General features: G+C 41.4%; 1 protein-coding gene and 2 pseudogenes across 1 annotated transcript; 1 reads left to right on the top strand and 2 right to left on the bottom strand.

The window, feature by feature from the left end:
• Positions 1 to 3,111: 3,111 nt before the first annotated feature.
• On the top strand, positions 3,112 to 13,630 carry LOC139309803 (vomeronasal type-2 receptor 26-like; annotated as a pseudogene).
• A 31,348-nt stretch (positions 13,631 to 44,978) lies between these two features.
• LOC139309802 (vomeronasal type-2 receptor 26-like) lies at positions 44,979 to 46,035 on the bottom strand (annotated as a pseudogene).
• A 7,817-nt stretch (positions 46,036 to 53,852) lies between these two features.
• On the bottom strand, positions 53,853 to 63,958 carry LOC139309801 (vomeronasal type-2 receptor 26-like). Its single transcript, XM_070934007.1, has 7 exons — positions 63,936 to 63,958; positions 62,766 to 62,999; positions 60,885 to 61,176; positions 60,385 to 60,510; positions 56,779 to 57,006; positions 56,157 to 56,283; positions 53,853 to 54,748 (listed from the first exon to the last, which is right to left on the bottom strand). The coding sequence occupies exons 1-7, from the start codon at positions 63,956 to 63,958 to the stop codon at positions 53,853 to 53,855; spliced, it is 1,926 nt and encodes a 641-aa protein (XP_070790108.1).
• Positions 63,959 to 121,896: the final 57,938 nt, after the last annotated feature.

Below are 121,896 nucleotides of genomic sequence, written 5' to 3'. Positions count from 1 at the left end.
TCGAACTTGCAGTAATTGCAGGCAGCTGGTGTTACTTAACAGCACTTAACAGCACTTTAATCTGCTGCGCCACCAAGGCTCTTTTATCCAAACCTTGTCCTCCAATAGGCATAGAAAGCCAGTTAACCTCCCAAGAAACTCTGGTCCTGCCTTGTCCCTCTCTTCTGGGCAGGAGCAGCAGCTGAGTGAGCTTCACACAATCCTTGAAAGCCAGATGAATCACGCTCACTGCCAGATTCTGACATGGTTGTGGCAAGAAAGGTGGCCTGCCCCATTTCCCCCTCACCTTTCCCCTTGGCACCCCAGGACAGCTCTCCTCACCTGCCCTGCAGGTCAGAAAGATACCTTGCTTTGGGGTGCCTCATTTCCCAGAGAAGAAGGAAGAGGCACTGGCTGCCCCATGGGGATCCTTGCAGGAGTGGCCCTGTCTAATCACCCAGGGCCTCAATAAACCACCAGTTCTCCCTTCACGGCCAAGGTGTACATCTCAATATGCCACCTTCCAGAAAGGAAACACAATCCCTCAACAATCTACCCAGATAAACCAGAAACACAGGGACTCCCAACTGCACCTTCAAAGCACTTGGAGGTCTGGGAAGAGGGGCTACACAAAGCCTCTGATAAGGGAATATCAAAGTGGGCCCCCTCACCATCCCCTGAAAATGAAGATGAGGACAAGTTTCCCCAAACAAGTTTCTGGGTAGGTGTGGCAAGAAATCAGGTCACTCCAGTTGTGGGTTCCTCCCGGTTTGGTCCGGTTCGGCCGAGCCGGTAGTGGTGACGATATGACATCACCGAAATGGTTCTCCCCCCTGCCCTCCCACTCCCCCAAGTTATTCTTACCTTTTATTTGGTCCCACCCCCAATCTATTGCTGCCTCCTGAGTCCCAGCTGATGACTAGAGGGAAAAAAACTGTTTAAACTCTTGCCGCAGGGCTTCAAAGGGCTGCCCTACAGCTGATCAGTGTTAAAAGCAAACAAATGAGTCGGGTCGTAAGTGCGAGGACTAGTTGTAAGTGCAAGGATCTTCCAAAAATGACTCTGACCAGCTAGCCACACCCACCTAGTCACATGACCTCCAAGCCACACCCACAAAATAAGCTACGCCCACAGAACCGGTAATAAAAAAAAATTAGAACCCACCCCTGGGTCACTCTATCCACCTCCCTGTGGGCACCACCGCCACCATCTCAGCTACAGACCTGACAGCCCACTGTTTATTTAATAGATTAAGAAACATTAATATTTAAAAATCTCAATGTCTTCAATAAACAAAGAAAGACAACACATAGACAGAGTTGAAAGTACTCTGAAACTTTCTCCCTATTTACTCGACAATATAGTCCATAGTCTGTAGTCACTTCCCTGTCTGTTAGTCAGCTTTTATTCAAAAAACGATATTTCTAGAAAAAAGGAAAATAAAATTTCACTACAGGCACAACTAGTTTTAAAATCAGCTCCAGTTTAGGGTTAATACATGAAAATTTAATGGAAAACAAGATCCCAAGATGCTCTACACTTAACATTAGATAGTGTTTAAATGTATTGATTGCTTCCTTGGACATAGAAGACAGGCAGAAGTAACGTCTAAGTGTCAAGAACCTAAAGTTATACTAAACTCGATAGCTTTGAGTGACTTTCTCCAGCAGTCTCTGGAGATAAGAGACCATACTAAGGTGATGCCAACCTGATATCAAACATCAGTTTCCATGATGTTGAACTATCTTCCTCCAGCATCACTTCTGGGACACGTCCTGACATGAAGGACCACACTGCCTCCTGTGGTGTATCTGTGGTTTTTCACAAGCATGGTTTTCCTCAACTACATCTGTGCATACGGAATCCCAGAAGAACATCAGGATCCTAAGAGAAGTTGCTTTTCACTGTAATTATCTCCATCATGTTCTTTGAGGCCTCTTTTGCTACTTCTCCAATGATTGCCTTTGATATACACATCAGACTGGAGCAATATGCAAAGGATCTTGCACCTGAAAAGGATAAATGCTTTGTATGTGGCACAAGTTTTGGAACAGGCAGGGGATATTCTTTTGAATGTACCCTACTCTGCTTTCCAGGAAAAACTCAGTTTGTCTCTGTCTGAATCAGGAAAGCCACTGATGCTTCCTTTTTGCCTCCGTTTCCTTTTGTTGTTCTTGTTTAGAAACAGGAAGAGAACTGATTCAGCCCTATGATTTATCGATCTCCTACTTCTGATGTTGCTGATGCCCCAGACGGTCTCTGGGAATCAGAGAACGAGGTGCCTCCTGAGTTTGGAGGATCACAATGGAAAGAAACAAAGAAGCTTTTACAAGCCAGGAGACCATCTCATTAGTATAATCACCTCTGTAACAAAAATAGTCAATAGAACATTTCCTTTCAACATGGCTCCTTATAGTCAGACTATCGGGTACGTAATTCAGTGTGATGGAGTTTCATTCCCTTCATTTGCACTTCTAACACTCTTCTTCTTTCCTTCTTCTTTAACTTGTCCTCTATTGCAGGTTCTGTCCAATTTCTTGAAGCATTTTGATTTCCATGGCTTCTCTTTTTTGTCTTACAAAATAAGACTCAAATCCAAAGATATGACGGAAAGTAAACCTGAAAAAAAGTCCAAATTATTTTCCTCTCCTGGTCCAATCCTGAATTAACGACTTGAGTATTGACTTTTATTTAAAGTAGTGATGGTTGTAGATTCCCCCTGCCCAGCTCATTTCCATATTTTTGTAACTGCTTGTTGGTATTGGAGTCTTCATACAAACAGAGGATGACTTGTTTTTAAAATGGCATTTTTTTTCCAGTTATGTAGTATCTTCGTCGTTGTATGATGGTTCTGATGAAAATTAGTACAAATAATGGCATATTTATGATTCTTACCCTCGTGGAGAATATCCCCATCCCATATTTCCAACAGTCATTAAAATTAAATATTAATGGGTGACTGTAATTTAACTCTGGTTTTCAATGAATAGTCATAAGACTCAGGATAATGTAGAAAAACAAATGTTTTTAAAATATTTTTCTTAATGGTAATGATAACTTGCACATGTTTTTTACACTAGGCTAATTGGTGGTGAGAATAGGCTCCTACACTTCATTTTTGCCATTCAAATCATGAACAAGAATCCGCAAGTCCTGCAAAATCTCACACTCGGCTACAACATCCATGACAACCATTTGGACCCAACTGGCACTTCAGATGCACTGATGGACATTCTCTCTACTGGAGAAGCCAACGTCCCCAACTACAGCTGTGGAAGGAAGGACCACATTTTGGCTGTTCTTGATGCAGCTCACAGGGACTTCTCCATCCAGATGTCAACATTAGTAGGCACCTACAAAGTCCCACAGGTTTCTATGTGTGTTTCTCTAACTGGTAGCATGAAAAGGGTGGTAGTGGGTGAGCAATAGATCGAACCATATATTCTCTATGGAAATCAAGAGCTGCTATTGTAGGTGTCATGGTTGGGGATTGAGCTACACAGTGGGGAAGGGACTAGGATCAAAGGAGCCATACCCTCTTATATATGTTGCTCTGATGGCTTCCGAAGCACAGTTGTGGAGGTGAGGAATGCCTCTGTGTGCCGTGAAAGAGTCTTCCATAGAATGGGAAAGTGTGGCACTGATGGGAAGCTAATATTTAATCTGTGATCTTATCCAACACAATAACATTTTAAATGGGGAACAAATTCCAGATTTGTCAGAAGAGTCAATGAATTCTCTTACCCATTGTTGACAAAACATACACGGTATGTCCTATATACTCATAGTGACCACTAGCATTAATTGGCCACTTTATTAAACAATGGCAATCATTCGTGATGCAGCTGCCAGGGACTTCTCCATCCAGATGTCAACATTAGTCAGCACCTACAAAGTCCCACAGGTTTGTATGTGTGTTTCTCTAACTGGTGGCATGAAAAGGGTGGTAGTGGGTGAGGAATAGATCCAACTGTATCTTCTCTAAGGAAACCAAGAGTTGCTTTTCAACATGGCCATTGAAGGTGTTATGGTTGGGGACACATATACACAGTGGGGAAGGGACTAGGATCAAAGCAGCCATATCCTCTGATATCTAATATATTTTTAGTTCAATCATTACGTTCAGTCATGTTAATGTTCTGTATTTTGTGTTCTTTATCTTGATATGGCATATGAAATAACAATAAAGTATTCTAATATGTTCAGAGGAACCAAACTGGATTAATTAAAAGGTAATATTTTGGATGATAGAACATCAATTAAAACATAGAATTGATTACTTTTTCAGATGACCTATGGAATTGTTTCAGAGGCTCTGAGTGATAAAAGGCAATTCCCTTTTTTCCACCGGATGCTCCCCAAAGAAGGGATCCAGTACCCAGCAATTCTCCAACTGCTCCTCCATTTCAGATGGACCTTGATTGGGCTTTTTGTTTTGGACACAGAGAAGGGAGAGAATTTTATTAGAACTTTTACTCCAAAGCTTGTCAAGAATGGAATTTGTGTTGTTGTATCACGACTGTTATCATCAACTGGACATACAGAATCCCTCAGGAATGCCATCTCTAAGTGGAGGCAAGTCAATGTTTTTCTTCACCTCATAGAATATACTCCCCTTTTGGACAGAATTTTTCTTTTCCATTTAGTGCTTGAAGGTTTGCCAGGACCCATTGAAGGGAAAGTCTGGATCACCACAACCTTGGGGATATTGCCAGTAATTGGATTTGGCAGACTTTACAAATATGTCCATAGTATTTGGAACTTTAATTTTCAGGACGACAAAAACCCAAAAGATGATTCCTTTGAACCAGATCTCTTTGTGGGACGTCAATTTATACATCAGTCTTTTCACTGTTCTTTTTCAAATAATGTTTTTTCTGTCAAAGACCGGAGAAGATGCATTGAGAAAGCACCACTGGAGACCCAAGACAAAAGAAATGGGATCCAGATCCCAAATCAAATCTTTCTTCACAGTGTCATTAAGACGCTGGCTCATGCCTTGAATGCTGCATATTCCTCCAGATCCAGTAGGAGAAGGAAGGAGGACAAAGAGATGTTGGGGACTACAAGGCTACAGCCATGGCAGGTAAGGGGTCCATGAAACTTAGTTCCTTTGGAGAAGGAATCTCAAGGAGAAGGAGGTGAAGCAGCTGAACCTTCCCGTGCTACAAAAGGCTAACAGGATTAGACAATCTAATCTTTAAGGAGATAATGATTCATACAGTGGGCACCATGACAGATATATCTTGCTATGAACAAACTGCTAATTGTAAAAGGGATGTGTGCATTTTTAAATCAATTCATGTGTATATTGGTTTGTGATTAACATCATAGAATTTGAAATTCATAAATTTGAAGGAGATACTGAGACCATCTAGCCCAACGCTTCCTCTCTGCAGGAATCTGATCTAAATCTTCTCTCATGGATATCTGTTCTGTCTTTGCATAAAGATAATCAGTGAATAGAGACTGAACTTTTCTGGTTTCCTGGCTCAGCTCTGAAACTGCTCTTTCTTTTAGGATGGTTTTTAAGTAGAAGAATATGTGGGAATGACCTTGTGGGATGGGGGAGAGAGGCTGCTTAGGGAATGCTCAGATAAAAAACTGAGATTATTATGGATGCATTTCTTCTTTTCCATGAGCATTAGACTGCTGATTCATATTCCATTGGCAATGAACTACTATTTTGACATCATTTTCACAAATATTATCAAATTTGGTATCCTTCGCCCTTCTCCCTGTGCATCATTAATGACATTATCATCAAATTAATTATATGATTCTTATCAAAAGTCAGGTATGGATAATCTGGATTTTACTTATGCACCTTTCTTTCTCAGGAAATCATAAATATTTTTTTCTGGAAAATTGGTATTTTTTTGAAAAAGAGATCAAACCAGATTATTCTAACAATTGTTATAAATCTTGCATCATATAATCACAATTTAACTTTTTAACCATATTTATAAAAATACTGAAGAATAGATGACCAAGAACAAATTATTATTCATAAGAACCATCGAAAATTATTTGAGTACAATTTTTAAGACAGCTTTTATCCATTTCATTGTCATACCACCCTTCCCTACTTTAACTGGGTTCCTAATCATCAGTTCAGAAAAAACGTTTAATACTAGCTCAAATCAAGTTATATTACTAGCATTCCTGCAATCTATTAAGGAAGTGTAATGACATGTGGGAAAGAGCTTGGCTGATCAGGCAGAGATGCTTCCTATGGAATGGTCAGATAAGGGGTTGGGGGGGTCCCATTCCTGCCTAATAGGCAGAGAAAGAAACTGAGAAAGGATCATCCCCAACTTTTCAGGCTGTAGAGATTTGTATTTTCAGAATTGGGAGAGTCTGTTAATGGAACCTTACAATAAAGTAGAATTAGCTCATCTGATTGTGTTTCCTATCTGGTCTGTCTGGCAACTGTCTTTATTTATTTATTTATTTATTTATTTATTTATTTATTTATTTATTTATTTATATGCCGCCCTTCTCCGGAGACTCAGGGCAGCTTACGTGTTAAGCAATAGCCTTCATACTTTTGTATATTTATACAAAGTCAGCTTATTGCCCCCACAATCTGGGTCCTCATTTCACCTACCTTTGAAAGGATGGAAGGCTGAGTCAACCTTGAGCCTGGTGAGATTTGAACTTGCAGTAATTGCAGGCAGCTGATGTTAAAAACAGTGCTTCAGTCTGCTGCGCCACCAGGGCTCTTGGCAAATAAATGCTTTCTAGTACTTAGATGTTGTTTTGAATGAGTGGATAATCCCTTTATTTGGTTTTTTGTTCAATTTATCTTTTACCTGCTCTAGAATGTTCCTTATGATTGAAAAATTTTGTCAATTATTTATTTGGTCAATATGTAGTTTGTTAATATATGAATACAAATTTTTGAACCTTTGTCTTACTTTTTTAAAGATGGAATAAACTAAAATAGAATAGAATAGAGTTGGAAGGGACCTTGAAGGTCTTCTACTCCAGCCCCCTCCCAACAAAGATGTTTGCAAGTTTGAAAGATGGAGAAGAACGATTCAAATGTGAAAAGATTATGTGGGATAAGAAATCAAGATTTCTGCTGTTAAAACTCATGGATGTTTCTATTCTAGTTCCATCCCTTTCTAGAGAAGAATGAGTTCTGCAATCTTTCTCAAAAGAAAATGTATTTGGATCAAAATGGAGATATAGCGACTTCCTGTTTGCTGCTGGCCGCCGCCAGACGTTCCTTTGGGATCGTCAGCTTCCATAGCCTGTCAGAGCCGCCTTCACAACGGAACGGCGGCTCGAAAAAACTCCGTTCCCATGAGGAAACGGAGATAGAGCCGGCAGGGGTGGGTAGAACTCTCTGCAGAGTCCCAAAAGTTTTTCTTTTACTTTTGGGATGGAGCGGATGAGATGCCCCATATCCCCAGCCGCTGCTCCGGGCTTTGGGAGACCTCTGCTAATGCAGAGCTAGGCGTCAAAAGCAAGCCTGCGAATTTGACAGATTACTCAAAGAAAATGTGAGCTGGACCTGTAATACTGAAGCGCAAGTATTTTACTTATCTTTTAAAAATTACTTAAGAGAATAGAGGAAGAGAAAGAGGAAAAAAGGTTTTTTTTAAAATGGCGTCTGCCGCGGCTGGAGAAGAGTTTGAGAGGGAAAGTTCTTCCGTTTTTTATTATTACAATGTAGCGGAATAAATACCACTGGCTACATTTGTAGACAAAACTCCGCTCCTGTTTTTGTTTTTCTCTTTTTCCCCTGGAGGCCTGATTGTTGCTGGCTGGAAGTCTTTTGTCTTGTTTTTTTTTTTCTTCTAACAAAGCCTGCTTAGGCGGAAACATGGCACTGAGGCTTGTGAAGTCAGACAAAAAAATAGGTGGGGGGGATTCCCCCACTAAGAATTTAAAGGAACAAGTTTTAACTCTTCAGTCCCAGAAACCTGATTTTAATATAATAGAATTTCTCTTAGAGGAGATTGAAAGAAGGGATGAGATTGTGAATCAGCAACTTGAAAAATTTAAGCAGGAAACTAAGGAATTGGTGAAATCCAAGTTTGACTTTTTGCAGCAAAAAATTTTAAAAATGTCAGAATTCATGATTCGGTTGGAAATAAATGCTAATTTACTAGAGTCAAAAATGGATGAAATTCAAGACAAATTGGACAATAGAATTCAAAAAATTGAAAATGATTTGTTAAATATTCAGGATTATAGTTCAGAAGAAAAATTTAAAATGGATGCTGATCAAAAGTCTGGTAATGTAGAAACTCTGCAACAGAGGATTGAAAAAGAGGTTCTAAAGATACAATATAATTTTACAGAATATGCAATAAGACTTAGAGGTTTGCAGGAAAATAACAGAGATGACTTAAGGAAAATATCTTCTGAATTTCTAGCTGGGATTTTAAAGATTCAACCTGAGGAAGTGTTTTGTAGGATTGACAGAGCTTATCGAATAAACTCCTGGACTGCCAAGCAAAGGCAATTGCCTAGAGATGTGGTAATCTATTTTTCAGATAAAGAAATTAGGAATAAAATTGTGCAAAATTCCTTCAATTCTAATTTGCAATTGTATGGAAGAAAGATTTGGATTTACAAGGAACTCCCACCTAAGATATTAATGGAAAGGAAGAAATTTGGCTTTCTGGTGTCTGAGTTAAAAAGGAGAAATATTCAATTCCGGTGGGACGTCCCAGTTGGTATTATATTGAGATATCAAGGAGAAAGATACCAGTTAAATACTGTTGAAAGAGCGGAAGAATTTTATCAAAATAGGTTGAAAATGAATTTAACGTCTTCAGATATAATACAGGATAAGCAGAAGGAGCTGGAACTAAAGACAGAGACTGTACCAGATAAATTGCCTTTGGATTTATCGGATACCCCAGCTGGATTATCTACAAATTCGAGAGAAGTGCCATCTGATTTTAATGTGATGACTTATCAAGGCAAGGACAAGCATGGAAACCAATTAGAGGATATACAAGGGATAAAAAAGAAACGCGAGACACAAAAAATTAGGATGGAAGTCAAACCCACAAAAAGAAAACAAAAAAGAAATAGGTTGTGCAAAAATAGAAATTTCTAATCCAAGCAACAGTGAAGCCAGTGATTTTAAAATATGAATGATTATGTGAAAACATAGAGGAGGCGACACATTGGTCAATATCATCCTGAGGATAGTGGCAGATCTCTGCATTGCCGTAATTTTGGGACATGGAAAGAGCCTCAAATTGATGGTTTTGAATTATCTACTTTGAAACTTCTTTTTGTGTTGATAAATATATTATAATTATTTTGAATTATAAGGCAAGAGAATCACATTGGGACATGCAGAAGATCGGGTTGTTACCCAATACGATGATGGAAATTAATAATCCTGATGAAACCCACAATTATTATTATATGGAATATAATTATAATGTCACTCGGGTGGTTGTTTTTACTTTTATATATATAAGAAGATGTTTACTACTGATGGGGGCAGATATGATTGGAGACCTTGAATAAACTGTTGCATCAGCAAGCTATGTTACCCCATTATGGATGTTGGTTCTAACAATCCAGTGGAAAGACTTCAAGAAGATATTATATGGACTATAAATTTAAAGTTATTGTCTTTTCTTTTTTTATTTAGATATAATGGAATATATATATATATATATTTTTAAGTAGTGTGGGCAGTGAATTAAAGATATCAAGAATTGTTGTGTATGGTAAATTTGTAAGACAGTGGGTGAATAAGCTAGCTACAGATTGATTAGTTTAAGAAAAGGGATTTTTAAGTGATACATTTAGGGGAGTGGAGGAAATGGATAGAGTGGAATAAATGTTAAATTAGATTTTATGGTGAGCCCGCTTTGAAATGTTATTAAAGTAGGACTTATCGTATAGTTTTAAAGTGGAAGGTGGTTTTGAATTGTTGCAATAATGTATAGATATAAAACACTATTATGCTAAATTAGAAGTTATTTTATAATAGTTATAGTATAATGTGTTTGTTTTTTGTTTTGTTTTTTTCTCTTCTTCTTTTCTGAGATGTATGGATAAAGGGGGATTTATAATACTTTTAGTAAGTAAAGGTCAGTATTTTGAGGAGGGAGCAAGTAATCTGTTATGAATTAGGGTTTTTTTTTTGTTATGAAGAAGTCACAGGGGGGGAAGGGTGGGGAGGGGGGGTTAGGGAGGGGGGGGAGGGGGGGGGAAAAAGGGGGAAAAAATTTGTATTTGAAAACTTTTTCAATAAAAAAAAAAAAAAAAAAAAAAATGGAGATATAGCAGCAGACCTGAACATTATAATCTGGGTGGTTTTCCTCAAGAAACATCCCATCCAAGAACAACCGGGAAGTTTTGAAAGGCAGAGGCTTATTATCAACAAAGATGCTCTTTCACAGCTAAAGTTGCTCAACAAGGTGGGTAAAATATTGCCAAACTTTCTTTATTTCCAAAGCTTTAGCACCCATATCGAGTGTAGAAAGCTTACACTTTTCTTAGATGGCTGGGGAGACTTCAATATTATTCCCAAAGATATTTTCCAGATCCTGTAATATGGAACCCTGTTTTATTCTGATTCAGCCATGTCCAACATGAAATGCTGGGTGAGTACTTTAAGACACAGCCTCTTGGTCTCCCCTCAATAATCTGGTATCTCCATAAAACAAGTGCTTTAGATTGTGGTTCCGATAGTCTTAGATTTGTTTGTTTCTTACCTACAAATTTGCAAAGAAGAAGGCAATTTTGTTGACTGGTGCCTAAGTTTAGTTTTGGACTAAATTCAATGAACATGAATTAAGAGTGGATGGGAATCTTTTGGTCCCAGTAAGAAATAAGCTTTGGCAACAGGATTCAGCTTGTCTGGGTTGGAGACAGCATCTCCTGAAAGGAATTGTACGTAGTCTGTGATTTTTGGCTCATATTCACTCCACTGGGATAGTGCAATACTCCTAAGAAGGAGATCCAAGGCACTGAATTCATAATCATAATCACTGATTCAAAGTGAGATAAAACTTGACTCTGAAAACTGAAGCACTCAAACACGATTCTTGTATCAAAGAAAAGCCCTTCCTGATATTTGAAGGAATGAGATATAGTTTGAAAGAAAATGCTTGTCTTGGATTCCTAGCTGGGCCTTAAAAAATCCCTTTTCTATACTTGGCTCATAATCATTTTCCATTTGCTGCAGCAAAAGATGCCCGACTGTTTGAGGGACATGTTCTCACCACCTCATCTCTCTCTGGAAACTGTGCAGAAACTGTGCAGGAAGTCTTACTTCACCAACTTGGCAATCAAATAAATTGAACAATTTAATATACAAATAAAAAAGAACAAAATTTAAGGTTGACAGCCCTAATATTTAAGGAATTTTCCCTTTATCTTTTAAGTGGGAGATGGTTTTGAATTACTTTCAAAGGGGAATAACTTTGCAATATTTTATATAGTCTAGAAGGAACCTTTCCAGATCATACTGGTCAGAATTTTTTTTTCTTTGTCATAATTTTAATTTTTTTAAAAAATTTGAAAATACTCTAATGGAATAAAATTTTAGTTTTATTCTAGCACAGAATACCAAGAGACCATCATACTTTAAAATCTGTATGAAAAATAGAGGAATGCATGTTAATACAGCCACGAAGTAGAACCCACAGGTTGCAATGTACAACTTAATTCTTTTCTCAATTCCGTCACCCCAGACTTTATTAAATAGAAAAGTCCTTTCTTGAAATATTGTGCCAGAAACAAAAGGGAAGAACTAAATGAAGAATCGGTGAATAGTTGTATTTCCTGCAACTGTTTAAAACTTTTTAGAGATTTCATAGTTTCCTATGTGAAACTTAGAGACTCCTTGTCTAATATTCAGGTTGACCACAATTTTCCATGGATGGTGCATCCTAACCCATTTTCTTTGGCATTCCTTGTTTATCTTCTTAGTCTCTGCCTGAGTCCAAATGTGTGGAAAATTGTTATCCTGGATTTGTGAAACGGGCTCGGGAAGGAGAGCCTGTTTGCTGCTATGACTGTGTTCCTTGTCCAGAGGGGACCATCTCCACTCAGGAAGGTGGGTGACACCAGAAGAAATGCTATCGGATATAGACAGAGCATTTCAATCAATATGCTTTTAATAGAGACAGATTTAAATTTGACTATTCTATTGTTGTTCTTTGATTCTCAACAATTTATTCCACAATGGGAGGAATAAGAATAGGATCTTGAAGGGTGAAGAAGGAAAAGATAGGAAGACATGGTAGATTGAGCAAGATTACTTCTGCCAGAGTAAATCTTTCTTCTACTTGTCACTTTGGGAATGTCCTTCAAATATTACCTTTGTTGGGAACAACTGAATTCATGGAAACTTGAAGAATGGTTTCAGATCAGTGGTTCCTCCTAACCCAAACAAATGTTACCCTACAGGCCAAAAGGTACAATAATCAACCAACCAGTCAGTCATATTTTTTTTTGAAGATCATAGAGCTAGATAAGCAGAAAATGGGAGGACCATAGAGGGGGAGAGGAGTGAGTTTGCGGGTCCAGCCTAACACTGGGACTGTTTGAACCAAAAATCTCACTGAGGGGAAACTGGAGTTCAGGACTTTATTTCTGCACGTTCTGCAGTAAAGATGGATGCTCTGACCAAGTCCAAATGCTGAGGTTTCACAAACTTTTTTTTATAGTTTTATAAAATATTTCCTAGTTGTATTCCATGGAAACTAAATTGACATAATATTAAAGAAATATTGGTATTTATTTTCCTCAGATGTGGAAAAATGCACCAAGTGTCCAGATGAACAATATCCAACCAAGAACAGAGTCCGGTGTATCCCCAAAGTTATAACCTTCCTGTCTTATGAAGAACATCTGGGCATCATCCTGGTCTCCTTTGCCCTGCTTTTGTTCCTAACCACAGGTGTCATTTTAATCATATTCCTTAAATATATAGAGACTCCTATTGTCAAAGCAAACAATCGGGACCTCTCCTACATCCTCTTGGTATCCCTGCTGTTTTGCTTCCTGTCTTCTTTTCTCTTTATTGGCCAACCAAGGAAAGCCACCTGCCTTCTCCGACAAACCATTGTTCAGCATCGTCTTCTCAATAGCTGTGTCTTCTGTGTTGGCCAAAACAATCACAGTGGTACTGGCATTCTTGGCCACAAAACCAGGGAACAGAGTGAGGAGATGGTTGGGGAAGAGCTTGGCCAACTCCATCATTCTTTTTTGTTCTGCTGTCCAGATGTTCATCTGTGCCATATGGCTGGGAGTTTCTCCCCCATTCCCTGACTCTGACGTGCACTCCCAGCCTGGAGAGATCATTCTTCAATGCAATGAAGGCTTGGTCACCATGTTTTATGTTGTCCTCAGTTACATGGGCTTCCTTGCTGCTATTTGCTTCATAGTGGCTTTCCTGGCCAGGAACCTGCCAGGAGCCTTCAACGAAACCAAGCTGATCACTTTCAGCATGCTGGTCTTCTGCAGTGTCTGGATCTCTTTCCTGCCCACCTACTTGAGCACCAAAGGAAAGTTCATGGTGGCCGTGCAGGTCTTCTCCATCTTGGCCTCCAGTGCTGGGCTTCTGGGATGCATCTTCTTCCCCAAGTGCTACATTATCATCCTGAGACCAGATCTAAACACAAAGGAGCATCTAATGATAAAAATAGGGAGCTGATAATAAAATTGTTTCTCAGACTCATAACATGTCATTTTTCATTGCGGTTATTATTGGATTGTATGCTTCTTTTGCATCTTTTACAGAATAAAGGTAATTTAAAAACAAACAAAAGAAAACATATGAGTGTAAGATTAATGAAATTAAAACCCAACATAATCATCAAACAGTAAATTAATTAAATCATTAAAATTGTTATGTAGCCAGGGAAGGACAGGATAAGAAATAAGATAGTTGTATTAAGATAAGATGGCTGAAGAGAAGAGACAAGATTCCCTAAAGAGAAGGGGAAAGAGTCTTTTGCCTTGGGTAAAATGAATGTGGAAATCTAAGTCTGTGTGAACATGCCCTCTTTCTCTCTGTGAGTAGTTCTCTAAAGTAAGGGATGGAAATAGAGCTGGTGAGATCAACCTTCAGTGCAATGAAGGCTCTGTCACAATGTTTTATGTTGTCCTCAGCTACATGGGTTTCAAGGACATTCAGATGACCTCCAGTTACAGGACTCTGTATGACCTTTTCTAGTTTATCAGCTGGTGTTAGCTACCATCATAAGTCCTTGTTGGGACTTTCAGAGTTCCATGACCTCAATGTTGAGCCATCACTCTCCCAACACCCTTTCTGGACATGTCCCAAAAGGAGACACCCCACTGCAAAAAGTATCGGTGAGGTTCAACACCTTCTATGCAGTCTTGATCTAGAAAGAAGAAAGAAAGAAGAAAACAGCCTTAGATCAGATTTGTCTCTTATCCACATGGTTCTCTGGTCCCCAAAAGGGAAGCTTTCAGCAGTGTGCTATGAATGGGAAAATAATCTATGAATGAAAATGGCAGGAGGGCATTCTCTATTCAGAGTTAAGTAGGAAGCTTCAAGTAGTGTCCATCTTCTCCAGAATCTGCCTAGAGGTCAATTGTCTTCACTATGTTCAATCAAAAGGAAAGGGTGAGAAAAGCCCAAATAGGAGAGTAAACAAAGCTGAGGATCCATTCCCTGATCTTCCCTCCCTTCCTTGAGGAAACAACTCTAAGGAAAAGTGAGAAAAGAGAAAGTTCCCTTCCCCCACCCCTTGTCATAACTGGAGCTGTATTTGAAATAAATCTTCTCTGTGCATTCAAAGGTTTTGCAAAGACATCTCTTTGTGGCGATTTTCAGGCTAGAGTTTCCATCAGTGCTAGTCTACTCAACATGCCTTGAGATTAGAGATAAGACAACCAAAGAAATGTCTACCTTGAACGGAGAAACATTTCATAACATTCTGATCTCTGATGTGTATGCACACAGACAATCAGACAGACAATCACACACAGACACACACACACACACACCATGTACAGGTCAGACTCAGGAGACTTTATGATGACATTCCTTCTTTGTAAGCATGTTGTAAGCACTCCTCTCCTCTCTTCTACTTGTCATCTGAGTTTGGCAGACTTATAAATTTGTTTAATAAAAACGTATAAGTTTTTATGAGCTTTCTATTTTGTTGCGTTTAAAAGTGTAAGCCATCCAGAGTCCCCTGTGTGTGAATTGGGTGTCTGTAAAAATCTGTTTATTAAACAAATATATAAATATTTATATATTTCAGAAAGGAGGGGAAAATGATGCAAAAAAAGGAGAAAGTGATCCATCCATCCATATTCATAAATAATGGCATAATAAATCTCAGGTTACTTCTTGCCCTTTTTTTATCTGCAAAGGAAAATGGTCTTAGTTGGAAGAAACATTTGCATCTTCAGAGTCAGGAGTTTCTATGGAAATTTTCTGATAAAACTTCCCATAGATCACTATGAGCTTCAAGGCCACATTCTTTATCTCTTCATTTGTCTACTAAACAGTCTCATTCATCTGGAAACTGATTTTACCCACACTAAAAATAAGACTTGGTGCTTTGCTATTGGTCTCTTTAGGAAATATAGAGGAAACTATATAGGAGTAGCTTCAGGAATAAGAGGAATACCTCCTCCTCGTGTATATCTTACTCCCTTCTTTCCCATCTTTGTCAATTTTAAACCAATGTTTTTATACTATTGTTTTACCCTCTCTTCTCCTTTTTTCTTGATTGTAAGATGCCTAGAGTCATCTCTACTTAGATGGGCAGCATTTAGGATAAAGAAACAAACAAACAAACTGTCAACTCTAGAAATGACTTGTTTGGAGTGACAATAGAGGTGGCTAGAGGATAACTAACACATGCTTCTGCTTGAATTTTTCATATGCTTTTTTCACTGTAAGGGGAGCTGACTGTCAACTATCAAAACGAAGCAGGAGAACCATACTTTCTCCTGCTTTGTTTCTTAGTTGCCACATCAGGGGGGAGGACAATAAAGGGCTCCAATGTGCCAGACACAACATAAACAAAGATGGTGGGAACCAAGGTCATTGCAGCAGATGCTCATAGCAGCCGGAGGGAGTGACTGAGAAGCCCACCACTTTTCCAGTTGGTTAATGTGAGCTGTGATGCTTGGCGGGGTGGGGGGGAGTTTTATTCTGTTAGTTATGGTGACATGCGGGAAAAGTTTAGAGTTGGTTTCACTTTTGAACATGCTGATATGATGTACCCAATAAAAAGGATCTTTGAGCAGACCACAGGCTTTAGAGTCCTAACTCAGTTGTGGTGAAACAAAGATTAAATGGTCAAAATCTGTTACTGATGTTTTTTGAAAAATAATAGATATGTAAAAGTCATTTTTAAATTTTATTTTGACATCAAATGTTCTTTTGTATTCATATCTGCTCTAAAAATAATAATGTAGCATTTAGGGAAGAAGATGCAGCCCAACAGACCAGCACTGGAGGCCAAGATGGAGAAGACCTGAACAGCCACCGTGTACTTCCCTTTGGTGCTCAGGTAGGCAGGCACAAAGGACACCCAGACACTGCAGAAGACCAGCATGCTGAAGGAGATCAGCTTGGCTTCGTTGAAGGCCCCAGGGAGATTCCTGGCCAGAAAAGCCACTGTGAAGCAGACAGCAGACAGGAAGCCCATGTACCCAAGGGCAACATAAAACATGGTGTCAGAACCTTCATTGCATTGTAGGATGATTTCTCTAAGTTGGGAGTGCATGTCAGAGTCAGGGAATGGGGGGAAAGTGCCCAACCAGATGCTGCAGATGAGAGCTTGGAGACCAGAACAAGAAAGGACAATGGAGTTGGCCAAGCTCTTCCCCAACCATCTCTGCACTTTATTCCCTGGTTTTGTGGCCAAGAAGGCTAACACCACTGTGATGGTTTTGGCCAAGATTGAAGAAATGGCAATTGAGAAGATAATGCTGAAGGCTGTTTGTCTGAGGAGACAGGTCACCTTCCTTGGCCGGCCAATGAATAGGAAGGAGGTCAAGATGGAAAGCAGGAGGGAGACCAGGAGGATGTAGGAGAGGTCCCGGTTGTTGGCTTTGACAATTGCTGTTTCCATGAATTTAATGAAGATCCCCAAGCCAAAGCCTGTGGTTAAAGAGAGGAACAAGGTAATGGAAGTCAGGATAATTCCCAGATTTTCCCTATAAGAAAGATAACTTTTAATCTTGGGGATACAGTGAACTCGATTGGTGTTTGGATGTTGATCTTCTGGACATTTGGTACATTTGTCTGCATCTGAAAAAGAGGAAGAGTAGGGTCTCCCTTTAACAGGTCCTTTATTCAAATGCATTGTTTGGGTAAACTTGTGTGAATGACTGTGTGTAGGTGAAGCCAATATATTTTTTCATTACCCTTTTGCTAGCACAGCTTAATGTTACTTTTTTTTTAATTGTTCATTGATTTCATTGACTGAGAGAGAAGAAGGAAAAAAGAAAGGATTCAAAGAAGGCAGGCAGTTCTACCCTTTTACCGTTTCACTGCTGTACCTGTTAAAAACTGGGCCCAACCTTTTCTTAATGCTTTAAGGCACCAATGAGATCAGCTTATACTGGAATGAAGTACATGCGTGGTGGCACAGTGATTAAAATGCAGTATTGCAGGCTATTTCTGCTGATTGCTGATTGCCAGCAGTTTGGCAGTTCAAATCTAACCAGCTCAAGATTGACTCAGCCTTCCCTCCTTCCAAGGTCGGTAAAATGAGGATCCAGATTGTGGCAAGAGGCTGACTCTGTAAACTTCTTAGAGGAGTCTGTAACACTGTGAAGCGATATATACAGTAAGTCTAAGTGCTATTACTATTGCTATTACCTAAGCTTGGAACTTTGGAAATGGTTGAACTCCTGAGAGGTATACGAGAAGCAATAAAAATTTTCATCTTGCAGCACTATTAATAGATAATTACTTAAAGGATAATGAACATGTTTTTCAATCTTTCAACTAAAGATTGAAAAACAAAGCGCCTTGGTAAAGCAGCAGATTAAAGTGCTGTTAAATAGCACCAGCTGCCTGCAATTACTGCAAGTTCGAATCTCACCAGGCTCAAGGTTGATTCAGCCTTCCATCCTTTTGAGGTAGGTAAAATGAGGACCCGGATTGTGGGGGCAATAAGCTGACTTTGTATAAAAAAGAACACCGCTTAGTGGGGCTGAAAGCCCTACTAAGCAGGTATATACAAAAGTATGAAGGCTATTGCTTAACACATTGTAAGCCGCCCTGAGGCATATAAATCGAACCAATAAATAAATAAATAAATAAATAAATAAATAAATAAATAAATAAATAAATAAATAAATAAATAAATAAATAAACAAACAAACAAACAAACAAACAAACAAACAAACAAACAAATAAATAAATCTAAAAGTTGCACCTCATCTTTGCAAACATGGTGTGTTGATTCGGAATCTACAAGGCACATGACAAATGAAAGAAATTTCTTAACTCACCTTCACCAGAGTAAAACAGACAAAATCACCACAGCTAATGGGCAAATAATGGAATCAGAAGGAATAGGATATTGTTTTCTTTACTGTCCTATTTGTCAGAGTGTCACCAGAAAGATAATTGTCAGAAATGTATTGTATGTCCCTGCTCTTGAAACAAATATCTTGGTTGGCGAAGAAGCTCACAAAACAAGGCAATGTAGTGACTGTTAACTGGGGCAGTTGTATTATCCCAAAAGGGGATGTCTTACTTGCAAAGGCTAAAATTACAGATGAACTGTGTCAGTTAACTTCACTCAGGTGGTTAATCCTGCCAAGGAGGAAAAACATTCAGACTGCATACACACATGGCACAGAGAACATGGGCACAGAAGTCCTGACATAATAAAGAACTTAACTGAGAAGGACTATCCAAATGCTACAAAAGAGGAAACCAGGCCACAAGAGGTTTAAATCAGGAAATACTACAGAAGCAATAAAGGCATCCTAGCCAAATGTCTATCCGATGTTGCTTGCAAAGCATTAAAACCCAGAGATGGGAAGGAGAATTCAAAAGAGATTACAACCACTGCCATGGTCCCAGCCAGAGCCCCAGCAGCTCCAGTGTCAGCTCTTCAGAGAGCCAAGGTCAAAGACACAACAGCAGAAACACCAGCTCTGCGGACACCCAAGATGTCTCGAAGAAGAGGAAAAGAAGAACAAGGAGAAGCATAAGAAGCAGATTTATAGAACTAAGATCCAAAACGGGACAAATATAAGGAGTAATTGTTGAGTGGGGGGGGTTGAAATTCAGTGTTGGAATGTATTTCTATACAACAACTACAGCAGTATTCAACCAGGAGATGACAGTGTTTACAAGTTTGGATCTATGGTATATACTCTATGCTCCTTTGTTCTAAATAGAGTTTCCTTGATTGCTCTGTGTTGCAATATATAAACATAATTTCTAACAAGAGCAATGAAGTAAATAGTAATTTGAAACATGGAAGATGTGTCATAAAGGATAAAGAGCAAGAGATGTCACCTCTCTCACAATACTCAATGCTCACATATCCTGTATCTTCATCCATGATCTCTATCCCTGTTTGCTTGTGCTATGTACTGGATTAATCTCCAAGATCGGTTCTTATATTTCACATTCAAATGTAATTTGATCAAAACTCAAAGAGATGGGACCCAGAGATGGGGGAGGGCCTTCTCTGTGGGAGCCCCAGCCCTGTGGAATGAACTGCCCCCGGAAATACGCAAGATCTCCGACCTCCGGGTGTTTCGTTGCGCATTGAAGACCCTGTTGTTCCGCCAGGCCGGGCTATCAACTTAATAATTTTAAATTGGGGTATTTTAAATTTTTGGGGTTTTAAATTGGCCAAATCTATTTAATTATTTTAATTTTTAATTATTGTTGTGTCTTGTGTTTTTAAATTGGCTGTACACCGCCCTGAGTCCTTCGGGAGAAGGGCGGTATAGAAATAAAATTATTATTATTATTATTATTATTATTATTATTATTATTATTATTATTATTATTATTATTATTATTACCAATCCTTTCAAATTCACATTCATGTAAAATCTCAGGATTTGTGGTCCTCCCCAAAGTCTGCCCATTTCTCCTGCTGTCACCCACCTTCCATGGTGGAGATGGTTCCTTCAGGACAAGGACGGCAATTGTAGCAGCAGATGGGCTTCCCTTCCTGAGCCACCTTCATGAACCCAGGAGGACAGCTTTCCACACACCTGGAAGGAGGCAGGGGCTGGCCAGAGAGAAGGAAATAAATACATCCAGAGCATGAATTGTTCTATTCCTTAAGGAGGAAAAGGGAGAACTTTGGACATTTCCAGTTCAGGGCTTAGCTTGGCTATATTAAAGCCTACAATAAACTTACATTAAACTGATTTGGCTGCATGATGTAGGCCTGTTTATCTACTCTTCTAATTTTTCTCACGCTACAATTTTATTTTACGTTCTCAATGTATCTACTCAAGAGAAAGTTGAATGGATTTCTACTTTAGCAAAATCAATCATTTTGTCCTATGATTTAATTCTAGCTCCCTTGCAGAAGATTGATACACAGTTAACTGGAATAGTTAAGAATATTTTTCTCACAGACTCATGAACAACCAACCAAAAGTTAACATTCCCCTCTGGGAAAATTGACATGACACCCAAGACTGTCCCTTCCCCAACTCTACAATCCACTTGGTAAGACTTTGAAAAAAAATAAAGTATTTTCCAGGGGTAGTCTGCTGGGAGTTCACAGGTTTTTGGGAGAACCTCTAGCTAAGATTCTGTGGAGTTTGGAGAACCCCCAAATCCCACTTCTGGCTGGCCCTGCCCACCCCTCCCCTTCCCTCCTCTGAGTCCTCATGGGGCCCATTATGGATGCAGGTAAGTGCAGGCCGCGCATGGAGGCTTGTTGGAAGGTGAAAAACGGGCCTACCGGAAGTTCGGGAAGGCCTCCAGATGGCCTAAAGAGCTGTTTTTGCCCTCCCGGAGGCTCAAGAAAAACCAAGGGAGGGCAAAAACATAACTCCCCCACACCATGGTGCAGGAGGCCGACTAGGCCATGCCCACTCTTCCTGGTTGCCCAGCAACCGGGCAGAGAACCCCTTGCTAAAATTTTTGAAGCCCACCCCATGTATGTTCTCTACCTCGTTCAACATTTCCATGTTTGCAATAGCATTTTGGTTCATCATGAACTTGAAATGCGAGGATCCCACACTTTCTAGATTTCCAACTGTCACTTGGCTAACAGACGTATTGTGGGAAATCACCGTGTTCACAATGTCCAGGTCTGCAACCAGCTCTCCCTTTTCATCCAAATAGACCCCATTGATGGAATTATTATAAAATTGAGAGGTTTGAAGGAAAGGATGAAGCTGGAATGGAAGTGAAAATGGGCAATGTTACAGTACATAAACACAGAAACCTCTCTGGCAAGACTCCTCCAACTGAGCTGGAATGAAGGATCTGAACTGAGGAATATAGAATAAAAATCTTAGAAGAACCAATAATGACTTGAAAAATAAAGATGGTGAAGGATGTCCTTTATCTCTCCCATTCATAATTGTCACTGCAGAATTTAGAAAGCCAATGGGAAGGAAAGGATACACCCAGTGTGAACTAATGAGATCCAAAGTTAAAACGTGAAAGGAAATGGATGTTGTGCATAACAACACTGAAGGAATTCTGCCAGTGAAGCCAAAATGAAATCAGATGCCCCACATAGCAACAATGCTCTAAACAACTGGTGTACAGGTCAATGGGCAGATAGGAAGAGAAAAATCTTTGCTGACTTTGAGGATGAGTAAGGAGGTCGTTGTTCTACCAGTGGGTTGTGTTTATGAACCTCACCTCATCCTCACCTCAATCCTCATTGAGGTGAGGATTGGTCCCTTGGCATGGAGAAGAGACCCCAGATCTTCATTGTGAAAGATGATCTCCAGGACCAGTTAAGGTCACTTCCTTCAACTTTATTGAATATTTATGGAATATTTTATGGACCATTCTTCATTCTTGCTGCTTCTAGACTTTTTCTCACTCATCCCCTTCATCTTCTCACTTGACCTTAGCCTGCTTAGCTTCTTGGCCAAAAAAGTCTTCTCCGTATGCTGCTGCTTGATGTGATCCTTTATTATCTGTGATTCTACTGAGAGATTAGAGCCGGGGAAGGAAAATCAAAAGGATTCTTACCCAAAGGATGAGAGTCACTCTGGGTAAAAGCTGTCCTGGAGCAGAAGAGCATCCCAGGAAGTGAGAGGGTCAGAGACAGCTTGATTGATATACACAACATACTTTTCTAGATGGTGTGTGGTGTGCTAATGGTCCTGCTTTGTAAAACAAAAAAGAGCCAGAAAAAAGAAGGAAGTGGAGGAAAAATATTTTTTTTTACCAAAAAGCTTATAAAAAGAAATTGGAAAAGAAATGAGTAGGGTGTAATGAATTATAGAAAAGAGAGCAGGGTGAAATGAATTATAGAAAAGAGAGCAGGGTGAAATGAATTATAGAAATGAATAATAGAAAAGAGAATATTGGAATTTAATTTGTTTTTTCAGAGTACAATAAAACTATTGTCAGAATAGTTGCACAGTTCTGACAATTGTAAAATTGATTCTCAACTGCAGTGGAGAGCTATGTAATTGAAAATAAGTACCTGCCAGGCCTTCAGCATCGGATTTTTCAGGTTTTTACCATCTTTAAATGTTCTCCTGGATCTAGATATATAAGCAGCATTTAAGGCCCTTGCCACAGCCCAGATTGTGTTGTAGATGAAATAGTTGTCCCCAGTCAGGATTTGATCCATCTCCTCTTCCTTGAGAGCTTCCAGATCTTCTCTCTGCCTGCACAGTCTCCAGACTTTCACCGAAAAGGCATCGTTGGTGTAGGAACACAGGAAGGAATTCTCTACAATGTGTCTCATAAGAGAGCAAAATTTCAAATACCAACCATACTTTGTAATTTGATTTTTCTTCATAGGAAAGGAAAATATGCTATGGATGTAATCAATACCAAAGGGTTTTTTTGACAAATAAATAGTGAAATCCCAGCGGATTGTGATGATCAGGACTTTTCCTTTAGAAGGTTCAGTAATCGTTTCAAATATCTGAAACAAAACTGAAACACCTGCATGGAATGAAGTCAAGTCTGTACCATAAATAAAGACCTTCACCTTTCTCCAACTAAGGTATAAATCAGAGTCTATGTTCCCTTTCCAAGAAACTGGCGAAAAGGTTTGTAATAAAACTGGGCAGATGCCATTCCTGATTAGCAGGGAAGTCATCATCCTCATGAACCTTTGTCCGTTCTCAGTGTCTGGAGCAAGGAGACACACCAAGGTCCACCTGAAATAGAGGACCAGCTTCACCATCCCTGGATACTGGACTCCTTCAGCAGGGAGCATTGGGTAGAAGAAAGAATTTTCATCACTCAGAACCTGGGAGTCAAAACCATGATAGATCTGAAAAGGGAAAATAAAGTTAACTTGATTTTATTGGAGACCATAAAAGAAAATCTAATGGAAAGTCCTAATGGAGGAATGGTTCCACTCCTTGCAATGAAGAACCTTTTATAAGGAGTCTTGGGTCATTCTGCCTTACATCGTTTCTCTTCTGACTTTAGTGCACCATTTGGCTGTTCCAAAGAGTCAGCAGAGATGCACAGTCTGCATTACGAGTGTGCCAGGGAGGGGATTGTCTGCTCGGATCCTTTTCTTCCATTTGATAGAACCTTCATCCTTACTTCGTGCAACTCCCACAATAGAACTTTGCTCTTCCTTTACATCAGAGGATGTCTGGCTGTAACTTGCATGTCTGAAAATGGTCTTCACAACAAAGACACACCTGTGGGATTTTGTAGGTTCCCAACATGGTTGAAATTTGGATGGAGATGTCTGTATCAGCCCCTTCAAGAACAGCCACTGTGTTTCTCTGCCTTCCACAGCTGTAGTTGGGAACGTTGGCCTCCCCCTCCGAAAGCAGGTCCAGCAAAGCCTCCGAGGTCATTTGTGTTATGAAATAATGGTCATAGATGTTGTATCCCAGGGTCACATTGAACAAAATGTTGGGATTTTCATTGATTGCCTGGATTGCAAAAAGGAAGGATAGGATTTTCCAGTGCTCTGTTAATGCTTTCCTGAAAGTATGAATATATCAGGACATAATCAATGGAAGTGATACTTTATTTAACTGTTCTTTCAACAATTGTATTTCTAATCCACCTACGTCTGAGAGGTTTGGAGGCATTTTTAAATGTTCAAAAAATATCTCACACCTCTGGGGTTCTTTCCATTTTTCTTTTATTTTTGGATACTGAATGCATATTATGTCTCAGTCCATCTAGTTATTGTTAGCTTTCTCTAATTCTTTTTTAAATTTATATTTATTAAGAACTTTTATAGAAATAAAATATTAATCAGAAGAATAAATAAATAAATAATAGAAGGAAGAAAAGGTCCAAGAAATTTTTAAAAGAGAAAGAAAACTGATTTCCCATTTTCTTTTGAACAGATATTTTTTTATTTCTGTAAATTCTACATTTTTCACAATCTAGTCCTTCACTGTGGGAATTCCAGATTCTTACATCCTTCAGCATATAATAATCTCACTGCAGTTATCATGTATAAAATTCATCCATTATCAATGCATTTTAATTCATTGTTCAGATGTTCCAAGAAAAAAGAATCTGATTTTTTTACAATTTTTAGCCTTTCAAATTCTTTGCATTATTTGTCAATTTCGATCTGAAATTTCTCAGTTTCCTCACAAATCTGCCTTGCATGATAAAATATTTCCCCATGCTTTTCACAATTCCTGCATTGGTTTGAAATAAGTTTATACCTTTTTGATAATTTCTCTGGTGTCATATACCGAGAATAGATCATTTTATTTTTTTTAAAAAAATTATCTTAAATTATGACAGTGTAAACTGAATATTTGTTACCCCAATTCTCTGTCTCTATTTAATATCCAAATGTAATAGTGCATCCAATCATTCAAATTTAACCTGTTCGTCTTCTGTTTCAAATCCTTAAAACTTTATATATTGTTGTTATTACATGTTCACCATTTGTATGTAATCCATTCAAATTCAGTTTTGGCTTATTCTTCACATTGTCCTTATTCTTGCTGTTGTATTAACATTTCAGACTGACTTTCAATCTCTTTCTATCCCTTTGCCTATTTATCTTCTCCAATAATTAATAATTGGAAGTGTCCCCTATTATTCCACATGAAATATACAATCATTAAAGGACACATAGAGACAGAGACCCTCACAATGACACATAAAATAAGCAACTGTGACTGTTAACAAATGGAGTAAGTGCTTAAATGATGGAGATGTTTATATGACTTGTATGCCCACAATAGAGATCTAGCTAACTTTTAATTCTTTGTATGATTAGGATGCTGGCATCCACTCAAATGAGATTCACACATTTAAGAAATTCAATTCTGATCTGGGATCCATTCATTTAATTGGTGTTACAGGATAAAATTATCTCATTTTTACTTCAGAGGAAAAGTCAACATTTCTGCATTTTTCTACTGAGGCTGATGACCTTATTGGACATGAGAGTGTTAGAAGAGAAGAACCATCCTCTCTTCTCCATCCACAGTCCAGCTCTGCTAAGAGGATCTCAAGAAAAGCAGATGCTTCTTCTTCAAAGCCAAGAAACACAGAAGATCTCTACTGATTACTTATCTGAGAATTTCAAATCAGGTTCATCAGCTGGAATGGATGAACCAAGGATGAAATGAGACAGAAAGAGAGAAAAACTAGCAGATCAAAGAGATGATTCATTGTAAGAGAGGCAGCTAAAACTTTAGAATTTAGGGTGGAATGGAGAGGCTCTAATTCTGTACATAAAATTTCACGTACAGAGAAATTTGAGTCAAAGGAGATTTGTTGAAGCTTAATGATGAAAGCACCTTCCTCGTTGCAGAGACAATGCCACCAATGAGAAACTCTCCTGGCTTGTAATAGTTCTCTGGATGCACCTCGTCCCTCTTCAGAGTCAGAAGACATTTGGCTCTGGGACTTCCCAGAACTTCCTGGCACAGCAGAAGCAGCAGAAGCAGCAACATGACTTGTGTTCCTGATGGAGTCTCCAGCCTTGCTTTGAAGAAACAATTAAATGAAGAGTTGGGAGAAACCAAAGCTCACTTCCAAGACAGAAGCTCCAGGGATTTCCTAATCCAGACAGAGTCCAGACAAGCCTTCACATCTGCAGCCCCTGCATGTCTTAAAATCATTCAAGGTTCTCTCTTTCTAAAGGGCCATTTATGCCATCAATATTTTCCAGTGCAAAGAGATCAGCCAACAAGGCTTTGATATGATATATCAAAGCGAACAATTGTTATGGCTGTGTTTATGTGATATCTGCAAGCAAACCAAAATGTCTTTTGAGATTTAGCACCAAGAGAATAAATAAATCTCTATGATTTTGATAATGGCAACAAGAAAATACATCATTTCTCTAAACTCTGAGTGAGTCAACAAGCCGGTTCCCCATGGGTGGAGTCAGAAATGGAGTGAATATGTGAAAATAAGACAAGGAACAAGAAGGGAGAACTTTCTCCCAAACATCCCTTAGAAAATCTCCTGATTCATTCAACTCTCCAAAGAGAATTTTGGGATGACTCTGAAATGTCAATCCTCAATATGGACATAGTTGATCCTGTTTGTGGTGGACTTTGGCTGCCTTTGTTAAAAGATGGGAGGCTGCTCTTGTTCACATGACTACTTCTTCTCTCTTACAATCTACCAAACCAGAACAAAATCCTCAAAAATTATTTTTTATTCAATGTAGACATCAAATGTTTGACTTCAGATTCTGCTATTGGGGTATTTCAATTTTGAAAAAAAGTAGCCATTGTTTATTCAATAAAAAAAGCTGTTCATTGTTTCTAAAGATGGAACTAAATCACAAAAGAAACAAGAAGATGATTATGGTCAGGGACCAGTACAAAAAGAGAGATAGAAAGTACCTAGCAAAATATGTACTTCTTTAGAGATAAATTAATAAATAGATAAAATTGGGATAGCATAATATTTTCAGATATAAAACCTATGAAACCTGTAGAGATGCTCTTGGCAACCAAACCTAATGAAATCTACCATCTATAAAACTTGTCTGCTTTACTTGACACTCTGCAGTCCTTGGTTAGGTCCGGGTAAAGAATCAGTCAGAAAATGGAGAGGGGGAAGTTATTAATTTTTTGGCATCCAATGTGGCCCAGGGCAGGCCCAGCAGAGGGAGATTCTTGGCATCCCCTATAGAATAGAATAGAATAGAATAGAATAGAATAGAATAGAATAGAATAGAATAGAATAGAATAGAATAGAATTCTTTATTGGCCACGTGTGATTGGACACACAAGGAATTTGTCTTTGGTGCATAAGCTCTCAGTGTACATAAAAGAAAAGATACATTCATCAAGAATCATAAGGTACAACACTTAATGATAGTCATACGGTACAAATAAGCAATCAAATCATATTAGGAAACAGTCAATATAATCATAAGGATACAAGCAAAAAGGTTACAGTCATACAGACATAAGTGGGAGGAGATGGGTGATAGGAACGATGAGAAGATTAATAGTAGTGCAGACTTAGTAACTAGTTTAATAGTGTTGAGGGAATTATTTGTTTAGCAGAGTGATGGCATTCGGGAAAAACCATATGAAACCATATCATCCTGTTGGACCCAGAAATCAGCCCTTCTCTTTGGCATCCTCTGCCCTGTGGAAGATCTGGAGATCCAGATGGCCCCAACTGCCTCAAGATCAGGCTAGGCCTGTTATTGTCGTTGATGTCAATAAAGGAGAAAGTTTGTAGCTCAGGTTGAAATGAGGGGTATTTGGTGCCCTTTGAGCTTGGTTGTTTTCTTGCAAACATTTCAGTACCCAAACTAGGTTACATCATGAGTGCAAGTAGCTTCAAATAACACGGATGATGTTACTTAATTTGGGTAATGAAACGTCTGCAAGAAAAGAAGCAAGATCAGAGCACACCAAAGACTCCTGTTGTTGATGTGTGCTTAGTGATTGATTAATCGTATTTATATGGCCAGCAATCCCACAGAAAGTGACTCTGGGCATTGGACCACAATCCAATAAAGCAATAAATACATCCGAAGCAGCTTTGGAAGGCAGTTCAGGCTGAGCTTGAACTACATGATGTCAGGATGGTTCCGATCAATGGAGCATGTGAGAAGAGAACAATGAGAGGATTGTGAAGACAATTCCCTTGGGGGATTTCTGCCTTTTTTTTTTAATCTTTATTAATTATTTACAGATAAAAAAACATATCGTGTAATTTTTGAACAAATATAAGTTATATATAGGTATACAACACAACACATAAAGACAACCACAGAGAAGGACAAACCGGAGGTCGTATCGAACCCTCAAATACTTATTCATAGTTCCATCCCAGTAAATCCTTTTGTTCAATTAGCGTTGACTATTTTAAATACTAAATGCTATCTCATTATAATTAAGTATATATTTAATACTATGTTATTTATTCTATATTTGTCCTCTTCCTTAACCATAAATACCAGCGTTCCCAATTGCTGTAATAGATGGATTCTTTTTTGTCTCTTAGGATATATGTTAATTTGTCCAGTTCGGCACAATTCAATATCTTATTTATTATAAATAGATCTGATGGTGTATTTACGTTTTTCCAATGTTGGGCAAGTGCCATTCTCACATCTGTTGTAATATGGATGAATCAATGTCAGTCTTGTTTGCCCACATCTTTTAGTTTGATTCCAAGTAAGAATCTGGAGTTGGGGGAAACTTGCACCTATTATCTCATTCAACCATTTTTGAATCTTTTCCCAAAATTTCCTGATCTGAGGGCAGGTCCACCACTGATGAAAAAAAGTACCCCTGGCCGAATTGCACTTCCAACATTTATCTGAGGATCCCGGGAACATTTTAGCTATCCTATCTGGTGGGAGGTACCATCTATAGATCATTTTATAAAAGTTCTCCTTAAATGCCACTGATAATGTCAGTTTCATTGATCTATTCCATATTCCCTGCCATTCTTCAAGTTGTGTCGATCTTCCTAAATTTCTTCCCCAGGAAATCATCATATCTTTTACTATCTCCTCAGCTGTATAACTTGATAACAAAAGATTATAGGTCTTAGATATAAATTTTGTTTCAACACCCAGAAGGAGTCTATCTAACGGTTGTGTCATTTGGTAAATACCATACTCTTGTTTGTCTTTTCTGAATCTAGCTTGAATTTGGGCATATGACCACCAATCTATATCTATTCCTTTTACTTGAAGTTCCTTTCTTGATATTAAGTTCCCTCCTCCATCCATCAGGATATTGTAGGTCCAATTTCTTTTTATATTATAAACTGTCGGCTAGGTTGCTATCTCCAGTGGGACCACCCATTTAGGAACTTGGGTATAAGTTTGTTTCTTCACCTTTTCCCATATTTTTATTAAAATTCTTCTAATATAGTGGTTAGTAAAATATTTAGATTGTTTTCCTTCAAGGCTGAGTGCCAGCCTTGGTGAAGATCAAATCCCTCGATCGTTAATATGTGTTTTCTCGAAAGGGATGCCCAGTCTCTTATCCAAAGAAGGGACGAGGCTTGGTAATATAACTCCCAATTTGGGAGCCCCAAGCCCCCCATCATTTTGTGTTCTTGTAACATTTTTCTCTTAATTCGTGTTTTTTTCCCTTGCCAGATAAATTTGCTTATTGCCTGTTCCAGTTTTCTAAAGAAATTTTTATCCAAATTTACAGGAGCCGTTTGAAATAGAAAAATCCACCATGGGAGGATATGGGCTTTGATTGCAGCAACCCTGCCCAAAAGTGAAAGCTGTATATTCTTCCATCTATCTAGGTCCTCTACTGTATCAGCCAATAATTTGAAGTAATTGGTCTCTTTAATATTAGAGCATTTGTTTGTCATCCAAATCCCTAAATATTTTACCTTCTTAGTAAATTTAAGTCCCATAGCTTCCTGCACCTTATTTTTTTGGTCCTCTGTTAAGTTTTTGGATATCATTTTAGTTTTATCTTTGTTAATTTTTAATCCTGCAACTTCTCCATATTCTTCAATTCTCCTTAGCAGTATCAGACCTGAAGTTAGGGGATCTTCCAAGATGAATACAAGATCATCAGCGAACGCTTGGAGCTTGTATTCTTCTCCCCTAATCCTCAGGCCTCTAATATCCTTATCTTGCCTGAGTATATTGAGAAGTGGTTCCAAAGTTAAAACAAATAATAACGGTGAGAGAGAGCAACCCTGTCTAGTACCTTTGGTGATTTTAATCTCATCGGAGATTGTTCCATTAAATAGCAACCTAGCTGACTGTTTAGTATATATAGCCTGAATTGTATTTATAAATTTAGAGCCAAATTCCATAATTTTTAATTGTTGTATAATAAAACTCCAGTTGACCCTATCAAAGGCCTTTTGGGCGTCTACGAATACCATTGCCATATCTTTGTCTGAATACCTTTCATAATACTCCATTGCATTTAAAATTACTCTTACATTATCTCGAAGTTGTCTATAAGGTAGAAAGCCATTTTGGTCCTGATGGATGAAGTGGGAAAGAAATATTTTGAGTCTTTCTGCTAGTACTGTTGTAAAGATCAACATTTAAGAGTGAGATTGGTCTGTAGTTCTGAAATAGTGATCGGTCCGAGTTGGGCTTTGAGATCAATGAAATATAAGCTTCCCTCCAGGATTGAGGTATCTTGGCATCTGTTAAGGCCTCGTTGAATACCTCCTTTAGTTGAGGGCTCAGCAAGTCAATAATACTTTTGTATAGTTCACTTGGGAGACCATCAGGCCCAGGGGTGTTTCCCCTCACTTGCTTCTTAATAGCTCTTTCAATTTCGCCAATAGTAATCTCTTTATTTAAAGTGTGTTTAAAAGAGTCGGGGATCGGTTCCAATTGAAGTTTCTGGAGATATTCCCCAAGTTTATTTTCTTGACATCTTTCTTCTCCATATAGGGCACCATAAAGTTCCTGGGCTATTTTTACTTTTTGATTCCTATTAACTGCCAAATTTCCATTTTTATCCTGTAGGTATTCTATTTTTCTTGCTTCTGCCTCTTTCTTTAGTCTATAACTTAACCATTTCCCAGCTTTGTTCGCATGTTCAAATTGTCTTTGTTTGCTTTTCCTAATTTTGTCTGCCAACTCCTTTTGGTTTATTAATGATATCTCGTGTCTAATTAATTCTATTTTCTCTTTGGATTTAAGATTTTGTGGGTCTAATCTCAACACCTCTTCCACTTTTTCTAACTCTGATATTAGCTCCACCCTCTTTGACCTTTCTTCTTTCCACTTGTGGGCTGAGTATTTTATTACCAATCCTCGCACTATGGCCTTAGCAGTGTCCCAAGTATTTTGTAAAGAAGTATCCTCTCTTTTGTTTTCCATAAAAAAAAATGTAATTCCATTTTTATCATATTAACAAAATCCTCATCCTTCATTAATTCAGCTCTCATGGACCATCTCGGTCTTTTTTTTTAACCCCTGCCCATTTGATTATTATAGGATGGCGGTCTGCCCATACATTCATACCTATCTCCAATTCTTTAATCATTTCTTTAATCTCTGATGTTGACCAAAACATGTCAATCCATGACCACGACCGATGCCTGGGGGAGAAGTAAGTATATTGTTTTTCTTTAGGATGTAGATCTCGCCATACATCTAACAGTCCTACCACGCCTGATCAGTCGCCATTCACCTCTTCCAGCTGCTCGATATTCCACAGAATTCAATGTTAAATGCAGCAGAGAGAATGCTAACTTTTCTCCCTCCATTCAGAATGGAGCTGCTGCAGCCTGTTCCTTTTAAGGTAGCCCCCAGGAGGGTGGGGGATGGGGGGAAGCAACTGGAATGGAGCCGTTTTTGTGAAAGGTAGCAAAATGGGGAAGGGGATTTTTCTGCCTGTCATCTATTCCTCAATCTCAGCACAGACTGAGGGAAGGATGGTAGGCAGAAATAATCCCCTCTCCATTTTCCTGCCATTCGTGACAAGGAGTGGCTGGGAGGGGAGGGGCCGGTGAAGAGCCAGAGTGATGTCAAGTTGGCCACACCCACCCAGTCACATGACTCCCCCCCAACAAGCCACGCCCACAGAAAAAGTGATGAGGAAACTTCCCACATGTCACTCTGAGTTGCAAGGCCACATTCCTTATGTTTCCATTTCCCTACCAAACAGTCCCATTCATCTGGAATCTGATTTTATCCACATTATTGTGACTAAAAATAAAACTTGGTATTTTGTTTTAGGAATATTTAGGAACATGGAAGAATAGGAATAGGAGTAGCTTTAGGAATAGGTGGGACACATGCCCCACCTGCGCATCTTCTTCCTCACTGCTCCCCACCTTTATCATTTTTAAAACAATTTTAGTCATACTATTTATTATTTGAAGGTTTTAAAGTTTCATCTTGTGCTTATTGATTGTAAGCTGCCTAGAGCCATCTTTAGGCAAGATGGCAATCATATAAGTTCAATAAATAAATATTAAATGGTCAAAACCTGTTAATTGACACTACTAAATGCCATTTCTGAAAAAGAATGAATTTGTAAAAGTCATTTTCTTCTATTTCATTTTGACATCAGATGTTCTTTGGTATTCAGATCTTGTCTAAAAATAATAATATAGCATTTAGGGATGAAAATGCAGCCCAGCAATGCAGCACTGGAGGCCAAGATGGAGAAGACCTGGACAGCCACCGTATACTTCCCTTTGGTGCTCAGGTAGGCAGGCACAAAGGACACCCAGACACTGCAGAAGACCAGCATGCTGAAGGAGATCAGCTTGGCTTCATTGAAGGCCCCAGGGAGATGCCTGGCCAGAAAAGCCACCGTGAAGAAGACAGCAGACAGGAAGCCCATGTACCCAAGGGCAGCATAAAACATGGTGACAGAACCTTCATTGCATTGTAGGATGATTTCTCTCAGTTGGGAGTTCATGTCAGAGTCAGGGAATGGGGGGAAAGTGCCCAACCAGATGCTGCAGATGAGAGCTTGGAGACCAGAACAAGAAAGGACAATGGAGTTGGCCAAGCTCTTCCCCAACCATCTCTGCACTTTATTCCCTGGTTTGGTGGCCAAGAAGGCTAACACCACTGTGATGGTTTTGGCCAAGATTGAAGAAATGGCAAGTGAGAAGACAATGCTGAAGGCTGTTTGTCTGAGGAGGCAGGTCACCTTCCTTGGCCGGCCAATGAATAGGAAGGAGGTCAAGATGGAAAGCAGGAGGGAGACCAGGAGGATGTAGGAGAGGTCCTGGTTGTTGGCTTTGACAATTGGTGTTTCCATGAATTTAATGAAGATCCCCAAGCCAAAGCCTGTGGTTAAAGAGAGGGACAAGGCAATGGAAGTCAGGATAATCCCCAGATTTTCCTTATAAGAAAGATAACTTTTAATCTTGGGGATACAGTGAACTCGACTGGTGTTTGGATGTTGATCTTCTGGACATTTGGTACATTTGTCTGCATCTGAAAAAGAGGAAGAGTAGGGTCTCCCTTTAACATTTAATTTAATAAACTGCTTTGTTTGGGTAAACTTGTTTTTGATTGTGTGTAGGTGAAGTCAATATATTTCTTCATTTCCCTCCAGCTATAACATTTTAATATTTCTTTTCTTTTTTACTGTTACCATTTCATCAATTGAACTTGTTGAAAGAGAAGAAAGGAGGGAGGGAGAATTGAAGGAAGGAAGGAAGGAAGGAAGGAAGGAAGGAAGGAAGGAAGGAAGGAAGGAAGGAAGGAAGGAAGGAAGGCAGTTCCACCATTTTACCTTTTCACTGCTGAACCTCTTGAAAATTGGAGCCCAACCTTTTGTCAATGTTTTAAGGCACCAATGAGATCCAGCCTATAGCGGAAATAAGTACATGTGAAGGACTACTTAATGTAGCTTATTCTAGCTGAAGTGGACGAACACTTGCAATGGAGAAAGAAACATTAGCTGAAGTGGCCCTTGAAGATGAGTTGGATATGGAGTGAAGAAATCAAAATGCATTCCTCATTTTTTGTTATCAGAAAGAGGAATATGTTCCAATAAGATCAAGAAGGAAGTTTGGCTCAACCCCAACTCATGATTCCTCTCCACTCTTCTCCTCCCCTCCCTTCCCCTCCCCTCCCCTCTCAATGGGCCATGAGTTTGAAAATTGCTTTAAGAGGAACCTCCAGCAGAACCTCTGCAATGTCAGACTCAGGAAGTTATCAATCCAGGTGTTCTGATCTGGGCTTCTCTAAAAAGCACAAAGCAGAGTCTTGATCCAGGCAAAGCACCTTTTATTTGCACGACTGTGAAATCCTTTCATTCACAGTCAGCAAGGCCTGGCAAACAGTCTTTCAGAGGAATATTTATCAATACAGACCTTATCTCGCTTGGAAAGCTGCCATGTCAATAGTTTCCAAATGCAGTTCAAGGCAAAACCTGGCACAGAGTCTCTGGTATTCACAGACAGATCTTCCCACTCTTGAAATGACCAAATGAATGAATTGTTTCCTGCAAAAGCCCACTCCCTGTTCACTCCTCTTTTGTTTCCTACGGGAGGGGACAACCACCTGCAAGTTATGGCTTTACTCCCAAGTCGACCCTGCTTTCTTAGTTGTTCTTGTCTTCTGGCAGCTCTGCACATGCACAAACTGGGAACAGGCTCCAGCTGTTCCTCTGCCTCACTGGTGTCTAGCTCCCTTTCTGCCTCCAACACAGAGCCCTCGTCCGAGAGTTCCCCAGCCCCCAGGACTGGCCCATGTTCCTTCCCAACCTCCTCACTGTCTGACTCTGCTACCAGCTCTGCTGGCTGCCAGCAGGCCACAACACCAGGAGTCACCTGAGGCTGTCCAAAAAAAGGCATCACCTGAACAGATGGAGCAGTCAAAGGATTATTACATAAGGCTACCAACTCCTCCCCCACCTCAGCAAGTAGAATGAAGCACACATCAAAGACACTGTGAGATTCCTTTCACAAAGAAATGCATCCTTTGATTAAAGGCAAGTAGCTACAACATGAAACTATGGCTGCACACAATAGCCATGAGACATGGACACCTGCAAGAATCTGTTCAATCCTCCTACAAAGATTCAATCAAAGTTCCATCATTATTTTCTGTAATCTGGAAACTCTCAATATTCAGAGCAATGGAGTCAATAGTAATTTGAAAGATTACATGGAATATGTGTTGTGAAAAATAAAGAGTAAGAGATGTCATCTTTCTCATGACACTCAACCCTTACTTATCCCATAGATTTATCCATGATCTGTATCCCTGCTTCCTTGACCTATATACCAGATTAATCTCCAAGGTATTTTCTTATAATCCACTATGACATAGATGTATATCTCGATAAGGGGTGAGTTCTAAATTTTTTTACTACCGGTTCTGTGGGCATGGCTTATTTTGTGGGCGTGGCTTGATGGTCATGTTACAATTCTTTAGGATTTAGCAGAGATACTGGTCTACCAGGCTTTTAACTGCTTGCAGAGCTGTTCTGGTCTACCTATTTATTTTTTGCAGGCACTGGTCTACTCATGCATTTTTGCAGGCACTGGTCTACCCATTTATTTTTGCAGGCACCGGTCTACTCATTTGTTTTTGGAGGCACCGGTCTACCACCAAACTGCCTTTTACCACTGATCAGCTGTAGGGTGGCCCTTTGAAGCCCCGCGGCAAGAGTTTAAACAGTTTTTTTTCCTTATAAGCCATCAGCTGGGACTCAGGAGGCAGCAATAGATTGGGAGTGGGGCCAAATGAAAGGTAAAAATAATGGGGGGGGCGTGGGGGGCGGCAGAACTGGTTCGGTGATGTCATATTGTCACCGCTACTGGCTCAGCGGAACCGGGCCGAACCGGGAGGAACCCACCACTGATCTCGATCAAGACTCAGAAAGTGGGACCCACTCTGGCCAAATTTTCCAAAATGCATGTTCATGGAGAATCTTAGAGGAAATCTCTGCTCCTCCCCAAAGTCTGTCCCTTTCTCCTCCTGCTGTCACCCACCTTCCATGGTGGAGATGGATCCTTCTGCACAAGGTCGACAATTGTAGCAGCAGATGGGCTTCCCTTCTTGAGCCACCTTCATGAATCCAGGAGGACAGCTTTCCACACACCTGGAAGGAGGTTGGGGCTGGCCAGAAAAAGGGGGAAAATAACACCCATAACATGAATTATTTTATTTCCTAAAAGAGGTAAAAGGAAAAGTTTAGAGATTTCCAGTTCAAGGTTTAGCTAAATTTGAAGTCTCCAAGAATATTAGAGCTGATCAAACTGACTTAGCTGCTTGTTGGTTGCCTATTTATCTTCTGTTCCAATTCTTCTCCCAATACAATCTTATTTTAACCTACTGAAAAGGAAGTTGAATGGATTGCTGCTTTGGCAAAATTAATTCTTTCCCCCACATGATTTAAATCTAGCTCCCTTGCAGAAGTCTGATAAACAGTTAACTGGAATAGCTAAGGATATTTTTCTGATAGAGACCTGAATATTTAACAAAGAAATATACTTCCACTCTGGGAAAAGTGAGATGACATCCCAAGCCTGTCTCTGCTCCCAACTCTGCAGTCCTGCAGACTTTAAAAAAAAAACAGAATGAAGTCTTTCCTCCACCTTGTTCATCATCTCCATCTTTGCAATATCATTCTGGTTTCATCAACTTGAAATCCAAGGAACCCACTTTTTCTAGCCTCCCAACAGCCACTTGGATAAAAGAGAGATTGGAGAAAATCAACATGTTCTCAATGTCCAGGTCTGCTACCAGCTCTCCAGTCTCATCCAAATATACCCCATCGATGGAATTATTATAAAACTGAGAGGTTTGAAGGAAAGAATGAAGCTGGAATGGAAGAGAAAATGGGCAATGTTACATAGATACAGAAAGCTCTCTGGCAAGACTCCTCCAATTGAGCTGGAATGAAGGATCTGCACTGGGAAATATAGAATAAGTATTTTCTTAGAAGAACCAAGAATGATTTGGAAAATAACAATGGTCAAAGATGTCCTTTTATCTCTCCCATTCATAGTTGTTACTGCAGAGTTTAGAAAACCAAAGGGAAGTATAGCAAAGGATACGTCCAGTGTGAACTAATGAGCACCAAAGTTAAAACCTGAAACGAAATGGATGTTTTCCACAAACACATTGGTGGAATTCTCTCAATGGAACCAAAATGAAATCAGATGCCCCAGATAGCAACAATGCTGAAAATAACTGTTGTGCAGGTCAATGGGCAGATAGGAAGAGAAAAGTCTTTGCTCACTTCGAGGATGGCTAAGGGGGCCCTTGCTCTACTAGCAGGTTACAGAGTAGGTTATGAAACTCTACATTGAGGTGAAGATGGGTAACTTGGCAAGGATAAGAGACTCCAGAAAGAATGTGAAAGATGATCTCGGGTACCAGTTAAGGTCACCTCCTTCAATTTTAGTGAATATTGATGGAATATTTTACAGAACATTCTTCACTCTTGCTGCTGCTAGACATTTTCCCAGTCCAACCCTTCATTTTCTCACCTGACCTTAGCCTGCTTAGCTTCCTGGCCCAAAGAGGCTCCTCCATATGCTGCTGCTTGATGAGACCCTTTGTTATCTGTGAGAATCCTCACAAGGTGGATGGTTCATTGGGGCGCTTCCAAGAAAGAGGCATCACGTGGAGGATGCAAATCAGTTAAAGCTTTCTTTAAATGTGAAGCAGAGAAAGTGAGTTCCCTGGCATGGAGGCATCCATGCCTGGACTGAGCCCGTGGATCTGTCCCAAAGGGAGGTAGAACAAGAGCCAGGGAGCAGCCCCTGCGCAGGGGTTCTTATGGAGGGCCCTGGCCCCTCCCTTACCAATGGGAGTGAGGGGGCCGGAGGGCCATTAACTCTCCCCAATAGGGCTGCAGGGGCCGGGGGGCCCTGACCCACCAGTGGGACCAAAGATGCCTCTTTGCTCCCATTTGGTGGCCTTTTAAGAAACTGCCATGGCTGGCACAAAAACATCAAACATTATCTGTGAGAGTTTTGAGCCAGGGAAGGAAAATCAGTGGGATTCTTGGCCAAAGAATGAGTCCCACTCTGGTTAAAGGCTGCCCTGGAGCAAAAAGGCAGTCTAGGAAGTGAGAGGATCAGAGATGTTAGACAGTTTAATTTGCACAGCACATTTGTTTAGACTCTGACTGATACGGTAATGGTTCTGCTTGTAAAAAAAAAAAGGGTTAAAGAAGAAAGAGGTAGAAGAGAAATATTTTTTACCAAGAAGCCTTGGTAGTACAGTGGTCTAAGGCACCCTGTTATTAAGCTGGTTATTAAGACCAGCTGCCTGCAATTAAAGTAAGTTTGAATCTCACCAGGCTCAAGATTGATTCAGCCTTCCATCCTTTCTTAGGTAGGTAAATTGAGGACCCAGTTATGGGGGCAATAAGCTGACTTTCTATAAATATACAAAAGGATGAAGGCTATTGCTTAGCGCATTGTAAGCCGCCCTGAGTCTCCGGAGAAGGGCAGCATATAAATCAAATTTAAAAAAAAAAAAGCCTGTAAAAATAAATTGGAAAATAAATGACCAGGGTGAAATGAATTGCAGAAAGGAGAGCAATGCAAGACTGGCTACGGAACATACTATCATCAATAGTGGACCTGCACGATGGCACAAAAATTCTGGAAGAAAATCAAAACTTGGATAGTAGAAATAACACAGAATCCAATAGAGGGAAAACCAGAACAATTTCTGTTAGGAATTTCAATAGACAATTATACTAAAGAAATACACTACCTTATATTGCATATATTGACTGCAACAAGTATTGTATACGCACAATATTGGAAGAAGGAAACACTACAAACGGAAGAGGATTTAATTAAAAAAATTCTAGAATGTGCAGAATTAGATAAATTAACTAAAGAAATTAAGGGGAAAGAAGAATCAAAGTATTATAAGGTTTGGAGTAGATGGTATGAATGCTTGAAATATAAGGAAATAATTTAAATGAATGAAGAAAGGAGGGGGAAAATGTATATGATCTTTTGTTAATAAAGAAGAAATGATATAAAGTAGAAAATGAACGTCAAATAAGTTTATACTTAAATATTTGTAAATATTGATGTATAGAAAGAGCAGACCGCTGTGTATAGCTGAAAAGAAAAGTGATATTTTTCTTTTTTGTGTTATTCTTTGTTGTATGTGTATGTTTGATTTTTAATGTGTTTAAAATAAAAAAAAACTTTAAAAATTAAAAAAAGAAAAGAAAAGAAAGGAGAGCAATGGAAAATTGGAATTTAATGTAATTTTTATATTCAGAACACAATATAATTATTGTCAGATTCTTACAATAGTAACATAGATTCTCAACTGCAATGGAGAGCTATGCAATAGAAAATAAGTACCTGCCATGCCTTCAGCTTTGGAGTTTTCACATTTTTACCAGTTTTAAATGTGTTCCTGGATCTAGATAAATACGCTGCATTTAAGGCCCTTGCCACAGCCCAGACTGTGTTGTAAATGAAATAGTTGTCCCAAGTCAGGATTCGATCTCTCTCCTCTTCTTTGAGAGCTTCCAGATCTTCTCTCTGCCTGCACCGTCTCCAGACTTTCACCGAAAAGGCATCATTGGTGTAGGAACACAGGAAGAAGGTCTCTGTTTTGTGCACCATTAAAGAACGAATCTTCAAATACTTTGCAAATTGATTTTTCTTCATAGGAAAGGAAAATATGCTATGGATGTATTTGACAGGAAAAGATTCTTTCTCCAAATAAACACTGAAGTCCCAGCGGATTGTGGTGAGCAGGACTTTTCCTCTAGGAGGTTCAATAAGCCTTTCAAATACTATATACATAAGCAAAATTCCTATAGTGAATGAACTCACGTCTGCACCAATAATGTAGACATTCACCTTTCTCCAACTGTGGTATAAATCCCAGTCCATGTTGGCTTTCCAAGAAGCTGGGGAAAAGGTTTGTGATATAACTGGGCATATGCTATTCCTGACCAGCAGGGAAGTCATCATCCTCATGAACCTTTGTCCGTTTTCAGCGTCTGGAGCAAGGAGACCCACCAAGGTCCACCTGAAATGGAGGACCAGCTTCACCATCCCTGGGTACTGGGCACTTTCATCAGGGAGCATTGGGTAGAAGAAAGGATTTTCATTACTCACAACCTGGGAATCAAAACCATGATAGATCTGAAAAAGGCAAAATAAAGTTAACTTGATTTTATTGGACACCATAAAAACATAATCTAGCCTTAATGGAGGAATTGTTCAACTCCTTGTAATGAATAACCTTTTGTAAGGCATCTCTGGTCATTCTGCCTTACATCGTTTCTCTTCTCACTTCAGTGCAGCATTTGGCTGTTGCAAAGAGCAGCAGAGATGCACAGTCTTTGTTATGAGTGTGCCAGGGAGGGGATTGTCTTCTCAGATCCTTCTCTTCCGTTTAATAGAACCTTCATCCTTCCTTCATGCAATTCTCACAATAGAACTGTTCATTTATAATAGGGGACATCTGGCTGTAAGTTACATGTCTAAAAATGGTCTTCCCAACAAAGACACACCTGTGGGATTTTGTAGGTTCCCAACATGGTTGAAAACTGGATGGAGATATCAGTACCAGCCGCTTCGAGAACAGCCACTGTGTTTCTCTGCCTTCCACAGCTGTAGTTGGGAACATTGGCCTCCCCCTCCGAAAGCAGGTCCAGCAAAGCCTCCAAGGTCATTTGTGGTCTGAAATAATTGTCATAGATGTTGTATCCCAAGGTGACATTGAACAAAATGTTGGGATTCTTGTTGATCGCTTGGATTGCAAAAGGGAAGGACAGCATTTTCCAGTACTCTGATGATGGTTTCCTGAAAGTATGAATGTATCAGGACATAATCAATGGAAGCAACAGAGTATTTAACTGTTAATTGAACAGCTGTATTTTTAATCCACCTAAGGCTGAGAGGTTACCATTTATAAACACTGTGAATGTTTTCCAATTCTTTGCTCAGAAGTCCCAGTAAAAAATTTTTTTTGGTTTCTTCACAATTTTTAGCCTTTCAAGTTCTTTGCATTGTTGTGTCAATTTGTATCTAAAATTCCTGTGCTTTCTCACAGGTCCACCCTGCATGAAAAAAATGTTTCCCAATGTTGTTCACAATTCCTGCATTGGTTGAAATACGTTTACAACATTTTATTTCAAAAAAAAAAAATATCTTAACCTATAACAGAGTGTAAACCGAATACCAATTACACAAATTCTCTGCATCTTCCTTTAACATCTGAATTTAACAGTGAATTCAGTCATACAAATTGAACCTGTTCATCGTCTGTTTCAAATCTTTAAAACTTTATACATTTTTGTTGTTATATGTTCACCATTTCTACATAATTCAGTTTCAAATTCAATTTTGTCTTATTCTTCATATGGTCCTTATTCTTGCTGTTGTTTTAAGATTTTCAATCACTTTCTATCCCTTTGCCTATTTATCTCCCCAATAATTAATCATTGGAAGTGTGACCTATTATTCCACATGAAATATAGAATCATTAAAGGACACATACAGGCAGAGACACCCACAATGACACATAAAATGAACAACTATCACTGTTAACAAGTGCAGTAAGTACTAAATTTCTGGAGGTGTTTAAATGGCCTATATCTAAACTTAGCTTAGCCATAGAGACTTAGCTGACAAATAATTGGAATTGTATGATTGGGATGGTGGCATCCACTCAAATGAGGTTCACATATTTAAGAAAAGTCAATTCTGAACTGGGATCCATTCATTTAATTGGTGGTACAGAATGAAATCATCAAGCTTATCTCATTTGTACTTCAGACAAAAAAGTCAACATTTCTGCATTTTTCTACCCATTCTGATGAGAGTGGTAGAAGAGAAGAACCATCCTCTCTTCTCCATCCACAGTCCAATTCTGCTGAGAGGATGTCAAGAAAAGCAAATGCTTCTTCTTCAAAGTCAAGAAAGAAGAAGATATCAACTGATTATTTATTTGAGAATTTCAAATCAGGATCATCAGGTGAAAAGGATGACCGAAGAATGAAATGAGACAGAAAGAGAGAAAAACTAGCAGATCAAAGAAATGATTCATTGTAAGAGAAACAGCTGAAACTTTAGAACTTAGGGTGGAATGGAGAGGCTCTAATTCTGTATATAAAATTTGACATACAGAAAAATTTGAGTCAAAGGAGATTTGTTGAAGCTTATTGGTAGAAGCTTCATCCTCGTTGCAGAGACGATGCCACCAATGAGAAACTCTCCTGGCTTGTAATAGTTCTCTGGATGCACCTCGTCTCTCTTCAGGTTCAGGATGCACTTGGCTCCGAGACTTGCCAGAATTTCCTGTGGCAGCAGAAGCAGCAGAAGCAGCAACATGACTTGCGTTCCTGATGGAGTCTCCAGCCTTCCTTTGAAGACACAGTGATAGGAAGAGGTGGAAGAAACCAAAGTCCTCTTCCAAGACAGAAGCTCCAAAGGTTTTGTAATCCTGACAGAGTCTGTACAAGCCGTCATATCTGCATCCCCTGCCTGTCATAAAAGCTTTCAAGGTTCTCCTGGGCATTTTATGCCCCCAAGATTTTCCAGGGCAAAGATATTACCCAACGAGGTGTTGATATGATGTCAAAGTGGAAGCCTGTTATGGCTGTGTTTGTGCGATATCTGAAAGCAATCCAAAATGTGTTTTGAGATTTAGCACCAAGAGATTAAATAAATCACTATGATTTGGATAATGGCAACAAGAAGAGACTTCATCTCTCCAAACTCTGAGTGAGTCAACAAGCAGGTGCCCAATGGGAGAAGTCACAAATGGGGTGAAACTCTGAAAACGAGACAAGAAGTGAGACAGGAGAACTTTCTCCCAAACATCTCATTCCTACCATTGCATCATTATTACAGCATTACAGTACTACAGCATCATGGCAGCTGCTCAGCTCTTAAAGTATTTCCCTGAAACATCCTTAGAAAAACTCTCCATACATTCCAGTCTCAAGAGAGAATTTTGGCTTGAGTCTGAAATGTTAATCCTCAATATGGATACAGCTGATTCTGGTTTGCCTTTGTTAAGAGATGGGTGGCTGTTTTTGTTCATATGACATTCTTTTCTCTTACAAAGTTCCAAACCAGAACAAAATCCCTGAAAATCACTTTTATTCATTATAGTTATCAAAAGTTTGTCTTTGGGTTCTACTGTTAGGACATTTCAATTTTGAAAAAAAAGTAGATATTTTTTCTTCATTAAAAAAAGGCATTATTTGTTTGTTAACAGAAGAAACAGATGACAATTTTGGTCAGGGACCAGTCTGTAAATTGAAAGAGAAAATACAGCAAAATATCTACAAGTTTAAAGATAAATCAATAAATAGGTAAAATTAGGATAGCATAACTTTTGTAGACAGAAAACCTATGAATCCTGTTCAACTGATCTAGGCGAGTAAACCTAACAAAATCCACCATCTTTAAAATTTTTCTAGTCCTGAAGCTGACCTGACCAAGGCCATTTTTGCAGCTTCAGTGTTGCCACGCTGGAGCTGAGGGTGTTGTGGCCCCGCCCTCTGAGCCTATCTCATCGGAGGAAGAAGGCTCTGAACATGAGGGAGAGGAGTCAGCCAGGCCTCCCTCTCCAGGCCCCTCCCCTCTGGCACTGTCTCAGGTGCCGGCCAAGGGAGAGGAGATTAGCCAGGAGCCAGGTGTCTTGGATGAGAGTGAGGAAGGAGAGATGTCATTCCTGGATGCATGTCAATGAAGGCATGATAAACGGTTGCAGCAGTTAAGGAGGCGTGCTAGGGATTAGAACTGAGTCACTGGACCACACCCCAGAGACTATATAAGAGAGGGTGGTGGCTGGTAAAACTCCGTGACGAACAAAAACTAACTCTGGCTAGTCACTTGAACAACGTCTGAAGCTGCCAAAGGGATATTGTTTTGCTGGACTATTTGCAATGCGTATGTAATTTTATGTTATCTGTTGCAGTAAAGCTCTTGGCAGACGGTGCTTATATTGTTGCCAAGTTTGAGATAACGACCTGTGTGCTTGCCAAGTACTTTCTTAACCCTCGGCTGGCTGTGTTTGTGTGTGTGTGTAGACGGGGACAGATCAGAGGGATAGGAAGGGGGGAACCTGATACCTTGGTTAAATGTGTGTGAAGAATTCATCAGAAAGTGGAAATGTGTTAAGGGAATAACTTTTTGGCATCCAACAGGGCCCAGGGCAAGGAAAGCACAGGGACATTCTTAGCATCCCCTCTATGAAACCATATCATCCTGTTGGACCAGAAAGCAGCCCTTCTCTCTGGCATCCCCTGTCTTGTGGAAGAGCCTCCCTGGAGATCTAGATGGCCCCAACTACCTCAAGATTAGGTCTATTGCTGTTATTGATGTTGATGTATCTTTAGTGATTGATTGATTGATTGATTGATTGATTGATTGATTGATTGATTCCTGGCATGAATAAGGAGCCTGGTGATGACTAAAGCACTGTTATTACTCTTATTAACATCAAGCTGTCTGCAATTACTGTAAGTTCAAATCTCACCAGGATCAAGCTTAACTCAGCCTTCCATCCTTTCTAAAGTAGGTAAAATGAGGACCCAGATTGTGGGGGCAATAAGCTGACTTTGTATAAATATACAAAAGTATGAAGGCTATTGTTTAACGCATTGTAAGCCACTCTGAGTCTCTGGAGAAGGGCGGCATATAAATCAAATTAAAATAAAATAAAATTTCCAAACTGCTTTGCACTCCTTCAACTATCATTCCCCCCTCCCAAATTTCCACCATAGAAGCCTATAGGTTTATTACCCAACTGCCCCCCTCTTTGATGGCAGGACACTTGTGAGGTGCCAAGCCAATAATTATAATCAATAATTAACTGTCACGGGTCTAAGAAACAATTTTATTATCAGTTCTCTACTTTTATCATTTCTTTAATGTTTAGATCTGGTCTCATGATAATAATGTAGCACTTGGGGAAGAAGATGCATCCCAAAAGCCCAGCACTGGAGGCCAAGATGGAGAAGACCTGCACAGCCACCATGGACTTTCCTTTGGTGCTCAGGTAGGTGGGCAGGAAAGAGACCCAGACGCTGCAGAAGACCAGCATGCTGAAGGAGATCAGTTTGGCTTCATTGAAGGCCTCAGGCAGGTTCCTGGCCACAAAAGCCACCACAAAGCAGACAGCAGCTAGGAAACCCATGTAGCCGAGGACAAGATAAAACATGGTAACAGAACCTTCATTGCATTGAAGAATGATTTCTCCAGGCTGGGAGTGCACGTCGGAATCAGGGAATGGGGGAAAAACTCCCAGCCATATGACACAGATGAAAATTTGAACACTAGAACAAGAAAGGATGATGGAGTTGGTCAAGCTCTTCCCCAACCATCTTCTCACCCTGTTTCCTGGTTTTGAGGCCAAGAAGGCCAGCACCACCGTGATTGTTTTGGACAACACAGAAGACACAGCTACTGAGAAGACAATGCTGAAAGCTGTTTGTTGGAGAAGACAGGGGGCTTTCCTTGGTTGGCCGATGAAGAGAAAGGAGGACAAAAAACAGAGCAGGAGGGAGATCAGGAGGATGAAGGAGAGGTCTCGGTTGTTGGCTTTGACAATGGGAGTTTCTAAGTATTTAAGGAATATGATTAAAACAAGGCCTGTGATTAGGAACAAGAGTAGAGCAAAGGACATAAGAATTATGCCCAGATGTTCTTCATAGGACAGGAAGGTTATTCTTTTTGGGATACATTTGACTCGATTCTTCTTTGGATATTGTTCATCTGGATATTTGGTGCATTTTTCAGTATCTGAGAAAACAAAGTAACATTTCTTTCATAGTCTTTGAAATTTCAAGAAAACCTTTAGATGAGATTTAATACTGAGAGACAGGAAAGCAGGGGTGAAATGCTCCCAGTTCGGACCGGATCGCCCAATCCGATGACTTCCAATGGCAAAACCTAAGTAATATTTCCCTTGAAATTGTCCCTTATTACTTCTGATATCAGGATTTTTTTGCACCAAAGTCATGTTTCTGTACTTCGGTTTTCAGACCATTATTGTGGTGAGATGGGAGAGCAAATAAATTGAATCAATCAATGAATAAATAAGCTCACATCAAATCAGTCATTATTATTTCATGTGAACTGAATGCCTTGGACCTCCTTCCTAAATTCTACTATCCTAGTGGGGTTAAAGAGAGACATGTATAACTATGGTCTCAGCTGATTAAAAACATTGCAGACTCTAGGCCTGCAATTTTGGGAGTCCCCTGACTCCAAGCAGGTCAAGATGAAGCTTATTTCTCATTGGGACCAAGAGGACTTCCATCCAGTCTTGATTCTATTTTATCAGATTGAGACCAAAGCTGAACTCAGGTCCTGGTCAACAGAATTGCCTTCAACTTTGATATTTGAAGACAAGAAATTAGTGTACCTGAAGCTATTAATATCAAAATCCTCAGTATATGAGGCCCTCTGTCACTGGTTTTATGGTGATAAAGAAGAGACATGAAATGGCAATGATTATTGTCCTAAATAATAATCACCCCAAATCTCATTTTGGATATAGCTGAATCATCTTACAACAGTATTCAGCATTATAGCATCAAAAGGATAACTTGGTCAATAGAAGAGAAGCCTCCCTATTTTCTAAGAAAATTATAAAAGTTTTACTCCACACATTCAATTCTCAGTGAAGGTTACCCCCCATTTTGACTAGGTTTAGCCCACTTGAAAAGGGTCCTAATTCTTTGGGAAAGTGAAAAAAACACATCACTATTTTCCCCACCTTGTTGAGCAACTTTAGCTGTGACAAAGCATCTTGGCTGATTATCAGTCGCTGCCTTTTGAAACTCCCCAATTCCTTGTCAATGGGATCCCCCTTGGGGGGAACCACCCTACTCAAGATCTTCAGATCTGCTGCTACATCTCCATTTTGATCCAAGAACACTTTCATCAGGAAAAGATTGAACAATTCCTTCTTCTTTAGAAATAGATGAAACTAGAATGGAAACATCCAGGAACTTTAAAAGCAGAAATCTTGGTTTCTTAATCTCTTTTTACATTTGAATCTTTCTTCTATGGTTGTTTAACTTGCAAATATTGTGAGTTGGCATGTGGCCACTCTCTTCAAAACTCAAGAACAAAGGTTCAGTAATATTTCTCAATCATACAGTATATTGACAAAAAGTATAGTGAGAAGATATAATTGGCAAAAATTGTCAATTACAAGAAACATTTTAAGGGGCTTCCGGTTGGCTCCACAGGACTTCGCTGAAGCTCCTCTGTGGGCACCCGATCCCCGGTTCCATAAAAGCCCCAGAACAGCCGAGAAACAGCTGTCTGGGGCTTGAAAACCCTCTCCCCAGGCAAAGGGGAGAGAGAAGAGCCGGCAGGTGGAGGTAGAGCCCCCCAAGTGCCCTAGGAGAAATCTTGGGTGCGAAGGGCGAGGGCTCCCTAGAAGTCTGCCAATCTGCTCCGGATCTGGGAAGACTCCTCTATTTAGCAGGGCTAGAAGCCGCGACCATCTCTGCTGACAACAAATGAGGGATTTTTAACACCTTTAATTGCTGCAGGCAGAACAAGCCAGGAGAAGTCAGACTGCAAGTATTTACACTTAACTCCAAAGTTTATAGCCTCCTTCAGAAGTAACAAGTTAGCAATTTGCACCAAAATGGCGATTGAAACCTGAAAGGGAGGGACGGAGAAAGGGAAAGATACAGAAAGTTTCATTTCCCTGGCAGCCTCTTGCCTGGAAAGAACTGTTGTGCTGAGAGAAGGAGGATTTTAAACGTTAATTTACGAATGGGAAAATTCTTTGACTTTGATGAACTTTTCTTTTTGGCTTCTGAATAAAATACAACTATCAATTTAAACTGAAAATGGCCTCAAAATCTGTAAAGACCGTTCCTATTAAAGGAACTGGGAGTGCTGGAAGCTCCCCAGCTCATACCCCTAGATTGCAAGCCTCTGCCCCTCTAACAGACCCACAGATTTTAACGTTTGAGATGATACAAGAAGCCCTACAAGCCACACAAAATAAAATTGCTACTGTGATTAATGAAAAAATTAATGAAACCAAGGAAAAAATTAATGAAACTAATGAAAAAATACAGGCTGTTTCAGATGAGATTTTAATTCGGAACCAGCAGATCAGAGATGATATACTATTGGCATTTAAATGTTTGGCAGGTGAGATTGAAATGGTGGAGGATAAAGTTGAAGAAATTAAGCAATCTACGGAAATTTTGGACAAAAAATTGGGAGAGACTCACAGCAGACTTGAGAGGGCTGAAGATGATGTAACGATGTTACAATATCGAGATATGGAATTTGCTTTAAGATTCAGAGGGGTGAAGGAGAATAAACAAGATAACTTGAAAGAAATGATGTCAGGCATTGGCACAGTTGCTGGGGGAGATGAAAACTGAGCTGGGCTGGCAGATTGACAAGGCATATCGTGTTAACTCTTGGGTGGCCAGACAGAAACACTTACCAAGAGACATTGTAATATATTTTACTACAAGGAGAGTACGCAATGAAATTTTACAGGCTACTGTTAAAAACAAGCTTCAGGTTGAAGGCCAGGAGGTGATGACAATGAAAGAAATCCCCCCCAAGATGTTGAGAGCGAGAAGGGAGTATGCTTTTCTGGTGAATGAGCTGAAAAAACGTCAATTACAGTACAGATGGGAGGTCCCAGCCGGTTTAGTGGTGACGTATTCTGGAGAGAGATATCGGCTTAATACAATATGGAAAGCAAGAGATTTTTACATCAATGTATTAAAGGCTGGGACACCCAAATCACCAGAAGGAAAAAGAAAGAAGGAAGTACTGGAAGGAGAGAGAGAAGAGCTACTGACAGTGGTTCAGGGGGGAGTTTTGACTGGTCAAGAAGAACCACTACAAATTCAGATGGCTGTTCAAGATGTGGATTTAATTGATATATTTGCAGAACCGAAGGATCAAAGACAGACCAGAGCAGCAACAGCTAAGCGTAAGGAAGAATTAAGATAGCAACAACAACAACAACAACAACAACAACAACAACAACTGCAGATAGCAACTCAAGAAACTACCAAAACAGAAGCTGTGAGAGGAGCAAGACCTAAAGGTCAAATGAGGTAAGATCATCAGAAATTGCTCCAAGGGCTTCAGAGGCCCAGAGATGGGAACTAGATTTTTGACCTGGAATGTCAATGGTTTGAATTCTCCACAGAAGAGAAGGAAAATATTTCACTATTTTAAACAATTTAAGAATGAAGTAACTTGTTTACAAGAGACTCATGTTAGGATACAAGATCAAAAATATTTGACAAATGCAAGATTAGGTACACATTACGTTGCAGCAGCATCAGAGAAGAAAAATTTTGATATATTTGAATAATAAATATAGAAAGAAACAGGGGGCAAAAAGAAAAGAATTAGAAGAGGAGATTAATAAACAGGAATGGGCTTTAATAGCCAATCCAACAGATAAGAAAATTAAAGAGGCAATTAATTTACTGAAGGGTCAATTTAATATGTTAATAGCAGATCAAGTGGCAACCAACTTACAATATTCAAAACATAATACTTTTTGTAATGCCAATAAACCAGGTAGGTAGTTGGCATATTTGTTAAGGAAAAAGCAGAAAGCAAGGACAATAGAGAAAATGAAATACAAGGGTAGGGAGGTTTATGAGCAAGAATTGATTAAAAAAGCATTTTTAGAGTTTTATTCAAGGCTGTATATTGGTGATAAAATTCAAGATATAGATATAGATAGATATCTGCAGAAAGAGAATATTTGTATAACTTCAAAAGAGCAGAGGGATACCTTAAATCAATTGATAACTTCCGAGGAAATTATGTTTGCAATTAAGCAGTTGAAAGTGGGTAAAGCTCCTGGAACGGATGGTTTGACAGCTATTTATTATAAAAGTTTACAGGAGGAAATGGTGGAACCACTGAAGGAATTATTCAATAATATATGACAGGGAGAAGAGGTACCTCCAACTTGGAAGACAGCATTTATATCGCTGATCCCAAAAGATGGGCAAGACTATACAGATCCTAAAAACTATAGGCGGATTTCACTTTTAAATACAGATTATAAGATTTTTGCTAAAATTGTAGCAAACAGATTAATGACAGTTATGCAGCAAATGATTCATCATGATCAAACTGGTTTTATAAATGGAAAACAAATGAAAAGTAATGTAAGGCAAATTGTTAATTTATTAGAGTATTTGGGAAGGAACAACCAGGTCCCCGCAGTGCTAGTTTTTTTGGACGCTGAAAAAGTTTTTGACAGATTGAATTGACAATTTTTATTAAAACTAATAGAAAGGATGCAATTTGGAGAACATTTTACACAATCTATTAAGGCAATATATCAAAAACAAACAGCGCAAATAATAATCAATGGTGGTTTAACAGATAATTTTAACACCACCCTGAGTCCCTTCGGGGAGAAGGGTGGGATATAAATTTAATAAATAAATAAATAAACAAAATAAATAAATAAATAAATAAATAAATAAATAAATAAATAAATAAATAATTTTAATATAGAAAAAGGAACAAGGCAAGGCTGTCCCTTGTCTCTGTTATTGTTTATTTTGACACTGGAAATTTTATTAAATAAAATACGTGGGACTGATATAATAAAGGGAATTAGAATTAGACGGCATGAATATAAGTTACGAGCATTTGCAGATGACTTGGTGGTTACCTTAGCCCAACCGGTACAATCGATTACAGCCTTGATGGATATAATCTGCTCATATGGACAAGTATCTGGTTTTAAAATAAATACAGCTAAAACAAAGATAATAGCTAAAAACATGGACAGAAGCCAGAAAGAAGAGATAGAAAGGTTAACAGGATTTGAAATAGTTAAGAAGGTTAAATATTTAGGGGGTTTATATTATGACTGCAAATATGAAATTATATCAACATAATTATGAACCGTTATGGCAAAAAATACAGAAAGAGAGGGAAAATTGGAAGAAATTGCAACTGTCTTTGCTGGGTAGGATAGCTGCTGTAAAAATGAATATCTTAACAAGATTCTTATTTCTTTTTCAAATGATACCTATACTTTAAAAAGATGAAAATTTGAAGGAATGGCAGAAGGGCATAAACAAGTTTGTGTGGGCAGGGAAGAAACCACGAGTTAATCAAAAGATAATGCAAGACACCCGAGAAAGAGGTGGTCTTAAAATGCCCAATTTAAGACTGTATTATGAAGCTGCTATCCTCTCAGCAATTACAGATTGGATAAATTTAATGGAGGAAGAGATACTGAATATTGAAGGATATGGTCTGGTCTACGGCTGGCATGCTTATCTATTGTATGACAAGAAAGTAGATAAGACTTTTAAAAGTCACATATTAAGAAATGCTCTACTGCGTGTCTGGAAAAAGTATAAATATAAACTAAAGGATAAGTTACCAATATGGACAGTACCCAGACACGCAATAGAGAATATAAATTTCGAGCAAAAGCAAGATAAGTTTACATATAAGGAACTCCTTTATAAGGAAGGAGTTAGATTACAATTAAAATCTATGGAGCAATTAAGAGAAGAAGGAAGTATTAAGACTTGGTTTCAGTATGGTCAGCTGCAGGCCAGATGGAGAGAGGATCAAAAAATTGGTATTTTGCAGCAGGATGAGAAGTTGATAAAGCAAATAAGAGATAAAGGTCAAATGCATATCAAAAAGTTGTATAATGTATTAGTGGAAATAGATTCGGAAACAGAGCTAGTCAAGGATTGTATGATAAAATGGGCACAAAACATAGGTGAACCAATAATGTTGGATACATGGGAAAAGATATGGGTTAGAAATGTAAGATTCACACAAGCTCAAAACTTAAGAGAGAACTTTTACAAAATGTTTTATAGATGGCATTTAGATCCAAAAAAACTAGCCTACATGTATCCAAATTTACAACCCAAGTGTTGGCGATGTGAAGATGCTATATATTTTCATATATGGTGGACATGTAAAAAAATTAAGGCTTTTTGGATAAAAATATGTTGGATTGCTTTAAGCAAAAACAAAGAAGGGAAGGAAGAGAACAAAGGAGCCTCTTTTAGCCTTGAGGAAAGACAAGGAAAAGAGCCATTTCAGTTTACAGGAGCTGAAAATCAGATGGAGTCTAGGAACATTTTTTTGAATATAGAAAATGGTTGTAGAAGGGAAGATGCAACGCTCTTCCAATAAGTACGAGATGTTGTACAGAAGCTTAAGATCTTAAACAAACAAGCTCAGAGAGCCCCAAAGACCCTGAAAAGGAATTTAGTTTGATGGATCCTTGATGGGACCCCATAGCTTCCATGGCTGCAGCCTTGGAGCCCCCAGCCTCTCTTCTCCCTTCTTCCTTCTCCTCTGCGGTTTGGATGCAGCTTTCAAGGCATGGGCCAGAATCTTAATGACACTGTAAATATGGCCGTCATTTGGGATCCACATCCTATTCTTTTCCTCTTGTGTCTCCAGTGGTGTTTTTTGGGTGCATCTTCTCCGGCCTTTGACAGAAAAGATCTGTTTTGAAACAGAACAGTGAAAATACTCAGCTTGAAATTCACGTTCCACAAAAAAATATCTTTTATAGGTATCATCATTGTTCCAACTCTTTTTCCACTGAAGAGAAAAGGTCCAAATACTATGGACATACTTGAGAAGCCTCTGCTTTTTCATTACATACTATCCAAGCATTGTCATGATCCAGACTTTCCCTTCAATGGGTCCTGGAAAACGCCTAAGGGTTAAATGGAAAGGAAGAATTCTGTCAAAAATGGAATCAAATCCTATGAAGTGAACAAAGACATTGACTTGTTTCCACTTAAAGATGGCATCCCTGAGGGCTCCTGTATTTCCAGTCTCTGAGAATTGTTGTGATATAACAACACAAATTCCATTCCTGACAAGCATAGGAGTAAAAGTCCTCATGAAATTCTCTCCCTTCTCTGTGTCCGAAGCAAAGAGACCAATCAAGGTCCATCCAAAATGGAGGAGCAGTTGGACAATTCCTGGATATTGGACCGTTTCTTTGGGGAGCATCGAATGGGAAAAAGGGAATTGACTTTTATCACTCAGATCATCTGAAGCAATTTTATTACTGATCTGAAAAAAGTAGATTTTTTTTTAAAAAAAGAAATAAATAAGTAAAACGGAATAAACATTAAGAATAAAAATAGTATTTTTTCAATCATCCCCGAATCTACCAGAATCAGATCATATAAGAGAAGCTCAATTTAACTTATTTCCTCCAAAAAAGCAGCATATTATATATAATTGTTGGATTCTGATCACACAGGAAATATATTGATTTAACATTAGGATCCCAATAGATCATTTCTCGAAAGTTGTCAGAGTTTGTTGCAGAAATTAAATCCAGAAAGCACACACAGCAGTCGTGGGTTTCAAAATTTTTTATTACCGGTTCTGTGGGCGTGGCTTGGTGGGTGTGGCAGGAGAAGGATACTGTAAAATATCAATTCCCTCCCCACTCCAGGGAAAGATTACTGCAAAATACCCATTCCCTCCCAACTCCAGAGGAAGTCTCCATTCCCTCCTGGGGGAAAGAAACTGCCAAATCTCCATTCCCACCCCAGTCTGGGGCCAACCAGAGGTGGTATTCTCCGAACTACTCAAAATTTCCGCTACAGGTTCTCCAGAACCTGTCAGAACCTGCTGGATTTCACCCTTGATCTTGCTCCCTTCCTTCCCACACCTGTCAATTTTAAACCAATGTTAGTGCTACTATTTATCATTTTAATCTTTTATTTTCTTTTGACTTGAATATAACTTGCCTAGAGTCATCCCTAGCCAAGATGGGCAGCATGTAAATTAAACAAACAAACATACATACATTAAATTATCAAAGCCCGTTAATCAAGCCTACTAAATGACATTTTTGAAAAACAATAGATTTGTAAAAGTCATTTTTTGTATTTTATTTTGACATCAAATGTTCTTTGGTATTCAGATCTGGCCTAAAAATAATAATGTAGCATTTAGGGAAGAATATGCAGCCCAGCAGTCCAGCACTGGAGGCCAAGATGGAGAAGACCTGAACAGCCACCATGTTCTTCCCTTTGGTGCTCAGGTAGGCAGGCACAAAGGACACCCAGACACTGCAGAAGACCAGCATGCTGAAGGAGATCAGCTTGGCTTCATTGAAGGCCCCAGGGAGATTCCTGGCCAGAAAAGCCACCGTGAAGCAGACAGCAGACAGGAAGCCCATGTACCCAAGGGCAACATAAAACATGGCGACAGAACCTTCATTGCATTGTAGGATGATTTCTCTAAGTTGGGAGTTCATGTCAGAGTCAGGGAATGGGGGGAAAGTGCTCAACCAGATGCTGCAGATGACAACTTGAAGGCCAGAACAAGAAAAGACAATGGAGTTGGCCAAGCTCTTCCCCAACCATCTCTGCACTTTATTCCCTGGTTTTGTGGCCAAGAAGGCTAACACCACTGTGATGGTTTTGGCCAAGATTGAAGAAATGGCAAGTGAGAAGACAATGCTGAAGGCTGTTTGTCTGAGGAGGCAGGTCACCTTCCTTGGCCGGCCAATGAACAGGAAGGAAGTCAAAATGGAAAGCAGGAGGGAGACCAGGAGCATGTAGGAGAGGTCCCGGTTGTTGGCTTTGACAATTGGTGTTTCCATGAATTTAATGAAGATCCCCAAGCCAAAGCCTGTGGTTAAAGAGAGGAACAAGGCAATGGAAGTCAGGATAATCCCCAGATTTTCCTTATAAGAAAGATAATTTTTAATCTTGGGGATACAGTGAACTCGATTGATGTTTGGATGTTGATCTTCTGGACATTTGATACATTCTTCTGCATCTGAAAAAGACAAGAGTAGGGTCTTCCTTTAACATGTCCTTTAATAAAATAGTCATGTCTGGGAAGAGGTCAGCCAATGAATAGGCATAGCAACTAAGACAGCCAATGGGAGCTGAAACTGTTTGGAGGCTGGGCGTGGCTGATAGTCTTTTAGTCAAATGCATTGTTTGGATAAACTTTTTTTTGGTGTGAATGGTTGTGTGTAGGTGAAACCAATATATTTCTTCATTTCTCTCCAGCTAGAACATCCTAATATTTCTTTTTCTTTTTTACTGTTACCATTTTATCAATGAACTTGTTGAGAGAGAAGAAGGAAGAAGAAAGGAAGCAGTTCCATCTTTTTATCTTTTCACTGCTAAGTCTCTTGAAAACTGAAGCCCAACCTTTTGTCAATGCTTTAAGGCACCAATACGATCCAGCCTATAGTGGAATTAAGTAAATATAATTGCTTAATGTAGCTAATGCTAGCTGAAATGAATAAATTCTACTTTTGCCATGGAGAAACCAACATCAGGTTTAGTGGCCCTTGAAGATGAGATGGATGTGGAGTGAGGACATCAAAATCTATTCCTCATTTTTTTTATTATCAGAAAGAGGAACATCTTCCAATAACATCAAGAAGGAAGTTTGGCTCAATCCCAATTCATGATTCCTCCCCTCCCCTCCCCTCCTCTACTCTCCTTTCCCCTCCTCTTCATGGACCATGACTTTGAAAATTGTTTTAAGAGGAGCCTCCAGCAGAATTTCTGCAATGTCAGACTCAGGAAGTATAAACCCAGGAGTCACCTGAGGCTGACCAAAAGAAGGCACCACCTGAACAGATGGAGCAGTCAAAGGATTATGACATAAGGCTACCAACTCTCTCTCTCCCCCCCTCCCCAACAGCAAGTAGAATGAAGCACACATCAACGACACTCTGTGAGACTTCTTTAGCATCCTTTGATTAAAGGCAGGTGGCTGCAACCTGAAACTCTGGCTGCCCAAAATACCATCAGATATGGACACATGCAAGAATCTGATCAATCCTCCTACAAAAATCCAATCAAAGTTCAAATATTATATTCTGGAATCTGGAAACTCTCACTATTCAGGGCAATGAAGTAAATAGAAATTTTAAATGTGTGGAAGATGTGTTGTAAAAGATAAAGAGCAAGAGATGTCACTATACTCAACCTTCACTTATCCTGTATCTTTATCCATGATCTCCATCCCTGTTTGCTTGCCATATATACAAGATTAATCTCCAAGATCTATTCTTATAATTCACTATGACATAAATGTATATCTTGATCAAGATTCAAAGAGTTGGGATCCACTCCCATCAAGCCTTTCAAAATGCATGTTGATAGAGAATCTCAGGATTTATGGTCCTCCCCAAAATTTCCCCCTTTCTCTTGCTGTCACCCACCTTCCATGGTGGAGATGGATCCTTCTGCACAAGGACGACAATTGTAGCAGCAGATGGGCTTCCCTTCCTGAGCCACCTTCATGAATCCAGGAGGACAGCTTTCCACACACCTGGAAGGAGGCAGGGGCTGGCCAGCAAGAGGGGAAAAATAACATCCACAACATGGATTATTTTATTTCCTAAAATAGATAAAAGAAAAAGTTTTGGGATCTCTAATTCTAGGTTTAGCTTTGCTAAATTCAAAGCCTCAAGATACTTAGAGCTCTTCAAACTGATGTGGTTGCTTGCTGTTTGCCTATTTATCTTCTCTTCTAATTTCTCTCCCACCACAATTTTATTTTAAATTCTCAATGTATCCACTGAAAAGAAAGTTGAATGGATTTCTGCTTTGATAAAATCGATCACTTTGTCCCATGATATAAATCTAGCTTCCTTGCAGAAGTTTAATGAACAGTTAACTGGAATAGTTAAGGATATTTTTCTCATAGACACCTGAACATCTAACGGGAAGATGTTTCCTCTCTGGAAGAACTGAGATGACACCCCAAGTCTGTCCCTGCTCCAATTCTGCAATCATCTTGGAAAGACCTTCATAAAGAGCCCAATAAAGTCTTTTCCTCACCTTGTTCAGCATCTCCATGTTTGAAATAGCATTCTGGTTCATCATCAACTTGAAATCCAACGATCCCACTCTTTCTAGACTCCCAACTGCCACTTTGTTAACAGAGAAATTGGAGTAAATCACCGTGTTCACAATGTCCAGATCTGCTACCAGCTTTCCATTCTCATCCAAATATACCCCATTGATGGAATTATTATGAAACTGAGAGGTTCGAAGGAAAGAATGAAGCTGGAATGGAAGAGAAAACAGGCAATGTTAAACAGGACATTTATTTATTTTTATTTATTTATCTAGTTTGTCAAACATGTATAAACAGGTACTGTATAAGTATAAATGTGCACGTGAATATAGGAAATGAGTACAAATAAATGGGGACAGTAGGACAGGGACGGTAGGCACATTGGTGTGCTCAGGCCTCCTCTTAGGAATGGGGTGAGGTCCACAGTAGACAGTTTAAGGTTAAAGTTTTGGGGGTTTGAGGATGTAACAATGGAATCAGGTAGAGCATTCCAGGCATTGATCACTCTGTTGCTGAAGTTGTATTTTCTGCAATCGAGTTTGGAGTTGTTTACCTTGTGTTTGTATCTATTGTTTGCCCCATGTATTATTGCAGTTGAAGCTGAAGTAGTCGTTGACAGGTAGGATGTTGTAGCAGACAATTTTTTGTACTATGCTTAGGTCAGACAGTAGGCTGCATAGTTCAAGGTTATCCAAGCCCAAAATTTTAAGCCTGGTGGCATAAGGTATTCTGTTGTGAGTAGAGGAGTGGAGTACTCTTCTCGTAAAATACCTCTGGACCCATTCAATTGTATTAATGTCCAATATATAGTGTGGATTCCAGGCAGATGAGCTGTATTCGAGGATTGGTCTGGCAAAGGTTTTGTATGTCCTAGTTTGCAGTATAGTGTTACCGGAGAAGAAGCTTCACAAAATTAGGGTTAACAACTCTTAATGTCTATTTGGCTATGCTGTTACAGTGACCTCTGGGGCTTAGATCGTTTAAGATGAGTACTCCTAAGTCCTTGACAGAGTGAGGGTCATCTACGAAGTCATATCCACCCAGCTTGTATTTGGTGTTCTGATATTTCTTGCCAATGTATAAGACAGTGAATTTGTTAGTTGGGATTTGGAGTTGCCAACTGTTCAACCATTCTGACACACAGTCAAGGTTGCTTTGTAGAGCAGCAAGTATTGTCGGTGAGGTTAAATAGTTTTATGTCATCAGCGAAGAGGATGCAGCTGTTTATAATATGATCACAAAGGTCATGTATGTAAAGCAGAAAGAGTGTGAGTCCTAAAATGCTGCCTTGGGGGACACCACTGTCAACTGGGGCAGGGTTTGATAGAGAGCTCCATATTTTGACTACTTGTTGCCTGTTTGACAGGAACATGGCTATCCACTTGTGAAAGGATCCGGAAATGCCATAAGAGGTTAGTTTTAACAGTAATTTGTCGTGTACCACTGAATCAAAGGCTTTGCAGAAGTCTATGTAAATTGCGTCTATTGCTTTAACCTGGTTGAGTTGTGTGGTCCAAATGTTTCTGCAGTGTAGGAGTTGCAGATTACAGGACAATTTTTTTCCTGAAAACAAACTGCTTGTTAGAGAGCAGGTTGTTTGTCTCTAAGTGGAGGGTGATGGATTGGTTTATAATTGATTCCATGACTTTACAGGTGACGCAACACAATGAGATTGGTCTGTAATTTTCAACTAGGCTGAGGTCTCCCTTTTTGAAGATAGGCATGACCGTGGCTAATGACCATAGATCATTAATAATTAATAATGACATAGAAATAATTAATAATTAATTAATAATGACATAGAAAGCTCTTTGCGAAAATTCCTCCATCTGAGCTGACATGAAGGATCTGTATGAGGAATCTAGAATAAAAATCTTGCTAGAAGGACCATGAATGATGTGGGAAATGAGAGCGAAGGATGTTCTTTATATCTTCCATTCCTAGTTGTCACTGCAAAATTTGGAAAACCAATGGGAAGTAACCAAAGCAAAGGAAACATCCAGTGTGAACTAATGAGGCCCAAAGTTAAAACCTTAAAGGAAATGGATGTTGTACGCAAGAACACAGAAGGAATTCTACCAATGAGGCCAAAATGAAATCAGATGCCCCACAAAGAAACAATGCCATAAACAGCCAGTTTACAGGTCAATGGACAGATAGGAAGAGAAAAATCTTTGCTCGCTTTGAGGATGAGTAAGGAGGCCTTTGCTTCACTAGTAGGTTGTGCTTATGAAACTCTGCATTGAGTTGAAGATGGGTCACTTGGCGTGGAGAAGAGACCCCAGATCTTCCCTTTGAAATATGATATCTTGTACCAGTTGAGGTCATCTCCTTCCAATGTTATGGAACATCTATGGACTATTTTATGGAACATTCTTCATTCTTGTGACTTTTTCTCAGTCCAACTCTTCATCTTCTCACTGGAGGTTGCTTAGCTTCTTAACCCAAAGAGGGTTCTCCATATGCTGCTGCTTGTTGAGATCTTTTGTTATCTGTGATTCTACAGAGAGTTTTGAGCCAGAGAAGAAAATCAAAAGGATTCTTAGCCAACGAATAAGATCCACTCTGGGTAAAGGCTACCCTGGAGCAAAAGGGCAGCCCAGGAAATGAGAGTGTCAGAGTTGTTGGACAGTTCAACATACACAGCACACTTTTTTAGACTTTGGGTCAAATGATAATGATCCTCATTGTAAGAAAAAGTATCCAAGAAGAAAGAGGTGGAAGAAAAAAGAAATTGGAAAAGAATTGAATAGGGTGAAATGAATTGCAGAAAAGACAGCAACGGAAAATTGGAATTTAATTTAATTATTTTTTCACAATACAATAAAATAAAACTATTGTCAGAATAGTTACAATTGTAACATTGATGCCCAAGTGCTGTGGAGAGCTATGCAATAGAAAATAAGTACCTGCCATGCCTTCAGCTTTGGAATTTTCACGTTTTTACCACCTTTAAATGTCCTCCTAGATCTGGATGAATACCCTGCGTTTAAGGCCCTTGCCACAGCCCAGATTGTGTTGTAGATGAAATAGTCATCCTCAGTCAGGATTAGATCCATCTCATCTTCCATGAGAGCTTCCAGATCTTCTCTCTGCCTGCACCATCTCCAGACTTTCACTGAAAAGGCGTCATTGTTGTAGGAACAAAGAAAGGAGGTCTCTACAAAGTGTCTCATAAAAGAATGAAGGTTCAAATGCCAAACATACTTTGTAATTTGGTTTTTCATCATAGGAAAGTAAAATATGCTATGGATGTATCGAACAGGAAAGTTTTTTGGGGAAAAATAAATAATAAAGTTCCAGCGGATTGTGATGATCAGGATTTTTCCTCTAGGAGGCTCCATAAGACTCGCAAATACCTGACCCAAAAGTGTAACACCTGCACTGAATGAAGTCAAGTCTGCACCATAAATAAAGACATTCATCTTTCTCCAGCTGCGGTATAAAGGCCAGTCTATATTCACAATCCAAGAAACTGGTGAAAAGGTTTGTGATAAAACTGGGCAGATGCCATTCCTGATCAGCAGGGAAGTCAACTTCCTCATGAACCTTTGTCCGTTCTCAGTGTCTGGAGCAAGGAGACCCACCAAGGTCCACCTGAAATGGAGGACCAGCTTCACCATCCCTGGGTACTGGGCTCCTTCAGCAGGGAGCATTGGGTAGAAGAAAGGATTTTCATCACTCACAACCTGGGAATCAAAACTGTGACTGATCTGGAAAGGGAAAAAAAGTTAACTTTATTTTTTGAATCCATTAAAACAACATCCAATTCTAATGGAGGAATTGTTCCACTCCTTGCAATGAAGAACCTTTTATAGGGAGTCTCTGGTTATTCTGCTCTTACATTACTTTTCTTTTCATTTCAGTGTAGCATTTGGCTGTTGCAAATATCCAGCAGAGATGCACAATCTGCATTACGAGTGTACCAAAGAGAGGATTGTCTGCTTTGATCCTTCTCTTCCATTTGATAGAACCTTCATCCTTTCTTCATGCAATTCCAATAATAGAACTTTGCTCTTCCATTACAACAGAGGATGTCTGGCTGTAAGTTGCATGTCTAAAAATGGTCTTCCCAACAAAGACACACCTGTGGGATTTTGTAGGTTCCCAACATGGTCAAAATCTGGAAGGAGATGTCAGTGTCAGCCCCTTCGAGGACAGCCACGGTGTTTCTCTGCCTTCCACAGCTGTAGTTGGGAACATTGGCCTCCCCCTCCGAAAGCAGGTCCAGCAAAGCCTCCGAGGTCATTTTTGCTCTGAAATAATTGTCATAGATATTGTATCCCAGGGTGACATTGAACAAAATGTTGGGATTCTTGTCGATCGCTTGGATTGCAAAAAGGAAGGATAGGATTTTCCAGTACTCTGTTAATGCTTTCCTGAAAGTATGAATGTATCAGGACATAATCAATGGAAGCAACATGTTATTTAACTGTTTTTTTCAACAATTGTATTTTTAATCCATCTAAAGCTGAGAGGTTTGGAGGCATTTGCAAATCTCCAAAAAAACAATGAAATATTAATCAAAAGAGGAAAGAAAAAATAGAGAAAGGAAGAAAAGTTCCAAGATTTTTTTAAAAAACAAATTTTTGATTTTCTTTTGAACAGACAATTTTTCATTTCTGCAAAATCTACATTTTCTAGTAGTCTAGTCCTCCACTGTGAGAATTCCATGATTTTTCCATCATTGTGTATTCAATAGTCTTGCTACAGTTATAATATCCACTATGAATCTTTTCCAATTCATTGCTCAGAAGTCCCAATAAAAAGGAATTCTGGTTTCTTCACAATTTTTAACCTTTCGAATTCTTTGCATTATTGTGTCAATTTGCATCTACAATTTCCTACGCATCCTATGCAGGGTGAACTTGTGAATTTCTCACAAATTCACCCTGCATGATAAAAATGTTTCCCCCATGCTTTTCACAATTCCTGCATTGGTTTGAGATATATTTCCACATTTTTGATACTTTATCTGGTGTCATATCATTTTGTTTTAAAATATCCTAAATTATAACAGCATGTAAACTGAATCTCTATTAACAAGTTAATAGAATAATAAAATTTAACCTGCTTATCTTCTGTTTCAAATCCTTAAAATTTTATACATTTTTCTTATTACATGTTTATCATTTGTATATAATTCAGTTTCAAATTCAGTTTTGGGTTACTCATCATATTGTCCTTATTATTGCTGTTGTATTAAGATTCCAGACTAACTTTCAATCTCTTTCTATCCATTTGCCTATTTATCTTCCCAATAATTAATAATTGGAAGTGTGACCTATAATTTCACATATAAGATTATATGAAATATATAATCTTTAAAGGACACATATAGACACAGGCACTCCCAATGACACATAAAATGAGCAGCTATGACTGTTAACAAATGCAGTTAGCGCTCAATTTTTGGAAGTGTTTCTATGGCTCAAATGTCCATAGTAGAGACTGAATTGACATCTAACTCATTGTATGATTAAGATTCTGGCATTTACTCAAGTGGGATTCACACATGTAAGAAACGTCAATTCTGACTGGGATCCATTCATTTAATTGGTGGTACAGAATGAAATTGTCAAGCTTATCTCATTTCTACTGCAAAGAAAATTTCAACATTTCTCCATTTTTCTACCCATGAGATTGACCTTATTGGGCATGAGAGTGTTAGAAGAGAAGAACCATCTTCTCTTCTTCATCCACAGTCCTGCTCTGCTGAGACAATGTCAAGAAAAGCAGATGCTTCTTCTTCAAAGTTAAGAAAATCGGAAGATCTCTACTGATTATTTATTTGAGAATTTCAAATCAAGTTCATCAGCTGAAAAGGATGAGCCAAGGATGAAATGAGACAGAAAGAGAGAAGAACTAGTAGAGCAAAGGGATCATTTATTGTAAGAGAGGTGACTGGAACTTTAGAACTTAGGGTGGAATGGAAAGGCTCTAATTCTGTGCAGGAACTTTGACATACTGAGAAATTTGAGTCAAAGGAGATTTGTTGAAGTTTAATGGTAGAAGCGCCATCCTTGTTCCAGAGATGATGCCACCAATGAGAAACTCTCCTGGCTTGTAATAGTTCTCTGGATGCACCTCGTCCCTCTTCAGAGTCTGGATGCATTTGGCTCTGAGACTTGCCAGAACTTTCTGAGGCAGCAGAAGCAGCAGAAGCAGCAACATGACTTCTGCTCCTGATGGAGTCTCTAATCTTTGAAGAAACAATTAAAGAAGAGCTGGAAGAATCCAAAGTCTTCTTCCAAGAGAAAAGCTCCAAAGGTTTCCTAATCAAGACAGAGTCCAGCCAAACCTTCAAATCTGAAGGGGAAGGGAGCAAATGCAACCTTGCCTGTCATAAAAGCCTTCAAGGTTTTCTCTTTCTCCAGAGTCCCCAAGATTTTTCAGTGCAAAGACATTAGCTAAAAAGGCTTTGATGTGATATCAAAATGGAAGCATGTTATGGCTGTGTTTGTATGATATCCAAAAGCAATCCAAAATGTCTTTTGAGATTTATCACCAAGAGAATAAATAAATCACTATGGTTTGGATAATGGCCACAAGGAGAGACATCATCTCTCTCTAAACTCTGAGCGAGTCAACAAGCAGGTGCCTAATGGGAGGAGTCACAAATGGGGAGAAACTCTGAAGATGAGACAAGGAGACAGGAGAACTTTCTCCCACACATCCCTTAGAAAATCTCTTGATGCATTCAACTCTCCAGAGAGAATTTTGAGATGAATCTGAAATGTCAATCCTCAATATGGACATAGTTGATCCTGTTTGTGGTGGACAAACTTCAATGTAAACATCAGACTCAAGCAACATGGAGGGGAACTTTCATCAGAAAAGTATAAACACTGACAGGACCTGATCCTGCTCAATAGGATACAAGTTTTGAGACCGGCAGCATCTATGTTCTCAAACCTACATTTCCCTCTCCCAGTCTGGAGTGATCATCCTGCAATGCAATGAAGGCTCTGTTTTCATGTTCTACATCACCCTCAGCTACTTGGGATTTCTGGCTTCCATCTGCTTCTCAGTGGCTTTCCTGGCCAGGAATCTCCCTGGGGCCTTCAATGAAGCCAAACTGATCTCCTTCATCATGTTGGTCTTCTGCAGTGTCTGGGTGACTTTTGTGTCCACTTACCTGAGCACCAAAGAAAAATACATGGTGGCTGTTCAGGTCTTCTCCATCTTGGCCTCCAGTGCTGGTCTGCTGGTCTGCATCTTCATCCCCAAGTGCTACATTATCATTCTGAAGCCAGACCTGAATACAAAAGAGCAACTTACCACAAGGAGAAATGTAGATATGTGAGACAGAAGAATTTGAAGTCTTAACATTTTCCAACATCCACATCAAGAAAATGGTCCAAACTGCTCTCCATGCATCAGTATATATATTGCTTGAAGTATTTAAAGGGTGTTTAAAATATATTGTCCCCAACCTTGTACAGTAAAATTCCCTAATGTCCACTGAGCTTTTTTGGATGCTTAAGGCACCATGTCTATCCAGTACCCTTAGCCTTCCTGAGGCCTGAGATGCCACATCCAGTTTTTTTAAACATGACTTGTGCAATGGGAATTTTGTTGATATGCCAGAAATATATAGTTGGTCAGGATCTCTAAAAGTTCTATTATTTTAAATGTGGCTTTTAGGGACAAAATTCTTTCAATCTCTTCCTGGGAGAGAGTCCAAGTCATCTTTCTGCAGCCATCTTCTCCAGTCTTCCTCTGAAAATTAGTTTTTGGAATTAGAAAAGTTAAATGTTTCATCTACAAACTGTTTTTTAAAAGCAGGAACGTCACTGAATTTTTTTTCTTCCAAAAAAGAGGATGGAAATATGACATTAATAGCATTCAATAGTGTGAGCTGCCTATTTCACAGAAAAAGAAAATTATTATAAAGATGGTAGTCGTTATGAAGAAGCAAGCAATTTCCCCTCTTGCAGATGAAAACTTGAGCCCAGGAAATGCTTCTCTTCTCTTTATTTACTGTCATTCCCCTCTTCCTACTGACACCTACAACATGGGAAGTATGCTGTAGAATAATATGGACATACCTGGGAGATTCTGCAGGTGGCCAACATGATGGCAGTCTGAGAAGAGATCTCAGTCTCAGTCCCTTCAAGAACATTGAAAAGGTCTTTCTTCCTTCCACGACTGTAGTTAGGAACATTGACCTTCCCAACTGAGAGCAGGTCCAGCACAGCATCCCAAGTTATTCTTAGGTTCAAATAATTGTCACTGAGATTGAAACCCAGGTGAATGTTGGGAAAAGTTGGAGAACCTGGTTGATCTAAGATGGCCTAAAGAAATGAGAGAACTTTCCAATAGTAGGTGGATTCTCTTCTGGAAATGTAGGAGCATCGTGCATTCCTCCTTCCTTTAACACATATAACACATATAACATCTATAACACATTTCATTTCTACTGGTACTTTTATTCTAAGAGGTAGTCCTTTGGGTTTGAAGAAGAAATGTTGTCCACTTTATCTGTGGATATCAAGTTGGCTGTACAGTCCCAGCCTGGAGGCTCAGAGTCTAGCACAAGAGGAGTGGGCACTGAAAGTCCATCGTTATATTAGCTGTGAGTGTTGTTCTGTGATGCCATACGTGATTTTCTATCAGTTTTGCGGGGTGCTTGTCTGCAAAGCTGGTGGAGACTGCATAGCACAGGGCTTTCCAAAGGTTCTGTTAGTGGCTGCAGCTTCTGGTTCCCTTGGCTGGATGTCACAGTGGCTTAGGGTTTCTTTCACAGAGTCTTTCTAGCTCTTGCATGGTGGACCTTGAGGTGTCTACTCAGATTCCAGTATATAACAGAGCAACTGGCAAAGCATAAGGTGACCCTCCATTCTGATAACATGTCCTCCCATCTCATTTGGGCTCTGATAACCAAATAATGAACTGATTGGAACATGATCCTTGAAGAGATACTTTTACCTTTGCTAAGTGGCTTCTTTGCCCACCCAAAAATACAAATCACCACGTAATTCAAGCAAAGCAAAAAGCATTTCTTAAAGGGGGAGGAGGGAGTCAAGTCTTTTTATAGGGTATAGAAAAACATGATAGAAACATTTGCAATATAGCAAGTGATCAAACAATAAAAGACGCTGATTACATTTGAGACTTCAACAATGGAAAACATTGATTCCACAGTACAGAAGATTCTCCAAGTGGCAGATTTATGGGTTACAATACTCTTTCCAAGCATGGTTTGCAGGTAACTTAAAACTCGCAAGTGTATTCAGGTGGGTTCAAGTCTATTTATGGGGTACAGAAACAAATGTTACATGCAGTACATTTGGTGTATGTAATACATCAGAAAGCAAGTGATCAAACTATAAAACTCAACTTTATTGGTATTTTTTCTTTTAATGTTGCATATTGATCTAGTTTTTTTCTTGATTGTAAGCCACCTAGAGTCACCTCTTGTCAAGGTGGACAGTGTATGAATAAATAAATAAAACATCATGTAATTTTTTCTTCTTTTTTGGGGTAAAATATTTTTTTTTGGAGGTGTCAAAAAACCCCGTTCATCCAAGCCAACACTGTCAGTCAAATTAAACTGGTGAGACTGTTCTGGTCAAAGTCACCATCCCAGGAGGGGAGACAAAGGCAGCAGGCCTGTTTCCTGGCTCCAACCTCTGATGCCAGAAGAGGGAAGGTGAGAAGGTGTATCATCAATACAGGTAGCCCTCCTCTGTCCCCAGCACTGAGGAACTCACCATGACAGAAGCTGTTCAGGAGCTACAAACAGAAAGACTTGTTAAGAAAGTGGAGGAGCTGAAGGCCTTGTCTATCCTCCATCCTCCAAAGAATAACATGGCTAAAGGTTTACACCCAAAAACTTCATTTTGGTCTTCGGGAATCCCTACCATATAACTTCACACAAGGATATGGACTGACTTTTGATCAAGGGTTTCCCCGTCTCAATCCAAGAGAAAGCTCTCTTGTCTCTTAAACCCTTAAGTCAGTCCTCATAAAGTCCTCTGAAGGCTGACAGCATAATGTGATCATAACGTGATGTGGTTTTTATGAGATTTTATGTTGTTAGATTTAAAATTATAACCCATCCAAAGTCACATGTGTGGGATGTCCATATAAATTTGTTGATTAAATAAATATATAAGTAGGTATACATTTCAGAAAGGAAGGGAAACGACACAAAAAAGGGGGAAATGATCAGGGGTGAAATCCTACCTAGCGAACCGCTAGGGATTATGGGCATCAGTTTGCTGAACAAGTAGTAATTACCCCTCCTTGGCCCCACCCACGCCCAGCCAGTCGCCATTCACCTCTTCTGGCCACTCAATATTCCACAGCATTCAATGTTAAATGCAGCAGAAAGGATGCTAACTTTTCTCCCTCCATTCAGAACGGAGCTGCTGCAGGCTGTTCCTTTTAAGGTAGCCCCCAGGAGGGTGGGGGACCGGAGGGAGCATCTGGAATGGAGCTGTTTTTGTGAAAGGTAGGAAAATGGGGAAGGGGATTTTTCTGCCTGTCATCCATTCCTCAATCTCAGCACAGACTGAGGGAAGGATGGTAGGCAGGAATAATCCCCTCCCTATTTTCCTGTCATTCGTGACAAGGAGTGGCTGGGAGGGGAGGGGCCGGTGAGGAGCCCCTCAATGTGAGTGATGTTGAGTTGGCCACGCCCACTCAGTCACATGACCTCCCCCCAACAAGCCACGCCCACAGAACGGGTAGGGGAATTTTTTAAATTTTATCACTGGAAATGATCCATCTGTCCATACTTATAAATAATAGCAATGAATCACCTACTAAGAAACAAGATATCCCCATTTTGGGAGGGAGAGATAATTGAGAGGAACATAACTGTACAAAGATGTCAGTTTGAAATAAAGGAAAAGTAAGAACACCTACTCAAATTAAATAGGAAGCTGCAAGTTTTGGCAAGATGAAGATAAGCAGCAGAAGCCACAACTGGGGACGAAAGGACAGGTGGAGTTTAACCAAGAGAGGACTCTACAGGGGCAAAACAACATGTATGCTCAAACAACACACAACTCCACAGACAAATGGACACATTGACTAAAAGCAAGATAGAACTCCAAAAAAAGTAATAGCTTTGTGAAATGTTACTTCCATATTTCTGGAAATGAAATGTATAAAAGATCATGCTATGCTGTTGTTCAGGGTGGGATCCTTTTGCTAAAGCACTGAAATAAAAGTTTTGGGAAAGTTCCTCACTCATATGTAGCTCTGATTGGCTTTGGCACCAGGCTGAGACATTTTGGGGACACCAATAGCATAATAAACCTCAGGTTGCTTCTCGCCTTCCCTTTATCTGCAAAGAAAGATGGTCTTAGATATAAGAAACATTTGCATCTTCCGATTCAGGGGTTGCTATAGGGACGTGATGATGAAACTTCCAACAGGTCACTCTGAGCTGCAAGGCCACATTCCTTATGTCTCCATTTCCCTACCAAACAGTCCCATTCATCCGGAATCTGATTTTACCCACAGTATTGTCACTCCAAGTGAAACTTGGTGTATTGTTATTGGTTTCTTTAAGAATATACAGGAAAATAAATATGGGTAGTTTTAGAGATAAGAGAAATATCTCCTCCCCATGTGCATCTTGCTCAGAGGTGAAATTTAATTTTTTTCCCTATCGGTTCTGTGGGCGTGGCTTCGTGGGCATGGCAGGGAAGGATACTGCCAAATCTCCATTCCCTCCTGGGGAAGGATACTGCCAAATCTCCATTCTCACTCCAGTCTGGGGCCAACCAGAGGTGGCATTTGCCGGTTCTCCGAACCACTCAAAATTTCCACTACAGGTTCTCAAGAACCTGTCAGAACCTGCTGGATTTAATCCTTGATCTTGCTCCCTTCCTCCCTCCCTCCCACACCTGTCAAACTTAAACCAATGTTAGTGCTACTATTTATTATTTTAATCTTTTATTTTCTTTTGACTTGAATATAACTTGCCTAGAGTCACCCCTAGCCAAGATGGGCAGTGTGTAAATTAAACAAACAAACAAACAAACAAGGGGTCAAGGAGGGGGTCAAGGAGGGGGTTAGAGCTTGTGTTGTGGATGGACATTACATCAGTACTGTGGGTGGGAGGGGCAGATATGGCGGGAGCAGGGGGCCACATCAGGTTGTGGGAGCGCATGCCCGCTGGCTCCAAGCGGTGGCGCGCTCCGGCCTCCAATGGTCCCCTCGTTCCCCAGGTTGCACAGACCCTCAGGCCCTGGGCCTTCGGCTGATGCTGTGCAATGCCCGGTCCGTGGTAAATAAAGCCCCCCTCATTTGTGATCTTGTTCAGGAGGGGGGAGCGGGCCTGGCGGGTATTACGGAGACCTGGTTGGGCCAGGAGGGGGGTCCCCCTCGTTGAGATGTGCCCACCCAGTTTCTGCGCATTCCATCAGCCGAGGACACAGGGAAGGGGGGGTGGCAGTTGTCATTAGAGAAGGTCTTGGTCCGAGGGAGGTCACTGTTCCTCAGACGGCTGGTTGTGAGTCCCTCCTTGTGAAGTGGGGTCATGGGGTGCAGATGGGCGTGCTGGTTACGTACCTGGCTCCCTGCCACATGACTGCAGCCCTGCCCGAGCTGCTCAACGTTATAGCCGCGGTGGCGGTTGACACCCCCAGGCTTATGGTCATGGGGGATTTTAACCTGCCATCCGTCGGTGAGTCGTCCGAGGTGGCTCGGGAGTTCATGGCTTCCATGATGGCCATGGACCTGACCCAATTAGTTCATGGCCCTACTCACACGGGGGGAAACACGCTAGACCTGGTTTTTGTCTCTGGTCAGTGGTTGAGTGATCTTGAGATAGGGGATATAGTGATCGAGCCCTTGTCATGGTCAGATCACTCCCTCCTTCGCTTTGACCTTCGAACCGCCGCACCCCACCGCAGGGAGGCGGAACCATTGAGGTGGTACCGCCCCAGGTGCCTGATGGATCCTGATAGGTTCCAGACGTAGCTAGGGCCATTTCCTGAGGCTCTGGCACACGGCTCGACTGAGGAGCTGGTGGCCGCCTGGGATAGGGCGGCCGCTGGAGCTTTGGATTGGGTTGTGCCTTTGCGGCCTCTGACCCGGCGTCGATCTCGCCTGGCTCCTTGGTTCACCGAGGAGCTGAGGGAGGGGAAGCGCCGGAAAAGACGTCTGGAGAGTGGTTGGAGGGCCAGCCATTCTGAATCTGACCGAACACTGGTAAGGTCTCATATTAAGACCTACCTGGTGGCGATAAAAGTGGCGAAGTATAACTATTTTGCCACTCTTATTGCATCATCAGATAATCGCCCGGCTGCCCTGTTTAGGGTGACCCGCTCCCTGCTCCACCAGGAAGCACGGGAGGACCCCTTGGAGGGTAGAGCCGAGGATTTTGTACAGTATCTGTATGAGAAAATCGCTCAGAATCGGGAATTCTGGACTCTGACTGGGTAGATTCAGCGGGGAGGACAGAGGCAGGTCTTGTGAGTATTATCTGGGAAGAGTTTGATTCTGTGACGCCCGAAGACGTGGACAGGATACTGGGCAGACTGAGTGCAGCCACATGTTTACTGGACCCGTGTCCCTCCTGGTTGGTGCTGGCCTCTCGGGAGGTTACACGAGGCTGGCTCCAGGGGATTATAAATGCTTCCTTGAGTGAGGGTGTCTTCCCTGCCACCTTGAAAGAGGCGGTGGTGAGGCCTCTCCTCAAGAAGCCTTCCCTGGACCCGGCAGTGTTGGCAAATTATCATCCAGTCTCCAACCTTCGCTTCGTTGCGAAGGTTGTTGAGAGTGTGGTAGCGCGACAGCTCCCCCAGTACCTGGATGAATCGTCGTATCTGGATCCGTTCCAGTCGGGCTTCAGGCCTGGGTACAGTATGGAAACGGCATTGGTCGCGTTGGTTGATGATCTCTGGAGGGCTCGGGACAGGGGTTGTTCCTCTGTCCTGGTCCTATTAGACCTCTCAGCGGCTTTTGATACCATCGACCATGGTATCATGCTGCACCGGCTAGAGGAGTTAGGGGTGGGGGGCACCGTCCTATGGTGGTTCTCCTCCTTTCTCTCTGACCGGTCGCAGTCCGTGTTGACAGGGGGGCAGAGGTCGACCCTGAGGCCCCTTGTATGTGGGGAGCCACAAGGGTCAGTCCTCTTGCCCCTTCTTTTCAACATTTATGTGAAGCCGCTGGGTGAGATCATCCGTGGTTTCGGGGTGAAGTACCATCAGTACGCTGATAATACTCAGCTGTACATCTCCACCCCGGACCACTCCAATGATGCCCTTGAAGTGATGTCCCGGTGCCTGGAGGCCATGTGGATCTGGATGGGGAGAAACAGACTCAGGCTCAACCCATCCAAGACTGAGTGGCTGTGGTTTCCGACATCCCAATATAGTCAGTTGGTGCCATCACTGACTATTGGGGGCGCGTCATTGGCCCCCATGGAGAGGGTTCGCAACTTGGGTGTCCTCCTGGACTCACGGCTGTCTTTAGAAGAGCACATGACGGCCGTGACCAGGGGGACTTTTTATCAGGTCCGCCTGATTCGCCAGTTGCGTCCCTTTCTGGATCGGTACTCATTAAATACGGTCACTCATGCTCTCGTTACTTCCCGCTTGGACTACTGCAATGCTCTCTACATGGGGATCCCCTTGAGGAGCACCCGGAGGCTCCAGCTGGTCCAGAATGCGGCCGCGCGGGTGGTTATGGGAGCGACGTGGCGCTCCCATGTGATCCCCCTCCTGCGCGAGCTGCACTGGCTCCCGGTGGTCTTCCGGGTGCACTTCAAGGTTTTGGTTACCATCTTTAGAGCGCTCCATGGCATCGGACTGGGGTATTTACGAGACTGCCTTCTGCTACCAATAGCCTCTCACCGACCAGTACGCTCCCATAGAGAGGGGCTCCTCAGGGTGCCGTCGGCCAAACAGTGTCGACTGGCAGCCCCCAGGGGGAGAGCCTTCTCTGTGGGGGCACCTACCATCTGGAACGAGCTCCCCCCAGAGATACGGAGGATCCCAGACCTGCGCACGTTTCGCCGTGCTCTCAAAACTTTTCTATTTCAGCAGGCTGGCCTGGCCTAACTCTCCTCTTTTAAATTTTTTAATTCATGGTTTTATAAATTGGGTGTTTTAATCTGTGTTTCGGCCAAAATATTTAATAATTTTAAGGGATTTTTAATATTTGTATTATCTGTATATTATCTTGGCTGTTCACCGCCCTGAGTCCTTCGGGAGTAGGGCGGTATAGAAATTTGATTAATAAATAAATAAATTAAAAAAAACATTAAATTATCAAAACCTGTTAAACAAGCCTACTAAATGACATATTTGAAAAATAATAGATTTGTAAAAGTCATTTTTTGTATTTTATTTTGACATCAAATGTTCTTTAGTATTCAGATCTGGCCTAAAAATAATAATGTAGCATTTAGGAATGAAAATGCAGCCCAGCAGTCCAGCACTGGAGGCCAAGATGGAGAAGACCTGAACAGCCACCGTGTACTTCCCTTTGGTGCTCAGGTAGGCAGGCACAAAGGACACCCAGACACTGCAGAAGACCAGCATGCTGAAGGAGATCAGCTTGGCTTCGTTGAAGGCCCCAGGAAGATTCCTGGCCAGAAAAGCCACCGTGAAGCAGACAGCAGACAGGAAGCCCATGTACCCAAGGGCAACATAAAACATGGCGACAGAACCTTCATTGCATTGTAGGATGATTTCTCTCAGTTGGGAGTTCATGTCAGAGTCAGGGAATGGGGGGAAAGTGCTCAACCAGATGCTGCAGATGACAACTTGAAGGCCAGAACAAGAAAAGACAATGGAATTGGCCAAGCTCTTCCCCAACCATCTCTGCACTTTATTCCCTGGTTTTGTGGCCAAGAAGGCTATCACCACTGTGATGGTTTTGGCCAAGATTGAAGAAATGGCAATTGAGAAGACAATGCTGAAGGCTGTTTGTCTGAGGAGACAGGTCACCTTCCTTGGCCGGCCAATGAACAGGAAGGAAGTCAAAATGGAAAGCAGGAGGGAGACCAGGAGGATGTAGGAGAGGTCCCGGTTGTTGGCTTTGACAATTGGTGTTTTCATGAATTTAATGAAGATCTCCAAGCCAAAGCCTGTGGTTAAAGAGAGGAACAAGGCAATGGAAGTCAGGATAATCCCCAGATTTTCCTTATAAGAAAGATAACTTTTAATCTTGGGGATACAGTGAACTCGACTGGTGTTTGGATGTTGATCTTCTGGACATTTGGTACATTTGTCTGCATCTGAAAAAGAGCAAGAGTAGGGTCTCCCTTTAACATGTCCTTTAATAAACTGCATTATTTGGATAAACTTGTTTTTGGTGTGAATGATTGTGTGTAGGTGAAGTCAAAATATTTCTTCATTTCCCTCCAGCTAGACCAGCTAGACCACCCCAACAATGCCCTTGATGTGATGTCCCGCTGCCTGGAGACCGTGTGGGTCTGGATGGGGAGGAACAGGCTCAGAGTCAACCCCTCCAAGACCGAGTGGCTGTGGCTTCCGGCGTCCCGATATAGTCAGCAGGTGCCATCGTTGACTATTGGGGGTGAATCTTTGCCCCCCACAGAGAGGGATCGCAATCTGGGTGTCCTCCTGGATGCACGGCTGTCTTTAGAAGAGCATATGACGGCCGCGGCCAGGGGGGCCTTTTACTAGGTTCGCCTGATTCGCCAGTTGCAGCCCTTTCTGGACTGGGACGCCCTGTGGTCACTCACGCCCTTGTTACCTCCCGGTTGGACTATTGTAATGCTCTCTACATGGGGCTCCCCTTGAAGAGCACTCGGAGGCTCCAACTGGTCCAGAATGCGGCCGCGCAGTTGGTTATGGGCGCAACCCGTTGTGCCCATGTGACACCCCTCCTGCGCGAGCTGCACTGGCTCCCAGTGGACTTCTGGGTGCGATTCAAGGTGTTGGTTACCACCTTTAAAGCGCTCCATGGCATAGGACCCGGGTAACTTCGAGACCGACTTCTGCAACCAATAGCCTCCCACCGACCAGTCCGCTCCCACAGAGAGGGTCTCCTCAGGGTGCCATCGGCCCAGTTATGTTGGCTGGTGACACCCAGGGGGAGGGACTTCTCTGTGGGAGCCCCAGCCCTGTGGAATGAACTGCCCCCGGAAATATGTAAGATCTCCGACCTCCGGGTATTTCGCTGCGTACTGAAGACCCTGTTGTTCTGCCAGGCCGGGCTATCAACATAATAATTTTAAATTGGGGTATTTTAAATTTCTGGGATTTTAATTGGAGCCTATTCATTTAATGATTTTAAATTTTAATCGTTGTTTTGTTTTGTGTTTTTAAATAGGCTGTACACCGCCCTGAGTCTTTCGGGAGAAGAGCGGTATAGAAATAAAATTATTATTATTATTATTATTATTATTATTATTATTATTATTATTATTATTATTATTATTATTATTATTGTTGTTGTTGTTGTTGTTGTTGTTGTTATTATTATTAATAATAATATTAGAATATCTTAATATTCTTTGTTTTTTACTGTTACCATTTTATCAGTGAACTTGTTGAGAGAGAAGAAGGGAAGAAGAAAGGAAGGAAGGAAGGAAGGAAGGAAGGAAGGAAGGAAGGAAGGAAGGAAGGAAGGAAGGAAGGAAGGAAGGAAGGAAGTTCCACCATTTTATCTTTTCACTGCGAAGTCTCTTGAAAATTGGAGCCCAGCCTTTTGTCAATGCTTTAAGGCACCAATGAGGTTCAGCCAATAGTGGAATGAAGTACATGTGAAGGATTGCTTAATGTTGCTTATGTTAGCTGAAAATGATAAACACTGATTTTGCCATGGAGAAAGAAATGTCAGGTGGAGTGGCCCTTGAACATGAGTTGGATATGGAGTGAGGACATCAAAATGCATTCCTCATTTTTTTTTTATTATCAGAAAGAGGAACATCTTCCAAAAAGATCAAGAAGGAAGTTTGGCTCAACTCCAACTCATGATTCCTCCCCTCCCCTCCCCTCCCCTCCCCTCCTCTCCTCTTCATGGACCATGACTTTGAAAATTGTTTTAAGAGGAGCCTCCAGCAGAAACTCTGCAATGTCAGTCAATATACTCAGGAAGTATAAACCCAGGAGTCACCGGAAGCAGACCCAAACAGGCACCACCTGAACATATGGAGCAGTCAAAGGATTATGACATAAGGCTACCAACTCTCCTCCCCAGAAAGTAGAACGAAGAGCCCATCAAAGACACGCTATGGGCCAACTGTCAACCCTGAAGCTGACCTGACCGCAGCCATCTTGGAGCTTCAATGTTGCCACACTGGAGCTGAGGGATAGGGAGGGGGGATTAAAGATAGCTGGAGTTTTGTAGCCAAAATAAAATCCTTTTTCTTGGGAACAAAGGACATTCTACCACCTGGCCAGAGGAAGGAGGAGTGATGTCACCAGGCAACCAGACAGTGTCCTGATTGGACCATGTGACTGATTGTTTGGGGTTTGAGGGAAACCTTTTATTTTTAATTAGATGAAAACTATGGGAACCTTTAGAGTCAGTTTTCACCTTATCTGTGACAAAATGATAAAGCTATCCTTTGAGGAATGTACCTGCCTCGGAGTTTTGCTTGCTATGGGTATGTTACTTGGAATCCTGACAACTCCTTTAGCAAAGAAATACATCCTTTGATTAAAGGCAAGTAGCTACAACCTGAAACTGTGGCTGTTCAAAATAGCCAGGAGACATGGACACTTGCAAGAATCTGATTGATCCTCTTATAGAAATCCAATCAAAGTTCCATCATTATATTCTGGAATCCGGAAACTCAGAGCAATGAAGTAAATAATAATTTGAAACATGGAAGATGTGTTGTAAAAGATTAAGAGCAAAAGATGCCATCTCTCTCACAACCCTCAATCCTCACTTACCCAATTCTTCATCCATGATCTGTATAACTGTTTGCTTGACTTATATACCAGATTAATCTCCAAAATATTTTCTTATAATTCACTATGACATAAATGTATATCTTGATCAAGACTCATAGAGGTGGGATCTACTCCCATCACACCTTCCAAAATGCATGTTCATGGAAAATCTCAGGATTTATGATCCTCCCCAAAGTCTGTCCCTTTCTCCTGCTGTCACCCACCTTCCATGGTGGAGATGGTTCCTTCTGCACAAGGACGACAATTGTAGCAGCAGATGGGCTTCCCTTCCTGAGCCACCTTCATGAATCCAGGAGGACAGTTTTCCACACACCTGGAAGGAGGCTGGGGCTGGCCAGCAAGAGGGGAAAAAAAACCTCCATTAAATGAATTATTTTATTTCCTAAAATACATAAAAGGAAAAGTTTGGGGATCTCCAATTCAAGGTTTAGCTTTGCTAAATTTGAAGACTACAAGAAACTAAGAGCTCCTCAAACTGATGTGGTTGCTTGCTGTTTGTCTATTTACCTTCTCTTCTAATTTTTCTCCCACTACAATTTTAGATTAAATTCTCATTGTACCTACTAAAAAGAAACTTGAATGGATTTTTGTTTTGACAAAATCAATCACTTTGTCCTATGATATAAATTCAGCTTCCTTGCAGAAGTTTGATGAAGAGTTAACTGGAATAGTTAGGGATATTTTTCTCATAGGCACCTGAACATCTAATGGGAAAATGTTTCCTCTCTGGGAGATCTGAGATGACACCCCAAGTCTGTCCCTGCTCCAATTCTGCAGTCGTCTTGGAAAGACCTTCAGAAAAAAACAGAATAAAGTCTTTCCCCCACCTTGTTCAGCATCTCCATCTTTGCAATAGCATTCTGGTTCATCATGAACTTGAAATCCATGGATCCCACTCTTTCTAGCCTCCCAAGTGTCACTGTGATAGCAGAGTAATTGGGGAAAACCACCGTGTTCCCAATGTCCAGGTCTGCTACCAGCTCTCCATTCTCATCCAAATATACCCCATTGATGGAATTATTGTAAAACTCAGCAGTTCGAAGAAAAGAATGAAACTGGAATGGAAGAGAAAATGGGCAATGTTATATAGACACAGAAAGTTCTTTGCTAAGACTCCTCCATCTCAGCTGGCATGAAGGATCTTGAGAGAAATGGAATTATTCCTGTAAAGAATATAGCCTAAGTGATTCCATATTTACCCTTCATATAACCTGAGTTAACCCTCAGCTATTTAGCTGAGTAAGACACTTAGAAAGGGGAAGTACATATGATGCCTTTTCTGAGGAAATAATGTGTTAGTACATTCTGAGTTGGGTCAGGCTTACCTAAGCTAAATTAAAAGGAAGGAAGATACCCTGTTCCAATTAATTGTCTTAGTTAAGGACATATTGAAAGGGTATTTTTGGAGGGAAAATGCCCCTCCAAAAGAGAATTGTAAGTTGGAACAAATGTTGCTCAGAAAGCCAAAATGTTATGTAACATCCGAAAAACAATGATAAGCGGGGGCATTTCAATTGTTTTGCTAATTGCCTGAAAATGTATTTAAACCATGTATTCGGAGCTGTAAGACGTTCTCTCTCTTTCATGGGAGAACCCTTTTGCAAAAGCTTATCACACACACACACACACACACACACACACACACACACATGTATATGTGTATCAAGCTGCTGAAGGGAGGAGAACTTGTGGCTCAGAAGGTTAATTCAACTGCCTAACATGCAGGAAGCCGAAGTTCGAATCCAAGTAAGGGTATGGCTAGCTGATGAAAGCTAGAAAGCTTGAAATAGATCTATACTAGTCTCTCTTTATTTCTTTATCAGCAAAATATAAATTTGGTATATATATATATATATATATATATATATATATATATATATATATATATATATATATATATATGTTCTCTGTGTGTGTGTGTGTGTGTGTGTGTGTATGTGTGTAATAAAACTACTTTTTACTTGTTCATGGTCTCCATTTTACTTTTTATGAGGTTTGCTGTTTTTTTAAATCTCACAGATCTGTATGAGAAAATGGAATAAAAATCTTGTTAGAAGGACCAAGAATGACATGGAAAATAAACAGAGTGAAGGATGTTCTTTATCACTTCCATTTGTAGTTGTCACTGCAGAGTTTGGAAAACCAATGGGAAGTAACTAAAGCAAAGGATATATGCAGTATGAACTATTGAGGTCCAAAATTAAAACCCTAAAGGATATGGAAGTTGTGCTCAACAACACAGAAGGGATTTTGCCAATAAAGCCAAAATGAAATCAGATGCCCCACACAAAAACAATGTTATAAAAAAACTGGTTTACAGGTCAATCGGAAGCTAGGAAGAGAAATTTTTTTGCTGAGTTTGAGGATGAATGTGGGACCTTTGCTCTACTAGTAAGTTGTGGTTATGAAACTCTGCATTGAGGTGACAGGTGGGCAATTTGCCATGGAGCAGAGACCCCAATAACTTAATGGTGAAAGATGATCTCTGGTACCAGTTAAGGTCACCTCCTTCAATTTTATGGAACATCTTTGGAATATTTTGTGGAATATTCTTCACTCTTGTTGCTTCCTGACTTTTCCCAGCCCAACCCTTCATCTTCTCACCTGACCTTAGCCTGCTTAGCTTCTTGGCCCAAAGAGTCTTCTACTGGGAGTTTTGAGCAAGGGAAGGAAAATCATAGGGATTCTTAGCAGAGGTGTCATTCAGCAGGTTATGAGCAGTTCTGCAGAACCGGTAGCAAAAATTTTGAGTAGTTCAGAGACCCGGTAAATATCTCTGACTGGCCCCACCCACATCTATTCTCTGCCTCCGGAGTCCCAGCTGATCAGGAGGAAATGGGAATTTTGCAGTAACCTTCCCCTGGAGTGGGGAGGGAATGGAGATTTTACAGTGAGAAGGTAAAAGGGTGAAAGGAAAGAAATGAGCAGAAATGAGAGCGCTGGAAAATTGGAATTTAATGTAATTTTTATATTCAGAATACAGTATAATTATTGTCAGGTTCTTAGAATTGTAACATAGATTCTCAGATGCTGTGGTGAGCTTTGCAATAGAAAATAAGTACCTGCCATGCCTTCATCTTTGGAGTTTTCACGTTTTTGCCAGTTTTAAACATGGTCCTGGATCTCGATAAATAAGCTGCATTTAAGGCCCTTGCCACAGCCCAGACTGTGTTGTAAATTAAATAGCTGTCCCGAGTCAGGATTAGATCCATCTCCTCTTCCATGAGAGCTTCCAGATCTTCTCTCTGCCTGCACTGTATCCAGACTTTCACCGAAAAGGCATCATTGGTGTAGGAACACATGAAGGAGGTCTCTACATAATATCTCATAAAAGCGTAAAGGTTCAAAGGCCTACCATATTTTGTAAATTTATTTTTCTTCATAGGAAAGGAAAATATGCTATGGAAGTATTCAACTGGAAAAGATCGTTTTGACAAATCAACAGTGAAGTCCCAGCGGATTGTGAATAGCAGGACTTTTCCTCTAGGAGGTTCCATAAGCCTTTCAAATACTATATCCATAAGCAAAATCCCTGCATTCAATGAACTCATGTCTGCACCAAAAATAAAGACATTGATCTTTCTCCAACTGAGGAATAAATGCCACTCTATCTTCGCTTCCCGTGTAGACGGAGAAAAGGTTTGTGATAAAACTGGGCAAATGCCATTCCTGACCAGCAGGGAAGTCAACGTCCTCATGAACCATTGTCCATTCTCAGTGTCTGGAGAAAGGAGACCCACCAAGGTCCACCTGAAATGGAGGACAAGCATCACCATCCCTGGGTACTGGGCTCCTTCGGCTGGGAGCATTGGGTAGAAGAAAGGATTTTCATCACTCAGAACCTGGGAGTCAAAACCGTGACTGATCTGTAATTGAAAAAAAAGTTAACTTTATTTTTTTTGAGAGAGAGATCATAAAAAGAATATCCAGCCCAAATAGAGGAATTGTTTGACTCCTGATCATTCTGTTTACATTGTCTCTCTTCTCACTTCAATAGCAAAACAAAATAGATCACATGACAGTGGTGGGGCTCATTATTAAGAACAATGAGTCTGCTTATAGACAGGAAGTACAAGGGATGACATTGTGGTATAAAGAAAATAATCTTATACTTAACACCAAAAAAAAACTAAAGAACATATAATTGACTTCAGGAGGAAGAGAGATGTACATTTACCATTGTACATAAATGGTGAGGAGGTGGAGAGGGTTGGTAGTTTTAAATTTCTGGGCATTTATATCTCAGAGAACCTCTCATGGACTATGAATGTTGACATGCTTGTGAAGAAGGCACAGAAGGGGCTGTACTTGCTGTTTGAGGAAGTTGCACAACATTCTCAGAGATTCTTCCCATTCTGCTTACAATCTTTTTGGACTGTTGCCTTCTGGCAGAAGATACAGAACAATTAAAACGCAGACCACACATTTTCTGAATAGTTTTTATCCCAGAGCTATAATTGCACTCAACAATGAACTAAAGGGCCACCATCAGTAAGCTGTTGGACAGCATTACTTGGTCTGCCGTGTGGATGTTTGGGTGGTTTAGGGGTGGGGAATTTTTGGTGGGTGGGGATGTGTCAGGGAATTGTCATGTGTGTTGGACCTGGTCTCTTGGTGTTATGTGAATTTTGTTGTAAGGGTATACTGTGTATATAGGTACAATGACAATATACTTTATAAATATAAATATAAAAGCACTTAGACTTATATTCTGCTTCACAGTGCTTTTACAGCCCCCTCTAAGTGGTTTACAGAGTCAGCATATTGCACCCAACCATCTGGGTCCTCATTTTACCCTCCTCGGAAGGATGGAAGGCTGAGTCAACCTTGAGCTGGTGATGTTGGAACCGCCAAATTGCAATCAGCAGCAGTCAGCAGAAATAGCCTGCAGTACTCGATTGCAGAAAATATGACTTCTGTAACAGAGTGGTCAATGCCTGGAATGCACTAGCTGACTTTGTAGTTTCTTCCCCAAACCCCCAAAACTTTAACCTAAAACTGTCTACTGTTGACCTCACCCCATTCCTAAGAGGTCTGTAAGGGGCATGCATAAGCGCACCAATGTGCCTACCGTCCCTGTCCTAATATTCCTTTTAACTTACTCTTTTCATGTATTCAAATTATGTTTATACTGTTACCTGTTATCTTATATATGCTTGACAAATAAACTTATGATATGATTATGATTACTGCCTTCTAACCACTGAGCCACTGCAGCTCTTCAATGAAGCATTTGGCTATTGCAAATAGCCAGAAGAGATGCACAGTCTGCATTAGGAGTGTGCCAGAGAGAGGATTGTCTGCTCGGATCCTTCTCTACAATTTGATAGAACTTTCATTCTTACTTTATACAATTCCTATACTAGAACTTTGCTCTTCCTTTACAACAGAGAATGTCTGGCTATAAGTTGCATATCTAAAAATGGTCTTCCCAACAAAGACTCACCTGTGGGATTTTGTAGGTTCCCAACATGGTTGAAATCTGGATGGAGATATCAGTAACAGCTGCTTCGAGGACAGCCATCGTGTTTCTCTTCCTTCCACAGCTGTAGTTGGGAACATTGGCCTCCCCCTCCGAAAGCAGGTCCAGCAAAGCCTCCGAGGTCATTTGTGATATGAAATAATTGTCATAGACGTTGTATCCCAGGGTGACATTGAACAAAATGTTGGGATTCTTATCGATCTCTTGGATTGCGAAAAGGAAGGACAGCATTTTCCAGTACTCTGTTCCTGGTCTCCTGAAAGTATGAATGTATCAGGACATAATCCACGGAAGCAACATTTTATTTAACTGGTAAATTTAACAATTGTATTTTTAATCCACCTAAGGCTCAGAGGTTTGGAGTCATTTTAAAATCCCCCCATCCACCCCCCCAAAAAAAATCTCACCTATCGAATAGAACTTCTGGGATACTTTCCATTTTTCTTTTATTTTTGGATACCGAATGCATATTATTTCTGAGTTAGTCTAATAATTGTTAGCTTTCTCTAATTCTTTTTTAAATTTATATTTATAAAGAATTAAGAAAATGAAATATTAATCAAAATTAAAAAGGAATGAAAAAATAGAGAAAAGAAGAAAGTCCAAAAAATTAAAAAAAGAAAAAGAAAAAACCTGATTCCCCACCTCCTTTTCAACACATAATTTTTCATTTCTGCAAATTCTACATTTTTCACCATCTAGTCCTCCACTGTGAGGATTCCATGATTCTTCCAACATTGAGCATACAAGAATCTTGCCACAGTTATCCTGTATAAACACTATGAATGTACCATATTTTTTGCACTATAAAATGCACTTTTCCCTTCCAAAAAAGTGTGTGGAAATGTCTGTGTGTCTTAAAGAGCAAATGTTGCTGAACCATCACCAACTCATTGGCCCCCACGCTTCGGCCTCTGCCTCCCAGCAATTTGCCTCCTTGCAGCAAACAGAAAACAGCCTAGTCAGCTTCAGCATACCCTGATTCAGCACGAGCAGCTGACTGGCTGTTGGATCGGCCTCCCAGAATACTGCCAATCAACTGTTCCAGGTTGTGGGGATCACCACTGCACATCACCATTGTCCCCACCCATCACCACAGCTGCCTCTCGCCACCTCTGTGTGCCCCATTTTCGTCCTCCATGAGCCTCATTTTTTGCCTCAGCGCATCCCATTTTTGGCCCATTCCAGTGGCAAGGATTGCAGATTGTTTTCCTGCCTAAAAGTTAGGTGCGTCTTAAATTCCAGAGCATTTTATAGTGCAAAAAATACGATAATTCTTTGCTCAGAAGTCCCATTAAAAAAGAATTCTGGTTTCTTCACAATTTTTAGCCTTTCTAATTCTTTGCATTGTTGTGTTAATTTGATATAAAATTTCTGAGCTTTCTCACATGTCTACCCTGCATGATAAAATGTCTCCCCATTCTTTTCACAATTCTTGCTTTGCTTTGAAATGTGTTTACACATCTGATGTCCTATACCAAGAATACATCATTTTATTTAAAAAAAAAAAAACCGTAACTTTGACAGAATATAAACCGAACGCCAGATATCCAAATTCTCTGCATCTCTATTTAATATGCAAGTTTAATAGAGCATTTAGTCATGCAAATTGAGCCTCTTCATCTTCTCTTTCAAATCCTTAAAACTTTATACATTTTTGTTATTACATGTTCACCATTTGTACATAATTCAGTTTCAAATTCAGTTTTGGCTTATTCTTCATATTGTCCTAATTCTAGCTGTTGTATTAAATTTTCAGACTGACTTTCAATTTCTTTCTATCCATTTGCCTATTTATCTTCTCCAATAATTAATCATTGGAAGTGTGACCTATTATTCCACAGGAAATATAGAATCATTGAAAGACACATACAGACAGATATACCTACAATGACATATAAAACAAGCAACTATCACTGTTAACAAGTGCAGTAAGTGCTAAATTTTTGGACGTGTTTAAATGGCTTGTATCTAAACTTAGCTTAGCCATAGAGACTTAGCTGACAAATAACTCATTGTCTGATTGGGATGCTGGCATCCACTCAAATGAGGTTCACACATTTAAGAAAAGTCAATTCTGAACTGGGATCCATTCATTTAATTGGTGGTGCAGAATAGAATTGTCAAGCGTTTATCATTTTTACTTCAGAGAAAATTCAATATTTCTACATTTTCCTACACATTCTGATGACCTTATTGGGCATGAGAGTGGTAGAAGAGAAGAACCATCCTCTCTTCTCCATCCACAGTTCAACTCTGCTGAGAGAATCTCATGAAAAGCAAATGTTTCTTCTCCAAAGTTAAGAAAGAAGAAGATATCAACTAATTATTTATTTGAGAATTTCAAATCAGGATCATCAGCTGAAAAGGATGAGCCAAGAATGAAATGAGACAGAAAGAGAGAAAAACTAGCAGATCAAAGAGATGATTCATTTTAAGAGAGGCAGCTAAAACTTTAGAACTTAGGGTGGAATGGAGAGGCTCTAAGTCTGTACATAAAATTTGACGTACAGAGAAATTTGAGTCAAAGGAGATTTGTTGAAGCTTAATGGTAGAAATTTCATCCTCGTTGCAGACACAATGCCACCAATGAGAAACTCTCCTGGCTTGTAATAGTTCTCTGGATTCACCTCGTCCCTCTTCAGAGTCAGGAGACATTTGGCTCTGAGACTTGCCAGAACTTCCTGGGGCAGCAGAAGCAGGAGAAGCAGCAACATGATTTGTGTTCCTGATGGAGTCTCCAGCCTTGCTTTGAAGACACAGTGATAGGAAGAGGTGGAAGAAACCAAAGTCCTCTTCCAAGACAGAAGCTCCAGCCGTTTCCTAATCCTGACAGAGTCTGTACAAGCCTTCATATCTGCAGCCCCTGCCTGTCATAAAAGGTTTCAAGGTTCTCTATTTCTTCAGGGCCTTTTATGCCTCCAAGATTTTCCAGTGCAAAGAGATCAGCCAACAAAGTGTTGATATGATGTCAAAGTGGAAGCCTGTTATGGCTGTGTTTGTGTGATATCTGAAAGCAATCCAAAATGTCTTTTGAGATTTAGCACCAGGAGAATAAATAAATCACTATGATTTGGATAATGGCAACAAGAATAGACATCATCTCTTTAAACTCTGAGTGAGTCAACAAGCAGGTGCCCAATGGGAGAAATCATCAATGGGGTGAAACTCTGAAAATGTTCCCAGAAGTGAGACAGGAGAACTTTCTCCCAAACATCTCATTCCTACCATTGCATCATTATTACAGCATTACAGTATTACAGCATCATGGCAGCTGCTCAGGTCTTAAAGTATTTCCCTGACACATCCCTTAGAAAAACTCTCCATACATTCCAGTCTCAAGAGAGAATTTTAGCATGAGTGTGAAATGTTAATCCTCAATATGGATACAGCTGATTCTGGTTTGCCTTTGTTAAGAGATGGGTGGCTGTTTTTATTCATATGACTACGTCTTCTCTCTTACACAGTTCCAGATCATGACAAAATCCCTGAAAATCACTTTTAGTCATTATAGTCAACAAAAGTTTGACTTTGGGTTCGACTGTTCGGACATTTCAATTCTGAAAAAAACTAGACATTTTTCTACATTGGTGAAAAGTCATTATTTGTTTGTAAAGGTGGAACTAAATAATAGAATAAACCAGAAGAGGGTGTTTGTCGGGGACCAGTGTGTAAAGAGAGAGAGAAAATACAGCAAAATATCTACATGTTTAGAGATAGATCAATAAATAGGTAGAATTAGGATAGCATAACTTTGTAGATATAAAATGCATGAAACCGGTTGAACTGATCTAGACAAGTAAACCTAATGAAATCCATCATCTTTAAAACTTTTATAATTTCTTTGATACTCTACAGTGCTTGTGTCAATCCTGAAGCTGACCTGACCGAGGCCATTTTTGAGGCTTCAGTGTTGCCACACTGGAGCTGAAGGATAGGAAGGGGGGAACCTGACACCTTGGTTAAATATGTGTGAAGAATTCATCAGAAAGTGGAATGTGTTAAGGGAATAACTTTTTGGCATCCAACAGGGCCCAGGGCAGGGAAAGCACAGGGAGATTCTTAGCATCCCCTCTATGAAACCATACCATCCTGTTGGACCAGAAAGCAGCCCTTCCCTCTGGCATCCCCTGCCTTGTGGAAGAGCCTCCCTGGAGATCTAGATGGCCCCAACTACCTCAAGATTGGGTCTATTGCTGTTATTGCTGTTGATGTATCTTTAGTGATTGATTGATTGATTGATTGATTGATTGATTGATTGATTGATTGATTCCTGGCATGAATAAGGAGCCTGGTGGCGCAGCAGACTAAAGCACTGTTATTACTCTTATTAACATCAAGCTGTCTGCAATTACTGTAAGTTCAAATCTCACCAGGATCAAGGTTGACTCCATCCTTTCTAAGGTAGATAAAATGAGGACCCAGATTGTGGGGGCAATAAACTGACTTTGTATAGATATACAAAAGTATGAAGGCTATTGTTTAACGCATTGTAAGACGCCCTGAGTCTCCGGAGAAGGGCGGCATATAAATCAAATTAAAATAAAATAAAAACTATTTCCAAACTGCTTTGCACTTCTTCAACTGTTATTCTCTTGTCCCAAATTCCCACCATAGAAACATACAGGTTTATTGCCCATCTGTCCCCCTCCCTCCCCCCATCCTTTGATTACAGGATTGCAGTGAAACAATTGCTTCATCGGATGATGTGACTGATGACACACCTTGGGGTGAGGGGGAAACAGGGTCAGAGCCGGGATGAAAATTAAGTGAGGTCAGAGTTGGCTTCTCTTAGAATATGCCGACATGAAGCTCCTAATAAATAACTGGATTCCTTTTGAAGTTTGGCTCAAGGTCCATGATTGAGAATGTCATCTGGGAGGAGTTTGATCCTGTGACTCCCGAGGACATGGACAGGATGCTGGTGACAGTAAACGCAACCACATGTTTATTGGAACAGTGTCCCTCCTGGCTGGTGCTGGTTACATGAGGCTAGCTCCAGAGGATCATTAACGCTTCTCTGAGTGAGGGTGTCTTACATCCCGCCTTGAAAGAGGCGGTGGTGAGGCCCCTCCTCAAGAAGCCCTCTCTGGATCCAGCTGTTTTGGCAAACTACCATCCTGTCTCCAACCTTCACTTTGTGGCGAAGGTTGTCGAGAGTGTGGTTGCGCGATAGCTCCCACAATACCTGGATGAAGCTGTCAATCTGGATCCATTCCAGTCCGGCTTCAGGCCTGGGTACAGAACGGAAACGGCATTGGATGCGTTGGTTGATGATCTCTGGAGGGTTCGGAACAGGGGTTGTTCCTCTGTCCTGGTCCTATTAGATCTCTCAGCGGCTTTTGATACCATTGACCATGGTATCATGCTGCGCCGGTTGGAGGGTTTGGGAGTGGGAGGCACCGTTTTACGGTGGTTCTCCTCTTATCTCTCTGACCGGTCACAGTCCATGTTGGCTGGGGGGCAGAGGTCGACCCTGAGGCACCTTGTTTGTGGGATGCTGCAAGGGTCGGTCCTCTCACCTCTCCTGGTCAACATTTATGTGAAGCCGCTGGGCGAGATCATCCGTGGATTTGGGGTGCGATGCCATCTGTACGCTGATGATACTCAGCTGTACATCTCCACCCCAGACCACCCCAACGATGCCCTTGAAGTGATGTCCCGGTGCCTGGAGGCCGTGCGGGTCTGGATGGGGAGGAACAGGCTTCAACTCAACCCTTCCAAGACCGAGTGGCTGTGGATGCCGGCGTCCCAATATAGCTAGCTGGTGCCAACTCTGGCTATTGGGGGCGAGTCAGTGGCCCCCACAGAGAGGGCTCACAACTTGGGCGTCCTCCTGGATGCACAGCTGTCTTTAGAAGAACATATGACGGCCGTGGCCAGGGGGGCTTTTTATCAGGTTCGCCTGATACGCCAGTTGCGTCCCTTTCTGGATCGGGACTCCCTATGCACAGTCACTCATGCCCTTGCCACCTCTCGCCTGGACTACTGCAATGCTCTCTACATGGGGCTCCCCTTGAGGAGCACTCGGAAGCTCCAGCTGGTCCAGAATGCAGCCCCGCGGGTAATTATGGGAGCGACTTGGCGCTCCCATGTGACACCTTGCTTGCGCGAGCTGCACTGGCTTCCGGTGGTCTTCCAGGTGTGCTTCAAGGTATTGGTTCTCACCTTTAAAGTGCTCCATGGCTTAGGGCTCGGCTATTTGCGAGACCACCTTCTGCCACCGATAACCTCCCACCGTCCAATTCGGTCCCACAGAGAGGGCCTCCTTAGGGTGCCGTCGGTCAAGCAATGCCGACTGACAACCCCCAGGGGGAGAGCCTTCTCTGTGGGGGCACCCGCCCTCTGGAACGAGCTACCCCCAGGAATATGACTAATCCCGGACCTCCGGACCTTCCGTCGAGCTTTGAAGACCTTCCTATTCCAGCAAGCTGGGCTGGCTTAAAATTTTAAAAAGGGTTATTTTAAGGGTAATGGGTTTTAATATTTTGGGAAGCCAATTTGATTTAATTCTGCTTTTAAATTATTTTAAATTTTGTATTGTATGTATTTTAATTTTGGCTGTGCACCTCCCTGAGTCCTTCGGGAGAAGGGCGGTATACAAATTTAAATAATAAATAAATAAATAAATAAATAAATAAATAAATAAATAAATAAATAAATAAATTTAATTAGGGCATCGGTTGGAAACCTGATACTAGGTCACAAAGTTCTTCTGTATACTCAGCCACTCCCCTCTGACCTACTCCGAGGGTGATCATCCACTGCGCTGCAGCCCCTTCTAGGTCCCTGGTGAGACATCTGACCTTAGCACCTTCACTGGTTATCTCCAGATGATACTCCTGCATGTAGGTCCAAACCTGGGCCAGGAAGAACCCCAGTTGCTGGCAATGTCAAATAAAGCTCTGAGGCCTGAGGTTCCTCAAAGTTCTAATTTATTAGAGATATCATATTGGCACATCTGGGAAAACCCAAATGTGAAAGCTTCCAGGTTTTCCACACCCAGTTGACAGTTCACAGCCCTGCTCCACACCCACAAGTTCATCACATTGTCCAATCAACTCCTCACATTCAACTGAATACAATCTTCAGGCAGTCTCCAGCAGGCACAGGCAAAAGTCCTTGAATATGGAATGTTGTTATGACTAACTTTCTACCGCTTAAACAACAGCCCCCTCCCAATTTCCCCAGCTAAAATATGTGACAGTTAAGAAGCAAAAAAGAAAATTGTCTTCCAAAACTGACAGCGGATTCCTGTTAAACTTCACACCCAGCTGTTGTGTCTTGTGGGTGTCCTCCTCCCTGGGGCTATCCCTGCAGAGGGGGTGATACAGGAAGCAACTCCTGGTGCTGAACCAGCCATAGCCACTGCTGCCATTACACTGGCTTAGAGGCTGGCTGTGGTGGTGGATGTTATTACTCAGCCTCCTGTTGTGGCTGGAGATGGCTGGTCATCAGGTTGCATGGCCTGGGCCTGGTGTTCACACACCTTGAGGTCCTGAAAGCCCCCTACATGAACTCGATGTCTTGCTCCATCATCCAGTCATCTTGGTTGAATTCTTCACCCTCTTCTTCTTCCTCCTCCAGCTCCACTCATTGTTCCCGCCAGCAACTGCCACAGCTTCCATGAGTGAAAGTCATCACCATGGGCTTCCCCTCCATTCCTCCTTTTGCCCAATGCCCAGAGACCACCTGGATCTCAGCAGATTGTCACAGCTTTCTGCCTCCCCTGTCCATTCAAAGAGGCCCAGTCCTGGAGGATGCCTCTTCAAAGCCTCCCCCCCCCAGCATTCAATCTCCTCCTGATTGCTCCCTTGAGCCTATATCATGTGCATGGTCCCCACGGTAGAGATGATGTCCTCTCTGGGTTGACCACAATATCAGATTCCGCCTAATGTCAGACCTGGCCCATTCTGATCCCTTAGGAAAATAAAAACCCTCGCAAACTGAACTGCTTTGCACTCCTTCCACTGTCATTCCTCCCTCCCAAATTCCCACCATAGAAGCATATAGGTTTATTGCCCAACTGCCCCCCTTAAAATCCTGATCCTTTGATGGTAGGACGCTTGTGAGGTGCCAAGCCAATGATGGAAGACCTCACAAAACCAATGGAATAGCTTGCCTCCAGAAGTTGTGGGTGCTCCAGCACTAGAGGCTCTAAAAAAGTTACTAGACAATCATTTGTCTCAAATGGTATAGGGTCTCCTGCTCAAGCAGGGGGTTGGACTAGAAGACCTCTAAGGTTCTTTCCAACTCTATTGTTCTATGTTCTGTGTCAAACAGAGGCAAATCTGTGATCTTATTTCGGAGGGGGGTGCAGACCTGGCAGGTATTACGGAGACCTGGTTGGGCCAAGAGGGGGGGGTCCCCCTCGTAGAGATGTGCCCGCCAGGTTTCCGTGCATTTCATCAGCCAAGGGCCCAGGGGAGGGGTGGGGGAGTGGCGGTGATCATTAGGGAGAGTCTTTGTCCGAGGGAGACCACTGTTCCTCAGATAGCCGGATGTGAGTCCCTTTGTGTGAAGTGGGGCCGTGCGGTGCAGATGGGTCTGCTGACTACGTACCTGGCTCCCTGCCACGTGGCAGCGACCCTGCCCGAGCTACTTGACGTCATTGCCGGGGTGGCGGTTGATACCCCCAGACTTATTGTCATGGGGGATTTCAACCTTCCATCCGCAGGTGAGGCGTCAGAGGTGGCTCGGGAGTTCATGGCTTCCATGACGGCCTTGGACCTGACCCAGTTAGTTCAAGGCCCCACTCACATAGGGGGACACACTCTGGACCTGATTTTTATCTCTGGTCAGTGGTTGAATGATCTTGGTAGAGGGGACCTAGATATTAAACCCTTGTCATGGACAGATCATTCACTCCTTCAACTAGACTTTCCTACCGCTTGCCCCCACCGCAGGGAGACGGAACCGACCAGATGGTTCCGTCCCAGGCGCCTGATGGATCCCGAAAGGTTCCTGACGGAGCTTGGGCTGTTTCCTGAGACTCTAACACATGACTCGACTGAAGAGCTGGTGGCCGCCTGGGAAAGTGCGGCCGCCGGAGCTTTGGATCGCGTCGTGCCTTTGCGGCCTCTGACCCGATGCCGATCTCAATTAGCTCCTTGGTTCTCTGAGGAGCTGAGAGAGATGAAGAGTCGGAAAAGACGCCTAGAGAGCATTTGGAGGACTAGTCAATCCGATTCCGACCGGACACAGGTGAGGTCCTATATCAAGACCTACCTAGTGGCGATAAAAGCGGCAAAATCTAACCATTTTTCCGCTCTTATCGCATCTGCAGAGAACCGCCCAGCCGCCCTGTTTAGGGTGACCCACTCCCTTCTTCGGGGGGGAGTGCGGGAAGATCCCTTGCAGGGTCGTGCTGAGGATTTTGTGCAATTCCTGCACGATAAAGTCGCTCGGATTCGGGATGGCTTGGACTCCGATTGGATGAGTCCACGGGAGGAGACCGGGGCAGGCCTTGAGAATGTTATCTGGGAGGAGTTTGATCCTGTGACTCCCGAGGATGTGGACAGGGTTCTGGGTAAGATTAGTGCCGCCACGTGTTTATTGGACCCGTGTCCCTCCTGGTTGGTACTGGCCTCCCGGGAGGTTACACGAGGCTGGCTCCAGGGGATTATAGGTGCTTCTTTGGGTGAGGGTGCCTTTCCTGCTGCCTTGAAAGAGGCGGTAGTGAGGCCCCTCCTCAAGAAGCCTTCCCTGGACCCAGCTGAATTAGCCAACTATCGTCCAGTCTCCAACCTTCGTTTTGTGGCGAAGGTTGTTGAGAGCGTGGTGGCACGACAACTTCCCCGGCACCTGGATGAAGCTATCTATCTAGACCCGTACCAGTTGGGCTTCAGGCAGGGGTACAGCACAGAAACGGCATTGGTCGCGTTGGTGGATGATCTCTGGAGGGCTCGGGACAGGGGTTGTTCCTCTGTCCTAGTCCTATTAGATCTCTCAGCGGCTTTTGATACCATCGACCATGGTATCATGCTGCAGCGGTTGAGGGGGTTAGGAATAGGGGGCACCGTTTTGCAGTGGTTCTCCTCCTTCCTCTCCGACCGCTCGCAGTTCGTGTTGGCAGGGGGGCAGAGGTCGACCTCGAGGCGTCTCGCATGGGGAGTGCCGCAAGGGTCGGTCCTCTCGCCCCTCCTGTTCAACATTTATGTGAAGCCGCTGGGTGAGATAATCCGTGGTTTTGGAGTGAAGTGTCATCTGTACGCTGACGATACCCAGCTGTACATCTCCACCCCAGACCACCCCAACGATGCCCTTGATGTGATGTCCCGCTGCCTGGAGGCCGTGCGGGCCTGGATGGGGAGGAACAGGCTCAGACTCAACCCCTCCAAGACCGAGTGGCTGTGGCTTCCGGCGCCCCGATATAGTCAGCAGGTGCCATCGCTGACTATTGGGGGTGAATCTTTGCCCCCCACGGAGAGGGCTCGCAATCTGGGTGTCCTCCTGGATGCGCGGCTGTCTTTAGAAGAGCATATGACGGCCGTGGCCAGGGGGGCCTTTTATCAGGTTCGCCTGATTCGCCAGTTGCAGCCCTTTCTGGATCGGGACGCCCTGCGCACGGTCACTCATGCCCTTGTTACTTCCCGGTTGGACTATTGTAATGCTCTCTACATGGGGCTCCCCTTGAAGAGCACTCGGAAGCTCCAACTGGTCCAGAATGCGGCCGCGCGGGTGGTTATGGGCGCAACCCGTTATGCCCATGTGACACCCCTCCTGCGCGAGCTGCACTGGCTCCCGGTGGTCTTCCGGGTGCGATTCAAGGTGTTGGTTACCACCTTTAAAGCGCTCCATGGCATAGGACCCGGGTACCTCCGAGACCGTCTTCTGCCACCAATAGCCTCCCACCGACCAGTTCGTTCCCACAGAGAGGGTCTCCTCAGGGTGCCGTCAGCCAAGTTATGTCGGCTGGCGATGCCCAGGGGGAGGGCCTTCTCTGTGGGAGCCCCAGCCCTGTGGAATGAACTGCCCCCGGAAATTCGTAAGATATCTGACCTCCGGGTGTTTCGCTGCGCATTGAAGACCCTGTTGTTCCGCCAGGCCGGACTATCAATACAATAGTTTTAAATTGGGGTATTTAAATTTATTGGGGTTTTAAATTTGAGCCATTTATTTAATTATTTTAAATTTTATATCATTGTTTTGTTTGTGTTTTTAAATAGGCTGTACACCGCCCTGAGTCCTTCGGGAGAAGGGCGGTATAGAAATAAAATTATTATTATTATTTATTATTATTATTAAATGAAACATATAAACAAACAACAAATTGCAATCAATAATTAATTGTCACGAGTCTAAGAAACAATTTCATTATTACTTCCCTACTTTTATCATTAGATGTTCCTTAATGTTTAGATCTGGTTGCATGATAATAATGTAGCACTTGGGGAAGAAGATGCATCCCATAAGCCCAGCACTGGAGGCCAAGATGGAGAAGACCTGCACAGCCACCATGGACTTTCCTTTGGTGCTCAGGTAGGTGGGCAGGAAGGAGACCCAGACGCTGCAGAAGACCAGCATGCTGAAGGTGATTAGCTTGGCTTCGTTGAAGGCCCCAGGCAGGTTCCTGGCCACGAAAGCCATCGTGAAGCAAACGGCAGCTAGGAAACCCATGTAGCCGAGGACAACATAAAACATGGTAACAGAGCCTTCATTGCATTGAAGGATGATCTCTCCAGGCTGGGAGTGCATGTCGGAATCAGGGAATGGGGGAGAAACTATCAGCCATATGACACAGATGAAAATTTGAACACTAGAACAAGAAAGGATGATGGAGTTGGTCAAGCTCTTCCCCAACCATCTTCTCACCCTGTTTCCTGGTTTTGAGGCCAAGAAGGCCAGCACCACCGTGACTGTTTTGGACAACACAGAAGACACAGCTACTGAGAAGACAATGCTGAACACCGTTTGTCGGAGTAGACAGGGGGCTTTCCTTGGTTGGCCGATGAAGAGAAAGGAGGACAAAAAACAGAGCAGGAGGGAGATCAGGAGGATGAAGGAGAGGTCTCGGTTGTTGGCTTTGACAATGGGAGTTTCTAAGTATTTAAGGAATATGATTAAAACAAGGCTTGTGGTTAGGAACAAGAGTAGAGCAAAGAAGACAAGGATTATACCCAGATGTTCTTCATAGGACAGGAAGATTACTCTTTTTGGGATACACCGGACTCTGTTCTTAGTTGGATATTGTTCATCTACACATTTGGTGCATTTTTCAGTATCTGAGAAAACAAAGTAACATTTCTTTCATAATCTTTGAAATTTCAAGAAAACCTTTAGATGAGATTTGATACTGAGAGACAGGAAAGCCTCATTAAATTGTACTGTATATACATACATTCCAGCAAAAAATTCCCCAATATATACAGTACAACTATTAAAAACAAACAAACAAGAACAACAACAAAATAAAATTGTAAGAAGAAATATCTGGTGCCACAAAGTCCCTTCTCTGAGCTAATCCACCAGATTCTTATCTCTCACTGACCTTATCATGAGTTCTTTGTTTTTATTGATTTATTATATTATTTAATTTTTTTTATCTTTTGTGAGATGATGGACATATGTTTACCCCAATAATGTGTAAACTCCGTTAATGATGATTGACCCACCAACCATGATCTCAATAAACTGCTCTAAAAAGTTTGGACACAGGATAAAAGTTGTCTAACATGGTTGGATCCATGGAATTCCTCTTGAGAAGGGTAGCAACACTGCCTACTTCAGAGGATAGTGTAGAGCCCCTTCCAGTTAAAAATCATTAACTATCCTGAAAATGAGAGTATCTCCAGACTATGAGGGTCTCTACAAATCCCTTAAAATGTGATATTTTCCAATAGTCCTGGAGATCCCCTGACAACAGAGCCCTGTGTGCTGGTTGCTTGCTGGGTAGCATCTTGATGTACTCCTCTCTTGCTTTCTTAGCATTTAGTTCTCATTGTTTAAATTTTTAATTTGTGATTTAATTGTGTGTCACCAAAAGTCACTATGTGTGAAATAGACAACCATATAAACTTGAAAAGAAAGAGATCTTAAGGAAGATTAATTCATGAAGGAATTCCAGAAGGGGAACTGAGTTTGTTATCTGCCAAGGCTTTTTACCCAATAAAAATGAGAAGATTAAGTGATATATTTCCATCCTTTCTAAATTTGGCAACAATTTTAAATTGAGAATGAATTCAACATTGGTATCTATTTGTAGATTGGTCTTTTATTAGTTCTCCTTCTCCCCCTCCTTTCTCTTCCTTTTAATCCCAGCACGGTATATTAGTATTTTTTTCTTTTCAGAACCACAAATATATTCGTTTTTTGGTTGGTATTATAACAGTTTTTATCGCAATATTTAACAACAACACAAATTGGAAAGATAAGAAAAGGTGGGAAGGAAATATCCACTTGATGGATGAATTCAGAAGGTTCCCCTATGGTGCCACTGACCTTCCTGAGTGGAGATGGTCCCCTCTGGACAAGGAACGCAGTCATAGCAGCAAAATGGCTCTCCTTCTCGAGCCTTCTTCACAAATCCAGGCTGACATTTTTCCACACATTTGGACTGAGGCAGAGACTGAGAAGAGAAAGAAAAAATGACAAAGGAAACATGTTACACTCACCATCTATGTAACATGGAGGTAGATAGGAACATTAGCCAAGTAGTCTCTGGGCTTCAGATAGAAAAATATGAAATCTCTGATTACTTCCAATGCCAAAACCTAAGTAATATTTCCCTTGAAATTGTCCCTTATTACTTCTGATATCAGGATTTTTTTGCATCAAAGTCATATTTCTGTACTTCAGTTTTCAGACCATTATTGTGTGAGATGGGAGAGCAAATAAATTGAATCAATCAATGAATAAATAAGCTCACATCAGACCAGTCATTATTATTTCATGTGAACTGAATGTCTTGGACCTCCTTCCTAAATTCTACTATCCTAGTGGGGTTAAAGAGAGACATGTATAACTATGGTCTCAGCTGATTAAAAACATTGCAGACTCTAGGCCTGCAATTTTGGGAGTCCCCTGACTCCAACCAGGTCAAGGTGAAGCTTATTTCCCATTGGGACCAAGAGGACTTCCATCCAGTCTTGATTCCATTTTATCAGATTGAGACCAAAGCTGAACTCAGGTCCTGGTCAACAGAATTGCCTTCAACTTTGATATTTGAAGACAAGAAATTAGTGTACCTGAAGCTATTAACATCAAAATCCTCAGTATATGAGGCCCTCTGTCACCAGTTTTATGGTGATAAAGAAGAGACATGAAATGGCAATGATTATTGTCCTAAATAATAATCATCCCAAATCTCATTTTGGATATAGCTGAATCAGCTTACAACAGTATTCAGCATTATAGCATCAAAAGGATACCTTGGTCAATAGAAGAGAAGCCTCTCTATTTTCTAAGAAAATTATAAAAGTTTTACTCCACACATTCAATTCTCAGTGAAGGTTACCCCCCATTTTGACTAGGTTTAGCCCACTTGAAAAGGGTCCTAATTCTTTGGGAAAATGAAAAAAACACATCACTATTTTCCCCACCTGGTTGAGCAACTTTAGCTGTGACAAAACATCCTGGTTGATTATCAGTTGCTGCCTTTCAAAACTCCCCAATTCCTTGTCGATGGGATCCCCCTTGGGGAGGACCACCCTACTCAAGATCTTCAGATCTGCTGCTACGTCTCCATTTTGATCCAAGTACACTTTCAGCAGGGAGAGATTGAACAATTCCTTCTTCTTTAGAAATGGATGGAACTAGAATGGAAACATTCAGGAACTTTAAAAACAGAAATCTTGTTTTGTTATCTCTTTTTACATTTGAATCTTTCTTCTATGGTTGTTTAACTTGCAAATATTGTGAGTTGGCATGTGGCCACTATCTTTAAAACTCAAGAACAAAGGTTCAGTAATATTTTTCAATCATACAGTATATTGACAAAAAGTATAGTGAGAAGATATAATTGGCAAAAATTGTCAATTACAAGAAACATTTTAGGAAAGGTCATAAATCAATTGAAGAAAACCCCCAAATATCAAGAGCATTCATAAACTCTTTGCAAACAAGAGGGTGATTATCAGGAAGCAAGGATTTGTTAAGAAGAAAGTTGCAAGACTAAGACAGGAAAATGACCAGATGAACTAATTCTATTTTACTGCAAGACAATATTAACAGAATCTTGCAAGTATGAAAATACAAATCTTTCATCATCTCTTTTTCCAGTCTAAACATTTGGGAGGACTTTCTCTGAGTTTCTTTCTCTCCCTGTAACACAGCTGCTCCTTCATCCTTCCCCCACCATCTTATCTGATCCTTCCCTGCATCTCTTTCTTGGGTCCTCTGAACTAATTCCTACCTATCCCACTTCCTTAATGGATTGTGTGAATGCTGGTGGTAGAACTTGTTTTCAGCAAAGAATTAACAAAATGCTTCATGATGTGATGAATGGGGGTCTAGTTAATTGATGGCACTGTGGGAAGCCGGGCGGAGGGAGCTGCGCACCTTCCTTGACAAAATGTGCCAGTCCAAGGCCATTGTGTGGGATGAGTATTGCTCTATATGTAGAACAAAGGCATGGACACAAAGGCTAGGCTAACAAACTTTTATTAACGCAACAGCTAACATAACACCTGGCACAACGGGTGCCTCAGAACGAACAACAAGCCGCCTGACAGCTGCTTAAATAGCAAGCTGTCAGACAGAACATCCAATCATGGAGGCGCGCTTTTCCCGCTTGGCAGCCTAGCGTGTCTTAGCCAATCGCGGGAGGGCAGCAACAAGCAGGCTTCGCTGGCGTTGTATCTGCGAGGACTCAACAAGTATCTTACTGGGCCCTTTGGATTGATTGCGCAATATTCTCTTCTGAAGAAACATGAGGTGGAGAAAATGTTCACCCTCAACGGGGGTCACCTTCCACCGGCTGATGTCATGAACATTATTTTCTTTGTCAGGCCCAGGTTAGAGCTCATGGACATAATTGCAGACAATGTGCTCAGCGAAGATAAAATCCATCACTGGTTGCTTGTTGGAATCTCTGCCTCTCTTCTGATGTTAACACTCGAGTTTCTCTCAGTGCAGGTCCCCAAATACTTGATAACCTAGAGGCGCTGTCTCGTCTGTTCATATTCTATGGCCTCTTTTCAATTTCAATGGCCTCCCTGATTATTCTTTTGTTGAGATGTTTCTCTTTCGCCACTGTTCTGGTTTTGTTAAAATCAATATTGTGTCCCATGGCCTTCATGTGTTGTTGTAAGGCCTGCCAGAATTCTTCCCTCTTTGCAGAGGGTGTCTAGCAATAGGGAGAGAGAGAGGATCGAGCCAGAAGACAGGCTGAGATCTCAACTAACAATCAAGGGTGCAGGGATGCCTACCAGAATCCTTTCCCCTCTACAGCAGACAGATAATAATAGGGAACCTGAGAAAGCTGGGCCTGTAACACGAAGCCAAGCAGCTAGGAGGAGGAAGCAGGAAGAAAAACTGCTGTCCTCCAATCAGGACACAGAGTTACAGGCTAACCAGCATACGTCAGCAACAGCAAACATAGAAAAGTGACAGCTCCGACCTCGCAACACACCTATAGCTTCTAAACTAAACAAGAGCCTGAAGATGACAGGGTTGTGAGCCTGTCGAAATGTTGCTAGAAAGAAAAACTTTTAAGATACTGGTAGGATTTTAGCCAAGGTTTTAAAGGACCTTGCAGAGTGCTCTGTAAGGATTTTTGGAAGATTTTAAGCTGGGATTTTAACCAGAATTTTAAACATTTTAACTAACTTATTTAACATGATGCGGGAAAACACCCGAGATTTTAATTTTTTGCATATACACACCCGCAAAAATTTAAGAAGACATATATATATATATATATATATATATATATATATATATATATATATATATATATATGTGTGTGTGTGTGTGTGTGTGTGTGTGTGTGTGTGTGTGTGTGTATGTATGTATGTATGTATGCATATATATATATATATATGCATATTCTTTCTAGCCAGGTTCCACCTATTGGCTAGAAAGAATATGCACATAAAAGCCTATGAAAAAAGAAAAAGACATATATATATATATGTACACACACACACACACATATATTCATCAGCTTTAGGCAAGGACAAAGAAGGCAAGGAAGAGATCAAAGGAACCTCTTTTAGCCTTGAGGAAAGACAAGGAAAAGAGCCATTTCAGTTTACAGGAGCTGAAAATCAGATGGAATCTAGGAATATTTTTTTTAATATAGAAAATGGTTGTAGAAGGGAAGATGCAACGCTCTTCCAATAAGTATGAGATGTTGTACAGAAGCTTAAGATTTTAAACAAACAAGCTCAGAGAGCCCCAAAGACCCTGAAAAGGAATTTAGTTTGATGGCTCCTTGATGGGACCCCATACCTTCCATGGTTGCAGCCTTGGAGCCCCCAGCCTCTCTTCTCCCTTCTCCCTTCTCCTCTGGGGTTTGGATGCAGCTTTCAAGGCATGGGCCAGAATCTTAATGACACTGTAAGTATAGCCGTCATTTGGGATCCACATCCTATTCTTTTCCTCTTGTGTCTCCAGTGGTACTTTCTGGGTGCATCTTCTCCGGCCTTTGATAGAAAATATGTGTTTTGAAACAGAACAGTGAAAATACTCAACTTGAAATTCACTTTCCACAAAGAAATATCTTTTATAGGCATCATCATTGTTCCAACTCTTTTTCCACTGAAGAGAAAAGGTCCAAATACTATGGACATACTTGAGAAGCCTCTGCTTTTTCATTACATATATTCCAAGCATTGTCATGATCCAGACTTTCCCTTCAATGGGTCCTGGCAAATGCCTGAGCGTTAAATGGAAAGGAAGAATTCTGTCAAAAATGGAATCAAATCCTATGAAGTGAACAAAGGCATTGACTTGTTTCCACTTAAAGATGGCATCCCTGAGGGCTACTGAATTTCCAGTCACTGAGAATTGTTGTGATATAACAACACAAATTCTATTCCTGACAAGCATAGGAGTAAAAGTCCTCATGAAATTCTCTCCCTTCTCTGTGTCCGAAGCAAAGAGACCAATCAGGGTCCATCCAAAATGAAGGAGCAGTTGGACAATTCCTGGGTATAGGACCGTTTCTTTGGGGAGCATCGAATGGGAAAAAGGGAATTGACTTTTATCACTCAGATCATCTGAAGTAATTTTATTACTGATCTGAAAAAAGTAGATTTTTTTTAAAAAAATAAATAAGTAAAATGCAATTAGCATTAAGAATAAAAATAGTATTTTTTAAATCATCCCCGAATCTACCACAATCAGATCACATAAGAGAAGCTCAACTGAACTAATTTCCTCCAAAAAAGCAGCATATTATATATAATTGTTGGATTCTGATTACACAGGAAATATATTGATTTAATATTAGGATCCCAATAGATCATTTCTCTAAAGTTGTCAGAGTTTGTTGCAGAAATTAAATCCAGAAAGCACACACAGCAGTCGTGGGTTTCAAAAACTTTTACTACCGGTTCTGTGGGTGTGGCTTGGTGGGTGTGGCATGGCTTGGTGGGCATGGCTTGGTGGGCGTGGCAAGGGAAGGATACTGTAAAATCTCAATTCCCTCCCCACTCCAGGGGAAGGTTACTGCAAAATCCCCATTTCCTTCCGATCATCTGGCAGAGAATAGATGGGGTGGGGCCGGTCAGAGGTGGTATTTACCAGTTCTCTGAACTACTCAAAATTTCCATTACCGATTATCTAGAACTGGTCAGAACCTGTTGAATACCACCTCTGACACACAGGAAAACTGATGCAGGCAGGATTCATTAACTTCTTTATATACATAATAATACATGAAGTAAATTTACAATACCAACAGCAGATTTCTTCCAACCTTGTAGCAGTTACAAGTCAAACACAAGCAGGAGAGAACAGTTAGTTTAATTTCAGCAGAGCAGACTAGTTCAGACTGGTTTCAATTTTGTTTCTCTGCACAGACTCAGAAGCTGCAGACTAAGACACGCCCTGGCTCCAGTCTGTCTCAGCTCCCATTGGCTGACTTTGTTACCATGTCTCTGCCAGTTCATGAATAACCTGACACTCCTCCCTTCATGACTGGAAGGGACATTAATCCAATTAATTTAATATTCTTTCCATGGTGCACTCCACCCAATGATTTGGTCATTATGTCTGCCAAATTGTCCTCTGAAGAACAGTGAAGCAAGCAAATTAATTTACATTTTATGGCTTCCCTGACATTCCAATATTTAATGTCCACATGCTTGCTTCTACTCTTTACTCTGTCACCTGTTGCCATTTTAATCCAGGCAGCATTACAGCTTCATACACCATTACAGCTTCATTTACCTTTACATTTAAATCCTGTAACAGCTGTACATACCACGTTACCTCTGAACAGAGTTCAGACAAAGCAATAAATTCTGCCTTCACAGTAGAAATGGTGACAGTTGTTTGCTTCCTGGACTTCCATCCAATTAAAGCCCCTCCAAACAATACAACAATCCCAGAATTGGACTTTCTAGTTTTTACATCGTTTGCATAATCTCTATGTCAGCCTTGGAAGCCATATTAGGCCGGAAGCTTCAATGCTGCCACTTCCTCATGTGTGGGAAAGTAGGAGAGGGGATTTAGGAGAGGGGAATTAGTAGACATAATAGCATTCTTCCTATCGGTCAAGGTCAGGGTGATCCAGCATCTGGAGGAGGAGGGCCAGGTGCTGGGTCGAGGTGGAACGGACATTGATTGGAACATGTGATCGATTGAGGAGAAAGGGGGTGGTTTGGGGAGCTTTGTATTACTGAAGGAAAGCCCGGGTTTTTCAGATTCAGGATTTCCTAGATGTGCCAGTTTACCTATTTCTAGTAAAGAGAACTTTGGAAAATGCCTGCTTCCGCATCTTTACTGGAAGTTGGGGGTTTTCTGGAATGCTGACATTATCCCGAATCTCCAAAGACACCAGCCGATTCACCAAACAAGCCGTGGAGATTCCCCTCCCCACTGAAGAGAGGGGGGACCCTCCGGCTACAGGAGTACCTCCAAACAAGCCCAGCGGGGGTGAAGACCCGATGGTGAGTGCCCCCATCACCCCTTTCTCAATTAAAGTAAAACTAGTCCTGCCAGAAACAGGGAAAGAAACAGAACTCCCAACGGTAATAGACACGGGCTGCATCAGATGTCTAATCGGCCTTAAAATTGTAGAACAGTTGGGCATCAAAACAACACCCTTAAAACAACCAATTAAATTTTACCAGGTTGATGGCACTCTAATTGGGGGGGTCCCTTCCACTCATGTTACTGAACTGATTAGATTAGAAATGGGGAAACATCATGAACTCATACGATTTATAGTAACCCCAAAGATGTCAGAATCTATCATACTAGGCCTGGCTTGCCTAGATAAATGGGGCCCCACCATCACATGGGAAGGTGGATACCGAAAAGTCAGGATAGGGGTTGGCCCAACACCCCTTTGCCCTCCCCCCAATCACCAACCTACCCAAAATGACCAGCAGCCAGAAACAGCAGCAGCTTCTTCAGACAAGCCTCCAGGCGAACACCAAATCCCTAAGATGTATGCAGACTTAGCCAACGCTTTCAGCAAGGAGGAATGTAATCTCCTCCCCCCTCACCGGCCCATAGACTGCACCATCGAATTACAATTAGGGGTTAAATTGCCGAAGCCTAGGATGTACTCCATAACACCTGATGAGATGACTGAATTGAGGAAGTACATTGACACCAACCTAGCCAGAGGGCTCATTGAGCCTGCAAAATGCCATTAACCTTGCTTTATATTGGACCTCATTGTTGGGTAGTACTTTCTTCTTGCATCCTACAGCTTTGCTACCCTGTGGCCAAGCCATAGATGTGAACACATTATGTTCACCCATGGATTTCATTTCCTTGCCCATGGCTCATTTCCACTTTACTTGTTCGATTTTAGGTAATGCCAATACTTCCTTATAGTTTAAACAGTTTCACTGATTAATTGTTGTCTGTAGCTTGTAGAAATGGCTTTGAGCAGGGTCAACATTCTGAGTTCTATTTTAAGGGCAATCACTTTCTTCCATAATATTTCTCTGTTTACTCTGTCAAATGCTATAGAGGCAGCAAAACATTCTTTCCTCTGACTGATATGTTTTAGATGGTGTGATGTTTCAAGACAAAAGAATTGTCAATAGTGGACCACATCTGCTAAAGACTGCTGGTTCTTCTACAAGAAATGCACTTTTCATCTACCTACTTTCAACTCTATTCAAGGGGAAGCTAACATAGATTTTAGTTACACTTGTTAAATAAATGGGCCTGGAATTGCAGAGTCCATTTTCTTCTCTTTTTTATATATATGGGAACTAAAATTGCCACCTCGTAGAATTACACATTTATAATTCTTTTATAAAATGGTTAATTCATATCTGAGAATATAATTGGCTAATATCATGAAAAAAATGTGAGCTTTCCATTGGGGCTACACCTTCCTATTGTACAAAAGACCCTTTGATTGAACACACCTTCACAATCATGCAACAGAAGCCCTCAAAGCAACGAGAATGGTGTCATGAGTTCCCTCCCCACTGTTATCCCAATCCCGAGTCATGCCACTTAAAATGCCATGGTGAAAAGCAGAGTTTGAATTCCATAGAGATGAAATGGTTGGATCTATCATTCACTCAGACACACACCAACAACCCATTTGCTTTACCAGATAGAGAAACACAAACACAAACCTCGGCAACTTTGTAGGGGCCAACTAATGTTGATATCTGGATGGAGATGTCTCTGTCAGCTCCATCAACAATCACCAAAAGGTTGTCCTTCCTTCCACAGCTGTAGTTGGGAACATTGGCTTCTCCAGTAGAGAGCATGTCCAGCAAGGCATCTGAAGTGCCGAGGGTGTTATCATAGTTGTCATAGAAGTTGTAGCCAAGGGTGTGATTGTGCAGGTGTCGGAGATTTTCGTTAACCACTTCAATATTGAAAACCATGCGTAATATACTGTCCTTTTCATTAGGTAAACTAGTGTAAAATGATGTTAATATTAGGTTAACAGAGGCTTAAGTCAATATCGATCCAAATCAGAGACAAATGATAGTCACCCATCACTTTTTTTGATATTGTGAATGTTCAGAAGACAGGATGGAAAAAGTTCTCCAAAAGGACTAAAATTAAGAATGTAGTATTATTTGTAGCAGAACTAATTTTCATCAGCCCAGTAACCAAGTTGCAGAATATTTCAGTCATTAAGACAAAAACAGAATATATGGAAGAGGATTTTTAAGAAGTGATTCAGAAAAGCTGTTCTAAAACATGTCATCCTCTATTCCTAAAAAATAAGGGATTGAGTATCAATCTACAGTTATAAAAATATAGAAATGACATGGCCAGAGGGAAGCACAAAAATCACTACTTTCAAGAAAACTTCATATTCAAATCATGAACTGAGGATTGAAGAGGAAAATAATGTGGATTTCTTTCAGGTTTTATTTTCCTCATAATTTGGATTTGAGCCTCTCCTAGAAAATAAGACAAAAGTGAAAGGCCAGGAAATCAAAAGGATTCAAGAAATTAGTCAGGTCCTGCAATATAAGAATAACTAAAATAATAATAAGAAGAAAAAAAGATGATGTAAAACTATTCAACACCACCGACAATATTGCTACCCTACAAAATGTCCTTGACTATCTGTCAGAATGGTCAAACAATTGGCAACTCCAAATCTCAACCAACAAATGCTCTGTTTTACATATTGGCAAAAAAAAATAAAAATCAAAACACTAAATACAAGCTGGGCAGATACGACCTCGTAGACGACCCTCACTCTGTCACAGACCTTGGAGTACTCATCTCCAATGATCTAAGTGCCAGAGCTCACTGTAACAGCATTGCCAAAAAGGCATTAAAGGTTGTTAACCTAATCTTGCATAGCTTCTTCTCTGTAATATCGTACTACTAACTAGAGCATACAAAACATTTGCTGGACCAATTCTCGAATACAGCTCATCTGTCTGGAACCCACACTGCATATCGGACATTAATACAATTGAGAGAGTCCAGAGATATTTCACGAGAAGAGTCCTCCACTCCTCTGCTCGCAATAGAACTTGGAACTAAGGAGAAATTTCCTGACAGTTAGAACAATTAATAAGTGGAACATCTTGCCTGCAGAAGTTGTGAATGCTCCAACACTGGAAATTTTTAAGAAGATGTTGGATAACCATTTGTCTGAAGTGGTGTAGGGTTTCCTGCCTGGGCAGGGGGTTGGACTAGAAGACCTCTAAGGTCCCTTCCAACTCTGTTATTCTATTCTATTCTTCTAATACCTTATTCCACCAGACTTGAAATTTGGGGCTTAGACAACTTAGAACTACGCCACCTTCATTCTGACCTAAGCATAGTACATAAAATTATCTGCTACAATGTCCTACCTGTCAATGACTACTTCAGCTTCAACCACAACAATACACAAGCAAAGAGTAGATACAAACTTGATTGCAGAAAATATGACTTCAGCAACAGAGTTGTTAATGCCTGGAATGCACTACCTGACTCTGTGGTTTCTTCCCCAAACCCCCAAAACTTTAACCTTAGACTGTCTACTGTTGACCTCATCCCATTCCTAAGAGGTCTTTAAGAAGCGTACATAAGTGCACCAGCGTGCCTACCATCCATGTCCTAATGTTCCCTTGTATTTATATCCATCTCATGTATTCATAATTATGTCTGTACTTTTATCTGTTATCTAATACATGCTTGATTAAATAAATAAATAAATAAATAAAACAAACAAATAAAATAAATAAATAAATAAATAAATAAATAAATAAATAAATAAATAATAGAAAAGTTGTTAGACTTGCAAATGGAGGGAATGAAACTCCATCACAGTGAATGACTTACAATTGAATCTGACTAGAAGGAGCCATGTTGAAAGTTAATGTTGTGTGTGTTATTGCTGATGCAGAGATGACTATACCAATGAGAAGATCTCCTGGCCTATAATAGCTCCATGGCTTTTCTCCCTCCTGGTGGTCCAAATTCAGTGGGCATTTCTTTCTAAGTTTCTCAGAGACTGACTGGGGCACCAGCAGCATCAGAAGCAGGAGCAGAAGCAGGAGGTCCATAATTCATGGGCCTGAATCAATCTCCTTCCCGTTTCTAAAGAAGAATTAGAAGAATTGGATGCAGTCATACAGGATGGAATCTCCAATGGCTTTCCGGATTCAAATAGTGACAAACCAAGATTCACCTGGAAGAGAGAGAAACTACACTGAAGATCACAGCTCCTGCCTGTCCTGTAACTTGGGCCACAAAAAGCATAACCTGTGGCATTTATCCTTTTCTAATACAAGATCCCTTCCATGTCACTTCAATGTGATGTTTACACCAAAGGCAGTCACTGGAGAGGGAGGAGAAGAGGTCTCAAGGCCTGTGAGGAGATAATTACAATGAGAAGGATCTTGTCCTTTTGGGATCCTGAACCTCTTCCATCTGATGAGGGGCAGGTGGAGAAAAACATATTAGTGAAAAATCACAGATCGAACTCTTGGGGCAGTGTTGTATAGTGGCCAGAGTCCTTCCTGTTAGTACATGTCCAGAAAGTGATGCTGCAGCAAGAGACTTCAACAGCCAGAAAAGTGACTTCTGCTGTCCTTCAGTGTGGTCTTTTGTCTCCAGAGACTGCTGAGGAGTTTGGTGCCACTCTACATTGGTGCCACTTAACTCTAGTGCTGCCTGTGCTCTAACGCCATGGAAGCAATCATTATCCTTGAACCCAACTTAATGTGAAGAGGTTGGGGTTTTCTTTTCAATGGGATTTCCATATATGAATCCCAAATTGGAGCTTTATTTTTGAATTCCTGTAACTGAAGAGAAATTTAATTTTCCATTTTTTCTAGAAGTATCAATGTTTGCATGAGAGCAGACTAAGAGACAAGAAAGGGATGGCCTGTTGATGGCATCATTGGCTAATAGAGAGATGGTTATAGAACAATGGATAATAAGTTTTTGTTTTAGTTTCCTTTTAACTTTCTGTGTTGTCTCTTCCACACTGAGAGCCTTTACATTTTTTAAGTTTCATGGTTTCTTAACAACCACCGTGTGCTGTGAGGTCTGCAGCTGAGATGGTGGCAGCACCCAGAGTGTGGTGGATGGTGTAGCCTGATTTCTTGTTACAACCACCCAGAAGTTGGTTTAGGAGGACCGGGTGGAAGATCCTCTGGGTATGTTGATGCACTTGGTGCAACTCCTGTGATATTCTCATCTTTGAGGCTTTATTTGAAACTCCACCCCAGAAGACCTCCAAGTGCTTCTACCAGTTTGGAGTTCCTGTGTTGTGGTTTCTCTTGGTCAATTGTTGATGGATTGTGTTTCTTATCTGGAGGGGGAATGTTAATATTACAGCTGATCTCGAGATAGGGGATATAGTCACCGAGCCCTTGTCATGGTCTGATCACTCTCTCCTTCATCTCGACCTTCGAACCGCTACACCCCGCCACAGGGAGGCGGAGCCGGTAAGATGGTTCCGCCCCAGGCGCCTGATGGAACCGGATAGGTTCCAGATGGAGCTTGGGCCATTCCCTGAGGCTCTGGCACACGCCTCGACTGGAGACCTAGTGGCTGCCTGGGATAGGGCGGCCGCTGGAGCTCTGGATCGGGTCGTGCCTTTGCGGCCTCTGACCCGGCGCCGATCTCATTTAGCTCCTTGGTTCACTGAGGAGCTGAGGGAGTTGAAGCGCTGGAAAAGACGCCTAGAGAGTAGTTGGAGGGCCAGTCTTTCTGAATGTGACCGGACACTGGTAAGAGCTCATATTAGGAATTACCTAGTGGCGATAAAAGCAGCGAAATGTAGCTATTTTGCTGCTCTTATTGCATCATCAGATAATCGCCCGGCCGCCCTGTTTAGGGTGACCCGCTCCCTGCTCCACCAGGAAGCGCGGGAGGACCCCTTGGAGGGTAGAGCCGAGGATTTTGTTCAATATCTGTATGACAAAATCGCTCAGATTCGGGAAGATCTGGACTCCAACTGGATAGTCTCAGGGGGAGGGACTGGGGCAGGTCTTGAGAATGTTATCTGGGATGAGTTTGATCCTGTGACCCCTGAGGACATGGACAGGATTCTGGGTAGACTGAACGCGACCACTTGTTTATTGGACCCGTGTCCCTCCTGGTTAGTGCTGGCTTCTCGGGAGGTGACATGAGGCTGGTTCCAGGGGATTATAAATGCTTCACTGGGTGAGGGTGTCTTTCCTGCCGCCTTGAAAGAGGCGGTGGTGAGGCCTCTCCTCAAGAAGCCTTCCCTGGACCCGGCAATGTTGGTAAATTATCGTCCGGTCTCCAACCTTCGTTTTGTGGCAAAGGTTGTTGAGAGTGTGGTTGCGCAACAGCTCCCCCAGCACCTGGATGAAACGACATATCTGGATCCGTTCCAGTCGGGCTTCAGGCCCGGGTACAGCATGGAAACGGCATTGGTCGCGTTGGTTGATGATCTCTGGAGGGCTCGGGACAAGGGGTGCTCCTCTGTCCTGGTCCTGTTAGATCTCTCAGCGGCTTTTGATACCATTGACCATGGTATCATGCTGCACCGGTTGGAAGAGTTAGGGGTGGGAGGCACTGTGTTGCGGTGGTTCTCCTCCTTTCTCTCTGACTGGTCGCAGTCTGTGTTGACAGGGGGACAGAGGTCGACCCCGAGGCCCCTCATATGTGGGGTGCCGCAAGGGTCGGTCCTCTCACCTCTCCTGTTCAACATTTATGTGAAGCCGCTGGGCGAGATCATCCATGGTTCCGGGGTGGAGTACCATCAGTACGCTGATGACACTCAGCTGTACATCTCCACCCCAGATCACCCCAATGATGCCCTTGAAGTGATGTCCCGCTGCCTGGAGGCCGTACGGATCTGGATGGGGAGGAACAGGCTCAGGCTCAACCCATCCAAGACCGAGTGGCTGTGGTTTCCGACGTCCCGATATAGCCAGTTGACGCCATCACTGACTATTGGGAGCGAATCATTGGCCCCCACGGAGAGGGCTCGCAACTTGGGCGTCCTCCTGGATTCACGGCTGTCTTTAGAAGAGCACTTGACGGCCGTGACCGGGAGGATTTTTTATCAGGTCCACCTGATTCACCAGTTGCATCCCTTTCTGGATCGGGACTCGTTACGCACGGTCACTCATGCCCTCGTCACCTCCTGCCTGGACTATTGTAATGCTCTCTACATGGGGCTCCCCTTGAGGAGCACCCGGAGGCTCCAACTGGCGCAGAGTGCGGCCGCGCGGGTGGTAATGGGAGCGACATGGCGCTCCCATGTAACACCTCTCCTGCACGAGCTGCACTGGCTCCCGGTGGTCTTCCGGGTGCGCTTCAAGGTTTTGGTTACCACCTTTAAAGCGCTCCATGGCTTAGGGCCTGGTTATTTACGGGACCGCCTACTACCACCAATAGCCTCCCACCGGCCAGTACGCTCTCATAGAGAGGGACTCCTCCGGGTGCCGTCAGCCAAACAGTGTCGACTGGCGGCCCCTAGGGGGAGAGCCTTCTCTGTGGGGGCACCTACCATCTGGAATGAGCTCCCCCCGGAGATACGGAGGATCCCGGATCTGCGCTCCTTCCGCCGTGCTGTGAAGACCTTTTTATTCCATCAAGCGGGCTTGGCCTGATCTCTTCCCTTTTTAAATATGTAAATTTTAATCTGTTTTTAAATTATTGGGGTATTTTAATTTGTCTGGGCCAAAAAGTTTAATTTGATTTTATCGGGTTTTTAAATTTTGTGTATTTATGTATTTTATTGTTGGCTGTTCACCGCCCTGAGTCCTTCGGGAGTAGGGCGGTATACAAATCAAATAAACTAAACTAAACTAAACTAAACAGCTGGGCCTAGAAGGGAAAAATGGGGGAGGGGTTTTGAGCGAGAGGCAAAAGGAATAGGAAGGTCCATCCTTACAATTAGAAGCAAAGGATGACCAATATCCCAGGTACATTATTTGAATGTTTATTTTATTTTATTTTATTTTATTTTATTTTATTTTATTTTATTTTATTTTATTTTATTTTATTTTATTTTATTTTATTTTATTTTATTTTATTTTATTTTATTTTATTTTATTTTTTTTTTTTTTTTATTTTATTTTCTTATTTTATTTTATTTTATTTTATTTTATTTTATTTATTTGTCAAACACATATAAGATTACCGATATAAATTATACATTATGAATACAGGCTAAGGATCAGTGGTGAAATGTAAAATTTGTTACTACCGGTTCTTTTGGCCGAAGAGGTTGCAGAAAAAAATGCTTTTAAAAGCCTCTGACAATCAGGCAACTCAGCTGGGATCGTCGGAGGCTTTTAAAAGCATATTTTTTTCAGCTGGACATGTGGGGGGGGGGCACAGGGATTTTTGCTACCGGTTCTCCAAACCACCCGCCACCATCGCTACCAGATCGGGTGATCCGGTCCAAACCGGGAGCATTTCACCCCTGATAAGGATACGAATAAAAGCGAACATTAGGACAGGGACGGTAGGCACGCTGGTGCACTTATGCACACCCCTTACAGACCTCATCATGTCATCCTCACATGATGTATCATGACTTTTTCTCCCTTCACTAAACCAGGGGTGGGCGTGGCCAGCTTGTGACACATCCGGCCCGTGGGCCACGAGTTTGACACCCCTGCTCTAGAGACTGCTAGGAAGGTCAATCAGAGCTATGGAGTTTGATGCCACTTTAGATTGGTGGCACTTAACACTGGTGATGGCTGTGTTCTAACTCCATTGGAACCACTCTGTATCCTTGAGCCCAGCCTAATGTTAGGAATAGGGCCTGTTTGGGATTTTCTTTTCAATGAGATCTCCATGTATTAATCCTAAACTGGAAGTGATTTTAGAATTCCTTGAAACTGAAGTGAAATTTTATTTGCCACCTGTTCAAAAAATATCAATTTTTGTATGAGAGCTGACAGAGGCAGGAAAGTAATGACTGTTGACCACATCATTGGCAAATTATAAGTGGAGTTATAAATGGAGTCAAGGTTATTATTTTAGTTTTCTGGACATTTTTTGTGTTGTCTTTGCCTACTGACAAAAACAATGAGAGCCTCTGAATATTGAATTTTCTTGGTTTCTTAAATAAACAGTGTGCTGTGATGTCTGCAACTGAGATTTTGACAGCACCCACATTGCAGTGGATGGTGTGACCTGATTTTTTACCACAACCATCCAGAAGTTGGTTTAGGGCAGAGGTCAGCAACCTGCAGCTCCGGAGCTGCATGCGGCTCTTTGGGCCTTCTCCTGTGGCTCCCTGTAGGAGATCCCACCACTGGCTGACCCTGCCCCCTGCCCTCCCCTCCCAGTCACTCCCTGCCTGACCGGAGAAGGTAAGGGTGATGGCGGGGGATGGAGAAGCGGCCAGGGCAGAGACAGAGAGATACAGAGAGGGGAGTAGAGGAAGGGAGAGAGGGGAGAGAGATATGTCAAAAGGATTTTGTGGTTCCCGGTGTTTTTTAACAACTGGTTCTCTGCCCTAATGACCGGCTGGGTAGGCATGGCTAGGGGGTTATGTGACTGGTGGAAGTGAGTGACATTGAGTTGGTCATGCCCACCCAGGTTTTGTGGCTCCTGGTGTTTTCTTTTCTGTGGGAAAAAGGGCCAAATGGCTCTTTGAATATTTAAGGTTGAAGACCCCTGGTTTAGGGGAATGTGGTGGCAGTTCTTCTGGTTATGTAAATGCACTTGGTATGGTAAGACTATTGTGATATTCCTATCTCTGAGGCTTTGTTTATCCTCCCCAGAAGACCTTCAAGTGCTTACAGTTAGGAGTCCCTGTGTTCTGGTTTATCTTGGTTGATTGTTGATTAATTATTTTTCTTATCTGGAGGGGGATGTTAATCTGTACAACTTGGCCCACAAGGGAGAACTGAGGTTTGGGCAAGTCCATACTTACAAGGAGGAGCATAGAATGACCAATATCCTAGCTCCATTATTTCATTCTCCAGAACCTGTCAGAACCTGCTGGATTTCACCCTTGACCTTGCTCCCTTCTTTCCCATACCTGTCAATCTTAAACCAATGTTAATACTACTATTTATTATTTTAATCTTTTATTTTCTTTTGACTTGAATATAACTTGCCTATAGTCATCCCTAACCAAGATGGGCAGCATGTAAATTAAACAAACAAACATACATACATACATACATACATTAAATTATCAAAACCCGTTAATCAAGCCTACTAAATGACATTTTTGAAAAATAATAGATTTGTTAAAGTCATTTTTTGTATTTTATTTTGACATCAAATGTTCTTTGGTATTCAGATCTGACCTAAAAATAATAATGTAGAATTTAGGGATGAAAATGCAGCCCAGCAGTCCAGCACTGGAGGCCAAGATGGAGAAGACCTGAACAGCCACCGTGTACTTCCCTTTGGTGCTCAGGTAGGCAGGCACAAAGGACACCCAGACACTGCAGAAGACCAGCATGCTGAAGGAGATCAGCTTGGCTTCGTTGAAGGCCCCAGGGAGATTCCTGGCCAGGAAAGCCACCGTGAAGCAGACAGCAGACAGGAAACCCATGTACCCAAGGGCAACATAAAACATGGTGACAGAACCCTCATTGCATTGTAGGATGATTTCTCTCAGTTGGGAGTTCATGTCAGAGTCAGGGAATGGGGGGAAAGTGCTCAACCAGATGTTGCAGATGAGAGCTTGGAGACCAGAACAAGAAAAGACAATGGAGTTGGCCAAACTCTTCCCCAACCATCTCTGCACTTTATTCCCTGGTTTTGTGGCCAAGAAGGCTAACACCACTGTGATGGTTTTGGCCAAGATTGAAGAAATGGCAAGTGAGAAGACAATGCTGAAGGCTGTTTGTCTGAGGAGGCAGGTCACCTTCCTTGGCCGACCAATGAACAGGAAGGAAGTCAAAATGGAAAGCAGGAGGGAGACCAGGAGGATGTAGGAGAGGTCCCGGTTGTTGGCTTTGACAATTGGTGTTTCCATGAATTTAATGAAGATCCCCAAGCTAAAGCCTGTGATTAAAGAGAGGAACAAGGCAATGGAAGTCAGGATAATCCCCAGATTTTCCTTATAAGAAAGATAACTTTTAATCTTGGGGATACAGTGAACTTGATTGATGTTTGGATGTTGATCATCTGGACATTTGGTACATTTGTCTGCATCTGAAAAAGAGCAAGAGTAGAGTCTCCCTTTAACATGTCCTTTATTCAAATGCATTGTTTGGGTAAACTTGTTTTTTGTGTGAATGATTGTGTGTAGGTGAAGTTAATAAATTTCTTCATTTCCCTCCAGCTAGAACATCTTAATATTCTTTGTTTCTTACTGTTACCGTTTTATCAGTGAACTTGTTGAGAGAGAATAAGGGAAGAAGAAAGGCAGTTCCATCATTTTATCTTTTCACTGCTAAATCTCTTTAATCTTTTGATTAAAGGCAAATAGCTACAATGTGAATCTGTGGCTGCCCAAAATAACCATGAGATATGGAAATATGCACAAATCTAATTGATCCTCCTATAGAAATCCAATCAAAGTTCCATCATTATATTCTGGAATCCGGAAACTCTCACTATTCAGAGCAATGAACTAAATAGTAATTTGAAACATGGAAGATGTGTTGTAAAAGATTAAGAACAAAAGATGCCATCTTTAGTTAAGGACATATTGAAAGGGTATTTTTGGAGGGAAAATGCCCCTCCAAAAGAGAATTGTAAGTTGGAACAAATATTGCTCAGAAAGCCAAAATGTTATGTAACATCCGAAAAACAATGATAAGCGGGGGCATTTCAATTGTTTTGCTAATTGCCTGAAAATGAATTTAAACCATGTGTTCGGAGCTGTAAAAGGTTCTCTCTCTTTCATGGGAGAACCCTATTGCAAAAGCTTATAACACACACACACACACACACACACACATGTATAAGTGTATCAAGCTGATGAAGGGAGGAGAACTTGTGGCTCACAAGGTTAATTCAACTGCCTAACATGCAGGAAGCCCAAGTTCGAATCCAAGTAAGGGTATGGCTAGCTGATGAAAGCTAAAAAGCTAGATCTATACTAGTCTCTCTTTATTTCTTTATCAGCAAAATATAAATTTGGTACACACACACACACACACACACACACACACACACACACACACACACACACATATATATATATATATATATATATATATATATATATATATATATATGTAGGTCTTTGGTTATTCGGGTCTTCTCCCACGTAAAATTGGAAGTGTCTTGGCGACGTTTCGACGAAGTCTCATTCGTCATCTTCAGGCTGGTGTTCTCGGCTTCGTGCTTCCAGGAGCAATGTGAGATCGCAGCTGTCTCTTCCTTTTAACTGCTAGTGGAGGTGTGAGCTGATTGGGTGGGAACTTGGCTGTGTTCTGATTGGGTGGAGGTGTGTTCTGATTGGTTAGGGGCTTGGCTGTGCTCTGATTGGCTGGGGTTGTGTTCTTTTTGGGTGGGGGCTTGGTTGTGCTCAGCTTAGTCTGAGTTGCAGGGGGATTTGAGCTGGTGAGCTGCGTTGTTGTTGTTTGGCTTCGTGTTTGTGGCCGTGCGAGCTCTTCATGGTGGGTGTCAGTCTGCTTCATGTATGGATTGGAGGGGTTTAAAGTGGCTAATGATGCAGCTGCGGTCTGGCTTCTGGTCCTTGGTCGTGGCTCATTATCAGTGTGGGTTTGAGTCTGCTTTCTGCGTGGATGTGTGGTGGTGACATCAGGTGTGGCACTTGTGAGTGTGGGTCTGGTGTCATTCGTCGTGTTAGGGACTCGTTTGTCAATAAGGGCGGGTTTCCAAATGGCTGGTAGGCGGGAGGTATCGTCTCGTTTGTTCATGCTGTGTGGGCGTTTTTCTATCTCAATGGCTTCTCTGATTATTCTGTTGTTAAAGTGTTCAGTTTTGGCGATAGTTCTGGTCTTTTTAAAGTCAATATCATGTCCTGTGGCTTTAAGGTGTTGGACCAGGGAAGAAGTTGGTTCCTCTTTTCTGACTGAGTTCTTGTGTTCTTCTATGCGTGCACTTATTCGTCTGTTGGTTTGTCCGATGTATGTGGTGGGGCAGGCGGTGCATGGGATTTCATATACTCCTTGATTTTCTAACTCAATTTTGTCTTTGGGGTTCCTTAGGATGGTGGATATTTTTCGGTTTGTGCAGAATGCTGTCTTGATGTTATGTTTGTGGAGGATTTTGCTTATTCTGTCTGTGGTGCCTTTTATGTATGGGAGGAGGGCCTTGCCATTTTCTTGTTCTCTGTCTTGGATTTTAGTGGGGGTTTCTTTTTGGATTAGGTTGGTGATCTTATTTCTTTGGAATCCATTGGATGTGAGTACGTTAGTGAGGGTGTGTAGTTCGGTTTTTAGGTGTTGTTCGTCAGCTAAGCGTTTTGTTCTGGAAATGAGTGTCTTGGCTACAGAGTTGATCTGGGCAGGGTGGTGGTGTGAGAGTGCGTGCAGATAGCGGTTTGTGTGTGTTTTCTTCTGGTATATAGTGTGTCCTAGGGAGCCATTGGATTTTCTGTAGACTAAGACATCCAGGAAGGGAAGTTGGTTGTCCACTTCTGTTTCCATGGTGAACTGTATTTTGGGGTGTAGGCTGTTGAGGTGTGTGAGGAAGTTGTCCAGTTTTTCTTTCCCATGTGGCCAGATTATGAAGGTGTCGTCCACATATCTGAGCCAGAGTTTGGGTTTGTGATCGGATTTTTCTAGAGCTTGGGTTTCAAAGTATTCCATATAGAGGTTGGCAATGACAGGTGAGAGAGGTGATCCCATGGGTGCTCCTTCTGTTTGTTTGTATTTCTGTCCATTATAGATGAAGTATGTGTTGGATAGGCAGTGGTTGGTCAGATCTAAGATGTGCTTGGGGGGGTTATATTTGTTTTGGATAACTGTCAAGGCTTCTTTGATTGGTACTTGGGTGAAGAGGGATATGACATCAAAGCTCACGAGTAGGTCACTGGGCTGTAAGTTTTGTTGCTTTATGATGTCTATGAACTGGAATGAGTTTTTTACGTATGAGGTGATGGATTCTGCATAGGGCTGTAGTTGTTTGGCGAGAAATTTGGCTAGGTTTTGTAGAGGTGAGCCTATGGAGCTGACTATGGGTCTAAGTGGGGTTCCTTCTTTGTGTATCTTGGGGAGACCATAAAGCTTGGGGCATCTGGATGATTTCTCTCTGGGTATGATTCTTTGCTGAATCTCTTCGCTGATGGGGGAGGCTTTTATTTTGGATCTGGTGGTTTTTTCCAGGTAGGTGGTGGGGTCTGTGTTTAGGGGTTTGTATATGGAGTCTTGGAGTAGGTTGGTTAATTTGGTTTGGTAGTCAGATGTGTTCATAACCACCGTGGCATTGCCCTTGTCTGCTGGTAGGATTATTATGCTGGTGTCTTCTTTCAGGTTAAGTAGTGCTGTCTGTTCCTCTTTGGGTAAGTTACTTTTGGGTGGCTTGCTGGTGCAGAGGATATTGGTGATTTCGAGTCTGATTCTGTTTGCATCGTCGGGGTTGATTTTGGTCAGGCTGGTTTCAACTCCGCATATAATGGTTTCAGTGGGGATGCTTTTGGGAGCGACTGCAAAGTTGAATCCTTTGGAAAGGACATTGGTTTCGGCTTTGGTGAGGATCCTATCTGAGATGTTATGCACTGTTTGTTTCATGTGTGGCTGTGAGGGTGGAGGGGATTGTTTCTGGCGTTCTTGTAGTCTTCGGAGTTTGTTGGTGTGTGTGTCTGTCTTGAGGGTGGTCTGTGTTTCGGCTCTCCAGATGGCAAGTTGTTTGGATTTGTCCCAAAGTGCGGGGTGGATCTTGTTGCTGAGTTTGAGGTGAAGTGTGAGGAGATCTTTGTTGATTTGGTCTAGGAGGAATCTTTTTCTGTGGAGTTCATTTCTGATTAGGGCTAGTTCTGTTCTTTTCAGAATGCGTTTGGTGGCTGCAGAGTTGAAGTGGAATTTCAGTTGGAAGCCTGTGGGGATTAAATTTTGATCTCGGCAGTTGCGAGATCTCTCAACTGCCGAGATCAAAATTTAATCCCCACAGGCTTCCAACTGAAATTCCACTTCAACTCTGCAGCCACCAAACGCATTCTGAAAAGAACAGAACTAGCCCTAATCAGAAATGAACTCCACAGAAAAAGATTCCTCCTAGACCAAATCAACAAAGATCTCCTCACACTTCACCTCAAACTCAGCAACAAGATCCACCCCGCACTTTGGGACAAATCCAAACAACTTGCCATCTGGAGAGCCGAAACACAGACCACCCTCAAGACAGACACACACACCAACAAACTCCGAAGACTACAAGAACGCCAGAAACAATCCCCTCCACCCTCACAGCCACACATGAAACAAACAGTGCATAACATCTCAGATAGGATCCTCACCAAAGCCGAAACCAATGTCCTTTCCAAAGGATTCAACTTTGCAGTCGCTCCCAAAAGCATCCCCACTGAAACCATTATATGCGGAGTTGAAACCAGCCTGACCAAAATCAACCCCGACGATGCAAACAGAATCAGACTCGAAATCACCAATATCCTCTGCACCAGCAAGCCACCCAAAAGTAACTTACCCAAAGAGGAACAGACAGCACTACTTAACCTGAAAGAAGACACCAGCATAATAATCCTACCAGCAGACAAGGGCAATGCCACGGTGGTTATGAACACATCTGACTACCAAACCAAATTAACCAACCTACTCCAAGACTCCATATACAAACCCCTAAACACAGACCCCACCACCTACCTGGAAAAAACCACCAGATCCAAAATAAAAGCCTCCCCCATCAGCGAAGAGATTCAGCAAAGAATCATACCCAGAGAGAAATCATCCAGATGCCCCAAGCTTTATGGTCTCCCCAAGATACACAAAGAAGGAACCCCACTTAGACCCATAGTCAGCTCCATAGGCTCACCTCTACAAAACCTAGCCAAATTTCTCGCCAAACAACTACAGCCCTATGCAGAATCCATCACCTCATACGTAAAAAACTCATTCCAGTTCATAGACATCATAAAGCAACAAAACTTACAGCCCAGTGACCTACTCGTGAGCTTTGATGTCATATCCCTCTTCACCCAAGTACCAATCAAAGAAGCCTTGACAGTTATCCAAAACAAATATAACCCCCCCAAGCACATCTTAGATCTGACCAACCACTGCCTATCCAACACATACTTCATCTATAATGGACAGAAATACAAACAAACAGAAGGAGCACCCATGGGATCACCTCTCTCACCTGTCATTGCCAACCTCTATATGGAATACTTTGAAACCCAAGCTCTAGAAAAATCCGATCACAAACCCAAACTCTGGCTCAGATATGTGGACGACACCTTCATAATCTGGCCACATGGGAAAGAAAAACTGGACAACTTCCTCACACACCTCAACAGCCTACACCCCAAAATACAGTTCACCATGGAAACAGAAGTGGACAACCAACTTCCCTTCCTGGATGTCTTAGTCTACAGAAAATCCAATGGCTCCCTAGGACACACTATATACCAGAAGAAAACACACACAAACCGCTATCTGCACGCACTCTCACACCACCACCCTGCCCAGATCAACTCTGTAGCCAAGACACTCATTTCCAGAACAAAACGCTTAGCTGACGAACAACACCTAAAAACCGAACTACACACCCTCACTAACGTACTCACATCCAATGGATTCCAAAGAAATAAGATCACCAACCTAATCCAAAAAGAAACCCCCACTAAAATCCAAGACAGAGAACAAGAAAACGGCAAGGCCCTCCTCCCATACATAAAAGGCACCACAGACAGAATAAGCAAAATCCTCCACAAACATAACATCAAGACAGCATTCTGCACAAACCGAAAAATATCCACCATCCTAAGGAACCCCAAAGACAAAATTGAGTTAGAAAATCAAGGAGTATATGAAATCCCATGCACCGCCTGCCCCACCACATACATCGGACAAACCAACAGACGAATAAGTGCACGCATAGAAGAACACAAGAACTCAGTCAGAAAAGAGGAACCAACTTCTTCCCTGGTCCAACACCTTAAAGCCACAGGACATGATATTGACTTTAAAAAGACCAGAACTATCGCCAAAACTGAACACTTTAACAACAGAATAATCAGAGAAGCCATTGAGATAGAAAAACGCCCACACAGCATGAACAAACGAGACGATACCTCCCGCCTACCAGCCATTTGGAAACCCGCCCTTATTGACAAACGAGTCCCTAACACGACGAATGACACCAGACCCACACTCACAAGTGCCACACCTGATGTCACCACCACACATCCACGCAGAAAGCAGACTCAAACCCACACTGATAATGAGCCACGACCAAGGACCAGAAGCCAGACCGCAGCTGCATCATTAGCCACTTTAAACCCCTCCAATCCATACATGAAGCAGACTGACACCCACCATGAAGAGCTCGCACGGCCACAAACACGAAGCCAAACAACAACAACGCAGCTCACCAGCTCAAATCCCCCTGCAACTCAGACTAAGCTGAGCACAACCAAGCCCCCACCCAAAAAGAACACAACCCCAGCCAATCAGAGCACAGCCAAGCCCCTAACCAATCAGAACACACCTCCACCCAATCAGAACACAGCCAAGTTCCCACCCAATCAGCTCACACCTCCACTAGCAGTTAAAAGGAAGAGACAGCTGCGATCTCACATTGCTCCTGGAAGCACGAAGCCGAGAACACCAGCCTGAAGATGACGAATGAGACTTCGTCGAAACGTCGCCAAGACACTTCCAATTTTACGTGGGAGAAGACCCGAATAACCAAAGACCTACATACAAACACCCGCGAAAACCTGAGAAAACAAATATATATATATATATATATATATATATATACTGTATCGGTATGAGGAAAACAGAATAAAAATCTTGTTAGAAGGACCAAGAACGACATGGAAAATAAGGAGAGTGAAGGATGTTCTTTATCTCTTCCATTTGTAGTTGTCACTGCAGAGTTTGGAAAACCAATGGGAAGTAACCAAAGGAAAGGATAGATGCAGTATGAAGTATTGAGGTCCAAAATTAAAACCCTAAAGGATATGGAAGTTGTGCTCAACAACACTGAAGGAATTTTGCCAATAAAGCCAAAATGAAATCAGATGCCCCACACAGAAACAATGTTATAAAAAAACTGGTTTACAGGTCAATCGGCAGCTAGGAAGAGAATTTTTTTTTTTTGCTGAGTTTGAGGATGACTGTGGGACCTTTGCTCTACTAGTAAGTTGTGGTTATGAAACTCTGCATTGAGGTGACAGGTGGGGAACTTTTCATGGAGCAGAGACCCCAATTACTTGATGGTGATAGATGATCTCTGGTACCAGTTAAGGTCACCTCCTTCTTGCTTCTTGGTGCAAAGAATCTTCCACTGGGAGTTTTGAGCCGGGGAAGGAAAATCAAAGGGATTCTTAGCAGAGGTGACATTCAGCAGGTTATGAGCAGTTCTGCAGAACCGGTAGCGAAAATTTCGAGTAGTTCGGAGAACCGATAAATATCTCTGACTGGCCCCACCCACATCTATTCTCTGCCTCCCGAGTCCCAGCTGATCAGGGGGAAATTGGGATTTTGCACCCCTGGAGTGGGGTGGGAATGAAGATTTTACAGTATCCTTCCCATGCCACAGCCACCAAGCCATGCCCATCAAGCCACGCCCACAGAACCAGTACTAATAATTTTTGAATCCCAACACTGATTCTTAGCCAAAGAATAAGACCCACTCTGGGGAAAGCCTAGGAAGTGAGAGGATCCGAGATGTTAAACAGCTTAATATACAAAACACACTTTTTCGTGTATGACGTGGTAATGGTCCTGCTTGTAAAAAAAAGAGTCAAAGAAGAAAGAGGTGGAAGAAAAATATTTTTATCAAGAATTTTGGAAAAGAAATTGGAAAAGAAATGAGCAGGGTAAAATGAATTGAAGAAAGGAGAGCGGTGTAAAACTGGAATTTAATGTAATTTTTATATTCAGAATACAGTATAATTATTGTCAGGTTCTTAGAATTGCAAGATAGATTCTCAGATACGGTGGAGAGCTTTGCAATAGAAAATAAATACCTGCCATGCCTTCATCTTTGGAGTTTTCACTTTTTTGCCAGTTTTAAATGTGTTCCTGGATCTGGATAAATAAGCTGCATTTAAGGCCCTTGCCACAGCCCAGATTGTGTTGTAAATTAAATAGCTGTCCCGAGTCAGGATTGGATCCATCTCCTCTTCCTTGAGAGCTTCCAGGTCTTCTCTCTGCCTGCACTGTATCCAGACTTTCACCGAAAAGGCATCATTGGTGTAGGAACACAGGAAGGAGATCTCTACATAGTATCTCATAAAAGAATAAAGGTTCAAATGCCTACTATACTTTGCAAATTGATTTTTCTGCATAGGAAAGGAAAATATGCTATGGAAGTATTCAACTGGAAAAAATCGTTTTCCCAAATAAACAGTGAAGTCCCAGCGGATTGTGAATAGCAGGACTTTTCCTCTAGGAGGTTCCATAAGCCTTCCAAATACTAGATTCAGAAGCAGAATTCCTACACTGAATGAACTCAAGTCTACACCGAAAATAAAGACATTTATCTTTCTCCAACTGAGGAATAAATGCCACTCTATCTTCGCTTCTCGTGAAACTGGGGAAAAGGTTTGTGATAAAACTGGGCAAATGCCATTCCTGCTCAATAGGGAAGTCATCGTCCTCATGAACCATTGTCCATTCTCAGTTTCTGGAGCAAGGAGACCCACCAAGGTCCACCTGAAATGGAGGACAAGCATCACCATCCCTGGGTAATGGGCTCCTTCAGCTGGGAGCATTGGGTAGAGGAAAGGATTTTCATCACTCAGAACCTGGGAGTCAAAACCGTGACTGATCTGAAATTGAAAAAAAAGTTAACTTTATTATTTTTTTTGAGAGAGATCATAAAAACAATATCCAGCCCAAATGGAGGAATTGTTCAACTCCTGGTCATTCTGTTTACATTGCCTCTCTTCTCACTTCAATAGCAAAACAAATTAGATGACATGACAGTGGTGGGGCTCATTAATAAGAACAATGAGTCTTCTTATTTCTATAAGGAAGTAAAAGGGCTGACATTGTGGTGTAAAGAAAATAATCTTATACTTAACACCAAAAAAACTAAAGAACATATAACTGACTTCAGGAGGAAGGGAGATGTAGATTTACCATTGTACATAAATGGTGAGGAGGTAGAGAGAGTTGGTAGTTTTAAATTTCTGGGCATTTATATCTCAGAGAACCTCTCATGGACTGTGAATGTTGACATACTTGTGAAGAAGGCACAGAAGAGGCTGTATTTGCTGTTTGAGGAAGTTGCACAACATTCTCAGAGACTCTTCCCATCCTGCTTACAATCTTTTTGGACTGTTGCCTTCTGGCAGAAGATACAGAACAATTAAAACTCGGACTACACATTTTCTGAATAGTTTTTTATCCCAGAGCTATTGCACTCAACAATGAACTAAAGGGCCACCATCAGTGAGCTGTTGCACAGCATTACTTGGTCTGTTGTGTGGATGTCTGGGTGGTTTAGGGATGGGTAATTTTTGGTGGATGGGGGTGTGTCTGGGAATTGTCATGTGTGTTGGGCTTGATCTCTTGGTGTTATGTGAATTTCGTTGTATACTGTGTATATACGTACAATGACAATAAACTTTATAAATATAAATATAAAAGCACTTAGACTTATATTCCGCTTCACGGTGCTTTTACAGCCCTCTCTAA

The sequence above is a fragment of the Pituophis catenifer genome, unplaced genomic scaffold (assembly GCF_029215685.1).
Source record: "Pituophis catenifer annectens isolate HBS135680 unplaced genomic scaffold, rPitCat1.0.hap2 SCAF_2, whole genome shotgun sequence".
NCBI lineage: Eukaryota > Metazoa > Chordata > Lepidosauria > Squamata > Colubridae > Pituophis > Pituophis catenifer.
Note: the sequence above shows the minus strand (reverse complement) of the source record. Positions and strands in the feature narration are given on the sequence as shown.

Bases quoted from the DNA above. Each gene is read 5' to 3' on its own strand.
- LOC139309801 (XM_070934007.1), bottom strand. From the start codon at position 63,958: ATGTATTTTTCTTTGGTGCTCAG. The intron at 56,284-56,778 runs GTGAGGAAAAGA...CTTGCTGGCCAG, and splicing joins ACATGGAGATGCTGAACAAG to CCCCTGCCTCCTTCCAGGTG. The intron at 54,749-56,156 runs GTGGGTGACAGC...TGTCTTTTTCAG, and splicing joins ATCCATCTCCACCATGGAAG to ATGCAGAAGAATGTATCAAA.